Consider the following 144179-nt stretch of genomic DNA (forward strand, 5'->3'; position numbering starts at 1 on the left):
GGGTAGAATAGGAACAATCCCACTTGTTTGAGTAAGCTAAAAGGGTTTGAAGTACATAATGAAAATATTAGGTCTTCTTTGAAATAAACAAGGAGGAAAATTTCTTTTGGGACAATATAATAATGGGAGAAGAGAAAAGGAATCATAGTGATAAAAGAAATCCAAATTTTGCTTGTGGCAAAAATAGAAAGCCCAAGGTAATTATGTTTTTGAAGAGGACATGCTCAACAAGCTCAACTCAAATAGAGTATTAGAGAGAGAGAGAGAGAGAGAGAGAGAGAGAGAGAGAAGCAAATCATGCATTCAACCTTTGCAATTTTTAACTATACATCCAACCTATACGGTTTTTGACTACCTAGTATAAGTAGTGTCTAGCTAGTCATGGGCTAATGCTCTATCCATGGTGCATTGTGATTATATATTTAAAACATTAGCATTTTTCATTCAAAAAAAGTAAAAATGAGAGATTTTTTTATTTCTTTATTTTCTCAATACACTCAAGATATCGATCTCTCTTTCCAAGTCTAATCAAGCATATGTAATTGAGATTTCAAGCTCTATATGTGTTTGCATCCATTATGTGCCTTGGTGATGTGGTATGATATTATTCATTGGCATGTTAGATGACCAATATAAGGATATGTTAGAGATTCTATAGTCGGATTACACTTACATAGTCCATCCTTGATTATGGCACATTTATTGTGTCACATCTTTTTTATTGTATTCACATTTAATAATTGTGTGTATACGTTGTGGCACTTTCATATTAGTCTTTTATTATGTTGACTTAGTTCTTTTGTGTGAAAGAAGAAGAAGACTTCAGATCTATCTCTCTGTGTTCTTAAATTTCCATTGATGTTGTGTGTGTGTGCGCTTGTGAGTGCTTCACCTTCCTTCCCTCTTGTTTGTTTTCATGGTATCAAGGCCATCCCATGGTTGTATGTGGCTTGATTAAAGGCTAAGCTAAAGGATAGGAGCACGGAAGTAAGTAAGCAAGCAACGGGTAAGAAACTCTTCTATCTTGCTCAATTTTCCCTAGGTTATTTTCATAGGAGGCTTATTAAGCAAGTAGGGCTACAGTCTCTGATTGTAGTAAAACTTTGTGAGCAACGAAAATGATGTATATACTACAAATATGATCTTTAGGTCTTTGTTACTATGATTTTTTGCATTTGAGGTCATTTTTACTTCTATTTTGGACATGTAAGTGGTCCCAACAGTAATTTTTGGGTATATTATAGTTTCGACTATATTTACCTAAGGTTTCAAGTATTTGTTGGATTGCATACACAAAAGACATTTGCATAGAGATTGCAGTTACTGTTGTGTAGTCATTGAAAAATATTGTGTTTAGCTGCGGTGTATCTAGTATCAACTTGCTTGTAGATTGTACGTTTTTACAAGGTTTTCTATTTTGCCAAAAAATTTCATGACTTTAACTAGATTGTCAACGAGAAGCTTGATAAGAACAATTAGCTTGCATGGAAGTTCGGAATGAAGAATTTTTTGAATAGCAAAAAGTGTTTGGAATTACATTGAAGGAGACATAACAGTAGCACTTGAAGTTCTTACACGAAATGCTATTACAGAATAGTTAAAAGACTAAGATAGGTTGAAAGTAGACATATAGTAAAGTCATGTATTGGCTATTTGTCAATGTTACAGATAGCATGATGAACTATTTGTAATTTTTTGAAACCCCTAATATTGTGTGAGAATTTAACAAGATTGTTCGAAGTAAATATAAAGGCCAGAAAGCTGCAGCTCAAGTCAGAGCTTAACCAAGTGAAAAGAGGAAACTTGTCTATTAATGATTATACCTTGAAGATTAAGAGTATTGTGGAAGCTCTTAGATCTATTAGCATAATAGTTGATGATGATGATGTTATGTGTACATGTTTAGATGGACTTGGAGATGAATACAAAAGCTTTAAGTCATCTATGAATATAAGGGATGATATCCTTGATTTGTAGGCTTCATTTCTATGTTGATTCTTGAGAAGAAGAATCGTGGCTTGGATTCCTCTTCTTTTTAAAGCAAGAACAATTGTGAACAAGTATTTTACTCTACTAGTAGATATAGAGATCATTGCAAAGGCCAAGGTGATGGTCATGGCTAAGATTATGAGTACAACAAAATAAAGGATGGTCTCGAGGAAGGGCATATCAAAGAGGACAAGTTGTAGATTCTAATAGATTGCAAAATTTTGGTGATAATAAAGAATGTTGCCGTTGTGGTAAAAAAGGTAACATTTCTAAATATTGCTTTAAAAAGAATGGCTAAAATTAAAAACGAAAAAAACCAACAAGGTAACTATACATCTAGTAGCAGAAACAATGATGATAGAAGTGAACATTTGTTTATTATGCAATACTTTATGAATACTATGACTGTTGATGGTTCATCAAAGATGATGTATGATATGTAGATTTAGGTGACTCTAACCACATGACTTCTCATGGAGAGTAGTTTAGAGAGATGCGTAGTCCAGAGTCTCTATGCTATATAGAGACATGGGATGATACAATTCACCCCATTACTCACATTGAAAATATTCATTTGAGTATGCAAAATGGAAAAACTAAGTACTTGGTTGATGTGATGTATGTAGTATCAAATTTTATAAAATATTTGGTTTTTGTTGGTTAGATGGTAAAACATGGATTGCAAGTTTGGTTCATATCTTATGGTTGTTATGTAGAAGATCTAAAAAATGATTGCAGGTTGATTGATGCAAAAGAAAAACGTATTAGCTGATTTTTTACTCTTGATATAAATCTATCTAAAATGGATATTGTCATATTCGCACAAGGTTCAAGTGTTGTGGCTAATATTGAAATTTGGCATAAGCGAATTGGTCATGTGAATGTGTAGTAGTTGAAAAACATACACAGTCAAAATAGATTGTGGATGGCTTGCCTAAGTTTAGAGTTGATGGAATACACAAAGTGTGTGAAGCATGTCAACCTGGAAAGCAAGGCATATGCTTCCACATAAAAAGTATGTATGCAAGAAGCAACTTGAATTTATACATTTTGGTGTATGGCATCCTACAAAGACTGTAACTTTGGGTGGTTATAAATAATATGTTTCCTTCATTGATGATCATACTTGCAAAGTACAGGTTAACTTCATGTGTGAGAAAAGTGAGGTACTCACTCACTTTAAAAGCTTTAGGGCTTTAGTTGAGAAGGAGACATGGCATCATATTTAATGCATAAGGTCAGATGGAGGGGGAGAATCTCTCTCTAATGAGTTTTTTTAATTTTTTGTATAGAAATGGTATACAGAGGTAGTATACATGTAGATATACTCCACAACAAAATGGAGTTGCTAAGCAAAAAATAGGCATATTGCAGAGGTGGCTTATGCATTGTTGTTAGAAAGAAACTTGTCCCATTACTATTGGACTGTAGTTGCTGTTGTTGTATACATTATGAACATGACACCCATTGCTACTGTACATAGTATAACACTCGAAGAGAAGTTGTACATGTAGAAAGTCAAATCTATCCCATTTGAAGGTATTTGGATATATTGCTTATGTACATATTCCTGATGAGTTATGCAGTAAATTGAATCCCAAAGGAGAAAAATGTGTATTTGTTGGATATTCTTGTGAGCAGAAGGGATATAGACATTATAACCTTGTCACATGTGAGTAGAGGGTTAGTAAGGATATTATTTTTTATGAAATGAGTAGTTGATATAGTAATGTATAGAATGCAATTGAGATTGATGAGCATGAGAGTGTGGTTGTGCAAAAAATAGGCTAATAGTCACAGACATTGAGTGGACCACAAGACTCTCCTAGTCATGGTTCTATTAATAGATCTTGGAGTGGTAGATTAAGGTCACAGATTACTCCAAGTACATCACAAATGCCAACAAAAGGTAAAGAGAAGGTTGGAAATTCACCTATCGTGATAGATGTATCATCAAGTTTCTCTCATGCTAATATTGATTTAGATGGCTCTAAGCAAAGCTTGGATGAGGATTTTGGAATTCCATCTATTAAGACACTTAGTGTGTGGAAGGCATAAGAGAATGCTAAGGCACTTAGTAGTGATTTGGGTCCACGCAAGTCAAGTAGAGTGAGAAAGGCATTTGGGTCCACGCAAGTCAAGTAGAGTGAGAAAGCCAACTCAATGATTGACATATGATAGCTATGTAGCTCATCATTATGCATATATGGCTAAGGTTGTGTACGATGTGGAATTCACTTGTTTTTGAGGATGTAGTGGGTAATGAGTATTGGGATCATAGTATGGATAAAGAAATGGCTACACTTATGGGTAATTACACGTGGGAGTTAGTGCCCTTACTCGTAGGCAAGAAAATTATTGATTACAAATGGGTTTACAAGGTCAAGCATATATTAGATGGATCTATTGAGCACTATAAGACACGATTGGTTGCCAAAGGATATGTGCAAACTCATAGTATTGATTATGAGGAGACCTTTGCTCGAGTGTAGTGGGGCTAAAATGGCCACTATAAGGACTGTCATAGTAGTGGCTACATCATAAGGTTGGATCATGCATCAAATGGATGTTAATAATGCATTCTTGCAGGGGGAGTTGCAAGAGGAAGTTTATGTGAAGCAGCGACTTGGTTATGTGAATGAGAATCATCCTGATTATGTATGCAGGCTTTCATATTAGTCTTTTATCATGTTGTAAACTTAGTTCTTTTGTGTGAAAGAAGAGGAAAGAATAAGAAGATTTCAGCCCTATCTCTTTGTATTCTCAAGTGTGTGTGTGTGCACGCGCGTGCGTGCACTCTTGAGTGCTTCACCTCCCTCCCCTCTTGTCATTTTTCAATGCAATTCTAAGTTGCTCGGTAATTAGTGAATGCTATTTTTAGAAGTTTTTGTACTATCTTCTTGAAAGAATAATTTCTAATCTAAATACAAATTGAGTCAATAAATCAATCAATGGAGTGATGCTTTTCAATCTATCCTTGCTACTCTATGTCATGTAAGATTTCCATTATTGTATAAATATAGATAAGAATCCCCATTCAACCAGAGTGCAACATATTCTTCTTGTTGACTACAAGAGTAGGTAGCTTCGAAAATATCATGGTGTCTTGAGAATGGAATAAAAAAGGTAGGTTTGCACCCATGCTTTACGAGACCTAGATAGTGTCACATATATTGTTTCATGTGCTCTCTAGTCACATTTTGCATTTGATCTCTCACTCTATACATATCCTTGCCAACGATATCCACACCTAATTGAGGGTCTATCCTACAATCAAGCTCAGGTTGTGTTCTCTCACTTTATACATATCCTTGCGAAAAATATCCATAGTTGAGCCTATTTGAGCCTACAATCAGGCTCAGCTTTAGAAAACCCAAGAATTCAATAGGTTAAAGCTAGGGGAATTCACTGTGTGTATTCTAGAAGTCATTGATGAGTTCTCTATCTCTATCAGCCTTGATGACTGCTCCTTTTGTTGTGGTCTTGTACTTCTCACTTCCCACGATTCCGTATGTGAGAATTCATGCTCCAATGCTCAATCCTTAATCGATCCAAGTTTGCTTCCTTTCTCCCCCCTTCCCCTTGCCCCATCCCCTCTCTTTGTATCCCATGTTTATTTATGTTTATTCTTCTATATGACTGGTCTCACAAACAGCTACATACACAAATGTGCACGCGTGCGTGCACGCATGCACACACACACACACACACACACACACACACTCTCTCTCTCTCTCTCTCTCTCTCTCTCTCTCTCTCTCTCTCTCTCTCTCTCTCTCTCTCTCTCTCTCTCTCTCTCTCTCTCTCTCTCTCTCTCTCTCTCTCTCTCTCTCTCTCTCTCTCTCTCTCTCTCTCTCTCTCTCTCTCTCTCCCCCCCCACAGATAAGAAAATGAAATAAAAGCAGGTGAATAGAGACTCCATTGGATATAGTAGAGAAGAACCTTTTACTAAATGCAATCTTCCCAAGCTCGCAGCTCTGAAGTTGACTACTTAGATCATGCATAGAGATGATTGGATATAGGAGATTAGATAAGCCACAATTGATTTGGCATACACTCAAATGTTTTTAATTAATCCTTCCATATTAAATGTGATGTGGATCCTTTTACACATGGACATGGCCATTTTTACTCTTAGGCACCCGTGATCGGTCAATCTTTTTCATACAATCATAGGGTCATTAACCCAACTACTATAACTAAATCAAATTACTCTCACTAGTTCACTTATTCCTATCTATGCTTTTATGTGCACATGTTTGAATTGTAATTTACATGAGAGTGATCCCAATGCTTGAAAAATATATTACAATAAAGTTTGGGGATCCTAGACATTAAAATTTTAATTCCTCAGCTTTTCATGGGAAGCACCTAGTCTCTTTAAGCTATTTTTAGTTTTTTATCATTTAGGATGTTTTTTCACTTTTGAATTCATGGCCACATACTTCTTGATATCTTGATCTCTATTGTGCCTTTTGTTTTTGAATTCTGACTTTGTACACTCATTTTTTCCTTTATATTGTGGTAGTCAACCTTGAAAACCTTAGAAAGGGTTAACCACTATGATAGAGGAGCTCCCTTAGTTTTTTTTGCATTCAATGATAATAGAAAATCAACACTTAGGGTGGATGTCAACCTTACATGGATACCAAGGACCCCATGTTGATTGGGGTGCATCTACAAACTAATGCTCCCATTCACTATGTGGAGGAGCCACTAGACAAATAATCATATATGAGTTCTTACATCTCACACGATAAAGAGGGAAATGCAATCCTCCTCCTTATAGAATATATATTGGTTCCAATTATGACATTAGGTAGAGGAAGACGCCATGAGTCTGAAGGTATGCAATCTCAAGTCCCAATAACCTATTGGAATTATAGCCAACTTGGGAACATATAATCTAAATTCTGAAAGAAAGAGCAAGCTAATCTTAGAACAAGGTGGAATAATGATGCCTTGAATGCATTATCAGGCATCTATAAACACATTGCTTGAAAGAAAAGGCTTCTACTAGCAAGGTAATTATTTGATATATGCCTTTTGCTCTCTTTGGAATTGAATCTTTAGATGAAGAAACAATGTCAATTCTACTTAATATAAGGACTAGACAGAAGCAAAGTGAGAGTATTGATCCACGACTAAATAACTTAAAATTTCTTCGATGAAGAAGAAGAAGAAAAGATTTAAGGGAAAAATGAACCTTAAGAGTGACAACACAACTAGTCAAAAATCATTTGATGGTTGAGGGAGAGATAATGTAACAACTCCGAAATGATAAATATGCAATTCGCATATGAAACCCCTCTTAGGGTAGGATAAGTCATAGGGATAATTCTTTTTAATTAGATAAAGGCAAATCCTTCCCCCAACCGACTGTCGAGCTGGGGGAGAGGGAGGAAAGCGTGGACACTAAGCTCCTTGCTGGAGCTTGAAGCAAGGGGGAATCATGTGCCTCAACACCTGGGGGAGGGAGGATCTTATCCCCTCCCCTATTTAAGTCGAGGGGGCGCAAGCTGAAGGGACTCTCCATGGATGCCATCATGATTGTGAGGCTGCTGCTATAGAGCCTGAGAGGAGGAAGCACTGCCATAGAAGCCTACAGCCAACGCCGTCAAATTCGCATGAAGGGAGAGAGCTGCTGCTGCCACTCTAAGCTATCGATGAGCTAGGGCTGGGAGAGCGCCGATGAACCCCATCCATCACCAATTGCCACGATTCGTCGTCTCCCCTCCACGTGGAGATCTGAAACCCCCCCCCCCCCCCCCTCCCCACGTGCTTCTAGAAGCTTCCAAGCTTCTAAGGGGGGGGGCTCTATAAGCCCCCCATAAAAGGTTTTTAACCTAAAGGCCTATTTCTCCCCGTGTCTTTAAAATCCCTCTAAGGGCTCCCTTAGGCCCTTCCCCCCCCCTTATATCTTCTCCTAAGGCCCCTTTAGGCCCCCTTTTTCTATAGCCTTTAAGGCTACCTTTTTCCCCCTTGGAATTTCCCCCTTAGGGCTTTATAAAGCCCCTTCCCCCCCCCCCCCCCCCCCCCCCCCCCCGAAATTTCCCCCTTAAAGCTCTATAAGTCTTTTTTTAATCCAAAATATTTTACCTTAAAGCACTTTTTTTCTGGATCTTAAAACCCCCTAAGGGCCCCCTTAGGCCCTTTTTTAACCCCCTTACAAAAAGAAGATAGGGTGTTAAGGGTCTTTTGACACTTTCCTTTCCCCATACAAAAGCCCTCGTAAGGGTTTTTACACCTTTTATTCCCCGTTCATGTGAGTTTTTATAAGGCCGTTAAGCCTTTCCCATGGCTTTAATGGGCCTTATTCGCGAAAGATTTTGAAACACCCCCTTCCCGGTTTGGAACCCTTTTTCATGGTTTCTTCCCTCCTCCACAAGTATCCCTTCGAAGAGCTGCTACGAAAGGAAAGAACAGAAGACTCATAAAGGACGGTGGTATTTCAAAAAGGAAATTCGCAAAGCTACATCCACGACGGAAAGGCTGCATTCGCAATGCCTCCTAAGAAATCCCAAGGCGCAACCGCAGGAGGATCATCTCCTAGCATCCACGTGGACATCTCACCCCAAGTCCAGGTTTTCATTCCTAATTTTTATTTGGTATTGTTATAATCGTGCAAGGATAATTGTTGGGAATAAGGATGCATTTTTTGTCTTAAATGCTTTTAAAAATTGATATGCATTTAGTCCATATTTACAAAAACAGAATTAAGATAGCGTACTTTGCTTAAACATGGAAGTATAAATTTCATGTCGCATTATTAAGCCATATCTTCTTCGCAATGAGTCATCATGGGAAGTGCTAGGAATCCTTAGGAAAGTGCAAGGCATGAAATGATTCTTACGATGCATAACTCTAGACAATTATCGTTTGTCAACGGCATAAATTATTAGTAAAAGGTTGCTTGTTAGCATGAATTTAGTTCGCAAGTTATAGGAAGATTAGTTGGAATTAACCTAACCTATGCCTGACCTTAAATCGATAAGTTAGGGCTGAAAATCAATTTACGCGTAGATAGCGAATCATGTGGAAATGATAACGTAATTATCTTCAAGAGTTAAACAAATTGGCATAAACCTAAAACACCTAAACTGCTGAGTACTCGATTTAGAAAGAGTTAATTCAATTCCAAAGAACTCACTAGGATTTAATACATGACCTAGTTGCACGTATTGCTAAAACTGAAACTCCTATACCCTAAATACTTGCCCACATTCACCGAATGTAGGGATAGTGTAACATATTTGGGAAGTGATCTAGGGTTTGTCCCTAAGAATCTTACGCTAAAAACATGGAACTTGGAACCCTAGGACTGACGATGTCAGCCTAATGTAATCAGGAACAGATTGTTTCGTGACTCCATTTGATGAGTAGAATAGTCTCATAGTCGATGCGACACTTGTGCAACAAGTGCGGAGTCGTATGATCTTGTGTTTGGTCCACAAGGGAATGGCCAATTCTCGTAATGAGGTTGGCAGGTTCTTACGCAAGTTATCTTGCAAGAGGATGAATAATCATCCTAATATAGTATCTTTCTTGAGTAAAGGAAAATTGCTTGGAAGCAAAAGACCAGCCGATAAATTGGAATAATTTATGAACTTAAGGTTTGATCAAGTCGAGTTAGTAGGGTACGCCCTAACCCAGGATATAGGGGATCTTGCCAAGTCTCAAGTCATCCCGGATCGAGTACCGAACGCATTCGAGAGAAAGGATTCATTCCTTAGTAGTTTGTCAACAAAAAACGACCAATGGAAATGCTTGTGCTTGTTACAGATTTAAGAGAACTGTTTGGCTTTGTTTGATCAATGAATTAAAAGATAAATGGATATCTAATACTTCAGGTTGAAGGCCTGAAGAGAGAGGCAGCTTCTGTTACCCCTGACTGCCTGCCTGACCCTAACCAAGGGGGTTGTTAACTGCACCAGGAAAGTGGACCAAGCCCGCCACGAGAGGTCTCTCCATTGAGCGCTACTTGGAGCAGGAGGACGCTTAGGTGCCAGGGGGGCTCTGGCCGTAAATCCCTCGCCTTTCGGGCCCTGCACAAGAGGCTAACGTGACTTGGGATTGGATCTCGAGGCCCGCATACTAGTCTAAAGGCGGAAACTTGGATTGGTAATCCCTGTGGATTGCTAGATAGCCTTCGGGCGGATTGTGGATAAGCCTACGGGCTGGACTTTTTGTATTTCAAAGATAAATATGATAACCTCTTAATAAGGAACTTGTTTGACATTGTTTCTCTATGTCAAGTGATATGATTACGTGAAAGAACCAGTGCCTAATGGGCTAATTAAAGAAGCTAATTGATACATGTCCAACTAAATGTGTTAGCTAATTAAATAACTAAAACAACTCGAGGAAAGTGCGGTGGATGTGGCCATAGGTCTGTCCTACGGATGGGTGGTCTCGGTTGGCTGAGAACTTTTCTCAAATCATGATGGACAGCCAAAAGATCGTCAACGAACAAGAACAACAAGAGCGTTGACCTAGAATTATAATTGATCCTAATTTACGCTGTTTTAGGGAATGGAATGGGACTATGCCTTATGGCAAAGAGGTTGAGCTTTGCATCCCTCTCGTTTACCATTCTCCTTGAACCAAGTGCAACATGAATCCGCTTCGAACCTGGCATTTCTGTGTAAAGTAGTTCGCTCGGGTTCGACGCTAGTTGCCATTAGGAAATGACCAATAGGAAAAACCCTAATTCAGGTCGGTCCTAAGTGGGAACGGCCGAAATACTTCCGCTACATGGCAGATGCAGAGGGTCCTAGATCGCAAACCCCATAACATTCCATGGGAGTGCTGGGCAGAGCCTTCTAGATATACCTTCCGATGGACTGCTAAGATGTGTCCTAAAGATAACAGGTGGACACGTTACAGATAACAATTTATAAGATACCCATGACCTTTAGTTTCATTCTCTTCCAAACGATTGCAACCTCAATGTTTTGACTTGCAATTATTCATCTCCTAGAGCTCACCATTCTTGATATTTTGCTCACAAAAAATTTCCGTGTAAGCATCCAAGAATCAATGATTGATCCAATAAAATCTAGTTGCTTAATAATACACATGCACCCCCAAAACATGTACATAAGTCCCTATGTGTGATCAATACACCGATCTTCCATGCAAAGACAAAGTACATTGAGGTGTACTATCACTTCATCATGGAGGTGGTAGAGGACAAATTTGTTGAGCTTGTGAAGATCTCCATAGACGAGAATTCTACAGATATGCTCATGAAAAGTTTCTCACAACAGAATGTTTTGTCTTTCTTATAAGAAGATGATGGGCATAGGATGAGATGGCATCTATTCCTCATCTTGTTGTACTTTATATACATTTGTACTTTGTCACTTTTTTCTTGTTCTTTCCTCAGTAAGGGCACATTCGCCTTTAAGGGGAAGATTGTCGGGGAGAAAGGCACTTGTGCCTAACCACCCGTGTATTCATTACATTGACAAAACCCACACACATGTACACTATAGGTGGCAACACCTATTACTATCACTTTATTCATTATTCTTTCAATGACATTTAAATAAGGGAAGCAAGATCAAAACCTTACCCAAGAAGGGGTTTAAGAGCCAAGAGGTCAACAAAGAGCTCATTTCATACCCTGACATTGAGAGAGAGAGAGAGAGAGAGAGCTCTTAGAGATTCAATTTGATCTTGCCGCCAAGGAGTCTACCACATGTTCCATGTATATCAAGCCCTTCCCCTTATGCCTTGGTACTGATCTAGAAGCTCTTGTGTGATATGATTGCATGTGTTGCAAGATTTGAGAAATTTAGTGTCTTCGTTGGCACACCGTTCAGCCCGTCCGAGTGGCCAGTTCCTGGACTGAGTCCCAGAATCGACCCTCAGCCCACTTACTCTTGGCTAACTCGATCCATTAGCCAATTCGGCCCATCCAAGTATATCACTCGGCCCACTCGTAACTCGGCCCTCGACCAATCTACCCCATTTGGCCCTCGGCCCATCCGAACGAACCAATTCTACCAAAAGTTCACTCAGTCATATCGAAACTCGGCCCTTGGCCCGCGTGCCTCGGCCCATTCGAATAGACCCCCTCGGCCCGTCCGAGTGAATCTCCTCGGCACGTCCGAATCACCCTGTTCGAGCTTCCCATTCGGCCCTCGGCAACAACTTGGCCCACAATTTCCATTCGGCCCTCGGCCCTTGCAATTCGGACGAGTTGGGCCAAGTCACGATTTTTCCATATTTTCAGGAAATTACACCAGACCCAATGACGGCGTAAACCTTCCTGAGTCCTCCCAACGCGCATAACTCAATTCTGGCGTAGGGAATAGGCAAATTCGAAGGACACAACCACTTAGCAGCTCGAGTAGGCTATTGCAAGACCCAGAGTCCTAGCGATAGCCAGCCGAGCCAAAGACACTGAACAAACTTAAAACGAGTAAGACAACGTAGTGAGAAACCCTAAATCCTGATAAGACGGCCAGAAGAGGGTCAAAAATCCTATCAGGCCTAAAACGAAGCGAGAGTGCGTAAGCCGCTTAGATACTTGTTTTTCGCACTTACCCTAAATTTATGCACTTGAAGTACACTTAAGGACAAAAGCCTGATTGAGCACAAGTGCACGGGAAAGAACGCATACACATTTGAGTAGAGGTAAATTGAGGATTGGATGCAATAAGTCAAGGAACTCACTCAGATAAGCACCTCAAGGAACCCACCAATAGGAGAAGATCCCAAGACATAGACGGACGACCAAAGCATAGAGTAGGACCAAGCAAGCGGCGCTAGAGAAGCGGATCTAACCAACTTGCTCAACCTGATCGACAGCTTGGTGGAGCATGAGAACGTGATCATGACAGAGGAAAGCTCAGACTGCATGCCAAAGGAGGAACTCGACTTAGGAATTTTTTCAAAGGCAATTCAGCAGTGAGCAGCTACAATGCGCACGCTCAGTATGAGCACCGCGGCAGAATGGTAGAGGCCATCATAACAAACTTGGAAGAGAAACGGAAGCTAGCCCACAAGGCGCTACAAGGCATAGTGAAATACAAATAAGACCAATGTGCTAGGAGATTAAGGTAGAACGCAAAATTGCGCAAGGTACAACGGGTGCTAAACCTAGCAGGTGGGAATTGGACCGATCATGAGAGAGCCCTGGAAGGAGACTTGACATTGAGTGAGCTTCTCATGAAGCGACCGCTCGACAACACAGCAGTAGAACAGAGTGCTGCAGCATTAGCGACATCATTACTAGCAAGATTAGGAGCAAACCAAGGCTCTAAGGGCCAGTCTAAAATCCCAATTTTTGCAAAGCAACTCAACGAGTACCAACCCCACGATGATCCATACACCTTTGTAGAGCAATTCTAGCAAATCTGCGAGGCCAGTGGCCTCATCGACTTGACTCAACACTCTCAAGCATTCGAGTTTTGCTTAGGCAACAAGGGTAGGATGTGGTACACAAGTCTAGATGCCGGAGAATGAGCGGACTTTAACGGCCTCAAAAACCTCTTCATGAAGAGATTTGTCGAGCCCAAATACTCTGACAATTTGCTAGTAAGACTGATGAATGTCAAGCAGAAAGAGAAAGAGGACATCTGTGACTATGTCATCCACATGAGGAGCCTCTTCAAGAGAATCCCCATGGATGAACGACCTATTGAAAGAGCGGTGTCCACCACGTTTATCAGTGGAATACGAAGTGAGGAGCTATATAAGGCCTTGGCAAGCAACTCGAGCTTGCAGCGAGACTCGCTAGCTAGGGTGTTTGAAGAGGCCATTTGAGTAGACAACCAACTGAAAGAGCAGAGCTCCAGGAGCTCAAATTCAGAAGAGACCAACTCTTGGAGTTCAAAGAGAGCGTTAGCCTCTAGTGAACGATCAGGTCCAATGGCCCAGGACAAAGGGAAAGCCATTGAGACAAACCAAGACTTGGCTGAGATAAAAATGGAGATAGCCAAACTGCAGGATATGTTGAGATGACCAACGCGCCCACATGTCCAATGCGTGTACTGTGGTGGAAACTGCTTGCCGACCGAGTGTCAAGACCCTAGGTCACGACTTTGCGCTAATTGCGGTAGATTCGATCACGACATCGCGCATTGCAGATTACCGAGAAGACTTTCGTACTCACAACCATACGGCCAGCCATATCTAGCGAGCAGACCCCAACAATTTTTCGGAAGGAAAGCCCCATTGGCCCTTCCTGTGCCTAACAATGTTAAACTAGTTGTTCCTAGAATGGACATAAACCCTATAGGCATACCTAGACCGCCTGGTCCCTACATGACCCATCCACCGACCAGTCCACTACATGGAGGAGCCAAATGAGGAAGAGACTTACGTATACCCATATGTCTCGCACGATGACGAGGGCAACGCAGTCCTTATGGACTATCGACTAGTATCGACGATGATGGCGTTAGGAAGAGGCCAAGGTAGAGGCCTAGGAGGGCAGACACAGGATCCAATCATATGTTAGACTTGCGGTCATCCAAGGCATGTCTCATCATGTTGTCCTGAAAGGGAGCAACCAAATAGAGACAAGGCAGACCTAAGGTGCCCTGAGTGTGGAATCACTCATCTCTTCATTGACTGTCCCAAGCGAAAACCATTCTCAAGTTCAGCCAACATGCCATCTGTCCCATTGGGGCTGTTTGGCATTGAGAACCTCGATGGGGAGGCCACACCTATCCCATTGCATGTCATGACTCGAGCACACACGAGAAGCAGGCTGGCATATCGTTGCCAGGTCCTAGCAACCTCGATGCAACCTCAATCGAGAAGAAGAGCCATAGACCGAGAAAGAAGAAACCTAAAACTAAGATTACACTAAAAACTAAGAGTGCCATGACTCTGCCTGCTGGAAAGAAGGCCATTGATGCAGAGGCAGAAACCTCATCTCCTAAGAGGGCCGAAAAGGGAAGTGCTAAGGTAGGGGAATACCCGCATCTGAAGCGCCAATTAGAGGCTATCGAGAAAGTGAAGGAATGGGTAAAAGAGACCCAAGAGCACCTAAAAGATGTTGAGCCCATCCTAGAGAACGAGATCAAAGATCTCTCTAGCATAAGCACGCCAATCTCACCCCCTCGACCAAAATCAAGAGATGCGACTGCGCCGCAAACGGTACCAATTAGGCAAAGACTTGATGCTACATACCAGCAAATCAATCAAGGCCATTGGCCTTAACCAGGACTATCCGAAATAGGAGAAAGACGAGCAACCAATGACCTCCTTACCACGCTAGTGACCACCCCTATGATGTTGAGCTTGGGAGGCCTGCTTAGGCAGCATTCCACCCTATGGCAAGATCTGAAGCAGTGGGTTGAAGGATCATGAGAGCAAGCCGTTGCAGACATGCACGACCATGATGCAGAGACACAAATACCAAGTCTAATGCTGCACTCTGTGCCTAAGTCCTTTCACGTTAATGTTTTCTGGGAAGGCACCGAAATGCATGCGGTCTTACTTGTCTTAGCCGTAGGCGACACAACAAGAAAGGGGATTGTAGACACAGGAGCGGGGGTTAGTGTACTGAGCCACACAGTGCTTCAAACTTGGGGAAACCTGCCTGTCGAGACCGCCAGGTTCAATGTCACACTAGCAAACAGTATGAGAGTGAAACCATTCGGGGTACTTAAAAAGTGGCCGGTGAAAATTGCAAGCGTCCAGTTCTCGGTTGATTTTATAGTCATGAAGGCTGTGAGGGTAGAGATGGACACTTGGAAGACCTCACCAGTCGACTTGGATGCCATCTCCGTGATGCTTAAAGGTAATGCTCAAGTCAAGAAGTCCTATGGGCCCTTGACCAAGTATATCCCATGCCCGGAGGATGAGCAAGACTGGATGCATGTCCTTACTACGATTGACTTGCCATTCTCGAATCATGAGGCATACAAGCAAGCCATCAAGACAATTGGAAAGTCGAAAGACATACCCTCCGTACAAATCTACATGATGGTAGGAACCCTTTGTGGGCAACCTAAACCTGTCATATTCCAAGTCTCAAATAACAAGAGGGAACTCCAAGAGATTCTGGAGTATTTGACTGGCAAGCTAGCTGGCAATCCAGCAGCAAACTTCAAGCCACTCCAAGATCTGTTAGATGAACCAAGGTGGCAATGGACCAGGGTGCATGACTTAAACCTCATGTACAATTGGGCCCTAGTTCTTGATCAAAGACAAGAGATATACCAAATCCTAGGAGACGATGAGCAATCGGACGTAGATGGCTCCAATGACGAGTACGAAGATTGTCATTCTTTCAGTGACGAAAGTGAGGGTGAGATAGACACGGTGAAATATGACACTGAGGGATGAGAAATAGAACAGATACAAATGGACTCTAAGCCATAGAAAAAGAGTATCTTTAAGGTAGAGCAAGGGGTCATGCGCATGGATTGTGGCCGCACTTGGTTGGAACACATAGGAGCCATAGATTTCGAACAAGCAAGCCTAACCCAACCAAGTACGGCACCAGTGCTTAGAATAAAGTCACCCTCTGAGCTGTGACAGCCATGAGAAACCACCTCTTCTAGCGAAAACGCGAGTTCGATTCTGAGTAGGAAGTAAGCTCAGATAGCGACCCAAAAATACCTAGACCATCCAAAGACCAGACGCACCAAGGGGGACCTACCCGTCCACCTGAGGTGCAGACGGTTGAAGGAAGAAAGTGCAAAACAGCCTAGGGACATGCAAATGGAAGAGCAAAGAAAGCCGCAAGATCTCTCAAAGAGATTTACGAAATTCAAGAAGGGTGACAGGATAGTAATCCTGTTGGTGCCAAGCGCCAAGGGCAAACGAGTGAACCCATCGAGGGACTAGCCAAGGTCAAGGAGGTGAACCTAGCACAGGAAGGGGAGACACCCCGACCGGTCTTTATTGCCAATGACTTGACTGAGGAAGAGGAGACGAGTCTTGTTTCTCTCTTGCGAGAGTATATAGACGTGTTCGCTTGGTCCTTAGAAGAGCTTAAGGAGGTAGATCCGAGTATAGTGACTCATAACATACCCATGATGCCAGACGTAACGCTGGTCAAGCAGCGACCGTACTCTATGAATCCATACAATCAAAGAGGAGATTGACAAGATGATGAGAGCATGATTCATTTATGAAATTGAGCACACTATGTGGGTGTCACCCATAGTCATAGTGATGAAGAAAAACAGAAAGATTAGAGTGTGCTTCAATTACAAGAAGGTGAACGCTGCCACTAAGAGAGACAACTACCCATTGATGTACACCGAGCACATGCTCGAAATAGTGGCAGACAAAGAGGCCTACAGCTTTTTGGACAGCTTCTCTGGATACAATCAGGTGCATGTGCATCCTACCGACAGGCATAAGATTGCCTTCGCCACACTGAGTGGGGCATCTTTGCTTACATAGTCATGCCCTTCGGGTTGACTAATGCCCCAGTCACCTTTCAATGCCTCATGTGCACCATATTTAAAGACATGCTTCGCAAGGAATTGGAAGTCTTCGTGGATGACTTTTGTGTTCACTCAACGTGGAGAGAACACTTAGACAAACTCCGAGCAATCTTTGAGCGGTGTCACCTATATCATCTCTCCTTGAACCCCTTAAAGTGTCAGTTCTGGGTGAAACATGGATGCATCCTAGGACACATGGTGTCGAAGAACGGCATTGCCACTAACTTCTCGAAAGTCAAGGTTATTGTTGATCTTCCGCCCCCAATCAACTATAAGGGAGTTCACTGCTTATTAGGCCATACGAGATACTATCGACGTTTTGTGATGAACTATGCATTGATTACCAGACCTTTGTACAAGCTATTGATCATCTTCGAGTGGACTGAAGCATGCCAATGAGCGTATAAGGAATTGAAAAAGGCTCTGACTAATGCACCAATTCTACGAGCCCTAGATTGGACCATTACCTTCAACGTGCATATTGATGCTTTGAAATTTACCGTGGGGGCAGTGTTGTGCTAACCTGGCAAACACAACCTCAACTATCCAATGAGCTTTGCTAGTAGACAACTCACTGAGACTGAAATGAATTACTCGACGACTGAGAGAGAGGGTTTAGCCATGGTATTTGCTGTAAAGAAGTTTCGGCATTATCTGTTGGGTATGCCTTTTACTTTCTTTGTGGATCATCAAGCCTTGCTATATCTAGTAAACAAACCCTGCGCTACAGGATGCATAGCTCGATGGCTCCTTTTGCTTTTAGAATTCGACTTCTCCGTGGTTGTACAGAAAGGAAAACAGCACTACATGGCTGACCACATGTCACGCATCCCCACGGAAGAGGTCACTGGACAAGGCATTGCCGAGACACCCATCTATTTAACCTTTCCAGCGATAGAGATTTATTCAAGGTTGATCTAACGCCATATTGGGAAAATGATATCGTCCAAGTACTAAAGCACAGACTGCTTGAGTGACCGATAGAAAAGCCCGACTTAGGGGACTTATCCTCAAAATCCAACCCTATCAGTTGATAGCAGGCCAACTATATAGGCTAGGGCAAGACGGGTTGTTGCGTAGATGCACATATGAGCATGAGATGCACGATGTGCTCGCAGAGGCACACAGCGGAATTGTTGGAGTGCACTTTAGCGGAGACATGACAGCCTGCAAGGTGCTGCAATCTCAATTGTGGTGGCCCACACTTTTTCGCAATGCAGCACGATTCGTCAAGCATTGTGACGAGTGTCAACGGACAAAGGTCCCGATTCACAAGGACCAAATGGAGTTGACCCCAATCATTGCATGAAAACCCTTAGAAAAATGTGGGATCAACTTCATAGGACCCATTAGTCCTACGACATAGTATTCGTAGGCCAAATATATCATTGTGGCCACAGACTACCTAACGAAATGGGAAAAAGCGAGAGCGACCCAAAAGAATGATGCTAGAATGACTGCCAAGTTATTATGGGGGCAGGTGATCTCATGATTCGGCTATCCCATTGAACTAGTCAGTGACGAGGGCACGCACTTCATCAATGAAGTGATAGTGCATCTTCTATCCATCTTTCTAATTATCTATCCAAAATCCTCTCCATACTACCCTCAGGCAAATGGGCAGGAAGAATCCACAAATAAGATCCTTGTAAATGTCTTGACCAAAGTAGTCTCTGCTTCGCGCAATGACTAGGATAACAAGCTGATGGCAGCCTTGTGGGCTTATCGTATAGCTTATAAAATGGCTGTCGTCCAGACTCCCTTTAGGTTGACCTATGGGACTGAGGCAATTCTACCATTAGAGTTCTTCGTTCCTAGCCTGAGAATAGCGCTTCAAGAACAATGGGAAGGGAAGGAGGCATGGACGCAATGCTTAGTTGAACTTGAACGCCTCTCGGAAACTCGCCTTCTAGCCACTCGTGTGCTCATATGCAAGAAGGCACGATGCAAGAGCTGGTTTGACAATCATGTCAAGTAGCGCGACTTTGAACACGGCGACTTAGTGCTCCTATACTTAGTTAAAGGACACAAGCAAAAAATGAAGCTTAGAGGTCTTGGGCCTTTCAAAGTTCGTGCAATCAGTTGAACCGGCAACATTGAACTCGAGACTCTAGACGGCAAGGGCATAGGCTTCTTCAATGGCAATTGCATTAAGAAGTACTACCCTCCCACGCATCCACTACATGAGCCACCAATGCTAGAACCCCCTATCAAAGTACGAGTCACCACAATCACAAAAATTGATGATGAGGATGAGGAAACCATAGAACTCGCATACCTTCATATCACGGTCACTGCCAAGCAAACATGCGCTTTCAATGCCTTGATCGACGAGGGAGCAAACTTCAATTTCTTAACTCACGATCATTGGACCCAACTTGGTAAACCACTACTATAGCCCACTAACGCCAAATTAAGCCCATATAGGGGCCGCTCAGATGCACTTATCGGCAAGTGCAGGGTCGTTGTTGCTATCGAGTCTGAGACTATACCAATGATCTTTTACGTGTTGCCAAACACTAAAGATGCAAAAATGGAGTCGATGTTAGGGCGAACCTTTAAGAAACAAACTCACTGCAATGTCGATTACGAGTCGCAGCGCATCCACCTCGCCATAGGTAACGTCCGCATTGTTACAACCTTCAGCAAGGATTGCGCGACCTCATTAAAGTCTGCAAGGCCACCGATAGAAATACTCGCAGCCATGTCTACGGAGGGGAGTAGTGCTAGGCCACCATCCACCAAATCTCACGAGCCACCGCTCATAGCAGCAAAAGCTAAGGTCCAACAGCTTAAGTTTCAATGGAGGCCTAAACAATTGCCCACCGCCTAGGAGTAGATGCTCATGTCCTCGTAACACAAGAAACTCTAAACCTAGGAGGTCGAGATGCAATTATAGAAATCGAAGCATGATTAAGCCAAGATGGGTTCCTAAAGCCCTCTTGCACACGCAAGGCTACTATGAGGAAAATGCTTGGACATGGATCCCTAAGGTTCGAATGGCCCAAGGCACTACTCACACGCCGCCCTCAAGCTTGATCACCCCGAGCCCCATAGAACCTTAGAACTAGAAGCTGCAGCACTTCCATGACTCGCCTCCTACAAGCTCACCCACACATAAGCCCTGAAGAGTTGAGCAAGCCTATCGGCCCAAACCACAAATGCCTTTACACACTTCAACCCCTGCTAGTGCCGATAAGAGTTGCCAAACCCAATCCGAGCGTAGTAGCCCATCCGTAGTAGCTACTACTCTAACGCTTATCCACGAGGCTCAACCACCGCTTCATGGGCAACTGCCACCATCTGCCGCCAAGCCTTCTAGCCCCATCAAACCCCAGCCACCTGAAGGCCTTAAACCCTCCTACGAGCTAAAATCATTCTTAAATCTGGCCACAAACCTAGCCGAAGACACAGGGGATGACATTTTTTCTTGTCTTAGATACTTAGATGCCACGTTCATGTTGTTGGCTCTAAGTTATGACCGCTTGGACCTAGGCATGTTGCAAGAGCCTTTAGCAAACTGAAGTTCACACGATGCCTTGTTCCTGGGAAACATTCAAATTCGCATTTGTCAAAACACCCCACTCAACTTCCGAGTTGCTATGCACTGAGATATCAAGAGAACAAGCCATCAAACAACGCCTCATTATGTCCTGCAATAAGCGCATGACTTCTTCCATCACTGACAAAGAAGTTGAGGAGTCAAAAGCATTAGCTAACACTGACTCCCCATTTTTACGAAACTGGTATACTCTGTGATTGCAATGGGAACTCGAAGGATGTTAAATCATGACCAACGCTGAGCAGCGCCGCGCAATCAAGACATCGGAGTATGACCCAACCTATGTCACACCCACCTCATATAGAGTGTTAACTACTCTTTGTGGCCGAACCATGGAAGAGTACGTCAAAGAATACCCATATCTTGATCGTCTCCTCACCGAAGAAGAGCTACACATCACTAGCCGTGTTGATTCCGGTGATTTCCTAACGGATGTCCTCACTTACATCACACACGTAAGTATCCGACCCTTCAATCTAAACCACAAGGCTCAGCTGGAGTATAACCCAAAATTATATACTTGGTTCATGCACAAGTAACCCTTATATCTGAATGATGAATGCCCTTGACCTCCTAACCTTCAATCCTAGGAAGGATTCTTCTCAATCTGGAAGGGGAGGGGGTAAGGTGAATCAAATTAAAACCAATCAAGATCAAGCAAACACATAAACACATAAGAAACTGGTGATGTAGGAGGAATGTCACAAAAGCTTTGAAATAAAAGGCAAAAATTTTGAAGCCAAGCATCTATGTTGGATCTTAATGCTTTCATTCAACAAACATAAAGTCTTCACGGACTCCCCTTCACGGAAGAGGAGAGGACCTAGTACAGTGTCTCCTTGGAAAGTCGTGCCTACAACCAACTAAAATTTCGAACCATCCATAACATCGAGGAAGTAGTGGCCAATGAGGAAGCAGCCAACATGGTCGTAGAGCAGTGCAACCTCACTAAGTACCTCAGGAAGTTCGCACAAGAGCCTGACCACATAGCGTGTGGGATTCCTCAAAACTTACAATCTAAATCAGGAATGTGGAACTGTAACAGTGGGAAGGGGGGAGAAGGCCAAACAGGTACAGGTACCCTTGAACCCAGCCTGGGATTAGAGCCTAAGTTGGAGAAGAAGCAGAAAAGAGACATTTATGCCATGCTTAAGATGAAGAGGGAAGAGGTGCTGACCAACGACGGCATCAGCATCGAGGATATCCCTGATGAAGGAAATGGCCCAAGGGAAGAGCGCGAAAACCATGACCACGGGACCAAAAAGGCTAGCTACAGATGCAAAATCGAGGCATGACCAAAAGCGTCCACGCATGGAGGCCTCAACCACCCCCACCCCCACCCACACAACAATGATGCCACCAACCAGTTATGATGAATACGTCACTGAGCTGCTCTCCCAACTGGAGAGAGCGAAGGAGAAAAAAAGAATGGTGGTGGCTGAGTTGGTGAAAGAGAAAGAGTCAGTGGCAGCTTTCCAACTGGAGGAAACCCTCATCATTGCCATGGAGCAACGCCAAATATTCGAACTCAAGCAAGAGCTGAAAGCAAAAGAGGATAGGGAAGAAAGCTACAAGCAACGGCTGGAGGATGAGAATCAAAAACTCGTGCAGATGCAGTGGGAGTACAAGCTCCTCCTGATGCAATATAAGGAACTGGAGTCAAAAACCGCCACCATTGAGCAGATGATGCAAGAGTTGAGCACCAAAGAAGAGGAGAGAAGACAAGAGAGGGAGCAACAACGAAAGGAGATTGACGAGTCAATGATCGATCAGCTACGCCTCGGGAAGAAAGAGCAAGACAACATGAGCAAAGAGCTCAAGGCCCAGGAGCAGAAGCGCGTAACCCTAGCACAAAAGCAAGGGGAGAGCATGGAAGGAATGAGCAAAAGGGCTGAGGAATGGGCTACGCAGAACGAGACACGGGTGAAGGCACTAGCACGATGCCTCGCCTTGGTGAAGAAAGAAAAAATCCTAGCAGAAAGCAAAGTGGACGCCGCCCAGACAGCCTTCACTGCCCAGCAACAGGCCTTTCTCAATACCCTACTGGACACAACTCAACGAGAGGGAAAGGAGCCGTTGGAGGTGGTGAAGAAGAAATTAAGCATCGCACGCAGAGCCCTGCATGCGGGGCTACAGATGCCATCCCAACCTACGGAGGTTAGGCTGGGCTTAGAGGAGCAACGAAAGTATCTACTACTAGCCGGCCTAACTCCCCAGGAGGCAGATGCCCTCGGCTTTGAAGAAAGAGCACCACAAGAAAACCTACAGGGGGAGGAAGTCGAACTCGAAGTCAACATGAACAGATTCAGAGAAGATGTAATCCTGCAGCCCCCCTTGCCGCAGGATCAGGATCAGCAACAACTCGACCCACCTCTGGATAGACAAGCCACCCTCAAGGAGCGACGGAAAAAGCTGGTGGAAGAAGCCAGAAAAAGGCTGCAAGCCAAGCGAGTCGTGCAGCCATCCGCATCCCTCCCACCATGCCCCGAAGACCTCCCAATGCAATTCCACGCAGAACTAGTGGTCTGGGAATGGCACGAAATCGAAAAGGATCCTTTCTCTTTTAGCTTTCTTATGCCTGACAACCTGAGAAGGGTCCTGCCGATCAAAATGATGGAGGAGATGATCGCGGCTGGAAACTGACTAGGCCAAAGATGGCTGGATGACAGGGCAAGGACCCCCACTTTGTGGGGTACAGAGGAGACTGAATTTTGGCAAGACAAAGTATATGAAGTGCCACACACAGTAACGGGCTGCGACTACCAACCCCTCTGGAGAAGGCAAATATGCAATACCAACATGCTCGCCTGGATGGCATTTTGTAACACCCTACCCTACGAGCGAAACGGCCCCACATTCATGGCATATCCTTGTAGGGTAGGCGTGGATTTTGTCGCCACCCTCCATGGGAGGCATGACTTTCCCGTCATCTACAATTCCGATGCCACCTCCTTTGAGGACGCTCTACTCTTTGATCTAGGAAGCCTACCCGCCTCCATGACGCACTTCCTCGCTGAGTTCTCCTCCTGTCCGGATCCTACCTTTATAACCACTTGTAATTACCTTAGGCTCCTTAAGCTCCTACTTAAGCAAGATCCGGCACAGTAAAAAAACGCCTTGTCTCCCCTCTTTTTTGATCCTAATGCTATTGATAGCTGCGCTATGACCCGCTTAATGATGCAAGCTAGCCTACTACCTTTATTTTGCCTAGCTCTCCTAGAGAATATGAGCAACAGCCAATTCACTAGGTGCACTCACCCCTTCCTATCCACCACCTCTCTCCACGTCCACATGAACCTGAAAGGGTACATGCAAAGTCACCAATTTTTACGCAAATCCATCAACCCCCCCTCATTTCGACGATGAGAATTAGACTTGGCTATCATACTCCTGATGTAATACTATCCCTAAATGTATCAAAAAAGAAACAAAAAAAGAAAAGAAAAGAAAAGAAACGAAGCAAAGAAACGCACGATCACTGCACCTAGGGGTCCTTAAGTTAGTCGTGTCCAGTGGCTTCGGTCGGCCGGCTCCGCTCCTAACCCCCTAGCCCTTTTTGATCCCCCACGTCATGCTTAGGGCACATCAAGGTCAGGACACACCTAGGGAGGTAACACTCACCTATGGTTAGACCTGTCACCCTAAGACACTGGCACCACACCCCCTTGGCACAAATGGAGTCCTCAAGTGTGGGACATCACCCGGGCTCGCTTGCGGTTAGATCCACCTCCCCATTCCACTAGCACGAGCACACTACACCAACACGCTAAGGATAGCACTCCCCTTAGGTAGAGCACCGCACCTTCTTCTTCAGGTACACCAAAAGCGCCCAACCACCAACTTTGGAGGCCCTCATCCACCCATGCAATCCAGTGAGCTGCTCCGACGAACCTCATTCTTGAGCTTCCACAAGCACCTGAGTCCACATGTGGCCCTCACCCTTACCCCAACGCCGAAGTGCCATGGGACTGGCACCCGTTTAGGAGGGGAGTAATGTTAACCCCAAGTCAAGATGGCAAAAAAATGGAGGAAAAAGCAAAAGGAAGATGGAAAAAGAGCAAAGACACGTAGGTGGCATCTAAAGATGAACCAGGGCAAAAAGCACAACCTTAAAAGAAAAGGTGCCTCAAAAAACTCAAAAAATTCTTGTAAAAGAGCGCCAGGCTCCCTCCTGTGCTAATCGTAAAATACTAGATGGGTGTAGGCTGGAGGCACAAGGCTAGAAGAGGGAAACGGAAAAAGGACCTTGCCACAATGGCCGGTCATGTAAAAAAGGGATGGGTGCCCATGGGATTTTAGGGTTTGTATATATAAAGTTCAAAAAGTGAATAAGAGATCATTCTTTGGTGTGTGGCAAAAGGAGTCTTCTTCTTCTTCTCTCCTTCTCACCTTCTTGCTTGTGTGTGCTCTTGAGAGAGGGAGTGTGAGAGTGTGAGGGAGTGAGTGTGTGTGAGAGTGAGGGATCAAGAGGGTGAAGCTCTTCACCATCTCCTCTTCTCTTATTCTCTTCCCTTCTCTCTTCTTGCGTGCACGGCTATGGAGGATGGAGCTTGGAGGTGGAGGAGGCTTGAGGATGCTTGAGCTAGCATCTAGGATCGTGGAGCTACCGGTGTGTGGGAGAGAGGAGGCAACTCATATCGGCACTAAGGTAAGCTCACTACACTCGTAGGATCGACGGCACGTCGGCTAGGTGAGAGATAGCCATTAGAGCTCGCTTGGAACGCTTGAAACAATAAGCGGTCCGTGGGTCTTGGCGGTTGAGCGAAAGCCCCCACATTTTGTGGGATCGCCTCCTCTTTAAATCTGCCCATATTAAATTGGAGTTCAGCTTCATCCCTCTGTCGGTCTACTTGCTGTGTTTCCTCTTCAAAGCCTAGTGCATCAACCTCTTGGGGGGTTAGGCTGGACATCAATAAGTACTTTCGTTGATCATCAAGGCTCAGCCCCACGACATCACGTTGGGGTGGCATATGCAGTCCTGCTTGTAGGGCCCTATGGGCTATGCTTAGTTTCTTCTTTGCCACCTCGAGGGACTCCCCTTCCTCTGAGTGGGTGGTATCCATTAGTGTATTCAAGAAGGCTTTCTGTTGAGTGTTGAAGGCTACTTGGGCGGCCTTTGCTCTGCTCTCTACGAGGATTTTCTCTTTTTCCACAAGATCCAGGCGACGTGTCAAGGTCTTCATCCTCTGTTCATTCTGTCCCGCCCATTCTTTGGCTCTCTTCTTCATTTCCACCATGCCTTCCCCCTGCCTTTGCACCAGATCTATGAGTCTTTGCTCCTGGTCTTTCAGTTCTTTGCTCATTCTCTCATGCTCTTTTCTTTCTAAGTTCAGCTTCTCAATCATGGTCTCCACCTCCTTGCGACGTTGTTCTTCCTCTTGCTTCCTTTCCTCTTCTTTGGCGGCAAACTCCTCCATGCCTCATTCGATCTGATCAATCTTTGCAGTTAGCTCTTCATGTTGCATGATCAAGAGTTTATACTCCCTCTACATTTTTACCAACTCCTGATTCTCATCTTCCAGCCACCGCTGCCTCCATCTTTCCTCCCTGTTGTCCTTAGCTTTCAACTCCTGTTTGAGATCAAAGATCTCCTTTTGTTGCATGGCTATTTGTCGGGTCTTTTCAAGCTGAAAAGCAACTACCAACTCTTTTTCCGCAGCTAACTCGGCCACAACTATCTTCCTCTCCTCTTTAGCTTTCTCTAGTTAAGAGAGCAATTCAACAACGTATTTGTCATAGTTAGCTGGTGGCGTCATCGTCGTGTGGATCGAGTGGTTGAGGCCTCCACTTTTTGGTATTTTGGATCTTGTCTAGATTCGGCGTCTATGGCCGGCCTCTTTTTCCCCATGGTCGTGGTTTCCATGCTCTTCCCTTGGGATAATTCTTTATTGATGAAATATTACATCTAGGCCACAAAGTTTAAGACGTTGGCACTAATGGGGATGCTTGGGGTGAGGGTGGCTGCTTTGGTGGTAGGCACCAGGAGGGTCGGGATAGGATGGATGGGGGCTTTACCTTTGCCTTCAGTGAAACGGCTGGCGTTATGATCTTCGGCACTTGAGTGCTTGAGCTTGGCCCCTCCTCCCTGGGCGGGCTTAGAGCTCCTAGGTCATCTGCCTTGCTTTGTTGCTCTATAGACTGCCGTGTGGCTTCGGCCATGTCTTCCTCCTCCTTCCTTCTCAGCTCCTCCTCTTCCTCAATAGCCCTTCTCTCCCTCTCTTATTTTGCTTTCCTAGATTCTTCCTCCAATTTATCTGCTTCTTCTTTTTCTTTCTTCTTCCTCTATTCAGCCTCCTGTTTTGACAGCTTCTTGGATTTATTGGCTTCTTCCTTCGACTTTTCTGCTTCCTGTTTCTTCTTCTTCTCCCTCTCTTTCGCCTCTTTGAGGGATTCCCTTTTTGCTCTCTCTAAGTCCTTCTCCTTTTTGCGGCCTTCGTCCTGCTTCTTCTTTTGTGTCGTCCTCTTCTTAGGTTTCTTTCCTTGCTTTTTTCTTTTGATTGTTCCTTATGTTCTCCCCCTTCTTCATCACTTTTGGTCCTGCCGCTAGACAACTCTTGGTCCTAATGAGGGGTCGGGTGTTTCTTCTTCTTCTTCCTCTGCATCCTATGCCTCTTTTACTGCCTCCTGGATGAGGGAGGTTGGGGACTCCTCGCCTACTGGCTTGCTCCCCAAGACTAGTGCTTTTGCTGCTTGGTTATGGTCTTGCGCACATAGCCATGTCAGTCAACCTCATCCAGGGTGCGAGCTACCACGTTTTCCAGCACATACACACCGATCCGGTGCATGAGGGAATTGTAGCGTTGGATGTAGAATAGTGAGTGTACTAGTTTTGCCTGCATGCGGGCTTCAGCATTACTGATGAAGTATTGCATCCAAGCCACCAAGTTGGACACTTCCAAGATGGTGGGGATGCTACAGGTGAGCGTAGTGGGTTCAGTGGGGGTTGCCATGAGGGTGGGGATAGGAAGGAGGGGTGCTTTGCCTTTTCCTTCTGGAACTACGGGGGGTGCGGGTTCTGGTGCCTGCATACTAGAGCTAGGCCCTTCTTCTCTTGGCTGATTCCAGGCTTCTAGGTCATTGGCCCTGCATTGTTACTCGATGGACCAGCGGGTAGCCTCAACCAGATCCTCCTCCTCCTTTCTTCTTAACTCTTCCTCCTCCGCGACTCTTCTTTTCCTTTCCTCTTCAGCCTTTTTATATTCTTCCTCTAGTTTTTCTTTTTCCTCCTGCTCTTCTCTTCTTCTCCTTTCAGCCTCTTGCTTTGATGTCTTTTTAGCCTGCCTAACTTGCTCCATTTTTTCTTCTTCTTCCTGCTTCCTCTTCCTTTCTCTCTCCTCTGCCTCCCTAAGGGATTGTTGTTTCGCTTTATCCAAGTCTTCCCTCTCCTTTCTACGGCCTTTATCCTATTTCTTTTTCTTTTGTGCTGCTTTTTTCTTGGTCTCCTTGACCTGCTTTTTGCTTTTCTGTTCTTCCCCTTCTTCCTCGGTCTTCATCTATCACTGGACCTCTCCTGGTGTTGATGAGGAGGTGATCTGTCGGGTGCTTCCCCCTCCCCTCTTCTGCTTCCTTCATGACCTCCTGGATAAGTGCCGTTAAGATGCCCCCGTATGCGATGAACGAGGCTTTGGAGAAGGCCCTCTTTCTTTCTGCGGCCTTCGACATCGGGGATTCTCCTCCTGTTGGCATGCTTCCTAAGGCTAGAGCTCTAGTTGCCTAATCGATAGTCTTGCACACATAGCCGTTCCAATCGACTTTGTGCAGGGTATGGGCCGATACATTTTCCAGTATTGGTACACTGATCCGATGCATCAACGCGTTGTAGCACTGGCTGGAAAAGAGCGCATGTATGAGCTTCGCTTGTAGCCTGGTCTCTACATTGGGGATGTCCTGGATAGAAAGACTAGATTTAGAGAGAGAAAGACAGAAAAGAGAGAGAAGCCATAGAAGCTATGAGCAAGATGGGAGAGAAAGACTGTAATTGTATTAATGTGTCCAAAAATATGTGAAAATTTATATCTCCTCTCCTTTTATACCAATGTCAGTGTGACATAGCATAATATCAATGTTATTTACACTAATTTGTTATTCCCAGCTTCTTACAATCCATCCCTTCCCAAAAGTTTTTGTCCTCAAAAACAAACCTGGAAACAACTAGAAAAAGATGGATAGAACAGAGTACTACTCTGTTTTTACAGCTTTACAAATGGAAAATGAATGAAGTATGACTAACTACATGAGCTGAAATTGAAGAACAGAAGTAAGCCCCAGCTATATACATGATTTGGAATACTTCAGAAGCATATGGAGCCATAAAGTCTTCAATAAATAATCTCGAAACAAAGTAGATAGCTTGCTGAGTAAACACACCCTGCTAGACCAAATCTGCCATAACTTCTAGTAGAAGTGTCCAAATGGGACGTACCATATATCAAAACGAAGCTCTTGAAGAGTAATTTAAGCCCATGTAGATAGCTTAACTCTGAAAATTAGACACGATAAAAATTGTTCTAAAACAGTGTGTTGTCCTGAACCAGTTTGCATCATTACTAGCTCCATAAGCAATAGGCTTCAACCACCAATGTATCCCTCAAGTAAGGATACTCATCCAATATAGAATCGGGTCTCTAAGAAGCTTCTTCAGGTGGTAAACCTCTCCATTTGATCAAATATTCCACAATAGAACGTGATCGAAGCTTCTTTTCACGCTGACCTATAACAACCTCTGGGATGTACTGAATAAGACCGTCCTCATCAATAGGTGGCAGCTCATCAACTATATCCACTGGATCACCATAATAAGGCTTGAGCTGACTAACATGGAAGACATTATGAATCTTTATAGAAGAGGGAAGCTCTAGTCTGTATGCCAAATCTCCAATTCGTTTAAGGATCCGGTAAGGGCCATAAAACTTGTGGGCAAGCTTATTACTAGATCCATCTTTTAACGTAGAGTGCTTGGATTTGGGAACCTTCAACAAAACCAGCTCTCCTTCTTGGAACTCTAAGGGCCTCCTCTTCTCATCAACATACATCTTCATTTGATCTTGAGCCTTTCTTAAATTCACCTTACATTGTTGAAGAAGGGTCTGCATTCTTTCCAACCCTTCCTTCCCATGAGTATTGATCTTTTCAATAAAGATGACTATGGGTAAGGGCACCTTGTAACCATACAAAGACTCAAAGGGTGAAACTCCTATGCTCGCATGAGTAGAATTGTTATAAGCAAACTCAGCCAAGTGTAACCAAGAATCCCAAGAGGTTTGGACATCATAGCAAAAATGTCGAAGATAAGTCTCCAACCATTTATTAACTCTCTCTGTCTATCCATCAGTTTGAGGATGATAAGCCGTAGATGAAGCCAATTTAGTGCCCATAGACGTAAATACCGCCTGCCAAAAGTTACTCATAAACTTTGAGTCTCTATCATGGACAATCACCTGCGGTAATCCATGTAGTCTAAAAATATGCTCCATAAACTGGCTGGCCACTTGAAAAGCAGTAAACTGAATCTTAGTTGGAATAAAATGGGCTGCCTTGGTGAGTCTATCTACCACCACATAAATACTATTCCATCCCTTATTGGTACTAGGTAAGCTAGTAATGAAATCCATAGTAATATGAGTCCATTTACCCGTAAGAATAGGCAATGGCTATAACAAGCCTCCTGGCTTATGGGTGCTGTCCTTATTTTGCTGACAAGGCATACACTTCATAACAAAGTCCTTGACATCTTTCCACAGTCCTTTCCAATAAAAGCTTTTACTGATCCTGTCATATGTCTTGAAAACTCCTAAATGTCCAGCTAGAGGCGAAGAACGTAACTCCTCTATAATTTTCCACTTAAAAGAAGAAGTAGAGGGAATAACAATCTTGCCTTTCAATCAAATAAGACCATTTTCAAGCTGGTAATGTGAGTTTTCTTCCATAAGACCTTGCTGTAATTTCTAAAAGATTTGGCTGAATTCCTCATCTAGAAGATAGGCCTCCTATAATTCTTCAATCCAATCATTATGTAATTCTGTCATAGCCGAAACTTTGCAGGTCCACATACGAGAAAGAGAATCAGCCACTATGTTATCTTTGCCCCTTGTATGAGTGATGTCAAAAACATAATTCTGTAATGTAGCTACCCAACAATGTTGCTTTGGAGTAAGATTCGACTGAGTAAGAAAATACTTAAGTACCTTGTGATCACTATATACTATGAATCGGCTGCCATATAAGTAATGGTGCCACTTCTTGATTGCATGCAAGATAGCCAACATCTCTTGGTCATAAACATTCATGGCCATTTCTTTATCTGTAAGCTTACGGCTCTCAAATGCAATTACTCCATGCTCCTGAAGCAAAACAGCCCCAATGACACAGCCACTAGCATCACACTGTATAGTAAATTCTTTGGAGAAGTCCGGGCATACTAAGATAGGAGCAGAGGTAAGGATATCCTTTAACTGGTTGAAGCTGCTATCTACAAGAGCACCCCAAAATAAAGCCTCCTTCTTCAACCTGTCAGTCAAAGGAGCTGCAAATGCCGCATAATGCTTAATAAATTGGCGATAGAATGAAGATAAACCAAGGAATCCTCTAAGAGAGGTAGTAGTAGTAGGCATTGGCCAATCTCTTATGCATTGCACCTTCTTGGGATCAGCATGTATTCCTTTTTCACTGACAATAAAAGAACACTTCTTCTCCTTAGCAAAAAGCCTATGATATCTCAATACATCAAAAACCCTCCTCATATGTGCCAAGTGATTCTGTAAAGTCTTGCTATAGATCAAGATGTCATCAAAGAACACCAAGACAAATTGAAAGAGGAAAGGTTGTAAAATCTTATTCATCAGGCTTTGGAAGGTAGCTGGAGCATTTGTAAGCCCAAATGGAATCGCTAAGAAATGATAGAGCCCATGATCAGTCCTGAAAGCAATCTTGACTTCATCACCCTCTCGCATGCGAATCTGATGATACCCTGACCTCAAATCAATCTTCGTAAAAAATCGAGCCCCCTTAAGCTCATCAAGAAAATCATCAATCATGGGTATATGATACCTGTTCTTCACTGTGATCTTATTGAGATCCCTATAGTCAATGCACATTCTGAAAGATCTATCTTTCTTTTTGACTAATAGGACTGGGGATGCATAAGGTGAAGAACTTGGCTCAATGAATCCCATTTCAAGAAGTTCCTTGATTTGCTTGGCTACTTCCTCTCGTTCACACTTTGATAATCTATAAGGTGGCTTATTGATTGTCTTTGAGTTGGGCTCCAAATCAATGGGGTGATCCACTATTCTCTTAGGAGGTAATGAAGTAGGTACTTTAAATAGATCTCTATACTCCTCAAGAAGAGATGTCAAGGCTGGATGGTTTGCTGAACTATTGGGCTGATCCTATGTTTCTTTATTCAAATGCAAAACAAATATTTGTGAGCACTTCTTGTACTCCCTTTTGAGTTGTTGAATGGTGATAAGTTGAAAATCTGATCTACTAGGAATTCCCTGTAATGGATAGGCTATCCATTGGAGATAAACTCCATATACAACTGTAAGAAATCCATAGTGATCGTGCCTAGTGTCATCAACCAATCACAACCGAGTACAATATCTATAGGCCCCATTTCCAGAGTGATCAGGTTTACCTTGGCTTCAAAATTTTCAGCCAACTGTAAAGAAACCTGTGGGCAAATCTGTGTATTGATTTCCTCTTCACCATTAGCCACTTGAACTCTAATGGGCTGCTATAAATCTATGGAAACACAATTTAGCAATTGTTGTCCCAAAATTGGCTGATCATGATTATCATGTATGGAACCTCCAAATTGAGACGGAAATCTTCCAATAGGTGGCTGAGAATTACTATGCAATCTTCCTATTGGTAGAGCACCCCTAGAATTTTGGGTATTTAGTCCAAAAGCTTGAGGATTGGCTCCATTCAAATTGTCTAAATAGTCATCATGCCTCTGTGAAGCCTCTTCTACTTCATACTGACTATTTGGAATTCCTCTTCTTCCAATAATCCCATATCCATGACCATTTTGGTTAGATGATTGAAGTGGGACTGAAGGGCCACTGTTTGAACAAGCCTTCTCATTAGCTTCTCTTGATCCCATTTGCAATTACATCACTTGAGAAAATTGTGCCATAAGTTGTTCATTAGATTCCACCAACTTATCAATAGAAGCCTTGGTTTGAGTAGTTGAATCCACCAACTTATCAATGGAAGACTTCATTTGATCAGTAGATAAAATCATCTGCTCCATTCTTGACAAAATAGCCTCGTGACGTTCCCTATGTCTTTGTTCATGGGCACACAAAGTATTATTGAGTATACTAACTTCTCCTTGTTTTTGAAGCTCTTTAGGGCTCTCTTGAATTGTATTATCCAGCATGGAATCCCTAATTTGCTGAGCATAATCTTCCTGGGCCTTATTTTTACTTTTGTGTCCTGCCATAATAGTGCAGTCCTGCATTACCCCCTGTTAGAAAAACGGCTATAACTTTTGCTAGGGAACTCCGATTTCAGAACTTTTTAGTTCAAATCGAAGCTAAGAATGCCCTCTTCGAGATGAGCTATAGCACGCTATAACAAGTTTAGGACAGAAAATTCTGTAGCTGGATTTCAAAGTCTGAACTGTCCAGTCCTACACCCTGTCTAGACCTGTAAGTGCCATGTTTTGATCCTATAGTGCAAAATAATAACCCCAAATGGTTACCAAACCCTGTAAAAGGGTGTATAGGACCTGTGGGTACCCTGTAGTACTTGCACCTGTACTTCAGTAATGAAAGGTGTACCTGTAACCACCTGTAAGTACCCTGTAAGTGCCCTGTAATTTCCTTGTTTTACCCTGTTTTGAACTTGTAGGTACTTGAGCCTTTGGAAAATCTTCAATCTTCAATTCTCCACTCGCTGTACCTATGTGAGTGATAAATTAGCATGACAGGCTCCCTACACGGGCTTCGAATCACTGGGAGGTGGGCAAAGTTTCCCCCGGGTCGGTTGGTTACACCCCTTCGAGATCTTTGATAGTTAGGGAGGGTCACCTCTCTTTTGTCACACTATCTCCCCCGGCATCCACCTTTTTCCTCGATGGGTATATCAACATGGCAAAGGCTAGTATTCTAATCAATCGGCATGAGATGCATTTCTGAAATATTCATTCAACCTTTCATGAGATGCAATTGAATGAAATTTGAACGTTTGGATAGGAGAAGGGTCTTACCAATGCAATTCAGTGACTCACTGATTGCTAGTACTTACCATTTTACAATATTTTAGCTTGGGTAAAAGAAATTCAGCCAATCAATTGGATTAGAGTAAACAAGTTCATCAATCAATAGATTCAATCAATGGCATTCAATTGTTATGCTGAAATTTCATATTAAAGCCTCTAATTCACTGATTGGAACTAGTATGCATAAAGCAAGCATTGCATTCATGAATGAATTGATTCAAGCAAAGGTTGGCTGAAAATTTGATGGATATTATTCAATTCTTTAATCTCTCAATCAAATGGATTAAGCTGAGCAAGTGGATTAATGAGAGATTAAGAATTGAAGAAGAGTACCTTTGACATGGCTGATGATGACTTGATCAATCTTCATATGCTTGATAGAGCCTCCGATTGTCCAATGTTGGTAAAATAATCCCCAAGGCTTGTTTATTCAGTACTTAGGAACAATTTTGAAGCTTCAAATGCTTGAAATTAAAGCATTAAACCCGCTTCCCCCAAATTTTCTGCTCCATAGAAGCTCTTGAGCTTCAATCTTTAACCATTTCATGCTTAATCCTTGCAATTTGTTGAAGAATCCTTACTGAGATGATCCCACGAGCTAAAAGGATGAAGAATCTTCAAGAAATTGTTGAAAATTGGAAGGTCGGACTGAAGCTTTCATGGCTGCCATGGACTGTTCACCTAGGGTTTAGGAAGAAGCTAAAGAACCTTGAAGAGGGCTGAGAATCTCCATTTTGCTGAAGTTTAATGCTTGCAAAATATCAGGAAGAGTGCCATGGCTTGAGGGAAGAGCAGGCTGAGCAAGGAGCAGGCTGGAATCAGCCCAAAAATTGCGTCGCAACTTTCGAGGATGTTCCTGGCTACTTGGCTGAGCCAAGGTGGAGCAACCTTGTGCTCATTCTGAAGCTTATGGAAAGAGGAATCTACTCTAGGTGATTCTTGGCCAAGAAGATCAGGGGTTTGAGAGAAATGAACTGATCTTGGTGCTGAACTTCCATGAAACCTGCAGGAAACTCCAGGAAAGGGGAAAGAGAACTCCCTCTTTTCAAAGTAACCACAGTTTGTTCCCAAACTAAGCCCGGTTAACTCTTCTTTACCCTAATTACCTCCAATTTTGCATGAAATTTGATGACGACCTGTCATTTAAGCCATTCTCCGCCATATCTGACCTTGGATATCTCCAGATGTAGTCTCTTACTAACTGTAGATGATCTGCAGCACTCCACTAGTCACTGTCTTGTACAATTTTTGTCTGAATTTGATTTTGATAGAGGAAAATATGACTGAAAATAGAAGAAAAGAATGGATCAAAGACCAATGCTCGGATACCACTTATCAGAGAGAGAGAGAGAACTAGGGAAAGAGAAAGAGGAGAGAGAAGACTACAGAAGAGAGAGAAAGACAGGAAAGAGGGAGAAGCCATAGAAGCTGTGAGCAAGATGGGAGAGAAAGACTGTAATTGTATTAATGTGTCCAAAAAGATATGAAAATTTACATCTCCTCTCCTTTTATACCAATGTCAGTGTGACATGGCATAATATCAATGTTATTTACACTAATTTGTTATTCCTAGCTTCTTACACTAGCATAAGTAGATAATGCTCTTCAAGGTGAAATACATACTCAAGCTGCACAAAACTCTAACACTAACCAATAACCCATTGTTAACCATCAGACAAACAAGGTGGAAAATCTGGAAAATCTAAAGCAGAAGACAAAGTCCAAGGCAAAAGTGAAACGGAAGACGAAGGCACGCCAAGAAAAATATGGAAGCATAAGAAGTGCAAAAAGTCTTAAATAAAGGAAAAAGGCACATGAGAAAAAGCACAAGTTAATGCTTTAGTAAAAAAGGCGCGGGGCGCACCATGATTTATTTTAAGAGTACCGGGCTCTCACCCGTGCAATTTGTAAATGTAGATGGGCGGTGGAAAGGAAGCTAGGAAGATAGGAGGACAATGGGAAAAAAGGCCTAGGCCACAGTCGACCATGTAAAAAAGGGGATAAGGGGATGACCGCCCAAAAGGGATTTAAGGTTTTGTATATAAAGTTGAAAAGTGAATGAGAAGCTTATTCTTTGGTGTGTGGCTAACAAGAGTCCTCTCTTCTTCTCTTTTTCTTTTCTTCTTACTTGTGTGTGTGTTCTTGAGGGAGGGAGTGTGAGAGTGTGAGGGAGTGAGTGAGTGTGTGGGAGTGAGGGATCAAGAGGGTGAAGCTCTTCACCATCTCCTCTCTCTTCTCTTCCCTTCTCTTACCTTGCACGTGGCTATGGAGGAGAATGGAGCTTGGAGATGGAGGAGGCTTGAGGATGCTTGAGCTAGCATCTAGGATCGTGGAGCTACCGACTTGTGTGAGGGAGAAGGCAACTCGTTTTGGCATCAAGGTAAGCTCACTACACCCAGAGAGGATCGACGACGCGTCGGCTAGGTGAGAGATAGCCATGAGAGCTCGCTTGGAACGCTTAAAGCAATAAGCGGTCCGTGGGTATTGGCGGTTGAGCAAAAGCTCCCACATCCATTAACAAATTAGCTCAATCAAAAAATAAATAAAACTCATGCATTTTAGACCAAGCACTTAGCCAAATAACCGAAACGTAAACTTAAAGCACTGAAGAAATGTCCCCAACCGTGCGTGCAACTAACTGCCTAACTTTGTGAATACTAACTAACCTAAAGTGTGCTGAGAAGTAAAACCCAAAAGCATCAGAAAGTCTGGTTTTTTTTTCAAATGTGGATATGTTTAGAAGATAAAAACACAAAAAAACTCTAAGAAAACAACAACCCTAAACCAAAATCGTCAAACTCCCTAAGATCCTCTAATGCAAAGTAACCCTAATCCAAAATCAGTAACACTATCAAAATCAGACAAATCACCTAAACTACCATCTATAGGATGCTCCTGAAGGGCCTCTACTAAAGGAACATCAGAGATCATAGAATCACTGTCAAGCACATCACTAGAAGTCTCCAATATTTCATGGAGTGGAACTGAGGCATCATCATCATAGTAAGGCACAAGGGCCATTGGTAAAGCATCTAATGAATGCTCCTCAATCGCATCCATATACTAACAAATCTAATCCCAACATGGATATGGAACACTAGTCTACATATCATGGTAAGATGAAGTAAGGTGGTAGATAGTAGATCGATATCGAGCAAATTCCTATTGCTCTCTACCCACCTTAGACTGACCAACACCATGCTCGGGAGAAAAGACACTACTAAAATCATGATACTGGTAAGTGTAACCTATCATATCCTACATGGAAATGGTACCATAGCATCGAAAATAGGTGTGACACTGCCAACACAATAACTGAGCACAAATAAATAGATGCCTCTGACAAGACCTACAACCAAATGGCAGATGATACTGCAAGCAAAAGACAACCACAAAAGATGTACCACAACAGGCCTCCCCTCGCGGAGCATATAAGAACCTGTCATGCATCTAAAATCGTGGAATACTATAAGGGCCTGCATGAGTAGGGTCATGACTATCATCATCAAGATGAGGACACAAAGCATCCATCCATAAAATCTTCATACCTATATGCCATTAAAAATTCTGTTTCCCACCCAAAAAAAACAAAATAAAACAAAATAAGCAATAAAAAAATTTAAGAAACCATCTACCCATACTCAAACGATTCAACTAAGTCGTCAGAAAAGGTTTCAAACGAAGACCATTAACACAAAAAGGTGCATGAACTACCTTTAAATCCTAAATATCCACTAAACCATTATCATACACTTCTTTGACTTGAAAGGGACCTAACCATCGTATAGAAAGTTTCCCTAGAAATTTATAATAATGACTATCATACAATAGAACTAAATCATTCTGCTCAAAATCCTTAAGCTTTAAACGTCTATCATGCCAGGCTTTCCTTTGTTTATAATCAGCTTCAATACGTTGTAAAGCAAACATATGATCTGCATCCAATTTAACTAGCTTGCACAGATGGTTAGTAAGAGTTTCCTGCTCACCAAGACAATTAGACAATGCCACACGTAAAGTAGGAACCTCCAATTCAATAGGAGATACAAGTTCAGTTGTCATGTAAACCAAACTAAAAGGTGTGTTATTAGTTGTGACTTTATAAGCAATCTGATATGCCCAGAGTGCTTCTGTTAAGCACTCATCCCAATCCCATCTATTCTCAACTATTGTTTTGGTTAAAATTGCCATCACAATACGATTGATAACCTCCACATCACCATTAGCATGTGGATAATACGGGGTAGACTTACAATGCTTAATCTTATAAAGATCCATCATTTCTGAAATTAAATGATTCAAAAAATAAAATCCACGATCGCTGACTAATTCTAGTGGGCAGCAAAAATGAGTAATAATGTTCTCATAAAGAAAGAGAGCAATATCCTTGCCTCGATCAATTTTGAGTGCTTTCGCCTCCACCCATTTGGTGACATAGTCCATACACACCAAAATATAACGATTAGAACGATATCGTGTAGGTGGAACAATGGGACCAAGAAAATCAATTCCCCACTTCTCAAAAGGTGCCAAGGCCAATACAGGAATCAATGGCATGGAAGAGCGCTTAGTCGGTTGCCCAATACGTTGGCATTTATCAAACTTGCGACAATGTTCATATGCATCTTTGTATAAGGTAGGCCACCAATAACTAGCAAATAAGACTTTCCATGCTATCAGATCTCCTGCAAAATGACCCCCACAGGGTTCTTGTGGTACCTCATCTTCACAAACACACCTTCGATAAATCTCCTCATCACGAGGAAAATATTTATATAAATAACATGACATTAAAACACAGGAGCGTGACTACAACAAAATACGACGGCGTTCATGCTTAGGTAAAGTTGGTGGATACTTGGCCGTACTAAGAAAATTAGTAATATCCGCATACCAAGGTATTGTAGTAGAGATGTCAAATAATTGAGCATCAGGCAAGTCATTATCTACACCTTTCTCTGTATCATCCGTGATTAATCAAGACATATGGTCTACAAGAACATGGGATCGGCCTGCACGAGTAATAACTTCAAAATCAAATTCTTGAAAAAGCAACATTCACCGAGTAACTTGATCACTAAGCTCATGTTTATTCAATATGTATTTTAGTGCCTCATGATCCACATAAAAAATAAACTTATTGCCCAACAAATAATCCCTAAACTTGGTAATAGCAAACACCATCGATAAACACTCTTTCTTAGTTGTGGTATAGTTTTTATTGGTGTCACTTAAATTATGACTAGCATAATAAATTGGATGATCAATGTTCTTATCATCTGCTTGGCATAAAACCACTCCCACTATATCCATAGAAGCATTGACATGAATATGAAACTCTTTAGACCAATCCGATGAAACCAAAATTGGTCCTTCCACCAACAAAAGTTTTAACTTCTCAAATGCAACTTGGCATAATGAATCCCAATCATAAGGTTGATTTTTATTATAAGTAAAGCAGTCAAGGGATAAGCCACCACTGCAAATGATTCAATAAAGTGCCGATAAAAATTTAAATGACCCAAAAACCCACATAATTGTTTCAAATTTTGGGGTGCATGTAAATCAGCAATTTTCTGTACTTTAGCCATATCCATTGCAATACCATCACTCAAAACTATATGACCTAATAATATACCCCACGGTACTCCAAAAACACATTTTTTTGGATTTAAGGAAACTCCTATACTTTCACAATGTTGGAATACCTCTTTCAATCGATTAGCCATATTTTCGTCATTGCCATGCACACAGAAGTCATCCAAAAAGACTTCCATCCACTTAATCAAAAAATCTTGAAAAGTTGCCATCATTGCTCTCGAAAAATTAGCAAGTGCATTACATAAACCAAATAGTAAAAGTAGTTTTGGGTTGATCTTCAGGGATAATCAAAATTTGATTATAACCATTAAATCCATCCATAAAAGAGTATAGTTGATGTCTTGCCACTCTATCTAATAATTGATCGGAGAAAGGTAAAGGAAAATGATCCTTACGAGTGTGCTTATTCAATGCACAATAATCCACACATATACGAATTTTATTTAAATTCTTTTTGGGAACAATGACTATAGGTGAAACCCAGTCACTGTACGCAACAAGATAGATAAGAAAGGAGTTAAAATGCTTACCCGTTTGCAGTATCTTTTTCCCCTTGACTATAAGTACTTTGAGTCTTATAATCATTATTTATATGGCAGGCAAACACATAATATGCATAAAAATTTCAGTGGTATGACATGCATGGGTAATCCTTTGGCGCTTGCTCGTTCGAATGTATGTGGTGCCATGCCTTGCAAATCGTTAGGTGATGCGAAGTATTTTGTTACCTTTATTGATGACTATACAGATAAGGTTTATGCATACCCTATTAAGCAGAAATCAAATGTCTCGGCTACCTTTTAGTGTTAGCTTGCTTTGGTTGAGAACCCAATCTGGGTCTAAGCCGAAATGTGTAAGGTCAAATAATGGGGGTGAGTATGTCTCTAAATCCTTTGAGTAGTTTTGTGATGAGAGTGATATTAAGTGTCAATTAACCGCCACATACACCCCTCCCCAAAATGGTATGGCTGAGCACATGAATAGGACAATTCAAAAGGGAGTCCTTAGTATGCTTAGCTAGGTAGGCTTATCATAGCATTTTTGGGCTGAGTCGGTCACTATTTCTGTATACTTGATAAATTGGTCCCCGTGTACTGCTCTTGACTATCAAGTCGCAAAGAAGGTATAGTCTAGAAAACCTCCCTCATATGCTCATTTGCATGTCTTTGATTGTGAGGTTTTTTGCCATGTTTCCAAGGATAAGCATAAATAGTTGCATCCTAAGTTTAGGATATACATCTTTTTTGGTTATGGAGATGAATTTCATGAGGAGAAAATACATCAGCAGCTTGAGAATGTCGTTGAGGTACACAAGGTGATATTTCAAGAGGAGCCTCTTACTACCCTACAACCAACTAGACAACCTACAGCAATGACTAATGCTCTAGTGACCCAAGTCCCTGGTGCTCCATAAGATGTACAAGTCCCACAGCCTGTTTTGGGGCAATCTACTAGAGATAGACGATAGCTTGCACGGTTTGAGGCCTCTATGGATTATGTTTTGGTGACAAATGCTTATGAGTCTCTTATTTATGATGAGACCATGTGCAAAGGTGATAGTCACTCTTGGGAGAGGGCCATGCAACTAGAGAATGACTCACTGAAAAAAAATCATATGTGCAATTTGGTTCCTTTGCCATGTGGAAAGCATGCTTTGCCATGCAAGTGGGTGCATAAGTCGAAAAGTACCCCTAGACACCCCAAGTAGACATACAAAGCTAGATTGGTTGCTAAGGGTTTCAAGCAAGAGCATAGTGTGGACTTTAATGAAGTCTTTTCTCTTGTTATGAAGATGACTACCCTATGCTTAGTACTAGATTTGGTTTATCATCTTGACTTGGATCTTTATCAAATGGATGTTAAGATGGCTTTTCTTCATAGGGACTTGTATGATGAGATTTACATGGAGCAGCCTAAGGGCTTTGCAAAATCTAGCAAGGACTACCTGGTGTACAGATTGAGAAAGAGCCTTTATGGCCTTAAGCACGCACCTAGGAAATTGTACCACAAGTTTAATACTTTTATACATCCACATGGATATTTTCGTAAGGATATGAATCCGTGTTTATACACAAAAAAGGATCATGATGGTAGCCTTATGATTTTGATACTCTATGCGGATGATATGTTGATTACTTGGAGCACTCATGATGAGCATGCCTTGAAAGGTCAGCTCAAGAAGACTCAGATATTCTTGGGATGTGCATAACGTGTGATTGCTCTACCTTTACTTGTCACAAAAGGAGTACATCCAAAATGTCTTTGAGTGGTTTTATCTATAGGATATTAAGCCTATTGGATTTCCTTTACCTTCTCATGTGAAGGTTAGTCAAGCTGATTGTCCATTGTCTAATGAGTAGAAGGTCGATATGGCTAAGATCCCTTGTGCATCTGCAATGGGCAATTTGATGTATGCCATGATAGCCACTCACCCTAAAATAGCATTCGCAATGGGAATTGTGGCATGATATATGGCTACACCAGTAGATGGCATTGGGATGTCGTCAAGCGTATCATGAGGTACTTGAAGGACACAGCAGTTATGTGCATCTATTATGGTGGCTAGGATACAGGAGTCATGGGGCACACTAACTCTGATTGTGCAAGACATGCAAACAGTAGGAAGTCCACATCTAGCTATGTCTTCATCTTTGCTAGAGGTGCTATTTCTTGGATATCCAAGGTGCAAAAATGCATGGCCCTATCTACTACTACAGAGATAGTGTATATTGCAGCCACCACTGAGACTTACAAAAGGAGGCCCTTTGGTTAGGCCCTCTGGTGGTAGACCTTGGCATTCTTGATGAGGTCCCTACACTGCATTCGAATTCTATGAGTGCTATTCAATTGGCCAAGAATCCAATCTTTCATGCGAAGATGAAGCACATTGAGGTGCATTATCACTTTATTCGAGAGGTTGTTGAGAGCAAGTCCACTAAGCTTGTCAAGATCTCAAAACTAGAGGTTGTTGAGGACAAGTCCACTAAGCTTGTCAAGATCTCAAAATCATGTAGATCTACTCACTAAAAGTCTCTCTATGAAGCATTTTGCCTTTCTTAGGAAGTTGATGGGCATTTAATGAGATCATGTCTTTCCTCATCCTGTTGATCTACTCACTAAAAGTCTCTCTACGAAGCATTTTGCCTTTCTTAGAAAGTTGATGGTCATTGAATGAGATCATGTCTTTCCTCATCCTGTTGTAGTACATTTGTACTTAGTCACTTTTACATTGTTCTCTCGTCATTAAGGACGCATGTGCCTAGCCACATGTATATTAGTTACACACACACTATGGTTGTTAGAGTTTTCACATTGTGGCTATTTGAGTTTGCACACACACACACACACACACTCTCTCTCTCTCTCTCTCTCTCTCTCTCTCTCTCTCTCTCTCTCTCTCTCTCTCTCTCTCTCTCTCTCTCTCTCTCTCTCTCTCTCTCTCTCTCTCTCTCTCTCTCTCTCTCTCTCTCTCTCTCTCTCTCTCTCTCTCTCTCTCTCTCTCTCTCTCCATGTCAAACCATGTGATGTGTATCTTTGAATTGGGATATATTATTTTGCCATCCTATTTTCCCCCCCAAGTACCCACAAGATGGAGATCTCAATTGCATCAAGAGTATTTCTATTACCATATGCCTATATAGTGTCTCACTTGAATGCAAGTCATGCAAAAAATCTCTAATCAAGGAGTACAAAGCAAAGAGGAAGCGGGAGTATCGTGCAAAAGTTAAGGCCAAGAATTCTACAATTACACAAGTTAGGCACAGGGGAGACCAAACGACACAAAATATGTTCTAAGATGTTGAAGTATTTCATGCCTTGCGAAGAGAGCCTTGGCAAGGTGGATAAGGTTGAGATCCTCAAAAGGTTTCTTAAACATCAATATTGGGCCTAAAAATTCAATGTAACCGACCCTAGGTTTCCACCAATGTTGAACAAAAGTCTTTTGGTAAGTGGATTGCATGACACACTTAAGGCAACGAAGAAACCAAAGAGCTCGAAAGAGTGCATCTAGATCCAACTAGACAAAGAGTACTCACAGAGTTCCTCACAATAGTGACCACCAAGGTTCTGTCTCCACCATCCTCCACTACCTCAATTCTAGGAAGATAGTGCTCGTGTGGTGGAAGTTCTTGGTTTATCACACACAATGAACCATACATTATAATAATATGTATGCAATCAAGCATAGATATGTAAGTAAGAAGAGCTATATATGTGCTATAGCTATAGAGGCACATCAATCATGTTTCAAGGTATCTTTATATAATAATATGTATGCAATAGGTATGCAAGTAAGAAGAGCCATATATGTTCTATAGCTATAAAGGCGCATCAATCATGTTTCAAGGTATGTTATATAAACAAGGCAATGATATAGAGGCATATTGAGGATAAAGTTACATTTATATATCCTTAGATAAATTAGATATACAATATATAGTAGTTGTAAATCAATTTAATATTTTTAACCCTATACATGAGAAAAACATAATAAGACTTACTTAAACATAAATCATGTGTAAGTTAATTCGATGATTTTCACTCAATGAAGTACAATGCACATGTGAGATGTTTGTATAGATGGCTATGTTTTAATTAACTCAAATTAATATCATTATATTGTGCTTCTTTCACATCATTCATAATGATGTAGCTTTACACACATAGATGAGTTTATTGGGATTATATTGTATCAATGTAACAGAAATACATATAACACATTCAAATGTGGATCATGCATAGTCATCCAAAGCAACATATTTAGTCACATGAATATATACTTAATAGCTACCAAGGGTTATGCACAATAGAAGGGGATTCATTATGATGACACTTTGCATCTACAACATCTTTAATAAATGGTAACTTTCAATCTTCAAACCTTATTGTCCTATACATCTAAGAGGTCTCACAATATTACTTGATTTTCTCATTATTTTGTTTACGCAACAAAACTATAGCATTGCTTATAGCAAACAAAGTATACACGGAATTCCTACATATCTTGTTTTTTTTGCATGTAAGTCTATGTCTACTTCTATAGAATGATTTACACCTTGATATTTATGACCTATGTTATCTAGTTGATGAATCCCTGATCATATTAAATGTGTAGTTTGCAAGGTCATATGTGATAAGATCTATGCATAGCCTAGGTTTAAAGCATTGGCAAGTTGTGAAGCACAAAACATATGGTGGACATAAGATGTTCCTCTATTCTATCCACATGATTCTCATCTACAACAATATGCCTTTGTGATTCTAATTGAGCTTGTTGTTATAAAAATAGAGTATCCCATATTAAGTTTTAGTTTCACCTTAATGCTTTAGGATGGCACTCAAAATATTAATTTAAGTACAAAGCAGTATTTACAACTAAAGTGTCCATCTTAAATTACTAGTTAAGTGTGCTTGGATATCAAATGACCTATTACTAGTTTAGCTATTGATCATCAATTCCACCCCTTCACACTAGTTACACATATAGTTGCAATGTTGCACGAATTGTGAAGAATCTAGTCACTCATACATTGAAGTATATTGCTGTCTAAGAGTGACTCTTGACAAATGTTAGTTTATGTGCCTACACAAAATAATTTGGTAAACTTACTCATGAACTCTTTCTTTCATGAAATCTTTGAAGCTTTTTGCAAAACTCTCAAACACATTCTCCTTTGCAAAGTTTTTCTCTAGATTGGTTTGTTATCACACACTATGGTAGTGATATGTGTGCACACTTAGAAGTAGCCATATTTGCTTTAAAGAAGCACACTTAGAAGCAGCCATATTTTCTTCCTTTAAATAAGTAAGCAACCTTAAAAAGCCAATACCATCCACTCATCTATCAACCATAATGTGTGCACAAGTAGCTCTAGGAATCCCATGGTATTGGAGTATGGAAAGCATAAGTTTCTTAGAGAACAAAGAAAAATGCTTCATCTACTACTCTTAAGGGCAACATAAACAATTATCACTTCAAATTTTAAACCATTCTTAGAGAACAAAGAAAAATGCTTCATCTACTACTCTTAAGGGCAACATAAACAAGTATCACTTCAAATTTTAAACCATTGAAGGTGATCCTCCTAAGGAACACCAGGGTCTTGTAAACAGGGAAGGCTTGTGTAAACTATAACACCTTTTTGCATAAGGACTCTCTCTCTCTCTCTCTCTCTCTCTCTCTCTCTCTCTCTCTCTCTCTCTCTCTCTCTCTCTCTCTCTCTCTCTCTCTCTCTCTCTCTCTCTCTCTCTCTCTCTCTCTCTCTCTCTCTCTCTCTCTCTCTCTCTCTCTCTCTCTATATATATATATATATATATATATATATATATATATATATATATATATATATATATATATATATATATATATATATATATATATATATATATATATATATATATATATATATATATCTCTGTGTGTGCGCGCACGCGTGCGTGTGTGTGTGTGATGATGGGGAAAACAAGATAACTCTAAAATAGACTTCTCTCTATCTCTTTTATGGCTTTTCTATTTAGTCAAGCTTAGATTATTTCTTTATGATTTTCTTACTCTTTGGTATTGAGATTCAATTTTAGCCCATCTTCCATTTTTTTTGTGGTCAATTTTGGAGTTTTGGTTGAAGAAATGCCAAGGATGGATTGGGCCAAATGAATCATTGGCATGATGCACTAAATAAGCACCTAGAGAATATAAATTAAAAGATCCATCTTAACCATGGATCTTCCAATGAGATTATTGAAGTAACACCATTATAGTTGACAAGGCTATTGCCACTTAAGTCGGTAACATGCCTACCTAACATATCCCTGATGGTGTGTTTTAGTAGTTCAATGAGAAAAATCTAGGTAGCACATCTACAACTCCCATGGAATGATTGGACTTTATTACCTAGAGTTGCTTAAGTCTACCTTGCAAAATAAGCTTTGCCTCATTCCCGCGAGGATTGACCTGTGACTTCCTAATTCACTTCTAGATCTCCTATATAATTTCTAGCATCACACAAGGTTGGCTACTTATGCAAACATCCAAGCTGAAGTAGACTAGTTCTACACTCGATTCATTGAGGGTGAGAAATGAGGGGGAGATGGATTTCCTGGACCCTCTACCCATAGGGTAAAGTCTCACCGCGACCCTCTAAAATGGTGCTAAGTCAAGGTTCTATGATGATATTCTCTAGGCCCTTCCTAGTATTCTAAACTTATGTTCTTTTGGAAAACCTCTCAATTAATTGAGACTACCTTGCCACCCATAGGATGAATCCATCGAGGATTCAGCCACCCACTTCCCTCAAAGGTGTAGTTTTAGTTTACTAAGTAATTTCTATTGCATTCATATTAGACACATAAAAACAACTTCCTTAATAAACATGTTAACACACATTCTTTCACATAAAAACAACTTCCTTAATTAACCTGTTAATACATGTTTCTCACGTAAATTAAGCACAAATACAAAGACAATATCAAACAATCATTTAAAATCAATTGTAAATAATATACTCATCCATACATTCTCCAAGGTACAATGCCAAACAGGCATTGTGTCCTTTACATTGGGACTCGTATCTAAAGCACCTTGATACCTCTGTCAAACTCTCATGGATACAATCCACATAGTCAACCCTTTATCTAGAATAGGGTCTTCAAATGTTCACAAACATTAGGCCATGAATGTTTTCTATCTCCATCCTAGGCCCAACTTGAGATGTCCAAAACCTCCCCGACCCTCAATCTTTATAATAGCGAACCTTGCCTTTGTGGTGGCCTTCTAACCCTTAACCTCTATAATAGCAAACCTTGCATTTGTGGTGACCTTCTAACCACTCAACCTTTGGCCAGTGTATCAAGAAGTGCCTTTTGGATCTCTTTCCTTTACTAATATTTTTCCATGATACGATCATGGAGGTGATCCACTTGTGCGTAAACCTTCATTTGATAATTTCTCAGAAGAAGGATAGCTCTCCCCCTTAAGGGATTTCCAAGGTTTAATCAAAAGCAAGGCAAGTAGTCTATCTTCAGCTAAGAAATCATTTTCTTAAAGCAACAATGCTTATCTTAAAACAATTCAACGAAAACCAAAATAATTCTTCCTATAAGTTCGTGTTCATGCTTATATCTAGCATTAGGAGAAATTTGGAATCAAAAAGACCTTTTGATTAGTCACTAGTGATGAGATTAGTAAATAGGTTGATAGGACATTGCCATATGAGGTCCAATGTAACTTTTGGATTTCTACTAATTCAATCTAACCTCATCTATCTCTAGCAAAAAGTGAAAAAGGAGTATCTAAACTTTTTTTGACAAGGTAGTAAAAAGATATGTTCTTGATCATGATATTTTTATATGGTTTTTCCTTGGTTTTAGTACCATGATGTGACTGTTTGGAAATTTAAGTCTTTAAAGTAGTATCAAAATTAAAATTTTGAAATTTTTTAGCTTGATTTAAAAAACATTTTGTAGTGCATGCATCCCTCTCATAACATTGATTGTTTTAGCACCTAGCCTTTTTAAACTCCTTTTTGCACATCATGTTTACTCAATTTCAACCTCACTTCTTTCCAATACCTCAAAATTTTTCCATGGCTTCTTCTAGGCAACCATCTAACTTTATACATGCTTGTAAATGATACTATAAATGAGAGGATGATATGTCATATCTAAAAACCTTTAAACTCGATGATAGATGGTCACCTAGAAGAGCCATGGAACACATATTGAAATGGTATGCAAACATCAATATGTGTATGCTATAAAGGATCCTCAATTGGTGCCTTGTATGCAGCAGCACTTTTCATCTCATTGTAAGACAACTAAATTTACATGTCAAGTTTAACATTTAGTATGTAGTTTGATTTTGGTTTTTATTTTTACATTGATCTAGTAGCCTAACTTTTGAGAACTTTGTGCATATGTGTTTCCATTGAAAAGTGTGGAATGGTATCCAATAGAGTCACTCACAAGTACATTCAACATCATGCATGCCAAATCTCATTGTAAGACAACTACATTTACATGCCAAGTAAGTTTAACATTTAGTATGTAGTTTGATTTTGGTTTTTATTTTTACATTGATCTAGTAGCCTAAATTTTGAGAACTTTGGGGCGAGCTCAACTGCCAAGACCCACGAATCACTTATTGCTCAAGCGTTCCAAGCCGAGCACTAACGACTACCTCTCACATAGCCGACGCACTATCCATCTCTATGAGTGTAGTGAGCTTACCTCCATGCCCAATCTAGTTGCCTCCTCTCCCGAGCACTCCGGTAGCTCCACGATCCATGTGCAAGCTTCAAGGAAGCTCCATCCTCAAGTTTCACGCTCCAAGCTCCATTGCCACGAGCAAGAGAAGTGAAGAGAAGAGAAGAGAAGAAGAAAGAAGAAGATGGAGAGCTTCTCCACCACGATCCTTCACCCTCACACGCTCACCCCCTCACACTCTCACACTCCCTCTCTCAAGTACAAGCTCAAGCAAGCAAGAACAAGAAGAAGAGGAGAGCTACTTTGGGCCACACACAAGAATGAGCTTCTCATTCACTTTTCAACTTTATATACAAAACCCTAAATCCCTTTTGGGCAGTCATCCCGTTTTCCCCTTTTTTACATGGGTGGTCGTAGCCTACTAGGCCATTTTTCCCATTGTCCTCCTATCTTTCTAGCTTCCTTCTTACCGCCCATTTATCTTTACAATTTGCACGTGAGAGCTCGGCGCTCTTAAAATAAATCATGGTGCGCCTTACACTCTTTTACAAAAGTATTGACTTGCGCTTTTTCTTGTGCGTCTTTCTCCTTGATTTAGGACTTTTCTGCACTTCTTGTGTTTCCATATTTCTCTTAGCGCGCCTTCATCTTCCGTTTCACTTTTGCCTTGGCCTTGTCTTCTGCTTTAGATTTTCGAGATTTCCACCTTGTTTGTCTGAGGATTAACACACTCATAGGTACATTCAACATCATGCATGCCAAATTTGGAAACCTTATTTGTCCTAACCATCACTTATCCTTTTTCATTAAAAAGAATTAATAGTTTTACTTTTCAACTTACATTGTTCCCTCAAATGCATAAACATTTGGAAAGTTGAAAGAGCTTTTCCTTCACCTTGATATCAATTCATTGACAAATTGGGTAGTCCTTGAAAGGAAAAATCCTAATGAATATGCCTTCACAAAATATTTAATTTTTCAGTCAAGAACACCAAGTTCTTCAAAAATATGATACTATTGTTGATTAATAAGAAAATTAATACTTGTTGGAGAAAGTTTAACCCCAATTTTCCATAGGCAAGAGCTAAGATTGAAAAATATGTAGAGTTATGGATGGATGCCATGGATGATTATTTCTCAATGTTGGGACAATTATAGCTGATCTGTCCATTTAAACCTAACTTTGTCTTGTTTGAGAAGCTAATCTCTCATGGGAGCAATAGTTTCTAGATGATCAAGTGCGTTAAAGTTAATGTTTTGTGGAATCAAATCAAAGTTGTGGTTAAGGGACATTGATTTACCCACTCCATTTAAGCCTGACTTTGTCTTATTCGAGAAGCTAATCTCTCATGGAAGCAATAGTTTCTAGATGATCAAGTGCGGTTTTGTGGGATCAAATCAAAGTCATGGTTAAGGGACATTGATCTACCCACTTCATTCGAGTCCATAAAAATGAATGAGTCATTCATCTTAAAGCAATTAAACTTAGTCCTAGAAGAGAAATACTCTTAAGTTTTTTACTATTTTCAAATATGCCCCAAATAATGTCAAGGTCACAACAAATTTCACATTTTAGTTAAGGGCTAAATGCACCTTCGGATTCATGACTCAAATATATGAGACCATCCACCTTAGAAGAAGCTTTTATCAAGACCAAGCCAGTCTAAGAAATCAACCCTAGATTTTTGCAATCAAGAAGGGGATTCCAAGCTAGAAATGGTAATAGGGAAAATTTGCAAAATAGAGATAAATACAACTATTGAGGCCCTGTTTCCAATCCTCTATCCACTCATACTTGTCATACATGCTACTTTTGCAATGAGTTGGCTCATTTTTTAATTCCCAAAGTGAGTCAATACTCTTAATGCTGCTTCACACATAAGACCTCTCAATACCTTGAGCATGTGGCACTCCATACAATTGAGGAGGATGTAGCATGCATACTACACCAAGATGCATAAAATATTACGTTTAATTTTCTATTTACTTCAAAACTTCCAAAGAGTGCTAAGATGAAGAGTATTTGAGAGGGTTGAAGAATACATGATAGTATGAACAATGACTAATTCTTTCATCTAATTGAAATGTGAGCCCTTCAACTTCAATTTATATAAGAGTATATCTCTTGTACAAAAAGTTATTTTGTGCAAAAGAATGTCTTGTACAAAAGAATTATTTCCCTCAAAACACTCCATTGTAAGAAACGTTAGTGATTATATGTGATAATCAGGGTCTCGTATGAATCATATGGCTATATTAAGTATACAATACATATTTTGTAACATAATATGACTGTTCAAATAGTGCGGTTCAATACTAGACTTAGTGATTGCAAAGTAGCTGCCACTCTCTATGAACCAAGTGCAAGTTGATCATATTGGGGAGAATCCTATGGCCCCAATGTACAAATGAAACCTAAACCACCACCACAAGGTAGTTCTAGTGCTTCCTTAAAAATCACAAGTTGACTACCAAATGGCCTTTCTTTTTTAGCCTACTAGGGACCAATCGTAATAAAAAATAGAAGGATGAACTAAGGCATATTCTGTCTCCTCCTTAGAGAGTTTGGGGTTCTAGGAGTCTACCGATCATAGCACAAACCCTAGCTCCAACTACACAAGTTCTATTGTATCTACCACACGAGAGGATCTTACACCACATGCATCTACTAAAATTTGGGTTGATAGGCCTTCTACATGAGACAAACCTAGCCACTATCAACTTGAGCACATGGAGCACACATGGCCTTGTCAATCTTTTCATTCATCCAATAGATAATTATACTCCATGGAGGTTATCAATGTGTAGTCTTTTGGCCTCTTCAATTCCATGTTTTGTTCTTCCAAAACTGTCAAAATAGAAATTTTTCATTAGATGGTGGATTGGTGTAAGCAATTGTATTCCTTTGTAGCTTTACAAGATGTGCATTAATGTATAAAGTTCCACCTTTAAAAATCGTGTTCATATAGAACGCACTCCATTTGTGAGTTAGTGGGACCATGATGTAATTCCTACATGCATTTCCATTCATGTCTACACCTTATCATCTCTATATTTATTTGATTTTTAACTTCACTATTACTGCCTTTCTAGCACATGCAATACTACCTTTGTATTACACAATAACCTAATGTAAGTTTTTTGTATAAAGCAAGGAAGATTTCAATCAAATAATCAAATATTTTATTCATAATTTTTCTCAACAAACCATATGATTTCAATTGTAATTGTTTTACTTATGTACTCATGCAATATTTATATGCATATTGCATCCCTCTAAAATGGTTAGATTTTTATTTCACATTTAGTAAACATGCACGTGTATATGGAGAATAAATTCATCAAGTAGAGATACTAAAGTTTATCCCATCCTAGACAAGTCTACTTGATAAATAACTTCATCAAAATAAAGCTATTAAAATCCTTCTAAATCCCCTTCATCATTTTAGATTTTTTCATTTTATTCCCTTCTATTTGTATCTCTTTCCTGTCTTTTTAAGTTCTATCTTGTAAGCTAATCTCTCACTTACTCATTTTGTTCATTATCATTTGTTAATTTGTTTATATGATACTATTTTTTAACATTAAGAACATAATTTAGTTTTTTATTATTGTATAGTATTTTAGTTTCATTTTATTATCAATTACATTTTACAAACAAAGATTATCAATGTAGCTTAAGCAACCTTTAGCTAGAGTATCATTAAGCTAAGTAAATTATATTATCTAAATTATCACATTTTTAATTTAGTTGCCTTCATTTAGTCTGAACTAAGAGACTAATGTTACCTTTGTCCTTCCAATCCCTCAACTTAAGAGATCAATCAAATATACCACTGCATCTTTCATACAAAATATTTATTTTGTACAACATAATTCTTTTGTATGAACAAATAATTGCTATTTATGTATTTCAATCCAATGGAATAACCTACATATTTGATGGTGTCTCAAATACCATATCCAATATTTTTAGGGGCCACCTATAATAATCTTGCAATTTCCATATAATACAAAACCTATGATTTGTATCATGCATCCTAGCATTGTTCTCCTAAAATACGTTAAAACTAGATTCTATCATAACCTTGAAATAATTGAATTTTCTTAAAAATTAGAAAATATGTAAGTGTGTATCAATTATCTCATTAAACAATTTCATTACACGTTCTTTAGGCACAACACAAACACAATCAAACATCCATTTCAAATATGCTCTCTCTTTCTTGAGTTCATTTCTTTTGTTTTGGTGCTCTTGATCAAGGTGGTCAATCACACCCTTGACTCACTTTTGGAGTCCAACTCATCTTGGAGTTTAATTTATCCACATCTAGAATTGGGTCTTCCAATTCTATGATTTTAGGATACATGGTGGCTCACTTCCCTCTTCTAGTGGGACCATCAAAAGTACTAGCCAAGCCCATCTAGCTCCCCATGCACCGTAAGGGTGGATATGACACTCATGTTTGGCCTTCTCACCACTCACCCATTAACCATTATGTAAAGTAGTGCTCTTTCAAGATTTATCATTACCTTACAATTAAGAGAGAAGAGGCTGCATGCCTCATGTGGACAAGGATCGACTAAGGGATGTGTGTATGTAAAGTGACTCATTAAGAGAAAAGAGCCAGCAGTCCTCATGTGAACAAGGAACAACCAAGGGATGTATGTACAGTGACTTATGATTGGGACAACCATGGAAACCTAGTCATTGGACTATATAAAGAGCTACCTCTTGCAATTAGTGCAAGGACACCCAATTGTGTTCATAAGCAACTATTAAGCAAGAAGAGTATCTTGTACATTGCCCCCCCCCCCCCCCCCAAACAACACACCCCTGCCGCGCTCTCTCATATTCATATATGTTCAGCTCTCCCCATCGCTTCATATTAAGTGACCTCTTGCCTTCTCTCCACCTCAATTTCAACATGGTATCAAGCCAAACTCTGGCTCATAGCATTCCTTTGAAGCAGCTTGCAACCTAAGAAGAACCCTATCCTCCATAGCTCATCTCTTCCAATCCCACTATGGCAGCCATTGGAGGGCTTGAGGACAAAGGAAGCCATATCAGGCTGAGCTTCCAACACATGGTATCAAACCAAACTCTGGCTCATAACATTCTTTTGAAGCAACTTGCAACCTAAGAGGAACCCTATCCTCCAAAGCTCATCTCTTCCACTCCCACTAAGGCATCCGTTGGAGGGCTTAAGGAGTATAAAGGAAGCCATCTCAGGCTGAGCTTCCAACAAGAGACTTCATCAACTCCCTAGCAAGACAGACTTCAAGATTCACTATTTTGGGACAATTGCACAAAAATGGCAACAAGGTGACCAGCTATTTAGAAAGTCGCATTCTCTGATCTGTAAGAAAAGAGGTAAGCAAGTGACAAACAGAGAATATGGAGAATCAATAACTTTGATTATTCTAGATGATTACAATAGATAGCCGATACGTCGTAGCCATGTGCTTTTGTTAGGAAGCTACAATAGCACTTAGGAAACAGGGCAGAGCAAAGGATGTGTATACAGAAATGCATGAATGAAGCTTTATAAAATGAGCCACAAACAATTAAGCTAAATAAAGCACCCTCTAAAAACAAAATCAAATAGGCATTTTACTTTTTAGGATGTAATAAAAAAGCACCACAAAAACAGGATCAGAACTGTGATTTGTATGCAATTTCGCTGAAAGCAGGTGGGAGAGCATGTATGAGAGAACTGGTAAATGCCTACATTTCCATTTACTACCATAAATATACAGATTCAGTTTCTTCCAATTTCAAGGGAATCATGAGAAAGCTCTTGCAATTGGCTGAGCTTTCCTTGATCAGTAAGAATATTGGAAGTAGGGGATCCTATGCCCCTCGATACAAAAACCGAAAGCCTCCCAGGGAGCTTTGCGAATTCCCTGCTTCCTTGAAGCAGAGCTGCCTTCTGAGGATTAAATAGCAGTATTTGCTGCATGTCTACTGGCAGAACATTAAATATAATCCTCAAATCGCTACGTAACTTCTGACAAATTGGAGAATCTGCACCCCCATTACCTGCACGCTGCAAAGACTGCACAGCAAAACAGATCATGAGCCATGTAAATAATGATTTCTACATATACAACAGAGTTTTAGTTTTTATCTTTATGTGTTATCAAACTCGTGAACAGGCAACATTCAACCCATTCTATTAAATAGAGTCCAGACACAGTTTAAGCACGCATAAAGCTCCAGAAGCATAGCATGCAAAGTTCCATCAAAATTCAAGTGGATAGTAGTGGCACTCTGACCATTTTGATAAACACCAGAAAAGATACATTCAGTTAACACTAAAACAGTGAATACTGCTTTTCAACATTTCTATGTTTTCTACCTCTAAAAAATGTACGTGTTACATCATGTCTGATAGAAGGCATCGCTCCTTAAAACTGATTTTGAAGTTTTGAGTAAAGGGTACAAAAATTACCATGGTGCTTACACTGTTAATTCTCAAGTGACAGTATATAAAAATAGTTCCTACGAAAATGATTCTACCAAATTAGAAACTCTGGTGCATTCCTTAGGGTGTGCCTTCAAGACAATTTATTAGGGTAAAAACCTTGAAGAGAGTTCCCTGAGAGTGAAAGTTATAAATACCAAGTCAAAACCCTATGTTTTCAGCTTTCAAAAGTAACTGTTTCCTCCATATGCATAGGATATAGTGCTTCTTCCAGAGTAACTACCATTGACAGAGGAAGAAGAACTGGGCACAAACTAGATAGAAGAAAGAAAGATGCACAATAAGGTACCTCTAGAGGCTACATGCCTGGGCACATTGGGTTGAATCTACAAAAAACCTAAAAGTGCCTAACATTGGCCAAGGACCATCAAAAGAATATATTCCCACAACATTGAAGTCATGAAGCTTAGGTAGGCCCCTTGTCCCCTTGTTGAGTTACCCAAACTTGCCTCTTAACTGTCATATTTTTCTGGCACTTTTGGTTCATATAAACAGCCCCAAAAAGGGATTATTGTCGGCTTGTATGACACCAAAGACAGTTGTATGACACCTACACATTCTTCTATTAGAAGTGGGTGCAGCAATGGAAGTTAAATCTTGCTCTAATAGACTGCACAACACAAGAGAGAAGAGAAAGACTGCAAAGAAAGAGAAGAGCACTACAAAGCAAACTCTGAAGAATGCTTGGGAGATGGAATCCATATACCAAGGCATGAGACAATCGAATGCAACAATGAATCACTCGCTGAGTGAACACTAGCACTAGCTTCCTCTCTCCAACAGAAAGGACGAAGTCCCAACATTTAAATAGGCTCTATACATGAAAAAGTCAGCCAACCTAAATACTAATATAATAATCAAGCTGGTTGGCCAATGAAAACAAATGGTAATAAAAATGGAGGGAAAAAGGTTGCTGCACATTCAAACAACCAAGTGAGGCTCGTGGGCAATCTTTTCAACCAAAAGTATTGCATACACCAGCACCTATAATGCTGAATGTGCACGCAACTCTAGTTCAGCAGCATGATCATCCATTAGGGAATAATATGCAGTATATTCCTCATGGACAACAAACAATTCGTCAACCATCTACACATCCATGTTATTTTGGGGGTGAATCAGTGTTTCAAGCTATGGATGCCACTGCACATATGTTGAATGCAAATGCAGCAATGGCATCACATGTGCCACCATTTTTGCAGCCATCATTGCATAATAACTTGACACCTTTGGGTAAAGTTAAAGACAACAAAGAATGTGGGGCAACAGTCAAATTTGAAATTTTTAATGGTATCCAAGATAGGTTGAAGGCTTTGACCTTCATTCAACAATTTGATGCAGCTTACTCTAGGAACAATTTTTCCGAGCATTCAAAAGTGCAAAAAGTAACCACTTTCTTAAAAGGGAATGCACTTCAATGATTGACAACCCTTTTGATGCAAGGCAAGGCAACAACAGCTTGGGTACATTTTAAACACTTTTTCTCTTCCCAATGGCTCACAAACACTTTTGAAATGGATGTGACAACAACTTAGCACAAATTGGATGCAATTCATTGTTTTAATTTGGAAGAATATACAAATAAATTTTGGGCAAAAGGCTAGTTGCTAGTGCTAAGAAAAAAGCTGAAAGGGAGGCATTGTATGATGCAAACAAAAGCTATGTTTGTGAAAAAGAGGAACATATAGCACGTAAATGTCCAAAACATAAGTCTAAAAACCATGTAGATGACAATAAGAATCAAAAAGACAAGAAGCATAAAACAACCACCGGATTAGAATGGTCTTATTGATGAGCAACCAAATATAGATACTTCAAAGATATGCCGTGCATGGAGCAAAGTGAGGGACCAACATGCTTTAGTGTTTTTTGATACAGATGCTTGTACCAACTTCATTTCTCCATAATTGACAGCCAAGTGGGAATAAAGATGATGAAATGGGTCCCATGGATGAGGCTAGTTTGCCTTGTTCTGGACATGTAGAGCCAATTACCCCTATCATTGGAAAACTCCATATTCATTTGCAATCATGTGTGGACATTGAGGATTTTCGCATTAAGCGGCTAAGAGCCACAATGTATTATTGGGTATCCCATAGTGTCATAGAGTGCATGCTATAATCAATGTATATAACAAGAAAATCGTTGTCACTCATAAAGAAAGGCAACATGTTCTTGATGTAAAGTGTGAAGTCGTAAAGAAATGCTCTACCACAAAAGAGACAAAAGCAATCGTACAACAAACGCACTGATTGATACAAAACACAATTAGGGTTAGGATAACTCAAAGACAATGAACACAATGAATAACAATAAATGAGTAACGAATAGAATACAATGCTTAATGCAGCAAACACACTATCAATGAAGATTACTCACACACGAACTCCGGTGTCTCGAGGACTAGGGCAAAGAGTATGAGCTGGAGAGTGTCATACTTTGATGGATCCCAAAACACAAGGTGTGAAGATAGCTAGGGTTTGCACTAAGGAAACATAGAGAGTACAAGCACGACTGATTTGGTGATTCTGTATGGAAGATAACTCGTGACAGGCTTGTTCTTGCAAGAGGTGCCAAGTCTGGCACCCTCTACCCCTTGGTTGTATCTGGTACTATTGACCATGTTTTGTCACTAGGTTCTATCCTTCATGTATCTCTCTGGCACACTTGTCTCGAGCATATGTCACTTAAGGGAATGAAAACGCTTAGTGCTTTGCAGTATCTTCCGCCTTTTGACTACTTGCATTTTGAGTCGTGTAATCATTGTTTATATGGCAGGCAAACTAGGAATTCGCATAAAAAGTCTGGTATTCCTCGCATGGGTGAGCCTTTGGCTCTTGTGCATTCAAATGCATGTGGACCCATGCCCTATCAATCATTAGGGGGTGTGAAGTACTTTGTCACATTTATTGACGATTATTCACGTAAGGTTTGGGCTTATCCCATAAAGCAAAAATCTAATTTCTTGGCCGTCTTTCAACATTGGCTTGCTTTAGCAAAGAATTAGTCTGGGCATAGGCTGAAATGCCTAAGGACCAATAACAGGGGTGAGTACGTCTCACGTTTCTTTGAGCAGTTTTGTGACAAGTGGGGTATTAAGCGTCAATTGACTGCCCCTTACACCCCTCCCCAGAATGGTATGGCTGAGCATATGAATAGGACTATCCAGGAGCGAGTCCACAGTATGCTTAGCCAAGCAGGCTTACCACACTATTTTTGGACTAAGACAATCTCTACTGTCGTGCATCTCATTAACAAGTCACCTTGCAGTGGTATTAGCTTCTAGGTTGCAAAGGAGGTATAGACAAGAAAGCCTACCTCATTAGCGGCCTATCTATCAAATGGATGTCAAGTCAGCCTTCTTGAATGGCATCCTTGAGGAGAAGATTGATGTTTCACAGCGTTCCAGTTTTGTTGTGCCCCCAGGGGAAGGAGGATCATGTCTACAAATTGCGAAAGGCCCTATACGACCTGAAGCAGGCTACTCGTGCTTGGTACCAGAGGATTGTCCGTTTCTTTGTGCATAGTGGTTTTCATCACTCCGATCATGACCCCAACCTATACTTTTGGGTTGAGGGTAGCTACTGTATTTTGCCGATATTCTATGTTGATGATCTTATCATTACAGGGAGCGACACTCATAAGGTGGATCACACTCGGACTATTCTAAGGCAGGAGTTTGACATGACAGATCTTGGGACCCTTCAGTTCTTTCTTGGATTGGAGATCTATCAGATGGCACAGGGCATTTTTATTTTGCAACACAAGTACATCTCCGAGCTTCTTTCAGAGTTTCATATGGCCGATTATGCCAATTTATTGCCCTATGCACCCAAAGTCCAAGTTTGTGGCACATGGAGTTCCACTTACCGATCCTACCCGTTACAAGTGCCTTGTTGGCTCTCTTATCTGGCTGATTCACACTCGACCAGATATTTCTTTTGTGGTGGCTTTGTTGTCTTCTTTCATTAAGACTCCTACTTGGGATCACTGGAGGGCAACCTTGCATGTTCTTCAATATTTGCAAGGGACTCGATCCTACAGGATCATGTATGGAGAGGAGGTCACTCTCTCTAGTTGGAGTGATTTTGATTGGGTAGGTGATGTGGATTCTCGACCATCCACTACAAGCTATACTTTCTCCCTTGGATCAGGAGCTATCTCTTGGAGTAGCAAGAAGTAACCTACTACGGCTCTTTCTTCTACAAAGGCCAAGTATCGGGCCTTATGTTCGACTGCTATGGAGGCAGTTTAGCTCCGTCGTATGTTGGCGGAGATTGGCTTTTCACAGCACAGAGCTACGTGTGGATAACTAGAGTGCCCTTGCTCTGGCCAAGAACCCGGTGTTTCATGCTCGCACAAAGCACATTGAGATTCAACACCACTATATTCGAGAGCGGGCGGGTCATGGATTCAGAGCTGGTAGTGGCCTACTATCCCACGGAGAACAATTCGGCTGATCTCTTTACAAAGCCTTTGCCTCAGGCTTCTTTGCTTCATCACATGAGTTTGTTAGGTCTTCAGGCACTCCTAGGGTCTGAGAGGTGTTGAAAAACCCTTCACCCGCAATTTTGCGTTTTGCGTTTTGTGTTTAGGATTTCACAGTGGACAACCCCAAAAAGAAACTTCGCATCCCACTGCCCTACAGAGCTAACGCCCTCCCTCTTGAGCGCCACCCTAGACACTCATTCTTATTTATAGGCTGCCTCTCTCACTCATTCTTTACGACTAATTCATTCAATCCCTCACCTCTTCTCTCCAACCTCTCCACTACCCTCACACCCCTTCAAGAGAACATTGCAATTTGTGGCTATCTTCATCATCTTCCTTGTGCTATGGCACCCTTGTTTCCTTGAATTACAATCATTCCATTCATCAAAGTTTCTTCTCTCCTCTTCTCTTCTCAGTCTTTGCCGAGTTCACTCTGTGTTCCTCCCCCCAAACCCTACTGTCTCACTAATACGTCGTCTTTTGACATGGTATCAGAGCTGGATCTGCTCAAATAGTAGCAAAAATCCTCCATTCCTATGAAGGCAAAGGCCAATGGCAGGTTCGGTATCCACTTCTCTCCTTCTTCCGCTGCATCAACACCCTAACTGGCGGCTGCTCCCTCCTGCGGTTGCCGTTTTCCAGCCTGCATTCAGAGCTGTTGTTGCCACCTCCACCTCCCCTTTGCTGCAATTACTATTGGCAGCTCTTCTGCTGCACCTGGCAGTATTCCAACACCTATTCTCTGCTATTGGCCGCTCAGCCAGTCTGGTGGCGGCTCCTCCCTACTGCTAGCAACTATTCTTTGCTGCTGGCAGCTCCTCCCTGCTACTAGCAACTGTTCTCTGCAACCTGGCGACTGTTGTCTGCTGCTGGCAGCTAAGCCAAACTGCTGGCGGCTCCTCCCTGTTGCTAGCGGCTCAGCCAGACTGCTAGCGGCTCAACCAGACTGCTGGCGGCTCCTCCCTACTCTTGGTGGCTATTCTCTGCAACCTGGGAGCTCAACCAATCTGCTGGTGGCTATTCTCTACAACCTGACAGCTCCACCATACTCTTGTACCCTGCGTTTTTCTACTAGTTGCATCCTCGCTGGTAGCATCCTCCTCCCACTGGCAATTCACTTCCAGCCCTTCCACTACCCTCCCACCTCTTGAGGTGAACATTGCGGTTCATGCTTTGCACTACTCTCACACCCCTTGAGGCAGACATTGCACTTTTATGGTTCGTGGCGGACGTCTTCCTTCTTCAACAAGGCACACTGATACCCATGGGTTATTTACCAACAGATGACCAATCTACTGGGTGCTCCTATTGTGGCATCATCGGACGCAACACCAATGCTTGCCAACTTCGACCTTTACTTCCCATCCCCCCCCCTCCCCAAAAGTATATGCCTCTCCCACCCAATACTACCTTTGCCACCTCTCCTTTCTGGGCCACAGAGATCATTTTGCATCAGCTATCAAAATACTATGCTCAAGGCAATAAGACACATCTGATATGCACTAAGTCCTTTCGAGCACATGGAGGATCGATTGGTGCTACAACCTCTGTAACCAACCTTTCTTCCGTGGATGAGTGGTAAATCCCTAATTATAACTTAATTACAGCAACTAACAACAAATGCAAATCTGAAAATACAAATTTACCTACAGATCTTGGACAATGCACACCCGATTAGCCCCAAAATTGGTGCCCCTTTCAGTATTTCTTTAGCTTTACTAAAAAAAAAGTTGATTTACAATGGGATTCTCCCAATCCCCTTCGCAATCCAAACACCCCTTGCTGTCCAAAGTGACCAAGAAGTCTTCAATCTGATTTGCCCCTTGATTCGGGCACTTAATTGGCCTTCACCCAGTTCATTAACGATGGAAATGCCCCAAATTCAATGGCTGGCTAGTCCTCCACCTCAATTTAGCTGAAATTCACCTTCAGCCTTGAGAAATCCAAGTCTTGGAGCTTCCAATTTTTGGCACGCTTTCCGAGGCTGCTGCTAAACCCTGATTTCTACTGCAAATTAGGGTTTACATAAGAGAAAGCTGAAATTTCTCAGCCTCTGGTGATCTCAAAGCTGCAATCTTTGAAGCGAGGCTGTAGAAAGGCTAGGAGATGAGAGAGAATGCTGAGAAGAGAGAAATTTCAGACTTTCTTCACGAAGAACTGAAGAAAATCTGTCATTTACTGCTGCTGCATTGTCTCAACAACTTGTAGATGCAAGGAACTGAAGAAAATCAGTCATTCACTGTTGCTACCCTATCTCAACAGCCTGTAGATACCGTCACCTGCTATTGATTGGTCTTGTCCTGCCCCTGGCTGTCTCAAAAGGTCCTCCAATGGCTGCAAATCAAACCAATAGCATCTCCTCCCTCTCTCTTGCAAGTTGAATACACTAAAAATGCCTCTCCCAAACCTCTAAAGACGTTTTTCAGTCTTGCATGGACATTTTTGACAAGTGGCAACCTTCCTAAATGGTTTTTCCAGCATTATCTATAATTAAATATTAATTAATTTTCAGTCTTTTAAGTACTAAAATTTAATCTAATAATTATTTCGATTCCTTGAAAAATAATCTGACTAGCCGATAATTAAATTGGCTAGGCAACTTCAATTCCTGAGTGTCTCTACGCCATCTTTGACCATCAAATTGGTGTTAGATACCATTAAACGCCACTTCTCTAGTGTCACCAACCGACACTTATAGCCAAATAAATGACATAGGCCAACAACTAGCACCAGATACCACCGAGTCTACGACATAACTTATAGCAACTTTTGCCTTTGACATCCTGTGATTTTCTCGAGTCCCAGGGTCATAAATTTACTCTAAACCCAATTGCACCTCACATGTGCAACATTTACTTAATCATATGATTAAATATTAATCCACATATTAAGTGAGGTTTCAAAAATACATATCCTCATGACAATCTCCTAGAGATCGTCGCAATGCCAACGGTCGGCAGTCTTCTTCCACCTATTTTCGAGTATAGTGGCTACCATGGCCCGCGGTTTTGTAGTCCGCTCCATCAAGAGACAGTGATTGTTTGAAACCGTCTCCTCGTCAATCTGCTCCTTCGAGAGACAATGGCTGCTCAACTCCTTCCTCTTCTTCGGCTTCTCGGTCCGCTCCATTAAAAAGCAACTGTTGTTGCCTACTCATTACTCAATTTGAGCCCCACTCTTCACCCCCACCTACTCAGGTTTGAGAGACCAACTTTGGGAGATCTTCACCACCCCCAAATACCTTATTCGGCACGATCGGCGGCACTTGCTTTATCCTCAGACATTTCGAAGTCTGTGATCCATGAGTTTTTGGATTCCCTATCTACCTCAGAGGGAGATTCAGAGGGGGATGATCTTTCTTTGCCCTCCAAGGGGGCATCTACATCTACTGCAACTTCAAAGGAAGCTCCTATTCCCCCAATTCCAAAGGGGGGCCCTGTAAAGAAATACTCTGACACAAACACAAATAACAATCGTACGACAAAGCACAGACTGATAAAAGAACTCAGTTAGGGTTAGGGTAACTCAAAGACAATGAACACAAAAATAATTGAAGTGATAGAACTGCTGAATATACAATGCTCATGCAGCAAACACACTATGCATTGAATGAATACTAAACCTCGAACTCCTGTATCTCAAGGATTAGGGCAAGGATAATGAGCTATTGGAGAGTATGTCGTACTCTGAGCAGATCTTGAATTGCATCAAGGCAACCTCCGGATGTCAAACACCAGCAAACGCAGTAGTGAGAAGTTGGATTTGATACAGAGGGCAATGAGGAGAGAAAGGCTAAAAACGCAAGCTGCAAGAGAGAGACTAAAAACGCAAGCAGAATAGCGCAAGAGAGAGAAAGCTGCCAAGCACAGGCTGGATAGCCTAGCGATAGCCTACAGAAGCTAGGCGACAACTGGAGAAGAGAGAAAACTGTCAAACCTAGGCTGCGGATGACGTGGCACGCAGTACGGTAGCAGGTCTGTGTAGGAACAGCAGTCACCTGGCTTGAATCAGCTCCAAACTGCGAGAAGAGGGCTGAAAATCAAGCGCCAACTGATGTAGACAGCGATGGACAGCTTCAGCTAAGATATCCTCCGCGAACGGGGTATGGGCAGCAAGCTGAAACACCTGAAATTTGCAAAAACGAGATTGAGAACTGAATGGAGGACAGCACATGTATTTATAGAAAGTTTCGGCCCTCCCAAGTGGGATTGTGCTTATGGGACACAGAGACTCTCTACGATCACGTTTCTTTTAAATAAACAAGGTTTCATCATTAATTAAGCAAGTTTTGGGGTTGTTTAAGTAAAGCTAATGCATTTTTAGCTCAATAGTCCCCACCCACCACTTAATCCTTCGAACACCTTGGCAGAGGCCTTTTACCTTCTTCTTCTACCCTTGGATGGGGTAGCTTCCTTCCAGCGGTCATCTCCCCTATTGATTTCCAAGATCTTGAGGATCTACCTAGATCGAGGCCTTAGAGGTTCGGCCCTAACTTGGTGACAAGGCCTTCGCATTCCTTCTTGCATGGATGCACAGAGCTAGAGGCTTTTCTTCCGAGGTTGAGTTTCGGGTTCTCTGGTTCACTCCGTCTATTGTTCTTTACTACAGGTTACCTTTCAAGTGGAAATCTTGGATCTTAGGGATCCTCTACATCTTCTTCCTCCTCTTCTTCTTGCCTCGGTCACTTGGTCAGCATGGAGCCAACTCCCAAGATCAAGTACAGGCATATCCTTATGGTTCTCGGCACCATGCAAAGTCCGACATTCCTCCTATGCATTGCATGATTTCATCATCTTTGTACTAGGGCACTTGGGCAAGTAAACAATTTCCCCATGAGGGACACAATCCAAGTGGCACTTACTGCATGAGCATTCTTCAGCCTGTAGCATTCCATCTCCACCTCATTATTCTCTTCTTTCCCTTTTTGGGCTTGAGAAGGGGTGTTGAGAAACGGTTCACCTGCAATTTTACGTTCTACGTTTTGCGTTTAGGGTTTCGCGTTTTGTGTTTAGGGTTTCGCACTGGAAAGCCCAAAAAGGGACTAGGCAACCACAATGGGGCGCCACCCTAGACAACTGACGCCCTTCCTTCGAACGCCACCCTAGACAGTCTCTTGCCTATTTACAAGCTGCCTCTATCACTCGTTCTTCATAACTAATTCATTCAGTATGACACCTCTTTTCTCCAACCTCTCCACTACCCTCACACCCCTTCAAAAGGACATTGCGGTTCATGGTTCATGGCTGTCTTCATCATCTTCCTTATGCTACAGCACCCTTGTTCCCTTGTATTACAATCATTCCATTCATCAAAGTTTCTTATCTCTTCTCTTCTCTTCTCAGTGTTTGTCCTCCGTGTCCCTCCCCGCAAACCCTACTGTCTTGTTGATACGTTGTCTTTTCACAAGAGGGGGTGTTAGTCTGCCCTATTTTGTATGTCAATCTGTCATCTCCTGGTTGTGAGCTCCTATCAGAGTCTAGCAAGAGACAAAGAAGCTCTATCAATTTGTTCAAAATTTATGTGTTTTTGCATTTCATTTTTGAGTGGCTGTTGGCCCATTTTTAGGGCGCATTTTCGGTCCGGCCCATTTTAGGATAATTGGCCAGTTTTGGCAAGCTGCCTCTCTTGGTCACTCTCACTTACTCTTTTTTGCAGGTTCGGAAAACACTGCTCCCGTTCTCCAACATTGGTGCTGCCACTCATTTCAGCCTGATCTAGTGCCCTCACTAACACTCTGGGCTGTGTGCACCACTGAGTGGGCACCCACTGACAAAATGACCAAAATGTGGACACAACCCTTTTTGGGATTGTCAATGCAAAACCCAAAATGAAGTGTGTAAACGGAAGCAGGGGTTTCTCAACAACCCCTCTCAAACCCGAAAAGGGAGGAAGAAAGAGGAGCAAAGAGAGAGATGAAGAAAATCTAGAGGATCCCGAAGATCCAAGATTTCCACCTAAAAGGTAACATGTAGTAAGGAACAATAGACAGAATGAACTATAAAACTTGACTCCACCTTGGGAGAGAAGCCACTAGCTCTATAACTCCATACCAAAAGAAATTCGAAGGCCTCATCACTAAGTCAAGCTAAATGTCCAAGGCCCTAGGTATCAATGGGAGAAATGACTGCATGAAGACAACCATCCCCAAAGAGTAAATGGTGTTGGAAGATCTTCATGAGAAGTAGGTGCCCCCTCTGAGGCTAGAGACACAACGGCCCCTTCTGAAGCCAAAGAAAAAGAAGCCCCCTCTGAGGGCAAAGAGAGGACGTCCCCATCTAAATCCCCCTCTATGAGAGAGAGGGAATCTAAAAGCTCATGAATCACAGTTTCCGAATCGTCTGATAACAAAGGAAGTGCCGCCCGTGATGCCGAAGAAGGTATATGGGGTATCGAAGATGCTGAAGAACTCCTAAAGGTGGCCTCTCGAACCTGAGTAGTCAAGGGTAGGTCATGCTATGCCAAGGGTGGGTCGCAGTTGATGTCTCTCAATAGAGTGGACTACAGAGCTAAGATAATGGAAGGTGTCAAATAGCCATTGTCTCTTGAAGGAGCAGACTGCCAAGGGATCCAACAATCATTGTCTCTCGAGTAAGCAGACTGTAGAACTGTAGGTTGGCAAGGTGGCATTCTTGAAACCCTAGAAGAAGAAGACGCAACCACCATAGTGCATTGTGGTAGTTGCGAGGAGACTGTAGCGCCTAATGATCCTCCTTTTGCTTGATAGAGCGTAGTGCGCATCGAATGCATCTTATTGACTTAAGCATAAAAATGTGAAAGTCGGTGCAAAATAAACTCTGAGGCCTAGAAGGGAGAGGTGGCACAACAAGTGCCAGAGGGCAAACACATATACTCCGATGGTGTGGGGAGCAAAGGTCCAATCCAAGTCTGCAAGCATCAATAAGAGAACCGATGATGCCGAAAGAGGAGCAACCAATGGTATGTCCATCTACCTGTGGAGAAGTCAGCACCAACCAAAGTGTCAACTTGTAATAGGAGGGTCGGAGGGAGAGGAAAACGGTATCTCCGTCTCTCAGTGTCTCTCAGTGGTGCAGTGGAAATGAAGGGGAAAATTAGTAGATGATACCAAGCTCGCAACACGTCTTTGCCTTCTCAAAGAACAAGATCTTTAGCTCTCTGACCTTTTGCGCTCTGATAACATGTCAAGATATGCGACAGTGCAGAGACAGCAGGGCAAGGAGACACAGTGTGTGTACAGCAAACATTGAGAGAGAGGAAAAAACTTAGAAACACAAGAACACGATGATGATGCATAGAATCATGCTATGAGAAGAAAAGTAAATACAATAGAGCCGAAACTCAAAAGATGACTACATTGTCTTGTTTGAATCACGCAGCAGCACTTGTGGGAAATCTACATAGTGAAGGAAGTGAAACACAGTTCTCCAGGCAATGGGCTATCGAAGTAATCATTGGAAGGTGAAGGACAGTTGTCGAAGGAGCAAACCGCAATCCTCAAATGTCGTCGGAGATGAGAAAGACGATCATCAGTTGTTGAGGGAGCAAAGCGCAATCCTCGGATGCCAAGAACATGGCCAAGGCAGCAAAATGCAAATGCCAGTGTGTCGAAGCTATCAAATGTAGGGAGAGGAGCCAAGATGCTAACACTAGGGGATAGATGATGACACCAGATGAAGGGGCAGCCACCGGAAGGATAAATGCAGCCTGTAAAGGCCTGTCAACCCAAAAAAGCAGATACCTTGAGCTGCAAAAACTAATGCCAAATGTGGGGTGACACCAAGCAAGAAGATGCTAGCGCCAAGTTGGGGAGGGTGATGCCAAAATGTGGAGGTCTCCAAGCAGCCAGACGCAAATCTGATGAAGCCTGAAGGGAGTGGATGAGGTCGCCAGCTATGGAGGACTCACGCCAAGGTAGGAATGCTATCACCAATTGTAGGGAAGATGCGCCAGGTGAAGAGGAGGGTGACTGCCACCAAAACGCAGCCCAAGAGATAGTAGAGGTTGGTGCATGAGAGTAGGAGGGTAAAGATGGAGTAGGCAGCCACAAACCACGAACTACAATGTCCACCAGAAGGGGTGTGAGGGTAGTGGAAGGGCTGAAGAGAGAAGGAAATAATATCAAATTGACGGAAAAAGAGGGGTAAAGAATGACTAAAGTGGCGAAGAATGAATGAAGTGACGGCCTATTTATAGGCATAAGCTATCTAGGGTGGCGCACCACTAAGTGGGTGCCCACTAATAAAATGACCAAAATGTGGACACCAGCTCTTTTGGGGCTGTCAGTGCAAAACCCAAAATGGAGTGTGTAAACAAAAGGAGGGGTTTCTCAACAAAGGCAAGGTGGTGGCAACCAAAATCAAGGGCAATGGCGTGGTCGAACCCACACTGCCACCAGTAAGCCATCATAGTCTACATCATTCTAAAAGCCAAAGGGCCTATCTAACTAACCTGCAAAGGTCCACCTTGTCTCTTTAGAGACATCCGAGGATGCGAACCTCATCCACATCTACAAGTTACTCTCAACGAGGTGATTCCAAAGACCCTCTCTTCACAACCTAGCACATCTCCCCCTCGGATTGTGGATAGTGGAGCCACACATCACATGAACCCCATTAAAGACTCTTTTCTTACCCCAATCCCTACAACCGATCATGTCCGAATCAAGAATGACTCCTCGGTTAGACTCATGGTCATGTCAATTTTGCTACTAACCAAGGTTCGGATCTCGCAATGCTAAACAATGTTTAGAACCTCCCTATAGTAAACGCAAAACACAAGTGTCCATAAAATCAAATTACCACAAGTAGAAGTGCAACCACCAAACACGAGATCGATAAGTATAAGGCCATGTGGACTCGCTTGGCAACAGCCAAAGAAGCCTTGGCAAAGTCACATGGCCCAAACACAGTGAGACCAGCTGAAAATGCAAGATAACCTGTAGGCTAAAGCTGGAGAACAAATCGTCCACAGCATCAAATTGAGGCTGCCCAACAGGAAATCAAGCCACCCACACCAAGCCCCAGGCTAAGAGAGAAAAATGCACATTGGGACAGCTCCACAATAATAAAACACAGATTATAGCAGCTCCAAAACAATAACAATCGAGACACCTATATTGTCGGTAGTTCACCCACTAGCAAACAAGCTAGAGAGTAGCAAAACACGAGCATTGCAAGCCTGAAAACAGTGGAAAACAACAGCACAAAGCACCAAAAACCAGCAACAATGATTGCTTGATACAATGTGAGATTGAGCAACAAGAACAAAAGAAGCACAACTGCTGAACACTGAGAAGAATGAACACTGAAAAAGAGAACACAAAGCTCAAACAATGAAAGAAAAGGCAATGGAATCCATATCACGATACGAGAGATGTATTGAACACACGACACGAGCATGGTTGTCACATCCGATGGCGTCCGATAAGTACAATTCGATGGTAGTACGGTACTAATAGCACTAATAAATCTTGGACCTATGTCCGATGTTACTTCCGATGAAATAAAAAATACATATAAGTCTATGCTTAATGTTTGGACTTACAAGTTAAAACATAAACTTAGAGATTCAAGCCAAAAGTGCACAAGAGAGTTGAAACAAGACTCGAGAGTATACTTTGTAAAATCAATAATGAAACCAACGACTTTATTATGAGCCAAATGTGCAATCTCATACAAAAAGTGTACAAAAATGGATCAAGATAAAAGCCATCATCCATGGCTCAATCGGAATTAAGATACATGATTACTCTAGATGCTCATATCACTCTCGACATCAAAGGTGGAAGCATCCTCGTCACTGCTTGAGGAGCCATCACCCTCCTCAACAAAATCACCCTCACTAATGACATTGCCCTCATCATCATACTCGGGCTCTCTAAGCTCTAAGCGAGAGGCAATGATAGGTATGTCCTCCTAGACCGAACTAGGAGTACTTCTCGAGCCACTCCCACATCTCGTGTAGCATCTAAGGGCCCCACAAGCATCACGGGCAACCGATGTGGATGCCGAAGTAGAAGTCTCTCTCACGAGTCACACTTTTGAGTGTACTAGCGGAGAGTTTGAGTGAATCCGCATTTATCTATACATTTAAAGAATGAAAAACTTAGATTAAACAAGTGAAAATTATTCAAATATATTTCATAATCTATGAATAAAGTTATGAACTAAAAAGTATAAAAATTAGATATATGATACATGTCTTGCCATAGACATCTCATGCATATTGCGTAGCATGCGTAAATTGAAGCGACAATAAATTAGTCGCTCCAATCGTCGTGTGCTAAGCTTGTTACAAATTTTGGTGTGCATGAGAGAATAGGCGGACCAATTTCTCTCACATGCACCCGATGAACAATCTTAAGCCATGTGAAGAAAAAGTAAGTTTAAACTTTAAGTTTGCAAGTTGTAAGTTGTAACTAGAATTAAATGGGAAAAAAAAAGAGATTTTCAAACCTATGCAAAAATGCATAAGGCCACTCTTTGGAGATGAGGCAATTAGATTGCTATAATTAATGAGCTCCTAGAGGAAGACACCATGGTGCTCTTCCGCCACAGCCTTTAGAAGAAAGGTATCACAATCGGCAAGAACATTGGCATCCACGAAGAGAGAGGATTTTTTTAAGGCAGGATGTAAGAGTGCCACAAACCCATGTATGGGTCGCTTCATCTACTCCCATCTTTTCTTTATCAAAAAGACAATGTCATCTCTTTTAGGGGTGGTATCCAAGATATCACTACAATAGGTGTAAGATGATAGAGATTTAGAGGAAGATTTAGAGGTGAAATTTGAAAAAAAAGTATGAGACATATGAAACATAGATTCTAAAACTAAAAAGAAGCATGAATCATTATAAATAAATAAAAATAAAAACAATACCATGAAAAAGAGACCTCCCTATCCAAGATGGTCGATGATTGTATCTCCTCCATCGCATCCACCATAAGATGATAGAGGAGGCCAATAATAGCCCCCTCCATGACCGTCATGCGAAGCACCTTGTAGATGGGAGTGACATCAATGATAATACCCCTCACATCCATTCAAAATTCCTCCTTTAAGCAAAGCCTTTGAACGACCTTTACTTCCACTTGGCTTGATGTGGACTTCCCTTCAAGCCATTCCTTAAACTCATCTGACACAACTGTTTTTTGTAGCTTGTTGCAAACGTCATAGAGACACTTGAGGAGAAGTCACATGGCCGCAAACCGAGTCTTCAAGGGCTTCTTCAACTCCAAGTCCGAACCTTCGAGTTGACAAAGCCAACGATTGTGCAAGCTCATTGACAATCCTCGCCATCCACTCCAACTTGCCTATATCTTCCATAAGAAGATCTAGATAATGTGTAGCGCATGGTATCCGTACTATGGACGGAAACTCGGCCTTAAGTTTCTGCCCCATAGATGCACAATTCGAGGTGTTGTCCGTGACAACTTGCACCACATTTTGTGGCCCAATCTACAAGATTATACATAATGAAATTAGAATAAATTTGGGAGGTTAAAAGAAGAGATTACAAAATAATGGATTTAGAAGCATTAACTCAATGATGGCTTGCCGTATGTGTCGATACATGAACAAGCCCATGGTTCTCATTCCCCTTGTGCATGTATCCACCGCTCGTAGGAAGTATATGCCAAGTGGGCAAGAGACAAGGATGTTGATAATCCCCCTTTTTTTGCGGTCACTCCATCCATCAAATAGAATAGAGCATTTATACTTCGCCCAGCCTGCACGCACAGGCTCAAGGGACTTATCAATCCTCTCTCTCTCCTCAAGTTTCTTGGTACGCATGTCATTGTACGTGGTACCGTACCATCCCTTGCATGGACCAACAGCAGCAATGGTTTTCACCATCTGCTTCCATCGATCCACTTTGAGAATATGGAAAGAGAGATTGCACTCAATTATGGTGCGTGCAATCTCTATTTCCGCTTGCCTTTGCCTCTCCTTGAGAAAGAAGAGAGGACCGGAAACTTGGCCCGTTGCTTGGGCAAGAGTGGCTTGTCTCTTGGGCATAGATACACCACTTGAATGGCTTTTTCTAGACGGGATAGAAAAGGCCCTTCCAACGGAGGAAACCGAGACAGTTGGAGAGGGATCGTCTTCCGCATCCGAGACCTCATGATCGGGATCACCTCCTCACTTGCCCTTGAAAGGCCTTTGCATCGCTTCAATGGCAAGTATTTCCGACAACAATCTTAATAGACATCATCGGGAATACCGAGACATTGTGTGGCTTCCTCTCTTAAGTTACAAAGATGAATAAGAATGCGAGTGATGGATGAGATTTGAAGCTTTAGGCAATACTTGCATTGCCGCTTGCAAGTGTTGGATTTCTCCTTCACTCGTTCGAAGTAGGCACAATGCAAGCGAAAAGCCTCATGGAGAGGGGGTGCCATTGATGATGTATAGAGAGAGCCTAGAGGGTCATGGATGGAGCGTGAGATGATTGAAGAAAGGAGCGGAAAGAGTAGAGAGCTTGAAGGAGTAGAGAGCTTAAGGGAATAGAGAGAGGCTATAGCTTGATGAAGGAGGAGATTGGAACTTGGAAGGATTGAGAGGTTAAGGGAGGACTCAAGGAGAGAGCTTGAGAGAGTAGGAAGGATGGAGAGCTTGTAAGAAGTAGAAGGCGTGGAGAACTTGAAAGGATGAATGAGATGGTGGGGAAGGGGAGATTTTATAGAAAGGCAGAGTGCTTTGGAGTTTAGGATTGGCCCTTGGGGGAGAGAGAGAGAATCTTTAATCTTTTCTCTTGAGTCTTTGTGAGAAAGAAAGAAAGAAAATAAAGAAAACAAAGAAAATTTAAAAAAATGTAAGAAAGAAAAAAGAAAAGAAAGATTTTAAAAGAAAGAAAAACGGGCCTGGGCCCTAGCCGCCTGAAAACGGTCAAAAAAGTGACCGTTTACAACTTTATTGGCTGCAAGGCCCAGGCGTAACGGTCACTAGTGACGGGACGCAGTCAGACAGGCCGCAGGGAACGGACAGTGGACCGAACAGGTGACGGCTCCTCCATGATGCCTGCATCCTTTATTGCTTCATCTATGATGGCTGTCAGAATACCACCGTATCTGATTGTAGCTGCCTTTGACGCAGGTTTCTTCCTTGCGGAACGCACAGTTGAGGCAGGGGATTCTCCTCCTACTGGTGCTTCCGCCGGAGTGAGGAGGGCAGCTGATCTTTGAATGGTCTTCTGCACGACCCATTCCAGTCTATCTCTTTAGGGACTCCTACTGCAATGCTTTCCAACAGCGGGACCCCGATCCTGTTCATCAATGCATTGTGCCATTGGCCCGAGAAGAGGATATGGATCATCTTTGCTTGCAATTTCACTGCTAGGTCCGGGATGTCAGCCAAGCTGATTCCGTCCACGGTGTGCACCTCTTCTTTCTTTACCCCCAGTATGGCGTAAACATCCCGTCTCGGCCATCTCTCTTTTTTGGATACGAGCCCCAGGGCCTTTTCTATGATTGTTGCATTGAGGGGCACTTCGATTCTTCTTTCCTGCTCCCCTGTCCTTACTGTGACAGTGCCACAGTTCCTGCCCTTGTCGAAGTTCCTCAGGAAATCCGCACACATGCTATAATCCACGGCCTGCCCCACCTTTTCCACATACTTGTGGAGGTGGCATCTGTCCACCAAGTCTTTGATCGCAGGTTCCTCCAGGATGGCCTCATCCAGATTTAGTGTGTGCTTGAAAGTGAATTGACTGAATCCTCGTGTCTCGATGCTGATGCCGAATTTGGTCATCTTTTCTTCAGAGAATGGGAGTTTGCTCCCTTTGTCTTGTCCTGCCATGGTGGTGACCTGTCAACACACCAAGCCGACATTAATGCCTAACACTCGGCTTATTTCTAATCAAAACTCAATTTGAGAGAAAAATGTATGTGCCCAAAATTGGTATACTTGCTTAGAGGCTTGAATTTTAGAGATCGGCCCATAGCAGCAATTGCTATTGTTTTCCCTTGCAGTATTCTTCCATAGAAACTTAATTAATTATAACAATCTTCTAGCTAGATAGCATAACTTTCATTTTTGCTCTGCGCTTGCTCACATTGCTCCCCCCCTCCTTCGTGGATCTTTCAAGGAATCCTTCCTAGGATTAGCACAGGAAGGACGAGGTAAACGCTGTTTCGCATGGGTTGACTTACCTGGCCAATAACCAATCATAGAAGCTTGGATTGTATTCGAGTTGGGCATGACAATCAAGAGTAGATGGTTGGATGGAGACTGAGCGCAATCGGAGGGCTCGTAGGAAACAGACTGAACGGGTCCGAATGCAAAGAACGGGTCAGACAGGTTGACACGTCTATTGGATGTGAACAACCTTGCACATGAGTAAATGACACGTGTGGTGACCAGCTATCATGAGGACATGTATTTTTGAAACCTCACTTAACATATGGATTGATTTTTAATCACATGATTAAGTAAATATTGCACATGTAAGGTGCAGCTGGGTTTAAAGTAAATTTACAAGCTCAAGACCCAAAGAAATCATGGGATGTCAAAGGCAAAAGTTACTATAAGTTATGCCGCACAGATACTTGGTGGCATTTGGTGCCAGTTGTTGGCCTAGGTCATCCATTTGGCCATAAGTGTCAATTGGTGATACTAGAGAAGTGGCGTTTAATGGTACCTAACGTCAATCTGATGGTCAAAGATGGCGCAGAGACACTCGGGAATGAAAGTTACCTAGCCAATTTAATTATTGGCCAGTCAGATTATTTTTCAGGACACCAAAATAATCATTAAATTAATTTTTAATATTAAAGGCTGAAAATTAATATTTAATTATGAAAAATGCTTTTAAAACTATTTGGGAAGACTGCCACTTGTCAAAAATGCCTATGCAAGACTGAAAAACATCTTTAGAGGCTAGGGAGAGACATTTTTAGTGTATTCAGCCTGCAAGAGAGAGGGAGGAGAGACAATTGTTTGATTTGCAGCTATTGGAGGACCTTTTGAGGCTGCCAGGGACAAAAGAAGACCAATCAACAGCAGGAGACAGCATCTATAGACTGTTGAAACAGGGTAGTAACAGTAAATGACTAACTTTCTTCAGTTCTTCGCATCTATAAGCTGTTGTGGCAGGGCAGCAGCTGCATTTGACTGATTTTCGATCATACTTCGCGACAAAACTCTGAATTTTCTCTCTCTACAACTTTCCCTCTCATCTCCCAGCCATTTCACAACTTTGCTCCGAAGATCTTACCATTCGGACCCTTAGAGGCTGAGAAATTTCAGATTTCTTTGTTGTAAACCCTAATCTGCAGCAGAAATTAGGGTTTAGCAGCAGCCTTGAGAAGCATGCCAAAAATTGGAAGCTCCAAGACTTGGATTCAACAGGGATGAAGCTATTTTTAGCCTATTCAAGTGAAGGGACCAGCAAATAATTGAATTTGGGGCATTTTCCATCTCCATCAAAGCAGGTGAAGGCCAATTGATTGCTCGAATCAAGGGGCAAATCGGATTAAAGACTTACTGGTGATTAATCACAGCAAGGGGAGTTGAAATACCGAAAGGGATTGGGAGAATCCTATTGTGAATCAACTTCTTCTTCAATAAAGCTAAAGAAATACCAAAAGGGGCACCAATTTTGGGGCCAATCGAGTATGCATTGTCCAAGATCAGTAGGTAAATTTGTGTTTTCAGATTTGCACTAATTGTTTGCTTCTGTAATTAAGTTGTAATCAAGAATTTACCACCCATCCACGGAAGGAAGGCTGGTTATACCAGCAGTATCTCCACACTCCCTCTCTCCAGAAGGATGTAATCTGATACAGCAACAATGTAGGAGTGGAGTATATATACATCCTAGGGCAAGGCCCTAGACGAACAAGCTAGCCCTAAATGGGCTGCCAAACTGCCCATAAAGACCCCCACTACAAAGCCTAATAAAAGCCTGACACCCATGAAATTTACACCACTGATAGTGGCACCCTAGGCCAAAAATATGGACAGGGCCCAAAGATAGGGATAAAGGAAAATCAGAGCGAAAGTGACCAAAATGAGTGGACACAAACAGACATCCTAATGTTGCTCACTGGCTCAACATAGCTCTCACAACCAAGAGATGACCATGATCACTAACATTTTCTTTGTGCCTATCCTAGCATATCTTCAAAACCCTTGCAAATCCATGGTAGTGCGCTTATGACACCAAACAAATCCATCTATCTAAAAAGTATATTGCCTCTATGAGCAAGCACATAATGCTCCAAATATCTCCATGCAGCAAACACAAAGCTCAAACTATAGACAGATTGGCATCAAATTCACATCAGCCTCCCTGGCTCACCTCAAGTCTGTGATGGGACTCAGCTTCAGAGCCTCAAGAACCAAGATCACATTTACACATCTCAGACATACGTACCATGGTATCCAAGGCCTAAGGCTCAAGAGAGAGCGACAACTTTTGGACTCTTTAGGCACCATCCAAAATTTCACTTACACTGGCTGCCGACTCCTGACTCGATAGACACCTGACCCTGGTCAATAAGCTGGCCTAACCATCTTGAAGTATGTTAGAATGTCATCTTCCAGCTAAAAGTGATTGACATGTGAAAGACAAGAAGGAAGAAAATTATGATGATGATACAACTGACCACGATGATCTTAGAACCAAAACTTCCCTTCACTCTATGTGCCACTGAACATGAAGGCCAAAAGGACCAGCATAGCAATTCCAACCAACCAGATAGACCAGGCTCCAGCCAGCCACAACAAAGGCATCTGCAGGCTACAATTGATTGGCTGCAATTTTTAGTTACTTATGTTTCCTCCTAAAGAAGACAACACACCAGAGTACAGTGATCCAAAATCATACTAAATATTTGTCCAGTTTTCCAACTGTTTCAAGACTCAACTCTAGCAGATGGTAATTTGCAGCCGACAACCACTTAAATGCCAAAATAAGGTTCTGAACAGATAGAGAACTGAAAGCTAGCATTTGCTCCTCTACAGCATTGGTATCTGATGGGAGATGCAATCAGGTGACAAATAAGCCTAAATTAATCAGCATAAGCTTGTTAGTCAGTTTCAAATGGAATAATTAATTAAGTTTAATATCCAGCATGTGGTATACCTCCAGCTCTGCAAGTAGATGCCGTTCTACCGCATTGAATGAATCAATCACCTCCACTTCTGACATCTTTGAGATAAACGTGCGTATGTCAGCCTTAGTTCTTGCTTGCTTCCATATACGGTGTTGTTCGTGTTCAGCCACAGCACGTCTTCTCTGAAACCATGGCATGAAATTTGGCCCTTTCAGAAACCTCCTGCAATGAGCAAAATTTAGTTTCATCAGCAGTTGATTAACAAGAAATAAGCAAAAAATAAAATGATCAGCCAAATGGAAACCACGCATTCATTACCTGTAAAGATCTAGCCAATTTGTGCGTAGCCGCTTTGAAAGAAATTTGCCAGGGCCTCTTGCTGCAAGTCCCTCAATAAATTCATAGGCGTCAAATGGAGGCAAAGGAGGTGGGTCTGCAAAGGGGGAAAGCCCTTCTTGTGGAGTTACAGCCCTCAAGTAGGGACCAAATGGAGCAAGAAAGTTTGTTGTCAACTCCACAAAATGACGTCGTAGAATTTCATTATTTACAAGTGACATCGATTCTTCAATTCTTGGGGATACTCCAGCATCCACAAGACGGTTCAAGACTGCAGTATCTGGCCTTGTTGTTGGTGTGTAGTTTGTCCAAAGAGCTTCTCTATGTTCCGTCATGAGGCAAAGAGGGCCGTCTCTTTTCACCCTTGCAACTCTCAGCAAATTTGTCGGGGAGAACTTTTTGAGTGGAGAAAGTTGCAGTTGCAACTGGGATCGAACTTCTGTAATGCTCCCAGTATTGGGTGTGCTTGACCTCGTGACAAGTTTGTGCCTATTGGTTGCAGACAGAGAAGGACCAACTGAAATAACATGAGGGAGGGTTCGCAATGCCTTCAAAAAGAATAGGTTCGTTACCCCCAAGATCATGGAAGGGACTTGTTCTCCTTCTTTTAAGGAGTTCAATAAACAAAAATCAGGATCGTGTATGGTAAAGTATGGACGAAAATCAATACTACAAGGTAATGGAGCCACTAGACCTACTAAAGCTGCAACAGCTTCACAACACTGTGAGGGTGTCGGTGCAATAACTAGGAGAGGCTCACCAATCAAAACCAGCTCCCAAAGCTCCCACATCTGCATCAAAACACCTCGGAATATACCAAACACATCAGCCTCATGGAAGACCCCTTGAGGAACAGAGGGATTTAATGGTGTGGCAGGTGCCATAGCTGATGTAAAATCATCCATTGGAGTCCCACAACCAGGTGGAAGAGCGTGAGCTGGTGGTAGATGAGCCCTGAGAGTAACATTTCCGACTGGAAGCTCCATTATTGCACCATGAACTGGGCTTGGCCACTGTGAAATATATGTTGCTACCTGCTCTAAGCCTTGCATACCCGTATCAAAATACAGAGGACCCAATATCTGCAACAGAGACCTGAAAACGTTGGAATAAGGACGTTCAGAGAGAATCACAACTGATTTTTGTTCCCCACCACGTTTAAGCCGTTCATCTTTCCTTTGACGATTGAAAACAAACCCATAGAGATACCTAGGCCCACCACTTCCCGGGCCACCATTGCTGCTAGAAGACCTGTTAACTGGGACACCATCCTTCAAGTTTGGATCCAAGACTCTCTGACAACCACCATCTAGCTGCATATCCAACTGCCTGGTAGATTCAGGAGTTCTTAATCTTGAACTTGAAGGAGGCACATTGGAGAGGATTCCAGGTAGCGACCACCTTCTTCCCCTACCATTATCATAGTACAAATCTGCACGTGAATCAAAAGAAAGAGATCCTTCCCTTGAGACCTTTCTCTGGAACTGACCAGCAGATACACTATCCTCATACTTTGACAGAGGAGCTCCCTCTAATACTGAGGAGGCTGTATTTGGGGATATGTTTTGCTTACCCTCTTCTGAACTTTTCTCTGCAGTATCTGTGGACAGTTGTCTATCTAATTCTGAGATGGATGCAGAAGCAGTGCGGTGGACAACTGCTACAGGAGGTGATGTAGGAATCGCTCCACGCCTCCGAATGCGGAAAAAAAACATGCAGTCGTATACACTGCTTTTGTTATTGCCCTGTGACATCGAATCCGGGAATGAACTGAAGGCAACATCAAGCTCTTCTTCGGAGCTGATCACACCAGCAGGATAACATTCTTCCAGCAGCTGACCCTGCTCCAAGTCAAACCTGATGGCACACAGGGCAAGGACCCATCTTTGCAGGGCCATGACATCAGGCTGTGTGCTGGAATGTGTGCCCGACACAGCTAACGAAACACTGCGTCTCATGATATTCCTCGACACTCTGGACTCTACTACATAATTAACACCATCAATACAGTTATGCTGCTCTGTCCATAAGTGATACCATCAATACAGTTGTGCTGCTCTGTCCATGGTTACATTTTCTTGATTCGCAGTACCTGCTGAGACCTGCCAATGCTGTTCCGGTGTGGGAAATCGGCCTCGGGTTAGCCTTTCCAGATGTAATAATTCTTGAGACCTGCCAATGTTGTTTCGGTTTGGGGAATGGGCCTCTGCTTCAAGTAGAGTCCGGGAGCTTGAGACATGTTGCTGCAACTAATAACCCATGAGATGTCGCGGACAATAGCCGGCTGGCAGCATTGTGTTCAGCGGAACCCTAGCCATCCTCCAGCGTCGAGATACCGATGCAGCGGCACATTGTTTAAAAGATGGCGACCTGGCAGATCTTCGAACCTGCAGAGAAGTGGCAAAAGACAAGGCAAATACACGAAAGAAGAGAGGGGGGGAAGAGAGAGGAAAGGATAAACGATGAGCCGAAGTAAAGCAAACGCAAAAGGGCAAATTTTGCAGAAGCTGGCTATGGAGGGAGGAGGGGGGAAGACAGAGACAGTGCTTTTGGATCGCTTTTACAAGCTGGGGGGCAGGCCTGTCACGTTCATCCCTTTGCTGTGTATGCCATGACACGCGCACCCCCTCACAAGAGCTTACTTCTATCATCTATGCCATCCAATGTGGGTCATAGCCTGTGTATCTTATTAGGTGAGGCAAGAGCTATAGATGGAACATTCAAATTTATCTATACACTTGGCCTTATTTTTCTCAATACTTAATTATTAAATTAAAATGCCCCTGCCCTTGATGTAACATTCAAATAAATAATTATTTTGCTCGATAAATAATTTACCACAACTCCCCCTCCTCGATGCAACATTCAAAATCGTTTACTCTGTCTTCTTTACTTTTCTCCACAAATACTTCTTCTTTACTTTTCTCGACAACATAATTATTTAACAATACCCTTGCCTCTGGAAATTGAATTTATGCCCAATATTCTTGGGTAGTAATATAGAAATATTCCTCTCTCATGAAGCAAAATTTTAATCAATTTGCATGTATTTTAGTCTTACAACTAACCACTTGCAATTCTTTTCAAGATTCAAACCATTATAATGTTGGTTCTTTTTTGTATACACTAACCAAAAGCAAACTTTTCAAGTGTCAAACCATTTCCTCAAATTTTAGAGGCCTTTTCGAAAATTTGCATTTCATCTTACATTAAATCTTGGTTTTCCTTAAGCATCCCCAATTTGAAAAACACCAAAAAGCTTCTTATATCTGGTCGAATCTCCCAATACATTAGAATTTTCAAAATCCCTAATGTTTTAAAATGTGGCAAGGGAGGGGTGAACCACACACTAATGCCTCGTGTTTTGCAACTTTTTGGAGATAATGGTTGTCAATCAATGCAAGACAAGATGAGAGAATGAGGAATTTTTATAGCCATTTATATGTATTGGCATCTAACAACCAAAGCAAAATATTTATGCCCTAGTTATGTGTTCAAGTTGACAATATATGTGGTTAAAGAGATTTAAAAAAGATCTAAATACCGATGGTCCATGTATTCAGATCTTCTTTAGATTGAAGCTGCCACAACAACATTAAGATCTTCTTCTAGAAACTCTTTAATGTGGGTCAAAAGTTGGTTAAGCTCAAGGTATCTATGGGGATATGTTACATTTGTAAAGTGTACATTACAAACTTGTGCTCATCTACTCCTTCGATGCCCTAGTCTAAAGTCCTTTATGAAGAGGATCTTGGGATTTATTTAGAGGTTTGCATGCATTCAAATCAACAAGTAGAAGTTCACTATCTCCTAGGGTCTAAAGATGTTTTGTACAAACTCCCACCATAGGGAATTTGTACATATCACTCATTCATTTATTAATATATTTTCACCACCTTATTTTTAAGGATGGCTACAACTATGTTCCTAGCACAACTCATGTGCATTAGCACAAAATGTCAATGCTAATCACCCCATAAACAAATAACATTAAATTGATGTCAATTCAAATTGGTGTCAAGGTCAACATCGACATTTACATAGGCTAAAGAAGAGCCTATGCGATGGTGTGACAAGATGCACGTGGTTATGTAGGGGGGCTTCCCCATACTTTGTAAGACAATGTACCTACACAAGCAATAAAGCAATCAGCCAATATGTAGAAGCCCATCATTCACTACCTTCTCAATGAGCATCACTATGTGTTTGTGCAATGTTAACTAAGACCTCAGGTGTGGGATATGCTACATCATGCACAAGCCTGATGCCAAGATTATTCCCTCTTATGGTCGTTTATACTTTACCTACCAAGACACCTGCCAACCCTTCCGGGTTTACATTCAACCTGAGATAAACGAATGCTCTTACAAGTTGGTCAACAATGGTCTAAAGTCCTAAGATCCACCTAAGGGCTTAGCAATTGGCTTTTTTACCTTTTTCACCGAGGAATTTTCATTGTCGTTACCATCCTTGCAATAACACTTGTAGGAGCTCCAATTATGGCTTTCAATTCTCTAGGCCACTCAATCTATGCATGAGTGTAGATGTATGATAGTGCTATGCACCATCTTGTATATTTGGCTATAAGGTCATTTGTAGTCTTACATATTCTTAATGAGACAAGTGTATTAATGTTTGAATTGATTAAAGTGAAGCTATAGATTCGTGTGGTTTGTAATTTTCACCGAGTATGTATTCAAATTGGATATATCAAGTAGGGTGTGGGTCTTTCAATCAAATATGGGTCATTGCTCAAGGATATAATTATTCGTGTGAATGATATTTCATGTTGCATCTTGCATCTTGCAAACACCAATGAATTGTTGCCATGCGATGGTAATAGAGTATTAATTGGTCATAAAATTGATTTACATGACTTTAGGATTGAACGTGATGCAACATTCTTGAAACGAGCATCGATTGCAATTTACCGAGCTAATGCCACAACAATTTCAAAGTTTAATGCATGCATCTATGCATGAAACATTGAATCTAACAATTTAGTATGATATTGAATTTCTAGTGCCTTATTAAACTATATGGATGACCTGTTAGATAGCTTGCTTCATATATTTCCAATTATTGAAAGATGATAAGAACATTGTTTGGTAGATGACATGTTTTGGCCATGATTGGCCTCGTGATAGTGTGTTTTGATCGAGAATCATACTCTCAATAGCGTATGATGTTATTATCCATTCACCCAACAAGCCATTGTGGATTTTAGAAGTAATCAGCCCCATAAGTGAGCACCAAAACATATATTGTTGTTTGTCCTCTAAGGAATGTCTTCCAACTGTATGTGCACATTTATCTATTACATGTGGAATTACTTTAAAAATCCATGCACACATTTATCTCATATGAGAATATTTTTTTGGGATAATGTGCATATTTATCTTGCTATTGATGTGGATGATGGGACAATGTCAATATCAATTGATAAATGCAAGCATGTCTTGCTCAAACATTGATAATTGGGAGAAAAAGAAATAAGTAGGATTTCAACCATGTTTCTTAGCTTTTTGCTAATTTGAAACTCAAACTAGAAATGTTAATACACTTTTCATAAAGGCAAATGAAATTTTGAACAAAGATTTTGAAACATGTGACATGTTCATAGCAATAGGCTTACAAAATTGTTGTGCATTGTGTCAAAAGGTGGGCAGATGAAGAGGCCCTAACTCTTATTGGATTGAAAATGCAAGGTAAGAGAAAGAGAAGAAACTCAATGTGGCCAAGGTTAGCCATAATGTTCATAAGAGAAGACAATCGATTAGTAGGGATAAGGAAGTTGATGTGAAGGAGAGCAAGAGGAGAACTCAATGGTTTGCTTTGGTGGGGGGACGCATATTGAGAGATGCTAACAAATCATGTGCTTATGTTGTTGAAACTTCAATTCCATCATCCATGATTTCAACCGTGAAAGTTAGTCTTTCAAGATGCACATACAATTTAACTTGAGTAAATATTGCAAATGCACAATCATGAAAGTGTTTATAAGTGGGCCATGTATGCGAGCTATTGTTTTTTCTTTTTCAAAAAAAGCGTGTTGCACATGGGGGTGTGTTTTGGGTAAAGAAAATGATTATAAGTGTATAACAACTTGATGTACAAAAAACTTAGTATCCATTTGTATTACACTAACCAAGCCATTTATTAGACTAAACATGGAGATAATTCATTGTATTTTCATAGTCTTAATGTGCATATACAATATCGACCTAACAATTTATTGTCACACAAACTAGAGTTTGGAAAAGAAGTTTTTGTGGTTTTAGGTGCATATATTAAGATCAATAGAAGGTAAGTACACTTGAAAACAAAGGCCACCTATAGGTGCCAAGTTGAGAGTTAAAACTCACTTACCAACTCACATGCATGCTCTATCAACTAGGTTGCCACTCTCTTATGACAAACTAGGCAATATATTTCTTACAATGTTGGTAGATTAATGAGTTCGACACAAGTAACACCTAGAAGTCGATTATATGAAAATAAAAACTTGTCTCCACCTACAAAATCAAATCTTTTGTACACATCGTACAAAAGTTAGACACCCTTTATGTACCAAATACACATATTCTTTCCCTCTCATTTTCTAGGTTTAGTCTTGCATATATCTTTGCTTGTGACATGTCATACAAGGGGGGACACACACACGAGAGAGAGAGAGAGAGAGAGAGAGAGAGAGAGAGAGAGAGAGAGAGAGAGAGAGAGAGAGAGAGAGAGAGAGAGAGAGAGAGAGAGAGAGAGAGAGAGAGAGAGAGAGAGAGAGAGAGAATGAGAGAGGTCCCTACAATTGTACGTCGTAATATATAGATGTCTTCTCTTTAACCCTTCAATACATGTAAAAAATTAAGAGTCTAGATAGAACGAGTAGTTGTCAAAACTGGATGGGAAACATGTGACAAATTAGTTCGAGTGTGTTATACTAAAGAGTACCTTGAACTCAGCAACACACTCCATGGCAAACTACTAGCACATGATTGATGCAGTACTTTTGACCAAATAGATAAAAGGGTACTTTGATAAATTTCTAATTTGATGTATATTCTTAGAAATTTCCAAAAAAATTAGCAATATTTTGGTACTTCTACTTTTACCCACTAGCATTATGTAGTTCTCTATCATGTAATTTGTTTTATGCATAGAAATACATTAGGGGATTGTATTTCCATGTGGCAAGGGATAGTGAATCAAACAAACAACAAAACAATCCACAACCCACATGTCATGGCATACAAAGGGGCATTTTGTAATCCTCAGTAGATGTAGATATTGCCACCCAAAGAGGAAAAGCATGCATTAAAATGTCTAGCATGTGCTTTGAAGGCTACAAAAATAAGGTATCTCTCAAATAGATAACTCAATTTCATATAACTCAAGATATGTCATAGCACCTACATGACCCATTAAAACAATCTTTCTCAACCACATTCTCACAAAAGGAGTGAAGGGAGGGAGTGTGTTTCATAAAGGGCAATTAGTGCATTCATTCTATATAAGCATGAATTTAATTTCTAGGACATGGTCTTGCCCCTCCCTTCAATGTATGTAAGAGGCTTTGTGAGGCAAGCACCCCTCCTAGGAAGTGATTAGTTCATCAAGCTCCAATAGCTATAAAAAGCTAAGAAGCCTTAGGTTTATCCTAATGGAAATATGGGTCATCACTATGTGGATGTTGTTCAAAATAGTTAAACAAATATGGAAAGGCTTGAAGAGTTGATGCAACAACACAAAATGTTGTTTAACGACAAGCCTACAATGCAAATTCGAGAGAAATGAGGTAGGGTATGGCATGGCATGCTCATGTGGCTTTTCCCTTTCCAAAGATGAAGAGTAGGTGTCTTCCAAAGATCAAGAGCAAGTATCTCTATTATCCCTTACTTGGGTTCTATTTCTATTTTATGGGCAAATCCTTGCGTGAGTACAAGGTTGGCAAATCCTCGTGTGAGTGCAAGTTTGGCAAATCCTCATGTGAGTAGAAGTTTGAACAATAGGGGACAACCTCCCCCATGACAAAGCCATGGTTTGGCATCCTTCCATATCAAACTATTTGCTTACCCCCCCCCCCCAATGGACTTCATGTAAAGGGAACACACACACACACACTTATTAAAAAAACAAGGTTGCAATTTATAAGGTCTAAACCATGCTTCTAACATTGCAAACTATTTTTCTTGCCAAAAGGATATATCTACAACACTATGCAAACGTTACAAATAGTTAATAGTCCTAGCATCAAAATTATAAGTGCACAAATAAATAATAATCCATGCATCAATAGCATTACATTGGTAAAAACAAAAAGCATAGCTTGTGTATTAATTGAGCTATTAATGCTCACCAAAAACACAACACACATTCAATCTCACCTATCCACCTTCTTGCATAATGCAACCAAGTGTCACGCACATACACATGCAATAGGTCAAGATCATGCAATAAATAGAAAAATATTAATAAAATTTACAAAAATATATCTATTAAATTCCAACTTATTTTTATGTCAATAATTACATTTTCTACCTTCTCTAATTGTTGTTACTCATGCAAGTGAGTTGGGCACTATGCCAAAGTTTGTTCAAGTCAAGTGGCTTTGTTTGGATACCTAAGGATGAAGCAATCCAAGAAAGAGTTTGAAGATAAGAAGGATTTAAACATTGAGGCAAAGAATGTAGAATGTGGCCAAAGGAAAGGGTAAATTGGCACCTAAAGGTACTAAAGGAAGGAGTAACATCCATAAAACCCTAGATCATAATAATGACAAAGAGAATATGTATGTCAATAAATGCAAAAAAAAGATGAGATATGGTCAAGGTAAAAGGCAAAGTAATTGTAAAAAGTTATCAAGGAGACAATTGCTTAAAATAATACTTATGCAAGAGAATTGCCTCCTTTAAGATTCATTACGGGCATTGTCCTTTCAAAATGAACACATTCATATTGGATGATCTTGCTTTTCTTTAGCAGGTCATTGCTACTTGGATTGGAGGTCATGCAAGAGTCATGATTTCTTCAATATGTGGAATTATGCAAATTGAAAATGGTTAAATAATATAATTAATTAGCAATCAATGCAATTAATGGGGTGGCTAAGTCCCACATATGGAGGTTTGATTGTAGGAGGAGGATGGTGGCTACTCGCTTGAAACTTTCGACTTGAAAGTTTATCATGCTCTTTATAGTTCTAATAATGGTACGTGCCTTATTCAATTCATCCAAGATGTTGAGAATGTCATTTAGGTGCGAGAGATAGTGAAATTGAATGTGTCAAAGTGAAATTGAGGGCTAAGTTCTAACTAGGAGCATTTAGGAGATACCCCTTTGAGATTTTCTTTTTCAATGTATTGAGACAAAGAGAGAAACATACCAATAAGAGATTATGCACGTGGTTGGCTACGAAATTAGTGCATTATTTCTCTTGGACATAGTAGGAAAGGATCGTGCAATAGATGATGCCAAGCTCAAGGATTTCTTAAGCTGTGTTGATTCTTGGATTGCAACAAAGACTGATATGCTTCTACAACATCCTTTTTTAGCTGAATTTATAACATATTTGGCACTAACAGTGAAGAAGATGAAAGCCATGGCTTCAATCATATCCCAAGAGAGCTATTTCAATGCATTTGGGATACTTGCAATAAGGTTATGTAACTTTGTTAATGCATGCAGAAATGAGACTTAGTGTTGAACTCAACTACTACAAATTTGTTTACAAAAGTCCACATGAAGTTTAAATTACCCAAAGCTTTTTTACATGGATGATAGAAAGGTCCATGATGTAGTATGGAAGTCCCTTGCAATGGATACAAGTCTTGATAAACAAGGTTCATTTGACTTAGTAAATAATGACTTTGAAAAACTTGTCATAAAGTGAGTTAGGTTTTCATTAAAAAAGTGCTAAAATGGTAGGCCTTTAGTCCTACCTTTTGTGAAATGATTGACTCATTGTTTTGTAATGTTATTCTCAATGGTATTTACTAATGGTGAACTTTTTCAACTCCAATAAAAGAGCAATATATGAAAGCCATGCAGAAGGTCTATGAGGACTCTCTTTCAAGCTCTATAATTAGTGCGGGGAGGACAAAGTAATTGTTAATCACTTGTGATATAAAAGGTCTACCATTGCTTTAGGGCATGAGGTTTAAACTCATTAGCAAGAATAGTCTTTTAGGTACCTTGAATACTACGAGGAGCTTGTTCAAAAACTAAAGATGTTTAGAAGCATCTCTCTTGAATTTAGTAGCAATCAAATTTGGGCCCCCTACCTATCTTCTATGGAGAATGAAGGTTAAAATCAAAGGTTTGAAATAGACAAGGTGTTACTGAGAGCCTAGTGATCTATTTCAATGGATACCATCCCACCCTTGGATGAGAATGCTGGCTTACTAAAGAGAATCCATTTTAAGGATTCTAGAAAGTAGATTTATTTCTAGGATAAGGATGTCCAATTCAAAGAATTGGACCAAGTCATGGGATTGTATGCCCTTTTTTATGAGGAAACTGAGTGGGTCGTTGCAATCATGGTGAGGAAGGAGGAGGATTGGTCATCTTCATTCATTGGGTAATCCAAAAAACCCCATGGAGTATTGGTGCTCCAAGAAAGGTAGGCCCTTATCTCAAAGTAAGACGAGTAAACATTGTTGGTCTGAATCAAAGTTCATGGTGAGGAAGGAGGAGGATTCGTCATCTTCATTCATTGGTAATCCAAAAAACCCCATGGAGTATTGGTGCTCTAAGAAAGGTGGACCCTTATCTTAAAGTAAGACAAGTAAAGACTATTGGTCCAAACAAGTCATCTTAGTGGGTAGTTAAAGTGCAAGGATCTACATGCAACTAGAAGAAGATCGAAGTATAAGTCCAAAAAAAGGTCTAAAAAGCAACCCCTTCTAGTACGCTAAACTTTGCATCTATGGAGACATTGGTTTGTAAATTCTCTTTTAAGAACAAGCTTTCCAAGTTTAGGGAGATTTATACTCTTTGTGAATTATGTAATAAACACAAGTGCACATATGCACATGCAGACACATGCCTAGATAGGGAAAATGCTTATAACCTTTTTCTAAATTGTAGGGAGTCCAAGAACCTTTGGATGAGGTTTAAACAATGGATGCTCCTTGCAAGTTTGTCTCATTTAACCCGTGATTTTGGATTTTAGAAAATAAGGTAAAGCTTGATAATGAGTCAAGATTTGTATGGAACATCATTAGGGATATTGTCATTAAAACAATTGGATTGCTAGAAATGATGCTCTTTTTAAGAGAACAATTAGATCTTTTAGAATATTGTTTAACAACTCACAAATGCAAATCACAAGAAAAAAGTCCTCATGATTACGAACACAAGAAAATTCTTGCAATAGGAACATTTTGACTATGCATAAGTTAGAAAATTGTGCAATGATAAATGCACAAATCATGTCACGTCACATTCTACATGTAAACTAATTCATGAGTTTGGCAAATAGGTTAGACTAAGCACATGGTAGTTCAAATCCTAAGCCATTTATGAGCCCCATCATGATGATATTAAACCTCCTTTATCTTGAACGAATAAGAGGGTGTCCAAAGTCCCATAGTTGAGCTTGTGTAGCACAACATTCTGGCTACATTGCTAAGACAAAGAAACATCAATGACAAAGACATTCATGTGCGGATACATTACTTGCATATTAAGTTCAAATGGGGCTAGGTAGCTAGATCATCATTGTAGTTTCATGCAGGAAGTTTATTTTTGTTAGGTACAAGAGGCATGCTATAAAAATTGATTTCAGAAGCTAAGCAAGCTATAAAGAGCAACTTAACAAGTTTCATCTTCATGAAGATTGATATGTGCTAGATAATATGTATATCTCACATTGTATAGTGCATATCTAAAACTACATGTAGATTTTGTCTCCACCTCAAGTAAAACAAGGGTCATGTTGTTTTTGAAAATAATAGGTAATTCCAAAAAAGTAATGACATGCTGAAAAAATGTCATAATATATTTTCTTAAAAGAACATGGTAATAGAATATGATTTGGAGAGCCTAATATGTTTTATAAACATTTAAATCTTCTTGAAAATGTAAATAGTGATAATATTTTGAAAAATGCCAAATTATGCCTTTTTCAAAATCATACAATAAACAATGGCACCAACATTGGTGGATAGGAGAGATCACCAAGAATGGCATGTGACAAAGATCATCATGGGTTGTGGCTCATAAGATGTCCATGTAGGAGGGACTCTATCTCCACATAGCCTCTATGTCGGTTTTTCGCTTCTCAAGGGAATGCTTAAGAGGTGAGATGCAATGCTTATGTATTTTTACTGATTGTTGTGATGCTTACATTGCCCCTTAATGACTTGCCTACATATTTTAAAAAGGCTTTGTAGGTGTTAGCATGGCTAGTACAAGTTAGCTTCTAATATTAATCTTATTATTTTTAAAAACATTAAGGTTAAAGGGGGGAGTAATAAAGGAAGGGAAGGTAGCTAAATTTAGCCACTGTCAAAAGTGCCCCTCCCCAAACCCCTCCCCCCTGGAAAAAGTGATCCCACCTTCCCCCTCTCCCCTTGCCTTTAAAGTGCCACCTGGGGGGGGGTGGGGGGGCATTATGTCACCCCCCTCCCACACACCCTCTCGACTACCATCTAATGCCTCCATCGCCTAGAGCCATTAACCACCCTCCACCTCCTTCCTGCTCATGAACCCCTCCTCCCCGCTTCCTTGTTATCTACCCTCCCTCTCGCTCCTGCCACACTTGGCAAGCCCATGCCCTAGCCCTTGTGAATGACATCACCCCCCCCCCCCCCCCCCACACACACACACACACACACATTGAGTTAGATAGATTCTTCCCCCCTTGGCTTACAATGAATGGTAGTCCCTCAATCATTATTTATGAATAATGATGATGACAATAATAATAATAGACTAATATTAATAAAACCCCTACCCCACCCTCTTCAAATACCACTGTAAACAAGTGCTCCCCTTACCCCTCTAAAAAGGGCATTGTGGATAAGGGTACCTATGTGGGGGGGTATATATATATATATATATATATATATATATAAAACCCCTACCCCACCCTCTTCAAATACCACTATAAACAAGTGCTCCCCCTTACCCCTCTAAAAAGGGCATTGTGGATAAGGGTACCTATGTAGGGGGGGGGGGTATATATATATATATATATTCTTCTCCTTTATCTAGACACACCTCTCCCCCTCAAACATCCAATCCAAGTGGCTCTCGAGACAATCACAAGCATCAAGGAGATCATTCCCAAGCTTGGAAGTTGTGTAATGGAGTAGCCATGGTACTACCAAAGAAGCATGTGGTGAAATGTCTCCTCATTAATCTCCACAGTCACTACAAATCAAATAATCCAAGTTGTTGTCTAATTAAATTTATGACTCTAGTGTCTATCTCTTAATTTATGACTCTAGTATCTATCTCTTAATTTATGGCTCTAATGTCTATTTCTTAACTTATGACTCCAATGTCTATATCTTAATTGTATTGGATGGGATTAATAAAGAGAAAAGAAAGAGAAAAAGGATAGGACATTTGATAAAAACTCCCATTGAGGAATGATGTAGTGGAATGATACTAATAAGTCCACTGGTGCTTTACTAAAAAAGTTTTATAGGAACATGCTCAAACAATGACTATCAAAGGTCAAGTTGTGAAACATAGCTAGCACTATTTCATGACACCATAGTGAGATTATACCAAGGTAGAGGGGTAAATGCTTAACTCCCTCTCATCTCTCACTCTCTTTGGACAAGTGCATTGCTAGTTTGCTCTCTGTTTGAGAAGTGTCATTTTTTCATTAGGTGCTAGATGGTTAATAGGGATTGATAGGTCATAGGTCCCTCAAGTTGATCCTAATGGGTCAAGGTTGTGATGTTCTACGGTAGACTCAAAAGTCACCTAAACAACTAAGTCCATGAATCTCGAGTGGTCCATATGGTGTTGTTGAAGAAAGGTGACTAAGTGACTACCAAACATTCTCTTCCCTGGCTCAGGTATGTCACACATGGTATGAGAGCAAAACTATTAACAAACTAGCTAATACCAAGAAACTTGTGCCAATAAATCATACTCCAAAGTCAGTGCCCAATTCTTCTCAAGATGAAGACATCTTGATTTCTCAAAGGGAAGAGAATGTAAATTACTCGTTCTGTCTTTACATGACATAGTTTTCCATCACCTTGAACAGATGTGGGAACATGCCCTAAGGAATGCCAAGCTTTAGGAAATTTGACACACATAAACACCCATCCTTGAACTCCAACATGCACGAGAGCACCCAAAATTTTGCATAGGCATAGGTATATGTGTGTGTGTGGGGGGGGGGGGGGGGGATAGTGTTAATCTTATCATTAAAAAACATTAAGGTTAAAATGGGGAGTAATAAGGGGAGGGGTGGCAGCCACATCACAACAATGATTCCCCCCACCCACTGATCCCATTCCCCCTTCTCATTGCCTTTAATATGCCACTGGGGCGGGGGGGGGGGGGGGGGAGGGGGTGCTATTGTTACCCCAACCCCCAAAAAAGAAAAACTCATCCACCACCATCTCATGCCTTCATCACATGCAGCCATTAACCCCTCTTCACATCCTCCCTCCTCATACCCCCTCCCTCCTTCCTTGTCATTGGCCCTTCTCCACTCTGTTATAGAGACACTAGGCAAGCCCATGCACCCTCATGAATGACATCACCCCTCCTCACAACTACATGCCCCCCATGGTGACTTAGATAGATTCTTGCCCCAATCTACAATGAATGGCAACCCCCGATCATTATTTATTTTAAAATAAATAATAATAAATAAATAATAATAAATAAATATCAATAAATCCCCTACAAATACTACCATAAAAGATTCTTTCCTATCCCCCTCTAGAAAGGGCATTCCAGGTAGGTCATAAGGCTACATAGGTATGGGGATACATACATACATACATCCGTGTATATGTATGTATGTATGTGTAGAGAGAGAGAGAGAGAGAGGGTGAGTGAGAGAGTGAGTGAGATTATTCTCCTCCTCTATCTAAACACACACACACATGCATGTACATAGACACATACATCCATGTATGTATGTACGTATGTATGTGTGTGTGTATGTATGTATGTGTAGAGAGAGAGAGAGAGAGAGAGAGAGAGAGAGAGAGAGGGTGAGTGAGAGTGAGTGAGAGATTATTCTCCTCCTCTATCTAAACACACACACACACATGCATGTACATAGGCACATACATCCATGTATGTATGTATGTATGCATGTGTGTGTGTGTGTAGAGAGAGAGAGAGAGGGCGAGTGAGAGAGTGAGTGAGAGATTATTCTCCTCCTCTATCTAAACATATGCTCCTCGTGCAAACATTCAAACCATGGGCCTTATCATCAACTCCAAGCACTACAAGATATAGACCTTATAGCGACGTTTAAAGCGACGAAAATACAAACAACAAAATTTTCCCCCGTCGTCGCAAAAAGTGTCGTTATTAACGATGCCATAGAATCGTCGCTATAGCCGTCGCTATATGCGTCGCATATAGCGACGGTTGCAGTAAATTTGCGACGCTGATAGCGACGGCAATAGCGACGCCTGCAGTAAATTTGCGACGCAAATAGCGACGGTAACAGAGAAAAAAAAATTGTGGCAGGGTAGCAAGCTGCCCTGCCACATATAGCACTGTGTGCTGTATGAGAGCCATACAAAATAGTTTCTGCACTGCTTCATACAAAGCGTTTGCAAACAAAAAGAATGTATACTGAAATCATAAAACTGATGGATGAAATAAATACATGATATCGCATAAAATGCGATTGGTACAATCATAAAACAATATCACTAATACATAGAAAATGTCTACATAGATCGGGCGACTAAAAACTAAAGGTATGTGAGCTCTAAGGATCCAAGGGCGAGCTACAAATCGTCGTCCCCCGAAAGCTCTTCCCGCTGTAAAGGAGCATCAAACGGATTCTGCAGAAAAAGAAACAACATATCAATCCACCATACAATAATGCATTCAAATATCTCATGGTAACTATGGACAAGAAAGATGAGTGACTTACTGGGCCACCGCGTCTATACAATCGGTCGATCAATGATGTGAGACCGTGCCTCTCCACATATCGAGTCTCAAGGCCTTGCGGATAGCGATTTGTAATGGAGTGCTGCAAAGAAAACAAAATGCTAACTGTTAGAAACATGATTGTCAGTACAAAGAATATCTCAAAAAAACAAATAAGCAAAACAAAAGAGAATCTTACAAAGTCCTCCAAATATGTCCTGTGGCCGCCACTCCCAAGATGATGTACCGATCCGGCCTCGATTCGTGCCCTCGCCGCCTCCCGCTGCTGACTCCAACGTCCTGGCGAATTTGTAGCCTCCTCCCTCAGTCGGTGCCAGTCGTCTGCATCTAACCACTCGGGCTTTGGAGCCCCACTCTTGACTGCCTTGCGTGCGTCGGATCGTCTATGTGACATGTATGCACGCATGCAATCCATCATCCAGCCCGTAGAGAATCTATCCACTGCGGCTGGCACCGGGAACTCCTCGTGCAAGGATGCTACTATGTACTCCTTGCTCCCCTCCGGTATGTTCCTCCAATGATCCAGGACGTTGTGCCGAAAAACTTGTTGGCACAACTCCCTCGTGCGAGCCATCACCCTCCTCCCCTCATCATTCATGATAATGGCTCCTGACCTGCCATCCACTAGGTATCCATAATCCCTAGGAGTGTGCCGTGTATGGGCCCTCTCCCATCTCCGTCTACGCTCCTGGGCATATCCAGGAGATCCCTGAACATCCGGTGTACCGACGGGGGTACCCTCTCCCGGAGTGCCACACAAAGGGGTGCCGCCAGAGGGTGTGCCACCAAAAGGAGTGCCACCAGAGGGAGTGCCACCAAAAGGAGTGCCACCAAAAGGCGTGACATCTGCCGACGGCTGCGCAAAAGCCGGAGTAACTGGAGTGGACGTCCCCACAGGTGTGACAAATCCTAGCGGTGACCGAGCTCCAGCTGAACGACGAGACGGAGACATCGCGTCCGTGTCTCCACAGCAGCACCCCCCTGATCCTCCTGCAGTAGCAGTCCCTCCCTCTGGCCCAAGTCGCGAGCGTCGAGATCGTCCACTCGAAGCTGAAGCATCTGATCGCGCCGAAGCTGATCTAGCAGAGCGTCCTGACGAAGAACGAGACAGCTCCTGATCTGCTATCTCTCTGAATCTCGTGAGCTGATCTGGAGACATACGTGCCATCATCTCCTGAAACTCCTCATCGCTCATCCCTCGACTCATCCTGAAAATGTCGATACCTGCACATATAAAAAATAATGTTAGAATAATCAATTTAAACTATACAAAGCACATTAATAAAATCATTTTTGAAAAATCCCTCTTAAAATGCATATCTTATCTACCTTTATGGAAGATCTAAACAACGAGTTGAGTAATACAATTCTCCAAGAATGAAGTATTCTATGGTCCCATGTTAATCTCCTGACACAACTCTGCATACACTGGAAGGTCGATAGACATGTCACCACAAAACAACGAGTCTGTCTCGTTCTCAAAAAATTCTACGACTTTTGTATTTCCATCATTGTTAGCCGATGCAGGCTCCAAGCTTGCGGTGACCTCCACCCCTTGTAATTTCGATCCCTCTATTTGCATATTTTCTTCATCTATGCCTGGAACATCACTTTGATCGTATACTCTCGCACCTCGAGGAGTTGAAGGTATAACATACCACCATCGAGGTTGTCGGGGATTTGGATAGAAGATTACCTGTTCACAAACACTTACAAACCGTCTTCAAACCATTGTGACATAAACCATGTCGTATTACAATTAGCAAGCAAATGCCTAGTTGCACCTGTTCACAATGGGCCGGCAACACAAAGGTGTCGCGCAAATCCATCCATTTTTTTTCGGAATCTATTTCGAGAAATCCAGATGGACCTCGTTGAACTGTTGCGCCAGCTCCTCCAAGTACCACTTTGAACCACTGCACATCGAATATTATCATGGAGAAGCTACGGTAATCCACCGTAATAATACTTTGCAAATTTCCAAAATACTCCATCTCATCCACAACCGTGTTCAAATCCGTTGCTCGTCGCCGGCTCTCTTGCTCAAACCTTGCCATGACACCACAGTCCATTGTGGAGCGCATTTTGTCAATACGCTCCACCCGAAAATGCCGTCCGTGCGACCACGCTGCACTATATATTTTGTACTGCACATTGAAACACTCAAATTAGATGTAGCAAGCAAATTTAGATATGACACATTCTAAACCCCTCATTACCTTTGGACTACATCCCCTCGAGAACTCCCACTCCTCCATTGAGACCTTTGTCCCTTCGCTGGATGCTGCGGTCAAGGCTCCATGCAACCATCGTGTTGACATAAACCGCGGCATCTCCTCCATGCCTTCGGGATATCGAATCGGTCGGTGACGCGTACTGCGTCGGAATTCGGCTCGTGCTTCCTCTCGATCTTGCCTTGCAATCTGGTACTTGGCGAGCCACGTCTCCATGGAGGCATGGTGCAACATACAAAAGCGATTCACCTTCTCTTCCATTGAGGCATCCATTCTTTTTTCTACCCCATTTCCAACCACCACATCTCCAGTCAGCCTGTCATCGTCCTTCAGCGTCCATAGCATTTCATTGTCTGGTTCCACCGTTGGTAGCCATTGTGAGATATGCACTAACGCCTCTGACACCAACCAACCTTCCGCCATGCTACCTTCCGGACGAGCTCGTTGTCGCACAAAGCCTTTCAGGGTTTTCATGAAGCGCTCCAGGAAGAACATCCATCGCGTATGGACAGGTCCAGCAATCTCCACTTCATCCACAAGATGCACAAGAAGGTGAACTTGTATCGTGAGCATGCTAGTGGACAGGTATTTCTCAAAGAGACAGACCGTCTCAATTGCTCCCCGCCTTGCGGATTCAATAGAGGACGTCTTAATCTCTTTCTGTGAGATCCATTGCACCAAAGTCGACAGCTTATAAATGGCCCCGCGAATTTCTGGAGTTAGGCATCCCGCGATCGCGATCGGTAGGACAAACTGCCAAAAATGAGAAAGCATTAAGAATAATGGTCACTTTTCAAATTTCAAAATGTCCACGCTAATTAAAATCCATTCTGTTCACAAACCTGACATATCTTATGCCAATCATGGGATTTTAGCCCAGAAATCTGGTCATCTTTAGAAAATGCGGACCTGAGAGAACGCATCATACCCGTCGGAGTGCGGATAGACTTGATTACTTGCTTCACAACGCGCTCTTCTTTGGTAGACAAAACCCAGGGAGCGCAAGGAAGCTGCACTCCCCCTTCAGCCCTCGACTGCGGCCAGAGCGCCTCCATCTTACCTACCTCCTTTAAATCCATTCGTGCCCCTATAGTGTCTCTCTTTCCTGTGATGTGGTCCCATAGCAAGCTGCCCACATTTTTGAAAATATGCATGGGATCCAACAAGTGGTTGACCTGTAAGTGGGTCCAATATGGCAACTCGTAGAAAACTGAGAACCGCCGCATTCCATTTGGATGTGAATCCGGGTTTACCATTTTCAGCTCGTACCAGCTTGCAGCGTTCATACGTGCTGGAGGTCGTCCAAGAAAACCTTCCCTGAGTTCATGATCCTCCGGCAAGAAAGCGGCGTGTCCTTGGTATACCATCTTCTTCATGGTTCGTGACCTTCGGGAGTCTAACTGTGGCCCACACAATGGACATGCATGATAACCTGAGGTAACGAGACCTGCAAGGCGATCCACGACCTAGTGAATACTTGATTGAATGAAATAAAATATAGATATTACCGGCGAGAACAAAGGTCTGCTCACCTGAGCACTCTCCCAATCCCGGAAAGTCATGCATCGTCCACATGAGAATGGCTCGAATGTTGGCTGACCGCCGACCATCGCGCCTACTCATATCTTGCACCGTGACCCCCTCCTCCCACAAAATCTTAAGCTCATCGACTAATGGACGAAGATACACGTCCATATTTTTTACTTTGTAGCGGCCCGGGACGAGCAAGCTAAGGATGAGATGTCCTTTCTTCGTAGAAAGCCATGGAGGAATGTTGTAGTTGACAAGCATTATAGGCCACACACTGTAAGAAGTCGAGCGTAGACCGAATGGGTTCACACCATCCATGGCGAGACCGAGCCGAAGATTCCTTGGCTCTCGCGCAAAGCCTGGGAAGGTAGAGTCAATGTGGCTCCATGCGCGCGAATCTGCTGATATTCGTTGAACTCCATCCGTGGACCTATTCTGCACATGCCACGTTGTCAAGCTTGCCATGGCAGACGTGCGAAACATGTGGTTTATGCGGGGGATGAGCGGAAAGTGTCTGAGGACTTTTTGAGGGATGGTTTGCCCTTGCAAGTCCTGTCGATACCTGTGAGCACCACACTTTGGGCATGTCTCCATATTCTCGTATTCATCTCGAAACAATATGCAGTCGTTGATACATGCATGGATGTTATTGTAGTCCATGCCAAGCTTCCGTAACACATGTCGCGCATCATCACGAGACTCAGGCATGGTGTTTGCAGGTGGCAATATATGATATTTCAATAACCTGAAAAAATCATAAAACACCTTGAAAAATCTATCCATGTTTGCAATAATACTGTTTAAAAAAAAAAACAATGAAGTCTGTGTGCAAGGTACCTGAATAACTCAGTCACACTCGTATCGCTCCAACCGTATTTTGCTTGCACACTTAAGAGTGCAAGCAATGTCTTCAACCGAGATACTCGGCACCCATCATATAATGGTATGGATGCTTCCTCTCTGAGCGGGTCAGATGTCTCAACATCCATGGGAATCAATGTATCGATCATTGCCTCCATCTCAGGCTCCAAGATTGTAGGCAAGTCGGGAAGGTTGTCTGTCTCCTCTGGCATTGACGGTATAGATGGGCCTTGCGAGTGGTCGATTGGCTCCTGCAATCCATCCATCGCACGTCCACGAACTCTTCTAATTGGCCGCAAAGGGTGCACTCCCCCTTGGGTCGAGACATCACCCCCCTGGATACAAAATTTACCAACAAGACCCAATCTTATTGTGTATGGTTTTCAATTAGCTTGAGAGTACAATGCATGAAAAATGCTAACTTCAAATTACCGTTTGCTGAAAGTCTGCAATCGCCTGATCAATGATCTCAGATTGAAACTCGCCAAATCGTCGTACGTGTTCTATAGACAATCGGCGTTTTCGTCTAATTGCCAACTTGCATTGAGAGCAAGGACATGGGACACGCTGATTAAGATACGACTCGCGGTCTTGAACAATAGGACCTTCTTCGTTTGCCATCTTATCTACATTACAGCAAACAAGGCTTAAATGGATAGCTTTATGGAGATGTACGTCAAGTTGCAAGTTGACCATAAACCTTGCATTGTATATAGTAGTCAAGAGATTTTCCAATGTTATATCTCGGCCTTGTATCATGCTCAACGATTTGTTGGTCCCGGTAGATAATTTTTTGTTATATCTCGGCTTTGAGTATAAGTAATCCATTTTAAAATTAATGCGCGCCATCTATGAAATTTTATAACTATAGTAATAAAATTTATTTCAAACAATTCTACTCATAGTCATAAGACCTGAGAGAAATTATCCTATACTCAATTTAAGGGTTTCTTTTTCTATAACAATAATTTTGGGTTCATTTTGATGAAGTACGTGGCCGTATGCAAAGCACATTGCATACCATTATCAATACGTATATTATCTTAAATTTTCTTCCCTTCCCTCTCCCTCTCTTTCTCTCCCTCTCCCTCTCTTCCTCTCTTTCTCTCACCCTCACCCTCTCCCTCTCCCTCTCGTTCTCTTTCTCTCCCTCTCTCATTTCCTCCCTCCCCCTCCCTCTCCCTCTCCCTCTCCCTCCCTCATTTCCTTCCCCTCCCCCTCCCTCTCCCTCTTCCTCTCCCTCTCCCTCTCTTTCTCTTTTTTCCCCTCTCCCTCTCTATCTCTCTTTCTCTCTCATTTCCTAAACAAGCAAAAAATAAAGTGATTTAAACATCCTCCAAGCAAAAGGGAGAGAGAGAGAGATACAATGCACTCTCCCTCTCTTTCTCTTTCTATCCCTCTCTCATTTCCTTTCCCTTCCTCTCCCTCTCACTCTCTTTCTCTCTCATTTCCTCTCCTAAACAAGTAAAAAATAAAGTGATTCAAACATTAAACAAGCAAAAGGGAGAGGGAGGGAGAGAAAGAATGCACTCTCCCTCCTTCTCCCTCTCTTTCTCTTTCTCTCCCTCTCCTATTTCCTCCCCCTCCCTCTCCCTCTCCCTCTATTTCTCTTTCTCTTTCTTTCCCTCTCCCTCTCCCTCTCTCTTACTCTCTCGTTTCCTCTCCTAAACAAGCAAAGAAGAAAGTAATTTAAACATTAAACAAGCAAAAGGGAGAGAGAGAATGCACTCTCCCTCTCTTTCTCTCCCTCTCTCTCCCTCTCCCTCTCCCTCTCTTTCATTTCCTCTCCTAAACAAACAAAAGAGAACGATTTAAACCTTCAATAAGTAAAAGAAAGAGAGAGGGAGACTCACCAATGAGATATGGCGAGCGTGGGCGGCTTCTCTTTGCAACGAGGGCTCCTCCTCTCCTTCACGAACAACGACGGTGGCGGCGGCGGCGGCGGCGGCTGCAAGTCTCTTCCTCCTCTTCTCCCACAAAGCCTTGGCTCTCTCCCTCGCTCTCTCCCTCGCTCTCGCTCTCAAAAGGCGAAGAAAACAAAATGAAAACGGCGCTCTGGTTTCGGCCGCGCTTTTTTTCCCTGCGGCGTCGCAATTGGCGTCGCTATATGCGTCGCTATTTGCGTCGCATATAGCGACGCCGCAGGGAAATGCGACGCAAATAGCGACGCATATAGCGACGCCAATTGCGACGCATATAGCGACGCCGACATCCGCCGTCGCTAATCGGCGTCGCTATTGCCCCATTCCCTTGTAGTGAAGTGGGTCTTGGGACCATCATGAGCATCAAAGGGAGCATTCCCAAGCAAAGAAGACATGTAATGAGTAGCCACAGTATTGAAAAAGTTTGTGATGAAATAATCAAGGTTGTTGTCTAATCAAATTCATAAATCTAGTGCCATTTTTTAAATTATGTGGGGTTGGGATTAATAAAATATGAAAAGGGAAAAGTTATAAATAAGAACTCTTGTAGAGAAATAATGTAGTGGGATCTTAGCTTAAACTCTAGGAACTTTGCAATAAGTAATAAGCTAAGAAAGTGAACCAAAAAAATACTCATTAAAAATGTATCATCCTATCTTATGCGGGTAATAATAAGGGCCACCTAGTGAGAAGATTAGGAAAAATAGATATATACACTTATTAGGGCCTAGAGGAAGTCAATCCATTAGAGTGGAGCCTTACACAAATAGGGGAAAAGGTGCAAGTCTAGTCTTGAAGGACACCACAAGCAAATCATGTTATTTAATTAGAGAGCTTATTAAAAAAGGGAGAAATAAATATGTAAGAAACAATGGCTAAGTGATGTGCTTAGGTCCCAAGTTAGAGGAGGTATTTTAGAGAAGCAAGTATAAGATAGTATATTCCTTGAATAGCACATAGTGTCTATGTAATTGTGTTCTATGTGAAGATAGAGACCATGCAATGGTAGCACTAAGAATAGTTGAGACAAAAAGAGGTATGAAGATGTTATCTTTTCTTGAATTGCACCTTGTGCTTGCATGGGTGTACCATTGTTGAAGATAGATATCATGTGATAGTGTCTTATTGTACATGGATGTTTTGTTATCAAAGATAGAGATCATGCAATGTTGTCTAGTTGAAATGTTGTGAATGAAAGTTGATTTTTCAATTAGAAATATTGTTTGGTAGACATGCATGTGCCTTGGTTTGGCTGATCTTGGATGTGAAAATTTATGGATTTGATGTGAGTAAGAGGAATCAAAATATAAATGAAGAAGAAGTGAGACCAGCATAGTATTTTACCCATGAGACTTGCCATGGCTCTAGTTTATTAACATCTAAATTGTGAGATTGCTACCTAGATGATAAGGTCCAATGTCACAAAGAAGCTTCCCACATGTGGCGGTGTGGGACTAAACGGGTGCTCTACTCTCAACATTAAACCATGCTTGCCTAATATGAGAGAAGAAATTCTCGGTGAGCACCTAGGCACCAAATAGAGCTTCATTCTAGAAAGAGGTAAGGATGAAGGACCCGATAACTATTTTGGAAATACTATTTCAACTACCTTTGTGCTTTACCTAAAGGTCATTCAACGAATCTTGTGTTATGGGCTAATCAAAGAAGCTACTTTTATGTGTCCTCATAACATAGTAGGACCCTTTATTACATTATTACAATTTTGATATGTGTACATGGAAAGTGGGTGAGCATGTTCCTCAATAGGAGTGCTTGATTGGTTGGGTGGACCGATAAGTTGGGTGCTTTTCTAATGAAGTTTTATAGGAATAGGGACAAATGATGATTGTCTAAGGTTAAGTTCTAGAATCCAGCTAGCACTATTTTAGTACGCTTGAGTGAAATTATGCCAACGAAGAGGGGTTGATGCTTAGCTCACCCTTGTATTTCACTCTTTGCACCAAGTGTAGTGCTAATTTGCTCTCGATTTTGATATGTTTCAAAGTTATCTTTCTTGATAGGGCTCTAAATCAATGAATACTAAGTGGTCTTGATGGTGTTGCTAAGGAAAGGCATTTGAGTGACTAATAAGCATCCTCTTTGCTGGCTGGCTAGAGGTAAGAAGTTGGGATATGTAATTTAGTGAGAGATTATTGATAACATCTTGTACATTGACACATGCATAAAAGTTGGGATATGTAATTTGTTATCACTTTTGGAAGCAATTAGTTATTGTCTCTTATCTTACCTTCTTGTTCACAACTCCCATGGTTTCTCTCTCTTCTCTCTTATCTTTCTAATCTTTCTCTCTCCTCATCACTCATTTTATCTCCTCTTTTCCCTCTCTTCTTTTTTCCTTTCTCTCACCTCTCAGCCCTCTTCTTAATAACAAGTGGTATGAGAGAATTGGTCTTTAATCCGGATTCTCTACTGCCATTATCAATCAAGATTGGCTTCAAGATTGAAGATATTGAAGAGGTTTCGGCCTATCAAGCTCCTGGAGGGAACAACAAAAAGCAAGTTTTTTGAGTGAGTTTTTTTTTGGTAACCCCTCTATTTTTTTTTCCCACATTGTTTACTTATTCCACCTTTAGATGTACCTACCTCTACTTTCAGTTCCACCACCACCACCACCACTAGCTCCACTACCACCATCGCCATCACTACCTTCACTACCACCTTCACTCTCTCTATCTCTCTCTTTTTTCCTCTCTCTCTCTCTCTCTATATATATATATATATATATATATATATCCCTCCCTCCCTCTCTTGCAACCCAAAAATAATTCATGTTAGCACTCTAAATTGATAGAATTTGTATTATATTGTATTTTGAAAGGTGTGCAACAATTAGCTCGCTCTCTCTCTCTCTCTCTCTCATTGGCAATATGGAAATATTTGTGCAAGCACTTCAGATCTATAAAACTTGTATTACATTGGATTGTGACATGTGTTGCAACAAACAGTTTTCTCTTTACTAGTATATAGCTCTCTCTGTCTCTCTCTTTCTCTCTCATTTGTAATACAAAATTATTTGTGCGAGCACTCTAGGTTTGACAAAACTTGTATTACATTGGATCATGACATGTGTTGCAACAAATAGTTCACTCTTCATTTGTAAATAGTTCTCTCTCTCTCTCTCTCTCTCTCTCTCTTTCTCTCTCGCTTTTACAATACAAAACAATTTTTACAAGCAATCCAGATTCAAATTTGCATTACATTGACCTTTTGGTATACTATCGTTCCACAAATTGAGAGACAATGATAGTAAAAGATTATCATAAATTTGATCATAGCTAACCAAGTGAGGCATGTTTGTATTTTCTCAACAAAATAAAATGCATTTGCTCAAAGAATTAGCATAGTCTTTATTTTACTAGTCACACTATGGGCGATGTTGGGAAAGTTCTTCTACTTCCAAATATGAGATGTAAGTTCTCTTCAGTAAGCATGGGTTGGTATATAAATATGTTTACATTTGCATCCATTCTAAACACTCACTAAATATTTTTCTTTATACATAGCTCTAGCAACCTCATTAAACATTGGTTAAAAAATAAAAACTCATTAAAGTGGCCTAGCGATTCGTAAGAATCTATATTTGGAAGGAAGGTTTGGATAACATTCTTTAGAATAGTTTTGGTGGCGAGAGAAGCCTAGAAAAGCAAGTCTATTAGCTAGAACCATTTTAGTTACTTTTGTCTCATAAATATAATGATTTGGTCAAATATATTGTTCTCTTGTGGAAAGAATAGTATCAACCCTAGATTCCTCAAAAATAAATATTTTGACAACTTTTAGGTTTTCCATCCACTACATCCATTTAAGATTGGATCAAATATAGGAAAGACGATTAGTGTACTGATGAAGTAATCCATGCCATTCCACATCCATCGCCTTTCATGATACAATATCAAAGGATCATAAAGTCAATTTAAGTTATGCATAAACTGATCTCTCCATCCAAAATCTAAGGAGTGTATGGCTGATATAAATATACCTTAGAATACAAGAAAGCGCTTCCAAGCTTCATGATTCCAATACAAACTCATACAATATTAGTGGAAAAACAAATTATAAAGAATTTTTTCTTAATTAATCCTTATCCGATTTTAACAAATTGCAAGCAATATCTAGGTTCATATCTAAAATTTTAGTTCGCTTTGATACCAAGTGTAATGTGCATATTTAATGAATCCCGATGGCACGTATCTTTGGTTGTCAATTAAGAGGTAATTAATGTAATTGACCTTTGGAACTCTCTTGGAATAACCAAATATCCATAACCTTGCACTGATTAAGCCTACCTTGCAAAGGAAACTCCACCTCAATCCCATTGAGATCGACTTGGAACAGGGCCTAAATTAATTACGATATCCTATCCACATGATCATGAGGAATAGGAGGAGCAATACACATGGGTCCCTCTATCCATAAAGTATAGTCTTGACTCTAGCCCCCTAAAATGCTGTTGATTGGGATCTAGGATGACACACTAGGACAATTAGTATTTGATACTTTCTAACTTGTCCTAATCTAGCATTTCGATTCTTCTATAGAAGCTCTTGACTAGCCAAGGCCACCCTACTATCGATATGAATTCAAGGAAAAAGCAGTCATTTGCAAAAATAAAGCATTTATTCAAATTTATTAGGATTTTTATAAGATCCACATGAGCTCTTAGGGGATAAGCTAGTCCTAGAAAGCCCAAGGAATTATGACCAAAGCCTTGTTGGCTCCTTGGCACCTCCTAGCTAAAAAATAAGTCCCTATGGAGAGACCTCTCACATTCGATATTGGTCCTAGCATTCCGAATCAGTAAATGTAACTCCTTTGGTAAAAAGCTAGCACAACTAACCTTGAGGGAGGTCTAGTGTATACATCAAAGAACTAACCTATGTTGGGCATATTATTTCTTAGAACTAAACAACACAACCATTTCTTTCAATACTACAAGTAATATGATAAAACATACTTGTGCATGAGTGTTTGTCTTAGCCCTAAGCTTTTAAGAATATGTTTCACTTGACTTAAGTTATCATTCTTGTTCTTAGGTCTTAGGATTTACTGATGAGATGCCTTAGGCTATCTTGTTCCTCCCAATCTAGTAACAAGACAATGCCTCTATTTTGAGCATCGAAGATTTCCTTTTAAGTATATTTAACTTATCTTTTTTGCTTCAAATTTATTGAGATACCTTGTTGAGACAATTCTCTAGCAAAAAGGGTTAATGTTTTCCCAATCCTTACTAGTTTGAGAGGGGTCAGACTCTCTTAATTAGTTAGTTTTTCTTCAAATAACTAGGACAATACTAATCCATTCTCTCAAATTATCTTAATTTCCTTGAAGTTTTCTCTTTATCATGTAAGGGCCTCCTTTCAAAGGTTAAAGTTATTTTTAAAAAACTTATTGATGACGAACTTTCCAAATTGACCATTTCATCAAGAATATAAAACACCCAATTGATTAAGAAGTTCTAAGCATGGACTAGGTACCATCATGGGAGGGGCATTCCTATTGGAATTTCCTTCTAAGCATTTATATTTCTCATCAATCTACTTGACTCTCAAATGTTTGCAAGGATCCTATGCAAGAATCCTAGGATATCAAGTAGTTATGATCTATGTGGTTAATACTATTCATCTAATTTTTCTATTATTATTTCATGAAGCTTACTTTTTGAAATACAAAGGAAATAGCTAGCCTTGAGTTTTCATGGTGGGGACATTGCTCATATGCGCTACCTCTCCAGCTCCAATGTTTCTTCGCTTTTGGGGCATATTGTGCATGCAAATCCATCTACCATGTCCTTTATCTCACCTCCTCTTTGAGTCTTGTAAAGCTTGTGCTTTCTTGAGTCAAGGCTCAATGAGATAGAAGGATAAGCTCCAAGGAAAATATAGGGTTTGATTTAGAAAGAAGAAGTTTTGACTTAAGAGGAGGAAGCTTTGGTAGTAAGATGAAGAGGAGATATGTTGGGTTTGGAGGATTTTGATGTACTTTTCGAATCAAGAAAAATAGATGCAACAATAGTAAATGTAGTAATAATAAGGAATGGAGAGAGGTTGGGTTGGGGTTGTTTTTTGAGTAGGAAATGGAGGGAGGAGAGTGATTCATTAGTAAGGTGATTCACAAGGAGAAGGATGAGATGAAGTGGCTTGATGCTCAAATCTTGGATCACAATCCTCTTCTTCTTCAATCTCTCACTCTCCCTCCCTAACTCCCTTTCTCTTTCTATACTCACATGCAAACTCTCTCTCTCTCTCTATATCTCATACTCTCCTTCTCTAGCTTCCTTCTCTCTCTCTCTCTCTCTCTCTCTCTCTCTCTCTCTCTCTCTCTCTCTCTCTCTCTCTCTCTCTCTCTCTCTCTCTCTCTCTCTCTCTCTCTCTCTCTTTTTGTGGGACTAGTGTTCAAAAAAATCATGAATAGCCCATAAGCCATATGGACTAAGGCTTTTATTACCTTTGCATTGTAGTTCTATTCTCATGCTTTTAGGTTAATGCGGCCCTGGCTTTACTTCAACAAACTGATCAAGATTGGGTAATGATGGTGGGGTGCATCCTTTTTACATCATGGTAGTGGCAAAGCTTTCCACTAATGATGTTGATGATAACGAGGATGGTGATTATGTTGATGATGATGCAGGTAATGATGATGACGTGACAAATGACTATATAGATGAGGCAAGGATTGAAAATAGAATTAAAAGCTTTATTAAGCTTTTATGGTAGTTACATGTACTCATTCATCTTACTTACTTCCATTGATTACTTCTTAAAGAGAGAGAGATTTTGAACACACACACACACACACACACACACACACACACACACACACACACACACACACACAGAGCTTTGACTTGGATGGACAAGTGAAAAAGATAGATTTCTTGTGCATAAGGGACATGGAATTGGATGGACAAGTGAAAAAGATTGATTTCTTGTGCATAAGGGACATGGAATTTAGAAATGCAAAGCCACTAAGAGGAGTGACAGCCAAAATTGGTGAAGCTTTGGAGCTCATCAAATGACTTCTAGACTACATCACGACGAGTTTCTATTATCCCATCTACCTTCTTTTTGGTTGTTTCAATAGCTAAGTTCAACAGCATCTTTGATTAGGTGAGGTTAGAGAGAGTATGTAGGTGAGGGTACTTGCGGGATGAGAGATGTCAAAAGCATCAAGGATTTGAGAGGGCATGAATCAATATGTATCAACCAAATTGAGTTCGACATTGCAAGCTCACATTTGCATATAATAAATGGTGCTTCATGCATAATAACACACTAGCAGCTGCTTTGTGGCGGCAGCTTTGCTACCTTGAAGCGGCGAGCAAAGTTGCCGTGAGATCCATTTCTCATCTTTCTCTCTCCTCTTTTTCTTCTCATATTTATTATTATTTATTTTTTTCTCTCTCTCCCCCCAATTCCCTCTCTAATTTTCTCTCTCTCTCTCTCTCTCTGCCTTCTATTTTAGTTTTTTTCTCCTCTCCTGGTTCTCTCTCTTTCTCTTTCCTTTTATTCTCCCCCTTTTCTCCTCTCTTTTCCTTTTCTCTCCCTCTCCTCTTTTTTCCTTTTTTTCTTCTTCTCTCTCTCTCTCTTTTCATACTCTTTTTAAATGTTTTCTTCTCTCTCTCTCTCTCTCTCTCTCTCTCTCTCCTTTTCTTCTCTCTCTCTCCTCTCTTTCTCCTCTATTTTTAATTCTCTCTCTTTAAAATTTATCTTTGTGTCTCTCTCCCCTCTCTCCTCTCTTTTCCTTCTCTCTCCTCTTTTTTCCTTATTTTCTTCTCTCTTTAAATTTTTTATCTTTCTTTTAAATTTTATCTTTCCTCTCTCTATAATTCTCTCTTTGTGTTCAAATTCCCTCTTCTTTCTTCTTCTTCTTCTTCTTCTTTTTTCTCTCTCTCCTTTTCGTTTCTCTATCTCTCCCCACCTTTTCTTCTACCCTCTCTCTCATCTCTTTTTTTTTTCTCTCTCTCTCTCTCGTATTTTCTCTCTTCATAATTCTCTTTCTATTTGTTTTCCCTTTTCCTCCCTCCTTCTCTTTTTTCTTTTTTGCTGTGTGTGTGTGTGTGTCTCAATTAGAAAGTTTAACCTAACACACACAGAGAGAGAGAGAGAGAGAGAGAGAGAGAGAGAGAGAGAGAGAGAGAGAGAGCCTAGGCCGTACACATGAGAGAGGGGGGAGGGGAGAAGGAAAATGTTTAATTTAAAAAAGAGTATTCTCTTTCCTCTTTCCCTCCCTCCTCTCTACGTCTTCTTCTTTTTATCCTTTTTTTTCTTTCTCTCTCTCTCTCTCTGTTATTCTATCTCCCTCTCAAAGTGTGTGAAAATTTATGTTAAAAAAATTAAATTATTATTTTTAAATATTTAATTAAAAAAAGTTTAAATTAAAAAGATTAATGAGAGAGAGAGAGAGAGAGAGAGAGAGAGAGAGAGAGAGAGAGAGAGAGAGAGAGAGAGAGAGAGAGAGAGAGAGAGAGAGAGAGAGAGAACCTAAGGCCTACACATGAAAGAGAGAGATTATGAGTGAGAGAGAGGGGAGAGGGTTTTAATTTAAAAAAGGGAGGTGGGGGGGGGGGGGGGGAGGCTTTAATGAAAAAGGGAGGGGGAAGAGAAAATGAAAGATTACACTTGAGAAAGAGAATAGGGAGGGGAGGGGGCTTTGATTGAAAAAAAGGAGGTTTGGAAAAGGGGGTAGATTCGGGAATCCCTATGGAGGTTCAGAGCTTTTTTAAACCTATCGTGAAAATAATATAGTAGTAAGTTTTTAAAAAGCAATTGATGTATGGAATAAATTTCTTAGATACTAAATATAGGTTTTATATAAGTAAATGTAACATGCACCCTATCGGCTGTCCAAGCACGTTTTTAGTGGTCGACGAGTCTAAGGGATGCCGCCTGGCACTCTCATGGAACGTCACGGGGTTTGTCGCCTAGGGTTTCTTGAGTTTGCCTCGCAACCGAATGTTTACGGCCAAACCCACTAGGATCGACCTGAACTTGAGTCCCTAGTGGCCAAGGTCTTTTGATAGCTTTCTAGTGTCAGTTTCGGACATCCTACTTTGCGCAGAGATAACTAAGCCGAAGCAAACCCATGCCGCACTTGGTTCAAAGAGAATGGGAAATGAGAGGGATGCGTCACTCCACCTCTTTGCCCATAGGGCATAGTCCCATTCCGGTCCCCTAAAACTGCATGAGTCAGGGTTCTAGCCTAACGATTTCTAAGCGTTGGTTGTTAGTAACCTTGTGAGAAGCCTCCCAGTTCTCTGGGACCACCTTGCCATAGGACAGACCCGTCGGGGATTCCGCCCCCCCGCTTCCCTCACTTGGCGTACTTTAGTTGTCTAATTAGTCCTATCACTTTTAAGTGTGACATGTAAAAACAACTTCCTTAATTAACCTTTTTAGAGGACAGGGTTCGTTCACGTAGTCTTATGGCATTGACACGAAAACAAATTCAAATAGTTTCCTTGGAAGTACTTAATATTAGTAAATTATCAAAGTTACAAGTCTTGTTCAAAATGGACAATATTATAATCTGTCAAATGGAGGCAGAGTTGGCTATCAGTCCTAAGGCAAAAGTGAACACACCCCTCTGAAGGTTTATAGGGGCCTAGTGCTTGTTTTAGTCTTGCAATGGCCTAAATATACTTAAATGTCATCCTAGCTATTTAGGAATTTCATATGCTTGATTCAAACTGTCACTTTTACCTTTCCAATTTCACAAGTTTTGTGATGCAAAGAAAAAGTACGATTTCTGCTTAATTGATGAATATGCATAAGTGTTTTAACAACCCCTTTTTTTTTAAGCATGCTAATGTTAGTGCATAATCTAAATTATTACGAGCATAATCAATAAGGTCTTGGCGTCTTCTTTTTGTGTGCAAGAATGCAAAATCTCCTATGCAATTTACTTGTTTAAAAACATATTAGATTGCAAGTAAGCACAATTTCCAATATGGGAAAAAAAATGATGTAAACTAAATGGTGGTTAGTTATGAGTAGACTTTCGCCGAATAGCTTTTCCTTCCCAAGGAAGTTGGCCTATATCCTTAAGACTCCCCATCAGGGTAGGGTGTATGGAACACACCTGATTACCAAGTGACGTGGCTCCTTGCCCCATGGCTCCATCGGTTGAGGCGGGATTCGTGTTTGCTTGGACCTTACTTCGTTTGGGAGGCATCATATAATTTGGCTTTTGCTTTGCGGCTATGCACCCAGATTGCGAGAGGGACGGCTCTTCGCGGAAGGGACTAGTCTACGAGGATCTTCTCGTGGGGAGGGGGGGAGGAAAGAGAGATGGCGAGCTCTGAGTTCTTCAACGAGGGAGAAAAAACAATTTCCTTCTATCTCTCTCTCTCTTCTCTTATCCTCCCTTTTATGTCTCTCTCTCTTCTCTTACTCTCCTTGTTCTTCTTCTTCTGCTCTCTTTCCCCCTCTCTTCTTCTTCTCCTCCTTCTCCTCTTCTCTACTCTCTACTCTCTCTCTCCCTCTTCTTCTTATTCCCCTCTTCTTCTCTACTCACTCTCTCCCTCTTCTTCTTATTCCTCTCTACTCTCTACTCACTCTCTCCCTCTTCTTCTTATTCTTCTCCTCTTCTCCTTACCACGAGCAGCAGCCAAGTGGTGGCCTTCCCCCCCTTCTCCTCCCCTTAACGATGGGGTTTATATAGGTATTTTGCCCGCGGGGGGGGGGGGGGATTAGTAATGGCAGCCCCCCCCCAGCACCTCCATGGTCATGGCACCCTCCCGCCACTCTTGTAAGCCGTGGCAGTGCTCCCCCTGGCACCTCCATGGTCGTTGACACGATCGCCCCCCTCCCCTCACACCGTCCGCTAGTTGACGACATAACCAGGGAACCGGTTAATCCTTTAAAAAACAATTCATTTGATTAGCGGGACTGTTACAGTAAAATAATTTGTACTTTCTATACTTTCATTTTCATATAAAACCTTCAAACAATATATCATTTAGTGTCATATCCTTAAATATGTTTACGTCTTACATACATCCTCTAGCAAATCCTAACCTGTAATGTTTAACATTATACTATAATAACAAATCATCCGCATATAGAAGACCTTGTGGAGCTCTCTCTCTCTCTCTCTCTCTCTCAAATCCCCATTATACATACACAGTCATTGTGTATGTGTATGCATGCACATGTAAGACAATCCTTTCACACACACACACACAACTTGACTCTTTCTCATAGTAACACACACATTTGGTCTCCTATGCAATGTGGCATGCTCACATATGATAACATGCACATAAGCACACACATGCTCACACATATGTGCACACCTACTACTTAACTTTACCCATTTAACTTTGCAAATATATTTGCATAGATACATGAATACACGAAGAAAAGCACCCAAGATCTTATTGTGCCTCTGCGCAGTCATGTCACGACAGCATACAGACAGCACAAGTGTTAGCGATAGAATAAGAAAAAGAAGAAGCAGAAGAAGTGATGCAATGCCCAATTTTCTCTCGTCTCCGTCGAATGATAAAAAAAGGGGTTGTCAATTGCAGTGTTTGAGGTAACCAGATGTATTGGAATGATCGGAATGCATCCCTGATGGAGATCAATTCTAGCATCAAACCCTAACTGCACGTATTGGAATGATGGGGATCAAGTTTGGAGTGATGGGAATTCATCCGTGACGGAAATTAAACCCTGACTAGATGTTTTGGGGTGATGGGAATTCATCTGTGATGGAGATCCATTTTGGCCATTGCCTGCCCAATGCAAACGAATTCCCTGCTACCCTTATACCCACAGTTTCTCTGAGACACTCCCACACCCTGAGGCTCAAGTGTGAGGATTTGCCACACCTTCACAGTCGCATCATGAGTCAATGCGCACTAAGACATGCTGGATTGCTGTCATTGGAGTCAGAAGAAGAAGAGGATGTTGGTAATGATGATAATGTTTATGATCATGATAATGATGGTGGTGGTGGTGATGATGATAATAAAGAAGAAGATGCTTGCCCTGTTCCAAGGAAGGATCGGAAGACATCACAACAAAAACTGCAGCAGCACATGGGCAACATTCAGGACGTCCATGGAATAGGCAAGGATGCTCGAAGGTGTTTTGTAGCTATGCTCAAAGCTTGTGGTGAGCGAAAGGATCTGGAAAAGGGATCCAGAATACATGCCGAGGTTGCTACAAAGGGGTTGCTGGAGACTGATATTTACATTGGTAATAGCTTAGTTAGCATGTATGCTAAATGCGGTTCTCTGGAAAAAGCACGATATGTGTTTGATGCGTTGCCGGCTCGGAATTTAGTTTCTTGGAGTGCCCTTATTGCAGGGTATGCCGAACATGGCCATGAACAAGAAGCCCTGGATTGTTTTGATTCGATGCAGCTTGAAGGTGTCTTTCCAAATGAAGTTACTTATGTGTCCATCTTGAAAGCTTGTTCTAGGATAGGAGCAGCTGAAAGGGGCTGTGAAATTCATGCATTGATTACAAGAGAGAGGATGTTGGAAAGGAACCTTTATGTTGGCAATGCACTAGTGGATATGTATGCCAAATGCGGCTTACTTGCAAAAGCACAAGAAGTGTTTGACAAGCTTCCCGTGCATAATGTAATCTCATGGAATGCACTCATCACAGGGTATGCCTTAAATGGATGTGGTGAGGATGCATTGAAAGCTTCTAAACAGATGCAAGGCCAGGGTATCTTGCCAAATAAAGTTACCTTTCTTGGGAGCTTGAAAGCTTGTGGCAGTATAGGAGCCATGGACATAGGCCAAGAACTACACACTCAGATAAGCAGACAACAATCACTAAATGGAGACACTTTTATTTGCAATGCTTTGATTGATATGTATGCAAAATGCGGCTCTATTGCAAAAGCTCAAGAAGTGTTTGACAAACTTTTATCTCGGGATCTAATCTCATGGAATTCCCTTATTGCGGGTTATACACAACATGGTTATGGTGAAAAAGCATTGAGCTGCTTCAGGCAAATGCAAATCGAAGGTGTCTCCCCAAATTTGGTCACATTGCTCTGCATCTTGAAAGCTTGTGCCACTGTAGGGGCCACTGGCAAAAGTTGGGACCTACATTCCGAAATTCTGATGAAAGGTCTATCAGATAGAGACCTTGTTATTGGGAATGCATTGATTGATATGCATGCCAAGTGTGGTTTGCTTGCAGAAGCACAAGAAGTGTTTGACAAGCTCCCACTTCGAAATACAGTCTCATGGAATGTAATAATTTCAGGACATGCACAGTATGGGGAAAGTGAAATGGTTTTCCATACCTTGGACAAAATGACATATGCAGGTTCAGAACCAGATGAGGTCACATTCAGTAGTCTGCTGATTGCATGCAGCCACTCTGGACAAGTAGATAAGGGTCAGGCATACTTCAAGAGCATGAACAGGGACTCTGGTATCATTCCTACACTTGAGCACTACACCTGCATGGTTGATCTTTTCGGTCGTGCAGGGCAATTAGATGAGGCAGTAGAAATGATAAAGAATATGCCGTTTGAGGCAGATCTTGTGGTATGGAATACCCTTTTGGGTGTTTGTCGAAAGTGGAGCAATGTCCAATTTGGAACAATGGCTTTTAAGAATGCAGTTCAACTTAACAAAAGGGATCCCGAGGCCTATTCATCTATGTTCAATATCTATTTAGATGTGAAGAGGCAGGAAGATGCAATTGGGAGGAAAACATACCTGAATGAGTGAGAAACTCTCTGTGACTGGTGTAAATGGAGGAGTGCATCCTTGGTGCTTTGTGACAAACATTGCATTTTCATGCTTTGGGAAGAATGACATGCAGTGCATCTGGACTCAAAAGGAAACTGAGGCTTATTTTTCTTTGTCATTCATGTAGATACTAACCAACAGTAGACTCTAGTTGGAAGGAACACCTAGACAAGCTTCTTGGAGTCTTTGAACGGTGTAGATTGTATAATCTCTCCTTGAACCCCTTAAAGTGTGAGTTTTGGGTGAAACACGGATGTATCTTAGGGCATGTGGTGTCCAAGAATGGCATCGCCCTTGACTTCTCTAAGATCAAGGTCATTGTCGACTTGCCACCACCAACAAACTATAAAGGAGTTCAGTGCTTCCTGGGACACATAGGGTATTATCGGTAGTCCGTGTGTCTTGAACTATGCATTGATTATTAGACCACTTTACAAGTTGCTAATTGTATTCGAGTGGACCGAGGAGTGCCAACGCACTTATGAGAAATTGAAAAAGGCTCTTACCACAACACCAATCTTACCAGTTCCAAATGGAACATAACATGCCATTTTCATCAAAGTGCAATTTTTTCTTTCAGCTACACTGTTTTGTCCCTTTCAACCAAAAAAGAGTTGAACTCTTGTGACATATAAATGCTCTTGATCAGTACGTAGTGTAATCAGCTTGTATCCACCCATTTTCAGCTGAGGGATGATATAGTTGAATTTGAGAATGCAAAAAGTATGTCACTATGCCAGCAACTTTATCGGGAAAGAGAAAGTGGAACTGTGCATCAATGGTGGTCTGGACTGGTAAGGCTTCTCAAAGAAAACATGATTTTCCAAGCCAAGATGTGTTCCAGTCCGAGCAATATACATGCAGCAAATGTCAACTTTTATTTTGACTCTCACAGGACCTATTGTCATATGGCAAAGAATCCTTTATGGGCATAGAAACAAGTTGACTATTGCCATTCATTTCAGGGGATTTTCAAGCTGTTGTGTTGAAAGTTGATGGACCATAGCTCAAAAGGCGTGGAGTGAATGGCAGTGACGGCAACTACAGGGGAGAGACTTCCTTTTTTCAAATTGAATCATTAGAGATTAAGATCCATCCAAGATGTAGCCAAACAATGTAATCAAGCTGTAAATGTATGATAGTGATACCTAGAGAGGGACTCCAAGTCCTTGCATCAATGAGAATTATCTCTGGTTGAGACCGACTTTGAAACTGAAACTGAAATAAAAAAAGCACTTTTGCAAGACCTGTGGGTATATCCATGTATCCTGGTTTGATAATGAAGTTCTTATTAGAAAGATGGAGAAGCTGGTCTTGGTAAAAGGCCACATTCATGCCAAGTGCTGCTGCTGGTGAGCTAGGGGTACCTAGTTGGAGTTAGCTCTTGTAGTCTATTGATGTATGTTACCACATGAAAGAGAGCCTCACCCACCATGAGTGCATTAAATGGTTCCCCCTGCATGATCTCCTAGGTTGCATTTATCACTTCCAAATGTAAAAACTAAATGTTAAGAATTATAACCTACAAACATTAGAAATAAATGTGCTTGCATCTTGCACAAATGCCCTTAGTTTGGAATTAGAAAATCAACTTTTGGAATTATTGGCATTTTGGCATGGCATGCTTGCATCTTGCACCAATGTGCTTAGGCTAGAAATACTGTAGGATGAAAGGAGGTTGGTGTTGCCTAATATATAGGTTGTAAAGTTACATGCTTTTCATTGGATTATTGATAACATGGTCTCCTACATCTTTTAGTTATAACTAGGCAATTAGTGTTGGACAAGCATTAGCATTATTGTCATGGCGTGTTCCATGCCCATTAGGATAGTCGTTGCCCACCACCACTTAGAAGCATTGTATAACAATGAGCACTTGAGGTTAAAATCCCTAGTAATTTATATCCTACAACTCTAAAATGGAATGATGCATGGCCCCATTTCATCAATCACGTTCGTTAATAAGGTTGGACAATTTCATAAGAGAATTCAAAATCTTGCTATGGAGATGAAAGAGGATATATATATTTGCTGGACACATGGGAAGACATAAGGAAAAATGGCTAATTTCTCTAGTTGTATGCTCCAAGTGTTTCAAGCCAAGTGCAATGGCTACCTCTCACATAGCCCAGCCATACATGCTCTCACACCTATGAGTGTAGTGAGCTTACCTCCATACTCAATCGAGTTGCCTTCTCCCTCAAGCACTCTGGTAGCTCCATGATCCAAGGTACAAGCTCAAGCAAGTTCGATCCTCATGCTCCAAGCTCCATGATCTATTGCCACATGCGAGACAAGAGAAGAGAAGAGAAGAAGAAGAAGAAGGAGCGAGGAGAAGATGGAGACCTTCTCCACCATGGTTCCTCACCCTCACACACACTCCCTCACTCCCTCATACTCCCTCTCTCAAGCACAAGCTCAAGAAGAAGAAGAAGAAGAAGAAGAAGAAGAAGAAGAAGAGAGCTAGTTTTGGCCACACACAAGAATGAGCTTCTTCATTCACTTTTTACCTTTTTATACATAACCCTAATCCCCTTTTGGGCACCCATCTCTTTTTTACATGCCCAACCATCTTAGTATGGGCCATCTTTTCCTATTTGCATTGTGCATTCACCCATGTCCATCTACATTTAGAAATTGCATAGGAGGGAGTCTCACGCTTTTTTATAAGGATTTAGAGTGTGCTTTTATATTTAAAATGTGCCTTTCCTCTTTTGCGCTTGCCCTGAACTTTTGAGGTTGTCCTTGCGCTTTTGACATTTTTTCCTCTTATTTCTATAGCCGGGATTGCCTTTTTTAGCTTTGCCCTGCATCTTTTTAATTTTCTTTTTACTTTCTTTGTACTAGGATTAACATTACTCCCCTCCTAGTCAAGTGCCAGCCCCATGGCACTTGTGAGCACTTGTTGATGAGGGATTGGGTGGTTAAAGGGTTTCCATGTGGATTGGTGATGGGGCTTTGTGGAGATTGGATGGGGAGAAGAAGTATCACAAAATTGGATAAGAGATTGTGAAAGTCGAGGATAGATTTGAGTGGATAATGGCAGCCTTTGAAGTCAGTGGTTGATCGCAATTGTTGAGTGTACTTGAAAAAGAAAAAGAAAGTGCACTACTTGGGGATGTGTCTACCTCACTATGCAGTGCGAGTTATTTGTGCTAGTGAAATTGGGAGTTGGTGTTGTCCCATACTTGAGAACCTAGTTTGTGCACAAGGGGAGGTGCTGTGGGTGTGACTTAGGGAAATAGATCTAACCATGGATGGAGCACAAACTCCCTAGGTGTGATCTGCCCTTGATGTGCCCTAAGTGCGAGGTGGGGGGATAGGGAGGGACTAGGGGGTTAGGCGTGGAGCTACTGGCCGCGAGCAAGGCCACTGGACGCATCTAACTTGAAAACCCCTAGGTGCAATGTTTGTGGCACTCTGATATTACATGGGAAAGCTCATTGTTCCTTTTCTTTTGCTTTGTGTGGGTCTTTTCTTTGTTTTCTCCTTTCTTTTTCTTTTCATTTTTTCTTTTTTTTTGTGAGATACATTAGGAAGGAGCACGCTAGACATAATCTTGATGCTCTTCAGTAGTTACATTTTGAGGGGGACTTAAGAGATTTTCCAAGGAACGCATGGCTTGGCATGTAGCCCTTTGCTCTTCTATTTATACTTGTGGCCACAGAGGGAGGCTTGGTTTTCACACTTGTTCTTTCCCTTGTTGATCTAATTTAGAATCAAGCCCTTCTTCTTGGACCAACTCCAATGGCTCCTATTGAGGTGGTTGCATTTACTGTTCTGGCTCCCCAAGCCCTAACAAAAGGAGAGTTCCTACGTGGTTAAGCTAGTTGAGATTAGGTGAGCACGTTACTCCTCTATTCCCAAGCTAGTGCTAGGCTTGGGTGCCGTGGCATGGAGTCTATGTTGTAATGCCCTCCATGTTAGCTCTAGTTTTCTTTTTAGTTGTTTCAATGTCTCTTCTCCTCTCGGCTACATGACATTCAATGCTGTGCTCAAGAATATGCGTTGTTGCTCCAACATTCCTGTCTCGACAGCCATGAATTTGCTTTTCGCCTAGGAGGCGTTCACTCTCGGAATGGGCCAGCTTGTAGGCTAAATCTTTGATTTTGTTTATGTTAGAGCAATCTCCTCCTCCTCCTGTTGCCTTAGTTGTCATTCCTCCTCTTCTTGCATTTTCATGCACTCTTCTTTTAGTCTCTTCAATTCCTCCTCCACCCTTTGCAAGTCCCTATTTTCCTTGGAGATGGATCGAGTTCTTCTTATGGGGATTTTGAGAGCGATACTTTTCCTCTCTCCTTGGCTCGATAATTTTGAGCCTTGCTGCTCATCACTGATTATCCTCTTGCTTGAGGATTCTTGTTGTTGAGATGGTTGGTCATTCTCCTTTTCATTAGCACTCTCTTCATGTTGTTCTACTGTTCCTTGTAGACTTTGTCTTCCCCTTATTCTCCGGCTAAAAGTGAGATGGTTGGGCTTATTGGGATGGAAGAGTGATGCTCCTCTCGGATTAGCGACATCTTGAGGTCTCCTCTGCTACTTCTCTTTTCGCCTCCCCCAGAGCTTCCTGAATGATGGCAGTTAACACTCGTCCAAGCCTATATTTGAACCCTTGGTGGAGGTAGGTTGTTTCCTCCCGCACTCTGCTATGGTATAGCCACCTTTGGTGCTAGTACCTTTGTCGATGCCTATATTTTCTTCCGGACGTAGGCATTCCAATTTACCTCATCTAAGGCATTGGCTGCAAGACTCTTCAGTAAAAATGATATGCCTATTTTGTTCATGAGAGCAATATATCTTTGGCTTGAGAAAAGGCTGTGGACTATTTTAGCTTGCAGGCAAATGGTGGGGTTCGGAATATAAGCTAGGATGATTCCATTATTAGTGCAAACCTTCTTTTTGTCCACCCCTCGCATCCCATATACATCCCTTCTCCACTAATCCTAGTGCCTTCTCCAGAATTTCTAGATTAAGAGCAACTTCCACCTTTCTCGAGGTTTTGTCGTGCTTGACGGTCATTGTGCCAATGTTCCTTCTTACATCGAAAGTTCTAAGGAATTTTGTGCATTTGCCATTGTCGATTTTTTGGCCAACCTTCTCCATGTATCTGTGGAGATTGCAGTGGTTGACTATTTGTCTCACTGCACCTTCCTTGTTCATTAGCTCTCTCAAATTGCTAATGCTATGGTACTTTAGCTGGTTGTAGACTTGCATTTTAGTGGCCAATCGATACTTGTTGTGCTCTTCCTCTGAGAACAAGAGTTGGCTTGCCATTTCGAGTTCTTGTTATGGCACAATAGTTTACAATTAGCTCCTTTGAGAGTACTTTTTGCAAAAAAGAAAAAAGTTTAAGATCGAGTATTATGGAATGGTGTAATGTTCTAGTAAAGGGATGGAAACTTTTTATACTTCAAGCAATCCACACATTCCAAGCATGAATTCCATAAAAGATTTTCTTCAAGTACAAGTTCCCTTTATTTTTCATTTTTTGTGTTTGAACCTTTTATGCTTTTGAAATTTGGTTTGAAGTTCTGAAGTTCAAGTCATGTTTTCTTTTTCACTTTACTGCCTCCCCCCCTGAGAATGATGAAAATCCTTTCTAGGATTGGAGGATGAAGGGTTAAGGGCGTGAAGCACTTGCTTGTGGGGCTTTATTTCTTCATGAGCCAACAATAAAACTATGGGTTATACTCTAAGTGGTCGTGACTTTCCATGTTTTAAGGCCTAATGCCTATTTGTGTAATGTAGATTCGGACATTGGCTAGGAAGTCTCCAAAATTCATCCTACTAGCAACATGTAGTTCTTCCTCAATTAGGAGTTGATCCAAATAGGGATGGGCCATGACATCTGCCTCTAAAGGTCATTTGCATGTGATGGCCAAGACTTTGAATGGGTTAGGAGCCACATAGGTAGGGTCATACTTAGTTATTTTGATTGCATGTCTTTGCTTGGAGTTGGTCATAATTTGGCAGCCCTCTTGTTCCCATTGGAGGATTGGTGGTCCCATTGGAGGATTGGAGGATTGGAGCCCTCTTGTTCCCATTGGAGGATTGGCAGCCCTCTTGTTCCCATTGGAGGATTGGAGGATTGGAGGGTCATACCATTTTCAATGAATTGATTGTCACTAACCAAACATTGCCAATGGTGAGGTGAATGTACTACGAGTCATAATCGATATTGAAATGCGCTTATTTTTTGAATGTGCATCCTAGCAGCGATTCCTTACCAATGGCCTTAGTGTTAGACATCATGTATAAGATCATAGGAAGGCTTTTAGACTTGATAGAGGTCGCTATTTTGCATTTCCCTAGCAGTGGGTAGGATTGCCCCCCAAATGGGTTGAGTTTAGCATTAGTAGGTTGGAGTTGGAGATGATCAATGAGGGTCCAATGGTCGTGTATAAGGATATTTTAGTTAGCTCCTTCGTCTCAATAAGCATGTCAAAGATATATGCTATGTGATTAGTGGTCTATATGCATAGGTATGCAGGTGCCACTTCTTCCTCATCCTCTTTCTCAATCTCAGTGATAGTGGCTACTCTTACGTTTATAGGAAGGTTCAGCTTTGGAGGCTTGCATGGTGGGTGCGCTAGAGAGCTCCTTGCCATTAGAAAGAGTGGTATTGATGGTGAGACCCTACTCTTTGGCACCTGAGATTGTGGGACTTTGTGGAACTCATCGGTTGCCATAGCAGCCTATTTATAATCCTCCTCTTCATTTGAGAGCGATAGATTGATAGTGGCTAGATTAGCATCCAATCCCGCTCATCCTCGAGGCAAGGGATGGACTTTGTTAGTAGCCCATAAGAATTGTTGACTTGTGAGTCTCCTTTCAAGATAGTGGAGATGGCACCTAGGTTGACCAGTGTGGTCTTTCGGGTATCCATCTCGACTCTTACATTCTCCCATATGTTTCCTATGAATATGAGACCATTGCTCTAATCTTCTATTACTCATGCATTTCGCATCTAGGGTCAGCCTAGCAGGACATCGTAGTCTACTCCCTTCATGATTGAAGTTCACTGAGAACTAGACTCCCACTATCTTTCAAGGGCTAGTCCTTCAGTACTCCAAACAGTCTGACCTTCATTCCATTAGCTAGCATGACATTAAACCTTGTGGTCTCCATGGCTGGGTTACCCCAAGCTTGTAGGACTATGTGGCTGAGCACACTGACTCCAGCTCTTGTATCTACAATTCCCTTTCTTGTAGCATCTCCTAATGCATTGACATGCAAGACTGCGGGCATCTTTGTGCCTTTCCAAAAGGCATTTATGTAAGACTTAGGCACTAAGTTCAAGGTTAACTTTGGTATGCGCGTTACTGTATCGTGGTCAGGCAAGTCAATCATTCCAAGCTCGTCATGTCACTCTACCCACATCTTTAACCCTTGCCATAGTGTCGGGTTCTGCCTAAGTAGTAGTTCTCCCATAGGCAAAGTCGTATGGGCCGATATCAACGTCGTGAGTAAGTTGCCAACTACCTGCCTTTTGTTAGGCTCTACACTCTTTTGGCAATGATCTTGGGTAGTTTTTCCACCTATGGCATCTAGGCTCTATCTATGTGGTGCTACGTGGGGTGTGGATGCATCTCTTGATATGAACTAAGTAGGCGAGACGACTGGTGTGCTCATACTAGAGAGCTCATCGATCTCATCTTTGATAATGGGTTCTGCATCCTTAGGGTGTGCTTGGGCTTCACTTACCCACTTCTTGACCTTATCAACCACTTCTAATTGGTGCCATGGATCAGGATATTCTCCAACCTTGGCGCTTTCCATTTCTACAGTCTTAAGAGTAGATATCTTTGCTTCTGCATCCGTGACTTGGTTCCCCTTTGGTAATGTGGTGCCACTATTTGTCTTAAAGTGTAATCTTTGTCTCACCCCTCTTTTTCCTTCTTCTATAGCTTTTCTTCCCTATTGAAGTTGCGTCGAGGTTGCTATGTCTTCATAATGAAATATTGGCCTATTTTGCCTGTGCTCGGATCATGACATTTAAGGAAATTGGCATGGCTTTGCCATCAAGTGTTTCAACTCCGAATAGTCTCAATGGTACGAATGGCACAATAACTGAACTAGTGGAAGGTTTTCGCCTAGGGCATTTAGTGTACAAGTGTGTGATCCCACACTCAAGGCATCTCATGTTGGCCTTGTCTTGATTGACTTGCTCCCTTTCGAGGGATCGTGATGAGATGTGTCTTGGGTGACCACAAGTCCAATATGCATGGGTTCTTGATTTTGTCCTCCTAGACCTCTACCTCTTTCCCTAACCATACCATCACCAGCACTAGTATGAAATCCATCAAGATGGGATCGCCCTCTTTGTCATAAGAGACATAAGGGTTTTTGTATGCTTCGTCCTTGTTTGACTTCTCTATGTAATGTATTGGAGCATCACTTGGTGGATGGGTCATGATGGGTTTAGGTGGTCTAGGTATCCTTATGGGTTTGATGTCCATCCTAGGGATGGCTGGCTTTGAATCATTGGGTGCTAGGAGAGCTACTGGAGCCCCCCTCCCGAAAGGTTGTGGTCTATTCCCTAGTTAGTAGGCTAGTTGTATAGCTATGAGTATGGCAATCGCCTCAGTAATCGGCAATGCATTGTATCATGGAAAAACCTACCGCAATTGGCACAAGGTCTTGATCTAGGATCCATGCACTTGGCCGAAAGGTGGTTTGCTTTGCAATGCATGCATTGCACGTGAGGTCGTGCGAGCCTTATCATATCTTGAAGCTTAGCCAACTCTAGCTTCACGTCTGTCAACTCTTGGCTTTGGTCGACACTCTTTCTCTTGTCTTGGGTGCTTTGGTCGGATCTTTCACTAACGATCGTAGCTCTTTTTGAGATTTTAGAGGCAGCCCTGTCTCAAGTTGTGGGTCTTGAGCTCCTCTCCTTGACTAGGTCATCCACTTGTATTATGGGTTCTTTGAAGACCCTACCTAGCATGTTTCTTTGCAGGGTTGAGTTGCTCACCAAGGCCTTGTAAAGCTCTTCACTTCGGATTCTGGTTATGAACATAGTGGAGACTACTCATTCACTAGGTCATTTTGAGGGGGCTAGGATTCTCTTAAAGAGACTCTGCATGTAGGTGACATAGTCTCAAATATCCTCATTGTCCTTTTGACTGATGTTCATTAATCCAACAATGAGGTTGTTAGAGTATGCCGCCTTAGAGAATCTCTTGATGAAGAGACTCTTGAGGTTATTGAAGTCATTGCATTTGGCATTGTCTAGACTAGTGTACCACGTCTGTTCTTTGTCTCCGAGGCAAAGTCGAAAGTCGGGTAGAGCTATGCCCCTAATCCTACATGTTGTTGTTGCTCCCTAAGCGGCTTAACGGTTCAAGTCTCTTAGTATTCACGGTGTGATTGGTGCCCTTGGCCACTGTTTGGGATCTCCTCATACTAGTGGATTTGTTTAGGTTATCTTATCTTGCATGAATTCCTTGTTATTCAAAACAATTCTCAATATTATGGACACTCAAATGCTAGTAGTGTGCTCCTCTATACTATGTGAAATTAGGCTTTTAGCTCTTTTGGTGCGCATCAAATGTTCAATTGATGCAATGTGCAAATTCAATGGAAACAATACAATGTAGCATGCACTTTTCCTAATCCTCTCGTGCGTTTAATGAATACTCTAGCTGGTTCATTCCGGTCTCTATGGTGTCCTAGATGTGTGGTCTGAGGGATATCAGGTTTGATCAATTAGTTCAGGTCTCTATTGGGACATGTGACGAAGGGTTAGTGGACCCGATCATTCTCTTGGTCGTTAGATTGTGATTCGTGAGTCTGGTGACCCTATGAGCTATTCCACGCTTTTAGGGGCCTATGGGGGTGTCGTCTAGCTTGGGTTTAAACTCTGCCTACCCCAGGGTGTGTCTAATTTGCCAAAATCTAGGTTCTGCATAGCTCGTCCAAGTGAGAGTGTTCGAGTTGGGTACCCGTCCTGGGTACCCGTTCGAGTCTGACTTATTTGAGTCTAAGTGGTCTTTGTCCAAGTCCATGTGGATGGCTGTCCAAGGCCGACTGTCCAAGGCTAAATTAGGTCTAGGGTACTTGTCTGAGTCTGAGTGGGCTTGTTTGAGCCTAAGTGGTCGATACGAGTGTCCAAGTGGTCCTGCCCAAGTCCATTTGGATGGCCTTTTGAGGCCGATCGAATGAATTAGGTCCAGGATCTGAGTCTAACTCTCAAACTTGAATGGTTTTGTGGTTGTCCAAGTGGACTTGTGACTTAGACTATCTGAGTGGTAGCGGGACTTGAACGATTGTGGAATCCATCCGAGTGCAGTAGCAGGTTACAAAATGATAAAAAATCCCTCAAATACTCTTGACACATGTCCTAACAATGCAACTATCAACAAGCATTAGTTGATACTCAGAGCATACTTGTAGGGCTCGAGGATGCATGAATACAAATTGATGAACGAATTTGTACTCTTGCCCTGTAGATATGTATATCTCTCTCTCAAGCTCTCTCTTATTTGAATACACACAAATGACCTCTCTCTCTGCTCTCTTGGCTTCTTAACCCCTTTCTCTCTTGCCCTATTACTTCCCTTTTCTCTCTCATTGCTATCCTAATGTCTTGAAGCTCTCTTTTCCCTATTTTTTCCCTGTTTTGGGCCTACTATTAAATCATAAATCCTACTATGTATTTCTTTGTTTTTCTTGTTTTTGCCTCACCTAAATAAATCCAAATCACAAGCAACCAATTACACTAATCTGGCCTACTTACCTAAATCCAAAAAAACAAAAAAACTTACTTGCAAAGGAGATCGAATACCTATTCAACTCCCTCGCTTACTACCTATCTCAAGCATTGGTTCGGGGCAAACCCTACTTCAATGCTCAATTTAGAGCGTGCAAGCAACCACTTACACTAATCTAACCTACTTACCTAAATCCAAAAAACCAAAAAAACTTACTTGCAAAGGAGATCGAATACCTATTCAACTCCCTCACTTCCTACCTATCTCAAGGTTCGGGGAAAACCCTACTTCAATGCTCGATTTGGAGCATGCAAGCACTCAAAGCTTGAATCTATTGGTCCCAACAATGAAACCAAAATGTGGGAGCTTCTCACTCAACCACCAAGACCCATGGACCGCTTATTGCTTCAAGCATTTCAAGCCAAGGGAAATGGTGGCTACCTCTCACATAGCCATATGCACTCTCACACCTACGAGTGTAGTGAGCTCACCTCCATGCTCGATCGAGTTGCCTCCTCCCTCAAACACTCTAGTAGCCCCATGATCTAAGGTGCAAGCTCAATCCTCAAGCTCCAAGCTCTATGCTCCATTGTTGTGCGTGAGATAAGAGAAGAAGAAGAGGAGAGGAGAAGATAGAGAGCTTCTCCACCATGGTCCCTCAGCCTCACACACTCACTTCCTCACACTCCCTCTCAAGCACAAGCTCAAGCAAGCAAGAAAGAAGAAGAAGAAGAAGAAGAAGAAGAAGAAGAAGAAGAAGAAGAAGAAAAAGAAGAAGAAGAAGAAGAGGAGAGCTAGTTTTGGCCACACACAAGAATGCACTTCTTCATTCACTTTTTGCCTTTTTATACATAACCCTAATCCCCTTTTAAGCACCCATCCCTTTTTTACATGCCAGGACATTTTAGCATAGGTCCTCTTTTCCTATTCCCTTCTTATTTGCATTTTGTCATCACCCATGTCCGTCTACATTTACAAATTGCACAAGAGGGAGCCTGGTGCTCTTTTACAAGGATTTAGAGTATGGTTTTATATTTAAAATGCACCTTTCCTCTTTTGCACTTGCCCTGAACTTTAGAGGTTGTCCTTGCGCTTTTGGCCTTTTTTCCTCCTATTTCTTCAGTTGGGGCCACCTTTTCTACTTTGCCCTGCTTCTTTTTAATTTTCTTTTTGCTTTCTTTGTATTGGGGTTAACGCATCACGCTCTTTAATCAATGAGCTAGCATTTGCAAAAGGAGATGTGGCTATGCAATGTGCATCATTGTGGGCCCTCGGGCTTCTTGACCAAGACCCTACTATTGAATGTAAACAAAAGGAGTTTTTCTATCACATACATTGTACATAAGCTTTTGTGATTGGGCAAGCTATTCACCAACACAAACAACAAAGTTGGAAAGGATTAGTGTACCCACAAAGAAGAGATGCAAATGTGTCTAGACCTTGTCAAATATATTGATCAAGTGGCAAATTCTACTCAATACTTCTAGTTTCATGAATGTAGTAGTCTACGATTAGATAATGATGTATGTGTATAACTCTTTATTAATACAAATGACAAAATCTTGGACGTTGCGATTCTATTTGTTTGTTGCTAGTAAATCTTGTATACTTTATGTTGATACCCATAAGTTTTTGAGTTATTTTGCATGAATTTTTGTAATAACATAAAAACAAGTGGAAACATTTCTTTGAAACCCAAAACTAAAGAGTTTTAAAACATCCACGATCCTACAAATCAATGCAAAGGTAAGTTGAGAGACTTATTTCATTTGTAAGAATTTCATAGCTTGTGAGTATGAAGTTATATGACCATATAAAACCATAAAAAGTACAAATAGTTGAATCTCAATGCTTGTCATGATCCAACTCTATCAAAAGCACATCATGACCGTGGATTCCTTACCTTCAGCCAAACTACCATGGGGGACCCCCTCATGTGAGAATAGAGTACAAGCAAACACCGCTCTGTGTCTAACCTCCCATCATCAATGTAAAAAGCAAATCAACTCTAGAATTTGAAGTGCCAATCTTGCTTTGTGCAATATGTTTGGTTTCTTTGAAATCCATGCATCTTGCTTTTCCAAATGTGAAGTGCATTCGTAAAGGTGAAGTCAATAGATGGATCTTCCATTGCTACCTGGATAAGTGCATCCAACTTGTTGTCATCAGTGAAATTCACAACTTTGACTTAATTGTGTTCTCAATGCTATCTCCTATTTCCTCTTATGTAGTATGATCACATTTAGCATAGAAAGATGTGCTAGCCTAAGTAACATTAGATACTTTATCACAAGTAACATCATATACTTATCACAAGTAGTTGAATTTCTAGTAGTGGATGCCCAAGTATCATGAAATGGATACCCAAGTATCATGCAAGCTTCGATCTTCCCATTCATAGGGTCCTTGTGCTTTGAAGTATTGATACTCCCATTTTAATTGCATATTTTCAACTTAAGTCCCACTTTCTTCCGATTTCCAACTTTGGCTTAACAATACTATGATGTCAACATATCCATTTCAATTATATCATAATGTTTTAGTTGATTTCCTTTAGGAAAAGAATATGGTTCCAATGCCTTGAAGCAACCTACAATATCTTTATCAAGAAAGCTATCAACCAAATTTTAAATGACTAGCTTGCAAATATCCTTTTAAAATAAGAGCTTTTTCCAAGTCACTCCCATCAAGTTTCCTTTCAATATTGATGGACGTATAGGTACTTTCATAAACACATGCACAAAGAGCAATAAGCTTCCCTTCAAAAGTCTTATAGTTGAGAATACTGTGATAGCCTATCATATGTCAAGGACTTAACATCCACATGGTGTTCTTCAATATGTTATGTTTAGATCAATTAGATTTCTTCTTCAATAATCCTTCCCAACCATTGAATATAAGTCCACAAAGGAAATTTGGAACAATTCACTTAGGATGTTTAATCTCTCAAGAATATTTGTGTAGTGGGAGCTCACGCTCAACCACCAAGACCCACGGACTGCTTATTGTTTCAAGTGTTTCAAGCGAGCTCTCATGGCTATCTCTCACCTAGCCGACGTGCCGTCGATTCTCTCGGGGTGTAGTGAGCTTATCTTGATGCCGAAATGAGTTGCCTCCTCTCTCGCACACGTCGGTAGCTCCATGATCCTAGATGCTAGCTCAAGTATCCTCAAACCTCCTCCATCTCCAAGCTCCATCCACCATAGCCGCGTGCGTGAGAAAAGAGAAGAGAAGAGAAGAGAGAAGAGGAGATGGTGAAGAGCTTCACCCTCTTGATCCCTCACTCCCACACACTCACTCACTCCCTCACACTCTCACACTCCCTCTCTCAAGAGCACACACACAAGCAAGGTGAAGAGAAGAAGATAAGAAGAGAGGACTCTTGTTAGCCACATACCAAAGGATGAGCTTCCATTTACTTATGAACTTTATATTCAAGCCCTAAAATCCCATGGCACCCATCCCTTTTTACATGACCCGCCATTGTGGCAAGGTCCCTTTTTCTAATTCCCTCTTCTTGCTTCATGTCCTAAGCCTATACATGTCTATTCTTTTACAAATGGCACAAGAGGGAGCCTAGCGCTCTTTTACAAGAGTTTTTAGAGTTTTTTGAGGCGCCTTTCATTTAAAACTGCACTTTTTGCCTCAGCTTAGCTTTAGGGGCTGCCTCTACGCCTTTGCTATTTTTCCATCAATTTTTCACTTTTTCCTTCATTTTTTTGCCATCTCGAATTGAGATTAACATTACCCCCCTCCGAGATGGGTGCCAGTCACATGGCACTTCTAGCTATTTGCTAGGAAAGGGTAGGCGGTTGGCAAGTTGTTGGTCAGGTGATGGTAGGGCCACATGTGGACTCAGATGCTTTGGAAGCTTTGGAAACGATGGTTGATGGAGAAGCCAATCAGATGTCAAGTGGATGATGGGGCCTCCAAAGTTGGTGGTTTGCCGCATTTTGTAGTACCTGAAAGGAGAAGGTGCGGTGCTTTACCTAAGGGGAGTGTCTACCTTACTGTGTGGTGCATTGTGCTCCTGCTGGTAGAACGGGGAGCTGGGTCTAACCGCAGGCAGGCTTGGGTGATGTCCCACACTTTGAGGACCCCGTTTGTGTGGTAGGGAGGTGCGGTGTGTGTAGCGTAGGCTGATAGATCTAACCATAGGCGAGTGTTACCTCCCTAGGTATGTCTTGCCCTTGATGTGCCCTAAGCGTGAAGTGGGAGGTCAAAAAGGGGCTAGGGGGTTAGGAGTGGAGCCGACCGACCGAAGCCACTAAAAATGCCTAACTTGAGGACCCCTAGGTGCAGTGATAGTGTCCTGTGTGGTCCTGGTTGTGTCTTCATGTGAGTCTTTCTTTCCATGTCTTTTTCTTTTTGTGATGTGTTTTCTTGCCTTTCTTTCTTTCTTTTATTTTTCTTTTTTTAATTTTTTTAAAAATTAAGCCAAGATGACAGTCAATTTCTAACTTTCATCGTCAGAGTGAGGTGAAGAAGGGGACTGGATAGATTTGCTCAAAAACTGCAAGCTCTGCATGTATCCCTTGAGATTCATGCGAACATGGAGTGAAGTGGTGGAGAGGAAGGGGTGGTTACATCAGGTGAACTAGCTATCATTCATATCTTCAAGAAGAGCTAGGCAAAAAGAAGGTAGAAGGCTAGCTCTCATCATCAAGCGCGTCATGGCTAGCTATCGATGGCGTTAGGATTAAAAAAGAGGGGTGGGAGGCCACGTTCTTGTGGGGTAGGGTCTTGCTTAAGTAAGAGTTTAAGAAGCCTAAGGTAGTTACAGGTAGTTATGAAGGTTGGATCAGGGCAAGAGGAAAAGTCGACGAGGAAGTGGGTCATGGAAACATCTAGGCTTTCAAAGGTGAAGGGGCATCAACACCATACCTGGAAAGGGGTATAAGAGCCAAGAGGCTAAGGAAGCACTCATTTGCAACCATTTCAGTGTGAAAGAGAGAGAGAGAGAGAGAGAGAGAGAGAGAGAGAGAGAGAGAGAGAGAGAGAGAGAGAGAGAGAGAGAGAGAGAGAGAGAGAGAGAGAGAGAGAGAGAGAGCTACTGCCCGATTCAATTCGATCGCACCAACGACGAGCCCGCCACTCTATCCAGGTATATGAATCCCTTCTCTTATCCCCTTAGGTAGGATCTGGAGGGTTGTGCCTGGTATGATTGAGTGAAGCACGAGAAACGATCGAAATCGAGCTCGTGCTATTTACGTGCGCCGCGCTCGGCCCGTCTGAACGGCCACTTCTGGGCCGAGTCCCAGAATCGGCCCTTGGTCCCTCGCCATTCGACCCATCTGGCCAAAACCCTAATCGGCCCGTCCGAGTCTATCATTCGGACCGTGGACAAATTCAGCCCTTTGCCACACGTCAAATTCGGCCCTCGACCCATGCACCTCGGCCCATCCGAGCAACCTTGTCTGAATCAACCACTCGGTCCGTCCGAGCCAATCCGTCTGAGTGACTCCGTCCGAGTGACTCCATTCAAGTCCACCCTGTCCAAGTCCCAAATTTGGCCCTTGGCCCATGTGCCTTAGCCCGTCCGAGGAACCCACTCAGACCCTGCAATTTGGACCAGTTGGGCCGAGTATAGATTTTTACCAGATTTTCAAAAATTTGACATGACCTGGCTAGAACTCAATAGCTCAAACTGTCGAAAGCCCGTAGGGCACTCATAACTTGATTCTAGTACACGGAATAGGAAAAATCGTAGGGCGCCGCTGCTTAGTAGCTAGAAGTGGGCAGTTGTGAGATCCGGAGGCTTAGACGTGAACCGCTGAGTTGTAAGGCCTGATTAAACAAAAACGAATGAGGCAACACCTCAGAGAAACCCTAAATCCTGACAAGACGGCTAGGAAATTGACCAACAAGCCTATTCAGCCCAAAACAATGCGAGAGTGCGCAAGACGTCTAGGAATTGGTTGCTGCACTCACCCTGAATTTTTGCACTTGAAGTACACTTAAGGAAATTGAAAGCCTGATTGAGCACAAGTGCACAAGGAAAGATACATTGAGTGGCCATAAATTGAGGACTGTATTAAATAACTGAAGGAACTCACCCAAATAAACCACTCAAGGAACCCACCAGTAGGAGAGAACCCAATACATAGAAAAATCATCAACACGCAGAAGTAGGACCAAGCAAGGGACGCCAACGAAGTGGATTTGACGAGTCTACTGAACCTGATCGATAGCTTGGTGGAGCACGACAACTCGACAATGGCAGAAGAAAGTTTAGACCGCAGATCTAACGAGGAATTCGACTTAGAAGCCTTTCTAGATGCTGTTCAGCAGAGCTGGTCAACAGTTACGATGCTCATGCTCGGTGCGAGCATTGCGGTAGGACAACATATGCTATCATCGCAGATCTAGAAGAGGAGAGAAAGCTGGCTCACAAAGCATTGCAAAGCATGGCTGAGTACAATAGGGATTAGTAGGCTAGGAGCCAAAGGCAAGGCATGGAGTTGCGAGAGGTTGCAACGAGTACTGAACTTGGCTGGTAGGAATTGAACGGACCATGAGAGAGCACTAGAAGGAGACTTAACGCTGAGTGAGCTTCTCATGAAGCGGCTACTCGATAATACGACTGCAAAGTAAAGTGCCATGGCTCTAGCGACATCGCTGCTCGCAGGATTAGGAGCAAACCAGGGCTTAAAGAGCTAGGCTAAAATCCTTATTGTTGCCAAGCAACTCAATAAGTAACAACCCCATGATGATCCATATAGCTTTGCTGAGCAGTTCGAGCAAGTCTGCGAAGCCAACGGCCTCAACGACCTGACTCAATGCTCTCAAGCGTTCGGGCTTTGCTTGGGCGACAAGGGTAGGACATGGTATACGAGCTTAGATAATGCAGAGCGAGCCAACTTCGATGGCCTCAAGGAACGCGCCCACACGTCCAATGCGTGTACTGTGGCAAAAACCACTTGTCGGCCAAGTGTCAAGACCCTAGGTCAAGACCTTGCGCTAACTATGATAGGTTCGGTCATGACATCGCGCATTGTAAATTGCCAAGGAGACTTCCATACTCACAACCATATGGCCAGCCTTACTTGGTGAACAGGCCACAGCCATTTTTCGGAAGGGGAGCCCCATTGGCCCCCCCTGCGCCTAACAACATTAAGCCGGTCATTCCTAGGATGGAAATAAATCCTACAGGTATTCCTAGGCCACCTGGTCCTTACGTAACCCACCCACCGAGTGACGCTCCTGTCCACTATGTGGAAGAACCAAACGAAGAGGAAGCTTACATATGCCCTTATGTTTCACATGACGACGAGGGCAACGTTGTCCTCATGGATTATCGCCCCATACCGGTGATGGCGTTGGGAAGAGGACAAGGTAAAGGCCTAGGAGGGCAGATGTAGGATCCAATCATCTATTGGACATGTGGCCACCCAGGTCATGTCTCATCACGCTGTCCGGAAAGGGAGTAGAAAAACAGAGGCAAGGTGGAACACGTAGGAGCCATAGACCTTGAGCAAGTAGGACTAGCCCAGCTAGGAATGACATCAGTATTTAGAACTGAATCACCATCTGAACTGCGCCCACCAGGGGAGACCACCTCTTCTAGTGAAGGCGGGGGATTCGACTCTGAATCGGAGGTTAGTTCAGATAGTGATCCAGAGATCCCTAGGCTGCCCACAACCAGACGCACCAAGGGGGACCTACCTATCCACCTGATGCGCAGACGATTAAGACAGGAAAAGGCAAAACAACCTAGGGATACTCGAACGGAAGAACAACGAAAACCGCATGACCTCCCTAAACGATTTACGAAATTCAAAAAGGAGGATAGGGTGGTAGTTCTATTAGGTGCCAAACGTCAAGCACAAACAAGCGAACCAATCGAGGGACCAACCAAGGTCAAGGAGGTGGACCTAGCCCAAGAAGAGGAACCACCCCGACCAGTCTTCATTGTTGATGACTTGACTAACGAAGAAGAAACAAGTCTTGTCGCTCTCTTGCAAGAGTACATAGACGTGTTTGCCTAGTCCTTAGAATAGCTTAAGGGGGTAGATCCGAGTGTCGTGACTTACAACATACCCATGACGCTAGACGCAATATCGATCAAGCAGTGACCATAACCTATGAATCCAAAACATGCTCATGCTGTTAAGGAAGAGATTGATAAGCTGATGAGAGCAGGATTCATTTATGAAATTGAGCACACAGACTGGGTATCCCCCATAGTCATTGTGATGAAGAAGAATGGAAAAATCCGAGTGTGCATCAATTACAAGAAGGTGAACGCTACCACCAAGAGGGACAACTATCCATTTCCGTACATCGAGCACATGCTTGAGAGAGTGGCAAGCAAGGAAGCCTACAGTTTTTTGGATGGCTTCTCAGGGTACAACCAGGTGCAAGTGCATCTTGCGGGACAGGCATCCTTCGCCACTGAGTGGGGCGTCTTTTCTTACATAGTCATGCCCTTTGGGTTGACTAATGCCCCTGCCACCTTTCAACGCCTCATGTGCACAATCTTTAAGGACATGCTTCGCAAGGAGTTAGAAGTCTTTGTCGATGACCTCTGTGTCCACTCGACCTGGATCGAACACTTAGTAGAGCATGTGGTGTCAAAGAATAGCATTGCCACTGACTTCTTGAAGGTCAGGGTCATTGTCAACCTTCCACCCCCAACCAACTACAAGGGGGTTCAATGCTTCCTAGGCCATACTGGGTACTATCGGTGGTTTGTACTCAATTATGCGTTGATTGCCAGACCATTGTACAAGCTGCTTATCGTCTTCGAATGGACTGAAGCATGCCAACGGACATACGAAGAGTTGAAGAAGGCTCTAACCACAGCACCAATCCTACGAGCCCCAGATTGGACCATCACCTTCCACGTGCATATCGATGCTTCTAGGTTTGCCGTGGGGGCACTGTTGTGCCAACCTGGTGAACACAATTTAGACTATCTAGTGAGCTTTGCTAGCAGACAACTCACTGAGACGGAAATGAATTACTCGATGACGGAAAGAGAGGGATTAGCCATGGTATTTGCAGTGAAGAAATTCTGGCATTACCTTTTGGCCAAGCCCTTCACCTTCTTTGTGGACCATCAAGCCTTGCTCTATCTAGTAAACAAACCTTGTGCTACAGGACACATAGCTCGAGGCTCCTTCTGCTTTTAGAGTTTGACTTCTCCATAGTGGTACGGAAGGGAAAACAACATTACATGGCTGATCACATATTGCGCATTCCCACCGGAGAAGCTGCTGGACAAGCTGTTATTGATGAACTGATGCCCATCTGTTTAACCTTTCCAGCGAGAGAGATCTATTTAAGGCTGATCTAATGCCGTATTGGGCAGATGACATAGTCCAAGTGCTTGAGCACAGACTGCTTGACTGACCAATAGAAAAAGATCCAACCCTATCAGCTGATTGTAGGCCAACTCTATAGGCTGGGGCAAGACGGATTGTTGTGCAGATGCATGTGCGAATATGAGATGCACGATGTGCTCTTAGAAGCGCACGACGGCATTACTAGAGGGTACTTTAGCAGAGACATGATAGCACAAAAAGTGTTGCAGTCTCAACTGTGGTGGCCCACGCTTTTCCGTGACACAGCACTATTCGTCAAGCACTGTGACGAGTGCCAGCGGGACGAAGGTCCCAATTCGCAAAGATCAAATGGAATTAACCCCAGTTATTGCTCGACAACCCTTCGAAAAATGGAGAATTGATTTCATTGGGCCCATCAGTCCTGCGGCACAGTATTCACAGGCTAAGTACATCATTGTGGCCACGGATTACCTCACTAAATGGGCAGAAGCGCGAGCGACACGAAAAACGACGCTAGAACGATAGCTAAGTTCATATGGGAGCAAGTGATTTCACGATTCGGCTGCCCCATCGAACTGGTCAGTGACCAAGGCACGCACTTCATCAATGAAGTGATCGCGTATCTCCTGTCCACCTTCCTCATCATCCATTGCAAATCCTCGCCATACTACCCTCAGGCAAACAGCCGGGCCGAATCAATGAATAAGATTCTTGTTAATGTCCTAACCGAGGTTGTCTCTGCTTCACGCAGTGACTGGGACAACAAGTTGATGGCAGCTCTGTGGGCTTACCGAACCGCTTATAAAACGGCTGTCGGTCAAACCCTCTTTAGACTGACATATGGAATAGAAGCGATTCTACCATTAGAGTTCTTCGTTCCTAGCTTGAGAATAGCGCTTTAAGAGCGATGGGAAGGGAAGGAGGCATGGAGGCAACGACTAGTTGAGCTCGAACGCCTCTTGGAGACTCGTCTTCTCGCCACCCATGCACTGATCTGTGAGAAAGCCCGACACAAGGGCTGGTTTGACCAGCACGTTAAGCAGCGCGAGTTCGAACAGGGTGACTTAGTGCTCCTCTACTCGGTTAAGGGGCATAAGCAAAATATGAAATTTAGAGGTCTTGGACCCTTCAAAGTTCGTGCGATCAACCAAACAGGCAATGTCGAACTTGAGACCCTAAACGGTGAAGGAATAGGCTTCCTCAATGGCAGTCGTGTCAAGAAGTACTACCCTCCTACGCATTCTTTGCACGAGCCACCGATGTTAGAACCACCTGAAAGCCGTGGAACCCGCATACCTCCGTATCATGGTCACGGAAAAACAAACATGTGCTTTCACCGCCTTGATCGACGAGGGAGCAAACTTCAATGTCTTGACCTACGATCATTGGACTCAACTTGGCTAACCACAACTTCAACCCACCACTGCAAAATTAAGTCCATATGGGGCCCATTCCTATGCACTACTTGGCAAGTGTAGAGCAGCCATTTCTATCGAGTTTGAGATTGTTCCAATGATTTTTTACGTGTTGCCAAATGCTAAAAACGCAGGCACAGAGTCACTGTTGGGGCGAACCTTCAAAAAGCAGACCCACTGCAATGTTGACTATGCATCACAGTGCATCCACCTCGCAATAGGCAACGTTCGCATTGTTACAGCTTTCAGCAAGGGCTGCATAACCTCATCATGGGCCACAAAGCCACCGATAGAAACATCTGTGGGCGAGCCTAGGGAGGGGGTAGTGTGCGGCCGCCACTCCCCGAGTCTCATAGACTGCAACCCATAGCAGCCAAAGCTAAGGCCCCACAGCCTCGCCTTCAATGGATGCCTAAACAATCGCAACAGCTGCCTAGGAGTCGACGCTCCTACCCTCATAAGGCCATAAACTCTAAACCTAGGAGGCTCAAATGCAGTTTTATAGGAATAGACGTGTAATCAGTCAAAGATGGGTCCCCAAGGCCCTCTTGCGCGCACAAGGCTACTATGAGGGCAATGCTTGGCTATGGATACCTAAGGCCCACATGACCAAAGGCACCACTTGTATGCCAGCCTCAAGCTTGATCATCCCAAAAACCGTAGAACCTTAAAACCACACACCGCAGAGCCCCGACCCACAACCATTAAGCTCATCCATGTGCGAACCCAAAAGAGTTGCCCACGCCTATCGACCCAAGCAACAACCGCCGTCACAAGAGTCATCACCCATCAGCGTCAATCCGACTTTCCAAATCCATTCTAGAAGTAGCAGGCCGTCACTCAAGGCTGCTGCTAACCCAGTCTCCGTCCCAGCGACCCAATCGCAAGCTCAAGAACACTTATCACTGCAACTTTCCATCGCCAAAGGCTCAAGTCCTACCAAACCTCAACCACCCGCAGGCCTTAGGCCCTCTTACGAGAGGAAATCCTTTCTCTCACTAGCAGCTGATTTAGCTGAAGAAATAGGGGACGATGTGGTGGATTGCATTAAGCGACTGGACGCCACTTTTGTGTCACTAGCTCTGAGCTACGATCGCCTCGACTTAGGACTATTGGACGAATCCTTCACAGCTGAAGTTCAAACGATGCCTTATTCTTGGGAAACGTTTGAATTTGCATTTGCAAAAGCCGCTACCTCCACTACTAAGTTGCTCAGCAGTGAGATCTCAAAAGAGCAAGCAATCAAACAACGCCTCATCACGTCGTATGATCAGTGAACCACTTCACCATTACTGACCAAGAAGTGGCAGAGCTGTCAAAACTTGCTGAGACGAAATCCCAGTTCTTAAGGCATTGGTACGCTCTTAGGCTGCAATGGGAAGTTGAAGGATGCCAAATAATGACCAATGCTGAGCAGCAACGCGCTATCAAAACAGTAGAGTACGATGCCACATACATTGCGCCAACCTCATATCGATTGTTAACCACGCTGCGGGGCCGTCCTATAGAAGAACACATCAAGGGACACCCCTACCTCGACCGCGTGTTGACCGAGGAGGAGTTACACATTACTAGCCGAGTTAACTCGGGCGACTTCCTTATTGATGTTCTCACATACATCACCCAAGTGGGGATTAAACTACGAAGCCCATTTGGAATACAACCCCAATTTCTATACTTGGCTCCTTCACAAGTAGCCCCTACACCTCCATGCCAAAAGCCCTTCACCTTTTAACCCTCAATCCTAGGAAGTATTCTTCTCAAATTGGAAGGGGAGGGGGTAAGGTGAATTAGATCAGAATCAGTAAATCAAATCAAAGTCAGTGAAGCACATAGACATACGTTGTGAAAAATGGATGGGGTAGGAAAAGGGTATGAAAACTTTGAATTAAAGGGCAAAAAGTCAAAGTCTAAAAAAGAAAATCTGCATTAGACCTTAATGAATTCATTCAAAATCATAGAGTTTTTTATTCTTTTTCAGCAATTATTATGTCGCAAGTACTAATGAAAATTACAGTTTATGACAGGAACAAAAAATGTGGCAGCAGGACCGAGCCCACCGACTCCCCTTCACGGAGGAGGAGAGAACGCGGTACAGCATCAACTTGGAGAGCCGCGCCTACAATCAATTGAAATTTCGAACTATTCACAATTTGGAAGAATTAGTGGCCAAGGAAGAGGCGGCTAGGAGCGTCGTGGAAAGCTGCAACCTCAAGAAGTACCTGGAAAGTTTTGCACAAGAACCCGACCACACGAGTTGTGTGGAATTTCTCAGGTCCTACAACCCCGACAGCGAATACGGCACTGTCACAGTGGGAAGAGGACAGAATGCTAAGCAAGTATTGGTTCGTCTAACCCCGGCCTTGGTGGAGAAGGCACTGGGACTGGAACCAAAGGTGGAAAAGAAGTAGAAGAGGCACATATACGCCATGCTGGGGATGAGAAAGGAGGACGTGCTGACAAACGATGGCATCAGAAGTTGGCCTATCTCACTAAATTCAGGCGTGAAGGTTTTGAAGAGCGGATGCGAGAGGAATTCATGAACCTAAGTCAGTCCTCTGGAGAAAGAGTAGAAGCTTATGTCTCACGAATGGAATCCATCCTGAAGAGATGGACTAACCATAATCTGGATGATGGCATTCAGAAGGGAGTGTTTCTCAGAGGATTACAACCAGAAGTCCGTAAGTTTGTGGAGCTACAAAGACCAGCCACACTGCAAGCTGCAACAGAAGGTGCAAGACTGTACGATGAAGTGGAAGCTCGATTAGCAATGAATACAGGAAGAGGAGTCCTACCTCCTCTGGTGCCAGGAATGATGTACCCACCAAATGCAGTCCCAGGGACTGTTCCCTATCCCTACCAACAGATGCCCCCGGTATCACAGTACAGTGCACCAAATCCACAGTGGCCACAATCCATGCCTCAAATGGTGGTTCCACCACAACAACCATGGTCTCAACCAATTTCCTCAATGCAAAATCAGCAGCAACAGTGGAACCCTACCAACTGGAGTCAACAGCCAACAGTTCAAACAGGAGCTCTGAATCAGAACCAGAACAGAGACCCCTCTGTACCAACCCAACCAGTTTATGCAGTGATTACAGAGACTCCTCAAAACCCTCCTGTCAGTACGTCTGGAGGAGAAAGCTTGAAGGATTATTTATCCAACTCCGTTGCAAACATAAAAAAAGAGTTGATGGATGTGATTACAGAGCAACTACAGACGCTGAAAGTGAACACAGCGAGCATATCCAACGTTGCAGGAGCAGGAAGAGATGTGATGCGGTCAAATACTTGGTGTGGTAAGTGTCATCAAGCAGGCCATTTAGCCACTGAATGTACACGGAAACCAACTATCCCTGGAGCCTTCTGTTCCTATTGTTTGCGGAAGAACCATACAGAGGACATTTGCTCCCTAAAAGAGATGCATGATAGGAGAAGAAAGGAAGAAGACGCAAGATTTAACTTGCTGGAATCCAAAATGACAACACAAGATATTGGACCCAAGCCTAGAGAGTTTGGTCCTAATTTCGGACCCAGAAGATTTCCTTCTCAAAGTTACAGAGGAAGACAGTCTGGCGGTGGTCAGAGGTCAGAAGTGGAGTGTTACAGATGCGGAGAAAAGGGCCACATCTCACCAAATTGTCCAAATCCTCGAAGGTCAGTGGATTACAAGCCCTTATGCAGTCGATGCAAAGGAGAAGGCCACACTGCAAAAGACTGTCCAAGCCCAGCCCCAGTGAAAAACAGTGCTACTGATAGTCCGTCCAAGGCCCAAGAGCCTACCTCCAATTTGGTAGAATTGGAAGTTGCTGCCATCACGCGTGCAAAGCAGAAGGAACCACCTACCCAGAAAGAAAATAACCCTCCTGCCAGAACAGTGAAGTTCAGTCTTCCACCAGAAGAACAGAACAGAACAGAGCCTAACAGTGTCGTACAGAGCCCTACAGAGCCACAGAGAGTTACAGAGACAGTTACAGAGACAGGACCAGAGGTCCAGGATACAGAAGAGGAGGAAGTGCCAGAAGTGGTAGAAGAAGTTTCTGTAATGCCTCTGTTGGAAGAAAGAGGGAAAATGAAAATGGGTGTTGCCCCATTTCCTAACCGGTTAGAGAAGCCAGTGGATCCTATTAAGGAATACGATCTGGTTAGAGATCTAGATACCTTTAAACCAAACCTCACATTCCGACAATTATTGATGTTGTCTCCCAGTTGCCGGAAAAGATTCAAAAGTATACTGACAAAAAGACGTGGTTTAAGGATTGCTCCCTCAATAGCAACAAAGTCCAACAAGGCTCCAGAGCCTGTAAAAGAAGTGGATGTGGCTAATGCTTTCCTAGATCCGGGTACTCCAGAGACTGGCGTGTGGATAGAAGGCTGCTTCATTGCAAATGCACTGATTGATGGTGGTTCATCAGTGAACATTATGACGGATGTGACGATGAAGGATCTAGGCCTACAAGGTGTGCAACCAACCCAATGGCTCATCAGACTGGCGGATCAGAGTAGAATCAAGCCTTTGGGCATTCTTCCATATGTGAAGACTACAGTGGCTGGAAAAGATTATTGGCTAACCTATCTGGTGGTGAAGCCAAACTCTTATGGTACATCCTATCCTCTGTTACTGGGCAGACCATGGCTTTTTGAAGCCAGAGCAAGGACGGATTGGTTTAAAGGAACTTTGACCTTGGGTCGAGGACCCAACAAAGTGGTGCTGAAACTGTATGGTTCTCAAAAAGGACATGGCTCCACCTCCTTGGAATTATCTTCTGATTCCCCTAACGAGGCTACAGATGGAACGTCAGCAGACGAAGATGCTGTCAAACAGATCCTTCCTAAGAAAACAGTGGCACATTCTTTAACAGTGGATACTGTAAGCCGACTTCCAAAAGATGCAAAGCCATTATCAATGGGTGAATACTTCTTGCCTGAACCAGGAATGTCTTCTGAAATCACTTCTGACAGTGAGATAGAAGCATGGATGTACTGCTCTCCCTGTTACATGGTCACAGCAGAAGCAGAAGCAGAAGCAGAGACAGCGGCAGGAGAGGAACCAGAGAATCTGTTCTTCTGTTACAGAGCTCCTACAGAGACAGAAGCAGAAGCAGAAGCAGACGCAGAAGCAGAGACAGAGACAGAAGAGGATGAATATGATATGGACGAAGAGAATGATGAAAGCGAGCCAGAGGGGTCTATCCCACCTGAAGAGGATACATTTGGGGAAGAAGTTCCAGAAGCATCAGAAGCCGATGAGCTCATGCTATGGGACAGAATGGCGATGGTACCATTTGGTCTGGTAAATGGATCTTCTCATATGCAAAACCTTTATAAGAAATGGATGAAGAAGAACAAGCCGTCTTTCAAGTGTGGCTCCTGCCGTCCTAACCCATCCTTGCCAAAGAAAGATGATGATGATGCACCGTGCCAACAAGCACCAGTCCCACAAACCCAACAGGCATTAGTAGGTCCCTGTTATGTGACGTTCCTGGATGTATCATCAGAAGATGAGTCTTCAGGCCAACAGGTAATTAATTTTGAAACCAAACCCGAAACAGCTCTTATCCCATTCCAACGTCTTAAGGAGCAACCTAAGTCTCCACCAAAAGAGGAAGTTGGTTCTAGTGGGACATCAGAAGAGGACATCACTCCCTTGAAGGAGTCGGATTTGTATCCAGAAGCAGTCCGCGGGACCTTCATCCGTGAAGTAGAAGGTGAAAGGCAGTTAACCTTTGTGGATTTAGAAGGCACTGAACGCCACTTGAAGGTGGGTAGCAGTCTCCCAGAAGAGGAGTTGTCAACTTTGTACAATTTGTTGAAAGAGAATTTGGACGTGTTTGCATGGTCTTACAAAGACCTAAAGGGGATTGATCCCACAATATGTCAGCATCATATTGACTTGGATCCTGATGCCAAGCCAGTACGGCAACGACAGAGGCGAATGAACCCGAATTATTCCACATTGGTGAAAGCGGAGTTGCTGAAGCTTCTGGAAGCCGAGTTCATTTATCCAGTGGCAAACAGTGAATGGGTTTCACCCATCGTGGTTGTACCCAAGAAGAATGGCAAATTGCGCATATGTGTGGATTTCCGAAAGCTTAATTCCAAGACGAAGAAGGATCACTTTCCTATCCCTTTTACAGACCAACTGTTGGACACAGTGGCAGGACATGAGATTTATTCCCTTCTTGATGGATTTAGCGGATACAACCAAGTCCAGATTGCAGAAGAAGACCAGTCCAAAACAACCTTCACCACAGAATGGGGGACCTACGCTTACCGAGTGATGCCATTTGGGCTCTGCAATGCCCCTGCTACTTTCCAACGCGTCATGATGGCTGCATTTCAAAATCATCTGCACGACTTTATTGAGGTATATTTGGATGACTTCTGTGTCTATAGTTTGATCAGTGAACACTGGGACCACCTGGAACAATGCTTTGACCGATGCCGGGAGTATGGGATTTCCCTCAACCCCGACAAATGCATCTTTGGGGTCTCTTCTGGAGTCCTGTTGGGCCACATTGTCTCTGCACAAGGGATATCAACAGACCCTGCAAAGATCGAAAAGATCGCAGCTCTGACAGCACCCACCAACCTCAAACAGTTGAGGGGATTCCTAGGCCATGTGGGTTACTACAGAAGGTTCATAGCCCATTTTGCGACAAAGGCAACCTCCTTGCACAAGCTCCTGAGGAAAGATGCAGAGTTTACTTGGACAGAAGAATGTGACAAAGCCTTCCACACTCTGAAACAGTGTCTGATAGAGGCACCCATCCTGCAACCTCCTGATTGGACGAAAGAGTTCCACGTACACACTGATGCATCAATTGAAGGCTTAGGTGCCGTCCTTTGCCAAAAGGGCTCCTCAAAGTTGGATCAACCGATCTATTATGCAAGCCGAAAAGTCACTGATAGGGAACGAAACTATACAGTGACAGAGCTGGAGTGCTTGGCAATGGTGTTTGCCTTGGAAAAGTTTCGCCATTACCTCCTATTTACCCACTTTAAATTTATGTGGATCATGAGGCCCTGTCCTTCTTAATGAACAAAGCAGATGTGAAAGGACGAATGATGAGATGGCTCCTTTTATTCCAGGAGTTCGACTTTGAGGTGATTACTAAGCCCGGTCGTTCCCATGTTCTGGCTGATCATCTGTCGCGTATCCCACAAACTGCAGACGAGGAGCAGGATGATCCAGACCTCCCTGATGCTTCCCTATTCTTGGTAGAAACTGTAACTCCCTGGTATGCAGACATTGCCAATCTGCTGGCAACCCAACAGTATCCTCCTGGTATTTCTAGTCGGGAAAGGAAGAAGCTCATGCTAGAATCAGCCCCATACACCTTGCTAGGTGGTGCACTGTACAAGAAAGGCAAAGATGAAGTGCTCAGAAGATGTGTTGCAGGAGACGAGATTGGGATTGTTCTGAAGGCTTGCCACGACGAGCCATGTGGAGGTCACTTTGCAGGAGAAGCTACAGCCAGGAAGGCTCTGCTAGCGGGATATTGGTGGCCTACCATTCATAAGGATGCCTATGATTACTGTAAAAGATGTGATGCTTGTCAAAGAATGGGGAAACCCACGAAGACAAGTGCCATGCCATTGCAACCTATCCTTCCTTTGAAGCCGTTTGAGAAGTGGGGCATTGACTTCGTAGGTCCGATCGATCCTCCCACCAGAAGGAAACAGAACAGATACATCCTCGTATGTACAGATTATGTCACAAAGTGGTGTGAAGCTAAAGCCCTAAAGCGGGACGATGGTAACAGCGTGGCCCTGTTCATGTACGAGAATATCATCACCCGTTTTGGCAGTCCCTTAGAGCTGGTAAGTGACAGAGGCACTCATTTCCTTAACAAAGTCATGGACGAGTTGACAGAGTTGTATAAGATCCGCCATCGCAAGTCCACTCCTTATTACCCCAGAGCTAACGGCCAAGTCGAAGTCACCAATCGCATCCTCTGCTCGATTCTGACAAGAACAATTACTGCACATCGTCGTGATTGGGATGATCGACTTACAGAGGCCCTCTGGGCGTATAGAACCTCCCATAAAGCAGCAACGGGACAGACACCTTTCCAGCTGGTGTATGGTACAGAAGCAGTTTTTCCTGTTGAACTGGAACTACCCTCTTTGAGAGTGGCTATCAAAGAGCGTTTGGGGGATGACGATTCACTGCAACGCCGTCTCCTGCACTTGGAATGTTTGGACGAAATTCGTAGGATGGCTCTACAGTGCATGGAAGCCACGCAAGCTCGACGTAAGGTTTACCATGACAGCTTCATCAAGCACAAGGAGTTCAAAGAAGGTGATTTGGTCCTAGCCTATGATTCACGATTTGGCAAGTTTCCTGGCAAGCTCCAATAGCGGTGGATGGGCCCCTATAAGGTACTTGCCGTCAACCCTAATGGTTCTGTCCAAGTGCAGACCGTTGATGCCTCTGATGATCCCTTTCTGATCAATGGATATCGCCTGAAGAAGTACTTTCCTCCTTGGGGATCTTGACAATTACGGACACTTGATCTTTTCCCTCGTTGGCGCGGCATTGTACTTCTTATGATGTTACTTCTGATAGCCGTTCTTCAATCACTCCTGCTGAAGTGGATGCAACCCTCTGTTCCCTCCAAACCTCCTTTCAGCCATGATCTCTTATCTTCTATTTTCCACCAGCGACAGTACAGAGGATGGTTCTGACACATGGTCTTTCTACCATTCCCTTGCTCACTTTGAAAAAAAAAAAGAAAAAGAAAAAAACAAAATATATCGGTCATGGGAGAAAAGGACTTAGGTCCCTGTCATGCCGACCTATTCTTCGAGAAAAGGTGGAAACACCCTCGGGGATAGAAAAAAAAAAAGAAGAAAAAGAAAAAAACAAAGAAGAAAAAGAAAAAGAAAAAAACAAAAAAACAAATCTGTTATGAGAGAAAAGGAAGCAATTCCCTGTCATAGCAGGCCTCGTTCCAAGAAAAGGTGATAAACACCCTTGGGCGAGAAGCTGGCTGTGGAAAAGGTG

General features: G+C 42.1%; 2 protein-coding genes across 2 annotated transcripts; one reads left to right on the top strand and one right to left on the bottom strand.

The window, feature by feature from the left end:
* Positions 1-54621: 54621 nt before the first annotated feature.
* Positions 54622-80008, bottom strand: LOC148011813 (polarity axis stabilization protein). The gene is made up of 3 exons (XM_087670906.1): positions 77337-80008; positions 77048-77240; positions 54622-55062 (listed from the first exon to the last, which is right to left on the bottom strand). Exons 1-3 carry the CDS (start codon positions 79310-79312, stop codon positions 54766-54768), a joined length of 2466 nt encoding a protein of 821 aa, XP_087527032.1. The 5' UTR covers positions 79313-80008; the 3' UTR covers positions 54622-54765.
* Positions 80009-111874: 31866 nt separating this feature from the next.
* Positions 111875-113731, top strand: LOC148011814 (pentatricopeptide repeat-containing protein At2g13600-like). The gene is made up of 2 exons (XM_087670411.1): positions 111875-112478; positions 112647-113731. Exons 1-2 carry the CDS (start codon positions 111875-111877, stop codon positions 113729-113731), a joined length of 1689 nt encoding a protein of 562 aa, XP_087526537.1.
* Positions 113732-144179: the final 30448 nt, after the last annotated feature.

Source organism: Lygodium microphyllum, chromosome 28, assembly GCF_053477565.2.
Source record: "Lygodium microphyllum isolate KBCC chromosome 28, Lygodium_microphyllum_v1.1.10, whole genome shotgun sequence".
Lineage (NCBI taxonomy): Eukaryota > Viridiplantae > Streptophyta > Polypodiopsida > Schizaeales > Lygodiaceae > Lygodium > Lygodium microphyllum.

Bases quoted from the DNA above. Each gene is read 5' to 3' on its own strand.
- LOC148011814 (XM_087670411.1), top strand. From the start codon at position 111,875: ATGAGTCAATGCGCACTAAGACATGCTGGATTGCTGTCATTGGAGTCA. The intron at 112,479-112,646 runs GTGAAATTCATG...CACTCATCACAG, and splicing joins AGGAGCAGCTGAAAGGGGCT to GGTATGCCTTAAATGGATGT.
- LOC148011813 (XM_087670906.1), bottom strand. From the start codon at position 79,312: ATGAGACGCAGTGTTTCGTTAGCTGTGTCGGGCACACATTCCAGCACA. The intron at 77,241-77,336 runs GTAATGAATGCG...TGCTCATTGCAG, and splicing joins AATTGGCTAGATCTTTACAG to GAGGTTTCTGAAAGGGCCAA. The intron at 55,063-77,047 runs GTATACCACATG...TTTGCTGTGCAG, and splicing joins ATCTACTTGCAGAGCTGGAG to TCTTTGCAGCGTGCAGGTAA.